The sequence below is a fragment of the Eschscholzia californica genome, unplaced genomic scaffold (genome assembly GCF_041429995.1).
Source record: "Eschscholzia californica isolate CP2 unplaced genomic scaffold, dmEscCali1.0.p SCAF_3, whole genome shotgun sequence".
In the NCBI taxonomy this organism is placed as follows: domain Eukaryota; kingdom Viridiplantae; phylum Streptophyta; class Magnoliopsida; order Ranunculales; family Papaveraceae; genus Eschscholzia; species Eschscholzia californica.
The window spans coordinates 10,342,539-10,451,598 of record NW_028238420.1 but is presented as its reverse complement, the minus strand read 5'-3'; the positions used below and the strand labels follow the sequence as shown (position 1 = coordinate 10,451,598).

At 37.0% G+C, this 109,060-nt stretch overlaps 7 protein-coding genes, 3 long non-coding RNA genes and 2 pseudogenes across 20 annotated transcripts; 6 read left to right on the top strand and 6 right to left on the bottom strand.

Moving 5' to 3' along the window:
• The first annotated feature begins 7,826 nt into the window (after positions 1 to 7,826).
• LOC147548318 (uncharacterized) lies at positions 7,827 to 18,437 on the top strand (annotated as a pseudogene). Its single transcript, XR_015237253.1, has 8 exons — positions 7,827 to 8,017; positions 9,179 to 10,044; positions 11,279 to 11,403; positions 15,132 to 15,216; positions 15,536 to 15,701; positions 15,789 to 15,829; positions 16,655 to 16,761; positions 16,839 to 18,437. The product of XR_015237253.1 is annotated as an uncharacterized LOC147548318 (transcript).
• Positions 11,797 to 14,927, bottom strand: LOC147548319 (uncharacterized). The gene has a single exon (XM_086667696.1). It carries the CDS (start codon positions 14,520 to 14,522, stop codon positions 12,195 to 12,197), a length of 2,328 nt encoding a protein of 775 aa, XP_086523822.1. The 5' UTR covers positions 14,523 to 14,927; the 3' UTR covers positions 11,797 to 12,194.
• On the top strand, positions 16,843 to 22,113 carry LOC147548317 (type I inositol polyphosphate 5-phosphatase 12-like). 4 transcript variants are annotated; one of them, XM_086667698.1, is made up of 6 exons: positions 16,843 to 17,385; positions 19,064 to 19,148; positions 19,537 to 19,577; positions 19,680 to 19,787; positions 19,873 to 20,004; positions 20,264 to 21,213. In XM_086667698.1, the coding sequence occupies exon 6, from the start codon at positions 20,331 to 20,333 to the stop codon at positions 21,126 to 21,128; it is 798 nt and encodes a 265-aa protein (XP_086523824.1). In that variant the 5' UTR covers positions 16,843 to 17,385; positions 19,064 to 19,148; positions 19,537 to 19,577; positions 19,680 to 19,787; positions 19,873 to 20,004; positions 20,264 to 20,330; the 3' UTR covers positions 21,129 to 21,213. The 4 variants fall into 4 exon arrangements, with proteins under 4 accessions (XP_086523824.1, XP_086523826.1, XP_086523823.1 ...); XM_086667700.1 differs by lacking the exon at positions 16,843 to 17,385 and adding an exon at positions 21,640 to 22,113 and having other exon boundaries at positions 17,662 to 19,148; positions 20,264 to 21,074; XM_086667697.1 differs by lacking the exon at positions 16,843 to 17,385 and having other exon boundaries at positions 17,662 to 19,148.
• Positions 22,114 to 35,778: 13,665 nt separating this feature from the next.
• LOC147548316 (putative F-box protein At5g62660) lies at positions 35,779 to 45,565 on the top strand. Its single transcript, XM_086664892.1, has 2 exons — positions 35,779 to 36,805; positions 44,701 to 45,565. Exons 1-2 carry the CDS (start codon positions 35,779 to 35,781, stop codon positions 45,174 to 45,176), a joined length of 1,503 nt encoding a protein of 500 aa, XP_086521018.1. The 3' UTR covers positions 45,177 to 45,565.
• An 822-nt stretch (positions 45,566 to 46,387) lies between these two features.
• Positions 46,388 to 47,142, top strand: LOC147548315 (uncharacterized). The gene is made up of 2 exons (XR_015236585.1): positions 46,388 to 46,470; positions 46,880 to 47,142. It is a non-coding gene; the product is annotated as an uncharacterized LOC147548315 (long non-coding RNA).
• A 1,932-nt stretch (positions 47,143 to 49,074) lies between these two features.
• On the top strand, positions 49,075 to 50,746 carry LOC147548314 (phytoene synthase 1, chloroplastic-like). Its single transcript, XM_086664894.1, has 3 exons — positions 49,075 to 49,310; positions 49,758 to 49,950; positions 50,065 to 50,746. The coding sequence occupies exons 1-3, from the start codon at positions 49,087 to 49,089 to the stop codon at positions 50,239 to 50,241; spliced, it is 594 nt and encodes a 197-aa protein (XP_086521020.1). The 5' UTR covers positions 49,075 to 49,086; the 3' UTR covers positions 50,242 to 50,746.
• A 3,663-nt stretch (positions 50,747 to 54,409) lies between these two features.
• On the bottom strand, positions 54,410 to 64,848 carry LOC147548312 (uncharacterized protein At4g15970-like). 7 transcript variants are annotated; one of them, XR_015237896.1, is made up of 6 exons: positions 64,098 to 64,847; positions 63,307 to 63,672; positions 62,277 to 62,758; positions 62,079 to 62,162; positions 61,475 to 61,819; positions 54,410 to 55,850 (listed from the first exon to the last, which is right to left on the bottom strand). XR_015237896.1 is itself a non-coding variant. In XM_086670020.1 (5 exons), exons 1-4 carry the CDS (start codon positions 64,332 to 64,334, stop codon positions 62,090 to 62,092), a joined length of 1,158 nt encoding a protein of 385 aa, XP_086526146.1. In that variant the 5' UTR covers positions 64,335 to 64,848; the 3' UTR covers positions 61,132 to 61,819; positions 62,079 to 62,089. The 7 variants fall into 7 exon arrangements, 2 of the variants coding, with proteins under 2 accessions (XP_086526146.1, XP_086526147.1); XR_015237899.1 differs by having other exon boundaries at positions 63,307 to 63,667; positions 64,098 to 64,603; XR_015237898.1 differs by lacking the exon at positions 54,410 to 55,850 and adding an exon at positions 58,811 to 60,525 and having other exon boundaries at positions 63,307 to 63,667; positions 64,098 to 64,603.
• LOC147548313 (uncharacterized) lies at positions 58,089 to 58,651 on the top strand. Its single transcript, XR_015237900.1, has 2 exons — positions 58,089 to 58,161; positions 58,580 to 58,651. It is a non-coding gene; the product is annotated as an uncharacterized LOC147548313 (long non-coding RNA).
• Positions 64,849 to 69,358: 4,510 nt separating the features above from the next.
• Positions 69,359 to 71,709, bottom strand: LOC147548311 (uncharacterized; annotated as a pseudogene).
• An 8,336-nt stretch (positions 71,710 to 80,045) lies between these two features.
• LOC147548310 (uncharacterized) lies at positions 80,046 to 82,367 on the bottom strand. Its single transcript, XM_086668030.1, has 4 exons — positions 81,486 to 82,367; positions 80,613 to 81,375; positions 80,357 to 80,475; positions 80,046 to 80,264 (listed from the first exon to the last, which is right to left on the bottom strand). Exons 1-4 carry the CDS (start codon positions 82,365 to 82,367, stop codon positions 80,046 to 80,048), a joined length of 1,983 nt encoding a protein of 660 aa, XP_086524156.1.
• A 16,011-nt stretch (positions 82,368 to 98,378) lies between these two features.
• LOC147548309 (uncharacterized) lies at positions 98,379 to 99,335 on the bottom strand. Its single transcript, XM_086668029.1, has one exon. The coding sequence runs from the start codon at positions 99,333 to 99,335 to the stop codon at positions 98,379 to 98,381; it is 957 nt and encodes a 318-aa protein (XP_086524155.1).
• A 2,522-nt stretch (positions 99,336 to 101,857) lies between these two features.
• On the bottom strand, positions 101,858 to 103,806 carry LOC147548308 (uncharacterized). The gene is made up of 2 exons (XR_015238253.1): positions 102,843 to 103,806; positions 101,858 to 102,736 (listed from the first exon to the last, which is right to left on the bottom strand). It is a non-coding gene; the product is annotated as an uncharacterized LOC147548308 (long non-coding RNA).
• Between the last annotated feature and the right edge of the window lie 5,254 nt (positions 103,807 to 109,060).

The window sequence follows — 109,060 nt, the reverse complement described above, 5'->3', positions numbered from 1 at the left end:
GATGGACACAAATTTGTTTGATGAGACTAGTTATCAAGTTGAGTTAACTATAACTTTTAATTTGGGGAGCTAAAGATGTAAAGTTTACATCAATGGATTAGTTGGCTGATTATAGTCCATAATCTAACACCTATTTGTCATTCTAATTTTGTGAATTACTTCTCAAAAAAAAAAGTGCATTTTGTTATTAGCAGAGACTAAAAGACATCTACAAAAATAAAGACCAACTATGAAGGAAGTGGGTCAAAAACTGGGTTTGGGAAAGAGGATGAAGAAATTAGAGAAGATGAGAATAATGAGCATCCATGGATGGACACAAATTAGTTTGATGAGACTAGTTATTAAGCTTAGTTAACTTTGATATATAATTTGGAGGGCTAAAGATGTAAAGTTACCATCATTGGATTAGTTGGCTGATTATAGTCCATAATCTAACCCCTATTTGTCTTTTTAATTTGAGTTAATTCCTATATGGCCCCCTACTTTGTGACCAGCTTCTTTTATGGCCCCCTTTTTTTCGTAAATTGAAATATGACCTCATATTTTCGAGTAAATGTCAATACTACCCTTCTTGATTCTAAATTTAAAACATTTAAAAAAAGTTATTTCCACCTCACCCCCCTCTCTCTCTCCACCTCATCTCTCTCTACAACTCACCCCTCTCTCTCTCTCTCCAATTCACCTATCTCTCTTCCAACTCACCTCTCTCTCTCCAACTCACTCCTCTCTCTCCAACTCACTCCTCTCTCTCCAACTCACCTTCATCTTCTCCGATTAAAGTCGCCGGCTGGAAAATATTCTGGCCGGCGACCTCTAAAAAAAAAAAAAAAAAATTTCCTCTCATCTCTCTCTCTCTAAAAACTCCGGCGAAGGGGGTTTCCCTTCGCCGGAGCCGTAAACAGACCGATCTGGTCTGTTCACGGTTCCGGCGAAGGGAAACCCCCATCGCCGGAGTTTTTAGAGAGAGAGAGATGAGAGGAAAAAATTTTTTTTTTTAGAGGTTGCCGGCCGGAAAGTTTTCCGGCCGACGACTTTAATCGGAGAAGATGAAGGTGAGTTGGAGAGAGAGGAGTGAGTTGGAGAGAGAGAGGTGAGTTGGAAGAGAGAGGGGTGAAGTGGAGAGAGAGGGGTGAGTTGTAGAGAGAGATGAGGTGGAAAGAGAGAGAGAGAGGGGTGAGTTGTAGAGAGAGATGAGGTGGAGAGAGCGAGAGGGGTGAGGTGGAAATAACTTTTTTTAAATGTTTTAAATTTAGAATTAAGAAGGGTAGTATTGACATTTACTTGAAAATAGGGGGCCATATTTAAATTTAAAAAAAAATAGGGTCATAAAAGAAGCTGGTCACAAAGTAGGGGGTCATATAGGAATTAACTCTTTTAATTTTGTGAATTACTTCTCGAAAAAAAAAAAACATTTTGTAAATTCTACAAAAATAAAGGATTTCACCGTTGGCCCTTAACTTCTATTTCAAATTCAACCTTTGGCCATGAACTCTATTTCAAATTCAACCGTTTCTAAATTCTTTCTTTCTCTCTCTCTAAAAAAAAAATTCAACCGTTAACTTCAAGTTGAAATTCAGCCGTGCCGTTAATAGATATTTCAGATTCAATTGTTTACATGTACTTTCAAATTCAAATTGATTCTGTCTCTCTCTCTCTCTAATTCTTGTCTCTCTCTATCTCTCTCTCTAATTTCTCAGCTTAATATTGTCATTCTCTATTAATTCTGATCATATTCTTCTTGTACCCTAATCACATTTTTTTTTGTTGAACTACCTAATCACAATTCTTGTCTCTCTCTCTCTCTCTAATTTCTTGTCTTTCTCTAACCATGGTGGTTAAAGAGTTTAAAGATCCCACTCCTCTAGGTGGTTCTTTCGTGGAGAATATGGAGGTTTTCATGGAAACATTTTGTAAGGTGGAAGATGACTCTGTGACTCTCTTAATTCCTGATAAAGAGATTAAAATCTTTGTAGTAGTACAAGACATGGAAATTGTTATCATCCAAGAACCAGACGAATACTTCTGTGACAACTGTATACATATAGGTCAGTCTATACCCTCTCTCTCTCTATCTCTTTATATTATTTTGATTTTGGGGTTTCTTAATTTGTGATTTTGGGTTTTTGTAGGATGGGGTCACCATCTAGTATAAAAAAGAATCTATCATTTTGTTATTCCAGCAGATGATGAATGGCAACCTAATAAAAGTCCTCTTGATCTTGATACTCATCTTTTACACGGATCGATTCATTCCAATGGATTTGGGCATTTACTCTGTATTAATGGACTTGAAGGAGGATCAGGTCGCGTTTGGTGTAGCTTAAAAGCTGTGGAAAAGCAGCATTTCACTTATTTTTAAGTGCTTTTGAAATTTGTCATGTTTGGCAAAATTATTTTGATTTTGGGGTTTCTTAATTTGTGATTTTGGGTTTTTGTAGGATGGGGTCACCATCTAGTATCAAAAAGAATCTATCATTTTGTTATTCCAGCAGATGATGAATGGCAACCTAATAAAAGTCCTCTTGATCTTGATACTCATCTTTTACACGGATCGATTCATTCTAATTTCTCAGCTTAATATTGTCATTCTCTATTAATTCTGATCATATTCTTCTTGTACCCTAATCACATTTTTTTTTGTTGAACTACCTAATCACAATTCTTGTCTCTCTCTCTCTCTCTAATTTCTTGTCTTTCTCTAACCATGGTGGTTAAAGAGTTTAAAGATCCCACTCCTCTAGGTGGTTCTTTCGTGGAGAATACGGAGGTTTTCATGGAAACATTCTGTAAGGTGGAAGATGACTCTGTGACTCTCTTAATTCCTGATAAAGAGATTAAAATCTTTGTAGTAGTACAAGACATGGAAATTGTTATCATCCAAGAACCAGACGAATACTTCTGTGAGAACTGTAAACATATAGGTCAGTCTATACCCTCTCTCTCTATCTCTTTATATTATTTTGATTTTGGGGTTTCTTAATTTGTGATTTTGGGTTTTTGTAGGATGGGGTCACCATCTAGTATCAAAAAGAATCTATCATTTTGTTATTCCAGCAGATGATGAATGGCAACCTAATAAAAGTCCTCTTGATCTTGATACTCATCTTTTACACGGATCGATTCATTCTAATGGATTTGGGCATTTAGGTCGCGTTTGGTGTAGCTTAAAAGCTGTGGAAAAGCAGCTTTTCACTTATTTTTAAGTGCTTTTGAAATTTGTCATGTTTGGCAAAATTATTTTGATTTTGGGGTTTCTTAATTTGTGATTTTGGGTTTTTGTAGGATGGGGTCACCATCTAGTATCAAAAAGAATCTATCATTTTGTTATTCCAGCAGATGATGAATGGCAACCTAATAAAAGTCCTCTTGATCTTGATACTCATCTTTTACACGGATCGATTCATTCTAATGGATTTGGGCATTTAGGTCGCGTTTGGTGTAGCTTAAAAGCTGTGGAAAAGCAGCTTTTCACTTATTTTTAAGTGCTTTTGAAATTTGTCATGTTTGGCAAAATTATTTTGATTTTGGGGTTTCTTAATTTGTGATTTTGGGTTTTTGTAGGATGGGGTCACCATCTAGTATCAAAAAGAATCTATCATTTTGTTATTCCAGCAGATGATGAATGGCAACCTAATAAAAGTCCTCTTGATCTTGATACTCATCTTTTACACGGATCGATTCATTCTAATTTCTCAGCTTAATATTGTCATTCTCTATTAATTCTGATCATATTCTTCTTGTACCCTAATCACATTTTTTTTTGTTGAACTACCTAATCACAATTCTTGTCTCTCTCTCTCTCTAATTTCTTGTCTTTCTCTAACCATGGTGGTTAAAGAGTTTAAAGATCCCACTCCTCTAGGTGGTTCTTTCGTGGAGAATACGGAGGTTTTCATGGAAACATTCTGTAAGGTGGAAGATGACTCTGTGACTCTCTTAATTCCTGAAAAAGAGATTAAAATCTTTGTAGTAGTACAAGACATGGAAATTGTTATCATCCAAGAACCAGACGAATACTTCTGTGAGAACTGTATACATATAGGTCAGTCTATACCCTCTCTCTCTATCTCTTTATATTATTTTGATTTTGGGGTTTCTTAATTTGTGATTTTGGGTTTTTGTAGGATGGGGTCACCATCTAGTATCAAAAAGAATCTATCATTTTGTTATTCCAGCAGATGATGAATGGCAACCTAATAAAAGTCCTCTTGATCTTGATACTCATCTTTTACACGGATCGATTCATTCTAATGGATTTGGGCATTTAGGTCGCGTTTGGTGTAGCTTAAAAGCTGTGGAAAAGCAGCTTTTCACTTATTTTTAAGTGCTTTTGAAATTTGTCATGTTTGGCAAAATTATTTTGATTTTGGGGTTTCTTAATTTGTGATTTTGGGTTTTTGTAGGATGGGGTCACCATCTAGTATCAAAAAGAATCTATCATTTTGTTATTCCAGCAGATGATGAATGGCAACCTAATAAAAGTCCTCTTGATCTTGATACTCATCTTTTACACGGATCGATTCATTCTAATTTCTCAGCTTAATATTGTCATTCTCTATTAATTCTGATCATATTCTTCTTGTACCCTAATCACATTTTTTTTTGTTGAACTACCTAATCACAATTCTTGTCTCTCTCCCTCTCTCTAATTTCTTGTCTTTCTCTAACCATGGTGGTTAAAGAGTTTAAAGATCCTACTCCTCTAGGTGGTTCTTTCGTGGAGAATATGGAGGTTTTCATGGAAACATTCTGTAAGGTGGAAGATGACTCTGTGACTCTCTTAATTCCTGATAAAGAGATTAAAATCTTTGTAGTAGTACAAGACATGGAAATTGTTATCATCCAAGAACCAGACAAATACTTCTGTGAGAACTGTATACATATAGGTCAGTCTATACCCTCTCTCTCTCTATCTCTTTATATTATTTTGATTTTGGGGTTTCTTAATTTGTGATTTGGGTTTTTGTAGGATGGGGTCACCATATAGTATCAAAAAGAATCTATCATTTTGTTATTCCAGTAGATGATGAATGGCAACCTAATAAAAGTCCTCTAAAATTTTTTTTAGAGGTCGCCGACCGGAAAGTTTTCCGGCCGACGACTTTAATCGGAGAAGATGAAGGTGAGTTGGAGAGAGAGGAGTGAGTTGGAGAGAGAGAGGTGAGTTGGAAGAGAGAGGGGTGCAGTGGAGAGAGAGAGGGGTGAGTTGTAGAGAGAGACGAGGTGGAGAGAGAGAGAGGGGTGAGTTGTAGAGAGAGATGAGGTGGAGAGAGAGAGAGAGGGGTGAGGTGGAAATAACTTTTTTTAAATGTTTTAAATTTAGAATTAAGAAGGGTAGTATTGACATTTACTTGAAAATAGGGGGCCATATTTGAATTTAAAAAAAAATAGGGTCATAAAAGAAGCTGGTCACAAAGTAGGGGGTCATATAGGAATTAACTCTTTTAATTTTGTGAATTACTTCTCGAAAAAAAAAACATTTTGTAAATTCTACAAAAATAAAGGATTTCACCGTTGGCCCTTAACTTCTATTTCAAATTCAACCTTTGGCCATGAACTCTATTTCAAATTCAACCGTTTCTAAATTCTTTCTTTCTCTCTCTCTCAAAAAAAATTCAACCGTTAACTTCAAGTTGAAATTCAGCCGTGCCGTTAATAGATATTTCAGATTCAATTGTTTACATGTACTTTCAAATTCAAATTGATTCTGTCTCTCTCTCTAATTCTTGTCTCTCTCTCTCTCTAATTTCTCAGCTTAATATTGTCATTCTCTATTAATTCTGATCATATTCTTCTTGTACCTTAATCACATTTTTTTTTGTTGAACTACCTAATCACAATTCTTGTCTCTCTCTCTCTAATTTCTTGTCTTTCTCTAACCATGGTGGTTAAAGAGTTTAAAGATCCCACTCCTCTAGGTGGTTCTTTCGTGGAGAATATGGAGGTTTTCATGGAAACATTCTGTAAGGTGGAAGATGACTCTGTGACTCTCTTAATTCCTGATAAAGAGATTAAAATCTTTGTAGTAGTACAAGACATGGAAATTGTTATCATCCAAGAACCAGACGAATACTTCTGTGAGAACTGTATAGATATAGGTCAGTCTATACCCTCTCTCTCTATCTCTTTATATTATTTTGATTTTGGGGTTTCTTAATTTGTGATTTTGGGTTTTTGTAGGATGGGGTCACCATCTAGTATCAAAAAGAATCTATCATTTTGTTATTCCAGCAGATGATGAATGACAACCTAATAAAAGTCCTCTTGATCTTGATACTCATCTTTTACACAGATCGATTCATTCTAATGGATTTGGGCATTTACTCTGTATTAATGGACTTGAAGGAGGATCAGGTCGCGTTTGGTGTAGCTTAAAAGCTGTGGAAAAGCAGCTTTTCACTTATTTTTAAGTGCTTTTGAAATTTGTCATGTTTGGCAAAATTATTTTGATTTTGGGGTTTCTTAATTTGTGATTTTGGGTTTTTGTAGGATGGGGTCACCATCTAGTATCAAAAAGAATCTATCATTTTGTTATTCCAGCAGATGATGAATGGCAACCTAATAAAAGTCATCTTGATCTTGATACTCATCTTTTACACGGATCGATTCATTCTAATTTCTCAGCTTAATATTGTCATTCTCTATTAATTCTGATCATATTCTTCTTGTACCCTAATCACATTTTTTTTTGTTGAACTACCTAATCACAATTCTTGTCTCTCTCTCTCTCTCTCTAATTTCTTGTCTTTCTCTAACCATGGTGGTTAAAAGTTTAAAGATCCCACTCCTCTAGGTGGTTCTTTCGTGGAGAATATGGAGGTTTTCATGGAAACATTCTGTAAGGTGGAAGATGACTCTGTGACTCTCTTAATTCCTGATAAAGAGATTAAAATCTTTGTAGTAGTACAAGACATGGAAATTGTTATCATCCAAGAACCAGACAAATACTTCTGTGAGAACTGTATACATATAGGTCAGTCTATACCCTCTCTCTCTCTATCTCTTTATATTATTTTGATTTTGGGGTTTCTTAATTTGTGATTTTGGGTTTTTGTAGGATGGGGTCACCATCTAGTATCAAAAAGAATCTATCATTTTGTTATTCCAGTAGATGATGAATGGCAACCTAATAAAAGACCTTCAAAGGTCTGGTCGTGACAGACCAGATCTGGTCTGTTCACGGCCAGACCTTTGAAGGTCTGCCGTGAACAGACCAGATCGGTCTGTTCACTGCCGACCAGACCTTTGAAGGTCTGGCCGTGAACAGACCAGATCGGTCTGTTCACGGCCAACCAGACCTTTGATGGTCGGCAGTGAACAGACCAGATCGGTCTGTTCACGGCCAACCAGACCTTTGAAGGTCTGGCCGTGAACAGACCAGATCTGGTCTGTTCACGGCCAGACCTTTGAAGGTCTGCCGTGAACAGACCAGATCGGTCTGTTCACGGCTTCCGGCGAAGGGAAACCCCCAATCGGAGAAGATGAAGGTGAGTTGGAGAGAGAGAGGGGTGAGTTGGAGAGAGAGAGAGGTGAGTTGGAGAGAGAGAGAGGGGTGAGTTGTAGAGAGAGATGAGGTGGAGAGAGAGAGAGGGGTGAGGTGGAAATAAGTTTTTTTAAATGTTTTAAATTTAGAATTAAGAAGGGTAGTTAGGACAATTACATCAAAAAAGGGGGCCATATTTGAATTTACGAAAAAAAGGGGGCCATAAAGGAAGCTGGTCACAAAGTAGGGGGCCATATAGGAATTAACTCTATTTTTAATTGCTTTTGAAATTTGTTATGTTTGGCAAAATTATTTTGATTTTGGGGTTTCTTAATTTGTGATTTTGGGTTATTCCAGCAGATGATGAATGGCAACCTAATAAAAGTCCTCTTGATCTTGATACTCATCTTTTACACGGATCGATTCATTCTAATGGATTTGGGGCATTTACTCTGTAATAATGGACTTGAAGGAGGATCGTGGAAGAGAAATTATGGATCTTTGGGATAGAATTTGTACCACTCTTAGAACTCGGTAAGAATCTGTTCTTCTTCTGTTTCTTTCTTTAAAATCTTCATCTTCAATCTAATGATTTAACCCTGAATATCATACCCGATTTAACTCACTGGGTTGGTATTCTTTGAGCTTAAACCTTCATCTTTTTCATTTTGTTATGACCTAATTCCTTAGGGTTTGATGAAAATTCTGTGTATAGTTAAGAACTTGAAATTCAATTAGTTCTGGGTTGATTCAGTATTATGAACGATTCAACTCTTGATTAGTTTTAGTTTTTTATCACAATTCAATTCAATGGGTGACCCGACATCGAACACGATTTAACTCAGAGGGTGTTTGATTTTTTAGCACTTGTAAGTGCTACCACTTACTAAGTGATAATCACTTAGTAAGTGATATTACTTGTAAGTGCTGTGGCGTTTGTTTTCCATCACTTCTAAGTGCTTGATTTTTGTTTTTATATTAATTCTAAATGTCATAAAAATGAGAAATTGTCTATTTTGACCTTAAAGTATTTACATATTAGTAATTCATACTAATTCGTTATGCTTGCGAGTTTAGATACAAGAGAATTACGGTTTATGAATACTTTGTGTTGAAAATATTAACCTCAAATAACTATAAAGTATGAAGGAGAAAGAACTTACGTTGCATCATTGAGTTTGGGTGGTTCCGTGACTAATGAAGGAAGAGATGTGAAAAAAATTTAAGAGAAAAGTTTAGGTGAAGGATGAGTGAGAAGGAAAAGTGTCATCGCTAAAGTCATAGAAAGATGTTTATTACTTATCAATTGTTTAAGATTTTCTTTTGGTTATAATCATAATGGAAATTATTGTATTCGGAGAAGGATAAAAATGTCTTTTTTAGCACTTAGAAAGTAAGTGCAAAAAAATAAGCTCCAAGTTGGAGCTTACTTTTTGCACTTACTTTGACCCCAGTTACGAGTGATATTCACTTATTAAGTGAAAAAACAAACGACCTAAAATTGCCGGCCCACACTTATTAAGTGAAAATCACTTAATAAGTGCAAAAATCAAACACCCTCTCAGTGGGTTATTTAAACTAGGCTAGAGGCCCCCTGTGTAAATGGGCTGCAACCTTCCTTATTTTTCATTTGTTTCTGATTCTCTAAAATCTTCATTAGTTTAGGGTTTAATTTTTTTTGTTTTTCTTTTTCAGGAAGATAAGCTTGAAAGATATGTCTAGGAAAAGATCTATGGATATTCGTCTTCTATTTGGAGTAGCTTACGGCCACACTTTTTTTTGGTAAATGGGGTTACAAATTTCAATATGGGTATCTGGTTACAAAAGTTTCTTACTTTCAGTCATTAGAACTTATTAGTTCAAGGAAACTAGATGATCTTGGGGAAACAGAGGAGGTCAAGAATCGATTAAAGGAGATTACTTTATTTTACCAATCAGAGAGTGAAGGCATCCTTGTAACGACTAGAGATCTTCTGCGATATATGTTAACAGTCAGGGAAAGCAGTGATGATATCATTAACGATTTATCATTTCTTTATGATCATCTATTGTTGAGGGAGGGCATCTATACAGATAACGTCTTGGCTGCTAAGTTTTTTGTTAAAGAATGGCCTGAAAGGGATGACTATCAAGATGATTTACTCCTATTCTATTGTAGACCAAATGATCTCCAACAAAATTATCTAAGTCTCAAATTTGGGGAAAGGTTTCCTAGATCATTTCCACCTACCCTAGTCCCAGTACACAGGTTAGCTACCTTAGGTGACATGAAACGACAAGTTCAAAAGATATTCAAGGATACCTACAACAAAATGGACAACTTGGTCGTTACTGGATTCACCCAAGGGGAAGGGGGTATGGTTAATAGTAACGATGCACTCCCCGTAAGTCAATTCCTACAGCCAGGGGAAGATCTTTGGTTCTTAACATCATCTGCAGTTGATTTTGGATATTGGTCTATGTACGAGGCAGGGCCTAATGTTGTAAGAGTGTTATGCGGTTGTGGATCCGAGCATTGTGGCGAGGAGAGAACCGATCAATGTAAAGCCTGTACTAACTGGGTACATTTTAATTGCTGTGAACCCTCAGAGTTTTATTGCAAAGTCTGCTTCGAACTCATGGACGAAATTTATGATTTCCCAGCATCAGTAAATCATTAAATACTACGAAGATTCAGAATCCCTGTGCTGCTTCTCCAAGGCTGCTTGCAACTTGCAAGTCTTGTATACTTTTGGTCTAGGGTAGGAACTACAATGTTTGGAACAGATTTTACATACGAGACCGTCTTTCTTTTTGTTTTGTCAAATTTTATAAGCAATTTGTAAACATCTATAAATATGAACAATTGCTTCATATGCATTTAGATACAGGAGTTTTTGAAAATGAAACTATTGCTTCATATACATTTGTGTCATATACATATAGATACAGGAGCGGTTCTAAAATCAGCTGCCCCCATACAAAATGACTGACTGAAATGAGTTGATATTTATGTTCCCGTTCTGGGCAAAGAGTTTTTAAGAACATGACTGCTCTATGGGCATCGTCCGGGTCGAACAATCATGTTCTTGTTTTCATCTACATAATAGTCAGAGACTCGGGGTTGCATAATAGGTCCAATGTGAATTTCATGATCACCTTTTGGTTTTTTAAATTACTTATAAGATTTTTTCAGACATGTCTGCAGCAAGAGAAACTGTAAGGTTTTAGTATGTCGCGCTTTATCTTGTCTCAGTACTAGTAGTCCTTATTTTCCAGTTCTGGTAATTAGTAACTTGATCTCGAGTATAATGCTTGATGTGTTTTGCCACTTATGTCTACCGTTTAGGGCTGAAAAATAGACCCAGTTACTTTTCTTCCATCTTGATGTTATATCTGAAATATTCGTGTTTTAGACATGATTGGGTAAGAACACATATAGAAACGTGGATAAAAGTCTGCAAATTAAAAAGTTTTAAACCATGTCTACCTTTATGAGGATTTGGCCTGGCTTTAAACTGCAAATGTTAGTTATACCATTGCATATATGAGACACGAGGAACAAAATCAAATAAGCGTGTATGAATTTAAACACTTATTCATTTATTTAAACTTTGTATTAAATGTAAGGGCAGATGAGGTTTTTCGTATTTCCTTTGGTTTGCATCTATTAGCATTCGTTATTGAAATTCTAGTCATAATAAAATGACTTAATAAGCATATAACTTTGTTGACTTAGATTCCACCATTTTAAATTGATCTCTCTTTTTGTTCTCCCTAATTTTGGTTTCTTAGCAATTGCTTTGCTGATTGTAGGTGGGACTTGAGGGAAGTTCCATTGGGAAGGCTTGGTTGGATGCAATAGGAAGGGCCCTGGATGAAGGGACAACTTTCGAGCGTGCAGGTTCGAGGCAGTTGGCAGGTTTGCTAATAGGTTCATGGTAAGTATATACGTGAACACCATTTTGTACTTACAACCCAGAGAGGCAGAGATCTATATATTTTGCAACGATACCTTTCAATATGAAAGGCTCATAGTCCAATGAAGCTTTTTGTCTGTTTATTAGATTGCTTTCTTGACTCACCAACTCGTCGACTTGTCTGAATAGTTCTTATGTAGAAATATAAATTACTTGATTGGACTGAAGTAAAAATTTTGCCACTTCTGAAACATGGAGTGAATGATGAAACTTGCAATGTGAAGAGAAGTAGAGATTTTAAGCAAGTGCACGGTCGTGTCTAAAGAGGGTGCCTTCTTGAAAAGGTTTTTTTGGTGGATGCTAGTACTCTTAAAAGTCTTTGCGTTGGCTCCTGAAAACAAGAGCCAATGATGTAGAACGCAGCGGAATTTAAGAATAAAATAAACTAATACGAAGAACGATAAAATAACGATTAAATAACTCTAAATAACTGTAAACTCGATTAAACTTGATTGGGTTTTCTCTTTAACATAGGAATAATGGACAAACTAGATATCCTTTTATAGGATGCTGGACTTTCCTAGATAGACTTGAATTAGACTTTTCTAAATAAATAAAATACTGCAACTTCCTAAATAACTAGACTCAAATCTGGACCTTTCCAATTATTGGAAATACTAAAATAACATAATTTCCTAAACCTAAATTCTCTAATAATCATACTAAAATTGGGACTTCCTAAAGCTACTCTCCATGGCCGGATGGCCCATGGCCCGGTTTAGTCATGGAAAAAGCCTCCACGCCGGGTGCCCCTACATCAGCATCCCCTTCTCCCAAGAGGTTCGTCCCGAACCGTTTGATGAAGAAAATAACGTAATGCACCAGCAAACGGTGAACTCTGTTATGGCGATCCGTAATTCCCACTTTGTTCGACATTTGCCGGAATTTCGAAGAAGAATAAAGTCCAAAACACCAACTTCATACCGAATCCAACGTTGCAAAGATCCTCGAAAAATCGATCTTAGAGAATATAGGTCCAATAATTTTCTACATCTCCCGTCATCCTGTAGGTCTGTGAAAAATATCATAAGCACCACATTCCCCTCTATGGGAAAATTAACCTTGAGTGTCGTCTTCCAAACCATCACGACGAAATCCCCAACCTTCTTTGCTTTAATCTTAGGTGGTGAAACAGAATATTTTCGGGTAAAGCAAGCATAACAGAATTTAGACGAATCTTCTGTTAGCAAACTCTTCCAACTATCAAAAGCAAGTGAATCGGAACCGATAAACTGCCTAATATCCTCAACACTTAACTTAATTGAAATCAACTCTTCCATTAACACTTTAAGCTTATGATCCTTCTTCTTCAGTTCTGTAGAGAGTGAAGATAATTCCTTTTTTTGTTGATTTTGTTCTTTAAGTGTCTTTTCTATATTCTTCTCTAATTCCTGAACTTTTTGCTTCAAGATAGTTTCATCTTTCTCTCTCTTCAGATTCTCAATTGATTTCAAGGAATCAATCAACTTTCCATCAACTAAATTTTTCTCCTTAATTAAAGATTGAATATTCATTTCCCTAACTTTTCCTTCCTCAATTAGTATTTCTTTCTCTTTCTCTAATTGATTCAGTTTCTCCTGAATTTCTAATCTAATTTTATCAAGTTCAATGAAATTTGATTTCAAAGTTTTAGATTCAATTACCTGAATATCGAGATTCTTCTGGATCAAATTCATCTCACGAACAACAACTTCAGAAGAACTTCGTTCACGACCTAACTCTCCATTGACGATATCAAGCTGCTTCTGCAATTTCTTGATCTCAACATCTCGATTAATCTTTTCTTTCTCTAGATTACAAAACTTCATCTCCATGTCTGATTTCTGTTCGAGAATTCGATTATTAATCTTCCAGATCCGCTTGATTTCATTCTGAGATTCTTCATTACTCTTCTCCAAATCATTCACTAAATTTCTCAATTTATCTTCTTCTTTTTGCCTCTTCTCACGATCGTTATTCACTTCAATTCTGTAATCACTGAACTCCTTATTCACCTCAATAACCTCTTTGATTCTCTCATTTAATTGATCGTTCAGTTCTTTATCTTCTTCATTCATCTGTTCCTCTAACGCAGCTTCATTCACTAGGGTTAAGTTATGTTTAATCTCAGCTTCCGTAGCTTTATCTTGAAGAATCTTCTTCTCTTCCTCTAATCTTTGATTCTCAGCTATAAATCGTTCGATTTCAATTTCAAGATCACTTTTAGATTTCATAAGAGTACTAACCTGATCACGTCGCTCCTTTGTTTCTTTCAAAAGGATATTATTAAGAGTTTTCAAGCTCGTAATCTTCTCCAATGGATTATTATTCTCCATTGTTATTTTAGGTTTTCCTTCGTTCGTAGTTTGTGATGAAGTAATTGCGTAAATACCTATAGCTTCAACTTCTTCGTACGCTTCTTTTTCTTCTTGTTCTTGTTCTTCGTCGACTTGAACATCGTTGTGAGCGTCTTCTTCAACTTCTTTGTGTTCTTCTCTTTCTTCTTCCTTATTGAAAGTTAAAATAGACGATGAATATGGTTGACGTATTATTGTTTTGATGTCGTTCACCACATGTTGATCCTTAACTAAATCGGGTATTAGCGATGGAACTGTTTCGAAAAAAGACGGTTGTGGTTGTTGTGGTGGTGAATAGGAAAGAGAAGATGATTGTGTTGGTGGTGGAGGTGAATACGGTTGTATAAGAGGTGGTGAATACAGTGCCGGTGTAAAATAAGAGTACGAAGGTTGCGGTGGTGGTGGTGATTGTGGTGAATAATAAGTGTATGAAGGTAGAGTAGAAGAAGAATATGGATGTGAAGCTGTATAAGACATTGGTGGGGGTGGTGACGGTGATGATGAATACGGTTGTGGAGGGGTTTCTCGTTCGATTTCTCCCGGATTCCAATGATAATTGTACGAGTCGTTATTCGCATATAAACATGATGAACATGAGCATTGATTCGTTATCTCTTGATGAGTATAATTTGATTGAATATAATTATCTTGACGAATATAATACGATTGATACTGATGTAACTGGTCTGAAAAAAAAATTCCAGATTCATTAGCCAAAAACTTTGGTGGCTCTGAATACCACATGATGTAGAACGCAGCGGAATTTAAGAATAAAATAAACTAATACGAAGAACGATAAAATAACGATTAAATAACTCTAAATAACTGTAAACTCGATTAAACTTGATTGGGTTTTCTCTTTAACATGGGAATAATGGACAAACTAGATATCCTTTTATAGGATGCTGGACTTTCCTAGATAGACTTGAATTAGACTTTCCTAAATAAATAAAATACTGCAACTTCCTAAATAACTAGACTCAAATCTGGACCTTTCCAATTATTGGAAATACTAAAATAACATAATTTCCTAAACCTAAATTCTCTAATAATCATACTAAAATTGGGACTTCCTAAAGCTACTCTCCATGGCCGGATGGCCCATGGCCCGGTTTAGTCATGGAAAAAGCCTCCACGCCGGGTGCCCCTGCATCAGCCAAGTTTTCAGGAGATCACTGCTCGATTCATTATTTTCTTTCAAAACATGAAACCCAATAGTACAAATGATGAAACTTGTTAATAGACAATTATTTTCCTTCCTTTGTTTGGAGACCGCATCTCATTTCCTCGATTTTTAGGTTTCTATCCTTGCCTTTGGTATCTCTCGCATTCCTCACTTAAATTCTTTCACAGGCTTCGGAAGAGTCTAAAGCCATATATCGGGGATGTTGACGCTGCAGCAGTTCCATGTGGGTTTGGGCGTGCAATTGGTAATAAGGTACGTCTCTTCTTCAAACCTCTGTTTCGAAAGAACAAATACTTGTTATGCTTTTCCTATTGAATTTAGGAACCTAAAATCAGATTCTTGGAGATTTTTCGACTTGTATTCCTTGTTTATATTGGAAGAAGAATTTAAGATAAGTTTGTAACATAGTTTTTACTAAGTTACTATGGTTTTGTAGGTATTTTCCTCTAAGAGGCTCAGAGATCTTGGCATAAAAAAAGAAAGAAAATAGTAGCATGAGTCTTGTTGTTGTTTGTATTTGTTGGCCACTCTTTTCGTGAATATAATTAAAATCAACTATTTATTCGAACAGGGAGGTGTAGGTTTGAGATTGAGGGTCTATGACCGGAAACTGTGCTTTGTGAACTGTCACCTTGCTGCACATCTTGAGGCAGTTCATCGCCGTAATGCTGATTTTGATCATATATTTAAGAATTTGGTCTTTAGCCGGCCATCGAATATTCTCAATGCTGCTGCTTGTACGGTTCTATTCTTCTCATATTGCCTTCTTAATACCTTATCTTCAATAATTCGTTGTTACTGATTTGCACTTGGTCTCTTTGCAGCTGGTGTCTCATCTGTTGTTCAAATGCTTCGTGGCGCAAATGTACATTTATTTTCTATTATGTTGATATTTTTGTTCCCGTTCTGGGCAAAGAGTTTTTAAGAACATGACTGCTCTATGGGCATCGTCCGGGTCGAACAATCATGTTCTTGTTTTCATCTACATAATAGTCAGAGACTCAGGGTTGCATAATAGGTCCAATGTGAATTTCATGATCACCTTTTGGTTTTTAAATTACTTATAAGATTTTTTCAGACATGTCTGCAGCAAGAGAAACTGTAAGGTTTTATTATGTCGCGCTTTATCTTGTCTCAGTAGTCCTTATTTTCCAGTTCTGGTAATTAGTAACTTGTTTCGTTTGAATCATAATCTTGTTGGTTATGCTATATCTAGAAGTTACACAGAACTACTTTTGCTTGATCTTAGGTATAACGCTTGATGTGTTTTACAACTTATGCCCATCGTTTAGGCCATGATTAGGTAAGATCACATATATAAATGTGGACAAAAGTACGTTACTAAAAAAGTGTTTAACCCTGTTTATCTTTAAAGAATTTGTCCTGACTTTAAATGCAAATGTTTACAACATTCCATATATGAGATACAAAAAAAAAAACCAAATAAGTTTATGAATTTAAACGCTTATTGATTTATTTAAACTTATGTGTCTTAAAAGTAAGGGCATACGAAGTCTCTGGTCTGCATCTATTAGCTTTCGTTATTGCAATTCTTGTCATAATACAACGACTGAATAAGCATATAACTTTGTTGACCGAGATTTCTCAAATTTAATTTGACCTCTCTCTTTTTTTTTCTTTTTCTGCGTCACTCCTTTTGCTTCCTTAGAAATTGCTTTGCTGATTGTAGGTGGGACTTGAGGGAAGTTCCGTTGGGCAGGCTTGGCTGGATACAATAGGAAGAGCCCTGGATGAAGGGACAACTTTTGAGCGGTGCAGGTTCTAGGCAGTTTGCAGGTTTGCTAATAGGTCCATGATAAATATATACGTAAAAATCTTTTTGCACATAAGGACTGTTAGCCTTTACTTGACAGATAGGAGGCTAAAGTACAATCATGGAAATCCAATTGCTCTCTTATGCAGCCAGAGTTACTATTCTCAAATCTGTTCTCTATGGTACTGTCCAATTTTGGCTTAGAACCTTTATCTTACCTAAAAGAGTTATACGTGAATTGGAATCCATGTTCAGCAAGTTCTTATGGATGGGAGTTGACCAACACACAGGCAAGGCTGCTGTTAAATGGGATGTTGTGTGTCTCCCCTTACAAGAAGGTGGTCTAAATGTGAGAAATTTAAATTTCTTGAATATTGCTGCTAGTCTCGGGGCATATTTGGGATCTTCTTAGTAATAAACAGACTTTTTGGGTGGAATGGGTCAAGAAAAACTTGGTAGGGTCTAAATGTTTTTGGTCTATGAGAGTAAATCAAGGTGCCTCATGGTGTTGGAGAAAAATTCTTCAAAATAGCTGATAAGCTCAATGATATTACTATTGATGAAAATTTTGCAGACACTATGATTTGGGCTGCAACTTATGATGCTGTTAGATATGTGTCAGAGCAAGCATCTCGGCATGAATTTTGGTACAGTTATAATATTCCCGACATAGCTTTATAGCTTGGTTAGTGCTGAAAAGAAGATTAATAGCTGACGCTACTTGTGTTCTATGTAATGAAGCTATTGCAGATGATACTCACATATTTTGTGGTTGTTGTTACTCCAAACAAGTGTGCTAAACTCTTCTAAAACTCCTTGATCTTCACAAAGTATCTATGCGTGAATGGTATGAGGAAATCATATGGTGTGTCAAAATGTTTGCTGGTAAAGATAAATTTGCTACCTGGGGCAAACTTGTCTTTAATGCTTTCTGCTACTATGTATGGTCCGAAAGAAACAATAGAATCTTCAAAAGCATTAGCAGATCTGCAAGTGTGTGCCAACAACCCTTGGTTGGAGCGGTAAGATGTATAGTCTTCCACCTTAGAGTTCAAGGGTTCGAGGCACGCTGAACAAAAAAAAAAGATCTGCAAGTGTGTTATTTCACTGTATCACTGAGGTTGTGAAACTCAAGATGGCAGACAATCCTAAACATAACTATTGATAATGCTCATAGGAGAAAAGTAGCTGCAAATTGGAAAGTTATATATATATATATATATATATATTTCATAAATCTCTACCTCTATTGAATGTGTATGGGAAAAACCTCCTAATGAGTTTGTTAGTATTACTACTGATGGCGCCTTTTCTAGTAATGTTGCTGGATTTGATTGTATTATAAGGGATTTCAATGGTGATGTGCTAGTGGCTGGTAAGGGTGGGGCAACACCTATATCAGTGGTGCATCAATGAGTTGCAAGGGTTTGAACTAGGTTTGCAGCTAGGCGCTAGCCAAGAAGCTGGGTTCTAGAGATATCATTTTATCCACAGATTCTTCTGTGGTTATTAACTTACTTAACAAACCCAACCCTGTACCTCTCGTGGGAATCTGGTTTCTTGGTGCACAAAATAAAGAACCTGCTCCATGAATTTCAATCTTGGCAAGTGCAACATGTATTCAGAGAGAAGAATGTAGTTGCTGATTTTTTATCAAAAGCTAGAACTGATATAGTGTTGAAGAAATATTACCTGTGTATAGTGGGTGTTTGTTGCAATCTTTGTGTTCATGTAGTCTTAAGTGCAACACTCCTAGAGTCCTAGGTGCATTCTGTTAGCTGATTGATAGTCATTGATGTTTGTTGCAATCTTTGTGTTCATGGAGAAAAGAAATACTACAGACTCCCTTTATGAGCCTGCTGATTACTGCAAAAACAAAGAAAAAATCTTTTGCACTTCCAACCCAAAGATCTTTTATTGTTCAGGAATTTCTTTCAATATGAATGACTCATAGGGAAATGAAGCTTGCCTGTTAATTAGATTGCTTTCATGACTGACCAACACCTCAACTTGTCTGAATAATTCTTATGTTTATAAGTAGAGATTTTAAGAAAGTTGGACAGGTTTTTTTCTTTTTGTTGGTCGAAAGAGGATACTAGTACTCCTAAAACCCCTGGTCTTAGCTCCTGAAAGCCAGAGCCAAGTGTTCAGGAGATAGATCACTGTTCCAATTGTTATTTTCTTTTAAAAGATGATGAAACTTGTTGATAGACCATTATTTTCCTTCCTTTTTTCGGAGAGCGCATTTTATTTCTCGATTTTGAGGTTTCTATCGTTGTCTTGGATATCTCTGGTATTGTATTCCCAACTTAAATTCTTTCCCAGGCTTCGGAAGAGTCTAAAACTATAAATCGGGGATGTTGACGCTGCAGCAGTTCCATGTGGTTTTGGGCGTGCAATTGGTAATAAGGTACTTTTCTTCAAACATCTGTTTCGAAAGAACGAATACTTGTTATGCTTTTCCTATTGAATTCAAGAACCTAAAATCAGATTCTTGGAGATTTTTTGACTGGTGTTCCATATTTATATTGGAAGAAGAATTTAAGCTAAGATAGTAACATAGTTCTTACTATGGTTTTGTACGTATTCTGCTGTAAGACAGTACCTTGCCAAACATCTTTAAGCAGTTCATCGACGTAATGCTGATTTTGATCGTATATTAAAAAATATGGTCTTTAGCCGGCCATCGAATATTCTGAATGCTGCTGCTTGTATGGTTCCATTCTTCTCATATTACCTTCTTAACACCTTTATATTGAATGTTTTTTCTTATTGATTTGCAATTGGTCTTTTTGCAGTTGGTGTCTCATCTGCTGTTCAATTGCTTCGTGGTGCAAATGTATTTAAATTTTCCAATTTTCGACACTTAGATTCCTCTGTTGTTCCTAACGAGTGATACCATTGAGACATTTCCTTTTTTCATCTTTCCGTTTCTTCTCAGGCTAATTGTATCCAGCCTGAAGTGAAAGGCCGGAATTAGCTGAAGCAGAGTTGGTCGTATTTCTTAGTGATTTCAAGTTTCGGCTTCATGGTATATCTTATGACGAAGGTAGAGACGTTGTTTCACAAAGATCTTTAATTGACTCAGAGAAAGAGATCAGCTACGTACCTTATGAAGCATACTAAATGTTTAGGTAATTCTAGAGCAAAAGTCTGGAGTGCTGGTCACTTGTCTGTTCGATATCTGCTTCAGATGTAAAGGTTATTTTAGCCGATAATTCTAGAGCAAAAGTCTGGAGTGCTGGTCACTTGTCTTTCGCGTTATGGTAATTTCATTAGATTTGCTTTATATTGTTTCGGGATCCTTCTTATGGTTTGATATTTGGCAAGAACTTCTTATATTTCTTCTCATCATCTAATTTTACTTGAGAAAGAATAATTATTTCTTAATATCTTTCTAATATCTATCTTTGTACTATTTTTCCTTTTTCTTGAGTGAAAGATTTATAGTTGGTGACTCGTTCATATGTATCGTCTAATTTCTCTCAGCCATCCTAAGAGTTTTAGAACTGGCGTTTTGCACAGGGATGCTCGGACAAAGGAGCTTCTGAAAGTGTTCAATATTGAAGGACAAATTTAGAATAGAGTTGACATGTCAACAGGACAAGATCCATCTGCAGAAGATGGGATGAAGGCTAAGCTTGGTTCATCATCAAAGAAGGAAAAATCACAAGGTACCCTTAGCTTCTTTCAGCGGTCGCGTAATGCTCTTATGGGAGCAGCTGATGCCGTTCCTCGAGTTGCAGCTAAGGGAAGATTTGGAGAAGATAACAAAAGAACAGAAGCAATAGTCACGACGATGGATGGAATGATTTGGACTGGATGTTCAAATGGATTACTTATACAGTGGGATGGAAATGGAACTCGCTTACAAGATTTCACGTACCACGCTTGCGCTGTTCAATGTTTTTGTACTTTTGGGACACGGATATGGGTTGGATATGCAAGTGGAACTGTTCATATAATGGATCTTGAGGGTAATCTAATCGGGGGATGGCTTGCTCATAGTTGTCCAGTTATAAGAATGACTGTTGGAGCTGGTTATGTTTTTACATTGGCTAATCATGGTGGTATTCGTGGCTGGAACATGGCCTCCCCATGTCCTCTTGACAACATTTTGAAATCAGAATTGGTCAGCAAAGAGACACTGTATACAAAGCGAAATGACATTAAGATAATGATAGGCACTTGGAATGTTGGACAAGGAAGACCGCCTCATGAGGCATTGTTATTATGGCTAGGTTCTGCCTCATCGGAGGTTGGCATTGTTGTTGTTGGCTTGCAAGAAGTTGAAATGGGTGCTGGTTTTCTTGCCATGTCTGCAGCAAGAGAAACTGTAAGGTTTTATTATGTCGCGCTTTATCTGGTCTCTGTAGTTATTAGTTTCTAGTTATGGTAATTAGTAACTTGTTTCGTTTGAATAATAATTTTGCTGCTTATGCTGACGTAAAAGCTACACAGAACGACTTTTTCTTGATCTCGAGTATAATGCTTGATGTGTCTTGCCCCTCCCATGCCCAGGCCAAGACCAAACCATTGAATTACAATAACAATATTGTTTTTATATATGCACGAAAAATACTCAAATTTTAGTCTGGGCAATGGCGCAGGCTGGTCATGGTCTGCCCCTGGGTAAACTTGGTTTAGGAGGTAGCCTAAAACAAAAACAAATTATTGCTTTTCTGGCCTCTTAGTTTGTGACCAACTACATTTTTTGCCCCACTTTTCATAAATTTCAAAATGATTCATTTTTTTTCAGAACCGCCAGTTTACTTTTAATGCCTGATATTTTTGTTTTCAAACTTACCCTTTCTCTAAAATTTAATTTCTTCTTCTCCCTAATCCTTATCTCTCTCTAAAATCCTTTTTTTTTCTCTCTCACAAATCATTGAAAAGGACAGATTTGAATGCTCATGGCTAGGGGTGGGAATCGGGACGGGCGGGTCGGGCTCGGGCATAACAATACTCGGACTCGGGCGGGTCGGGCAACCATGCCAAATGACCACTTCATTTCTCGGGCGGGACGAGCAGGTAAAATTTCTTTCTCAGTCCGCCATTGCCCGCCCGTGCCCGCTTAGTTGACCGGGTACATCGGGCAACGGGCGGGCATATCTCGGGCAGTCTGCATAGACTTTTAGAAAGTTTAATTTATTTATGTTATTGCCTCTAAAGGAGGATTCTTAGCTTAATCCCAATTGTTAAGTCCAATCCTATGGATGAAACTAACACTAGGCATGAGGTTTGATTTATATAGTTGTAGTATAAGAGTTGAACTTACTTATAAAAACTCAAGCTTCTTTAATTCCTCACAAATGGCAATGTGGTACTATGTTGAATCTCGATAATATGATTTTTCACTGTTTTTATTTAGTCCCACATAGAAAAGCAACAAAATTGAGGAGAGTTTTGAGTTTTATATCAAGGCTTCTTAGGAATGCATTAGGAAGTAGTTAACTAATATATAGATTAATAGCCCCAAAGAATTGTTGAGTGAAGCTAAATCAATGTATAATGAAACAAATAATTTGTACATAACAATAATATTACGTCGTATGACATTTGATTCCCCACCATCAACTTGAGATTGAACTAATTTCCCCATAAAATTAAAAAAATATTTGTCATGATGTGTTCATTGCTAAATCAGGAAAGCAAGAAGGAATTAACCATCAAGGATTGAGATCAATGAATCTAGCATCTTCTTTCCATTCTTCATCTAATTGTTCAAAAAAACCGTTAAATTCCTTGACATTTTTCACTAATTTTGACTTGACTGAAGTAATATTATTGGGTTCCATTGATCTATAAATGAGAAATGGAACAGTTCTTTGCTTGTATAAGTCCATGGGAATCAAATGTTGTTTACCATAATGATAAGGACCAATTGAGACCACCTTAGGCCCATATGATTTTTCGTTTTCTTCTTTGAAGTAACTTGACAACTTCAACATTGTTGGTGCAGACTTATTCTTTGACTCCTCCATTGAAGGGTCAAATGCTTCAATATTCTTTTTATACATAGAGGCAATCTGGAAATATGTAAAAACTAACACTAGCCTTGAACCAATTACAAGGAAGGAGGCTTCACATATAAATAACAAGGTAAAAGTAAGGTGAAGCTTCTTTAGTTCTTTATAAATGGGCAATGTGGTACTATGTTATTTCTCAAGAATATGAGTTTTTCTTTGAGTTAATTTCTCTATTTGACCCCCTATTTTGTGACCAGCTTCAAATATGGCCCCCAAAATTCTGTAAATTCAAATATAGCTCCCTTTTTTGATGTAATTGTCCTAACTACCCTTCCTTTAAATCCTTTTTCAAAATTTAAAATAAAAATAAAATCTTAACTTCACCTCATTTCCCTCTCCACCACATATCTCTCTCCATGTCAACTCTCTCTCCACATCACCTCTCTTTCCAACTCACCTCTCTCTCTCTCACCTTCATCTTCTCCGATTAAAGTCGCCGGCCGGAAAATTTTCCGGCCGGCAACCTCCAAAAAAAAAAAAAAAATTTCTCTCATCTCTCTCTCTCTCTAAAAACTCCGGCGAAGGGGGTTTCCCTTCGTTGGAGCTGTGAACAGACCAGAACGGAGCCTTTTTATTGATTCAAGGAATAAGGTTGCACGGAATTGATAGTTTCTAATTAAATTTTTTGGTCTTTTAGAACTAGGAAGCTCAATGATTGAAGTGACGATGGATTTTATTTTAAGCTCATTTCATCGTTCTTCATATTATCTTAAGTTACTAAATTAAACCCCATTTGATCGTTTTTTAGAACTAGGAAGCTCAATGATTGAAGTGATGATGAATTGACTTTCAGTATGATCTACACCAAATAGACAAAAAATTTACTAGTCTCACCAGCGGATCTGATTTTCCTTTTCTATACAACTTCTCACTGACCGCTCCTCTCTCTCTCTCCCCATCTGAGTTGGTGATGCAGGCGAAAGTAGCAGCGTGAACTTACCTCCATAGTAACTGCGGCGGTCGGAGCTGTTGTGAGGAAGAACGATAAAGAGTTGTTACTATTACTCTTAGAATCAGAGTCAAGGTTTTGTAAAATTAGAACAAAACCCTGAAAACAAAGCAATCCTAAAACTTTCTTACCCCAAAATGACGAAAGTTTATGGTACAGGAGCTTACGATTTCAAGCGACACAGAGTCGCTGAGTACCCAGTTGTACCTGATAGTCCTCCTGAGCAAAAACCTAGTGCTAATATTTCCAATTCGATTTCATTTGTTGAAATCCAAGGGCATAAGTTAACAAAATAGCTTATAGTAATTGGGCTAAAATGGGTGATTCAGAAGCTGCACCTTTTAATCTTGATCTTGTTAAAGAGATTTATAAAACTGAGCTTTTACCCATGTTTGAAAGGTATTTTGAAAGGTTTGTTCTGTTCACGGCTCCGGCAAAGGGAAACCCCCTTCGCCGGAATTTTTAGAGAGAGAGAGATGAGAGAAAAGTTTTTTTTTTTTGGAGGTCGCCGGTCGGAAAATTTTCCGGTCGGCGACTTTAATCGGAGAAGATGAAGGTGAGTTGGAGAGAGAGAGGAGTGAGTTGGAGAGAGAGAGGTGAGTTGGAAAGAGAGGTGATGTGGAGAGAGAGAGAGTTGACATGGAGAGAGATGTGTGGTGGAGAGGGAAATGAGGTGGAATTAAGATTTTTATTTTTAATTTTGAAAAAGGATTTAAAGGAAGGGTAGTTAGGGCATTAACTTAAAAATAGGGGGCCATATTTGAATTTACAGAAATTTGGGGGCCATATTTGAAGCTGGTCACAAAGTAGGGGGCCAAATAGGAATCAACTCTTTTTCTTTTTTTTGTTTAGTTCCACATTGAAGAGCAACAAATTTGAGGGGAGTTTTGAGTTTTATATGTAGGTTTTTTGGGAATTCCTCATCCATGTACAAGTTGGTATGTGCTCAACTCCCCATGGGTGTAACAAATGAGTACTAATCGGGCGGGCAGTCGGCGTGGAGTTCTCACCCGTGCCCGCCCGTTGTTCCCAACTTGGACGGGCGGGTAGAGCCCGATATCGGGTAGCGGGCCCCGATATACTAGTCGGGCTTCGGGCACCCGCGGGCGGGTTCGGGACCGCGGGTTGAATTCCCACCCCTACTCATGGCCATGGGTTAGTTGTTGAGTTGTACATTCCTTCCTTTTCATGGCCAAGTTTTTAGTTGTCACTTTGCTGCATTCAGCAATATACACAAATTTTTTCATTAAAAGCTGGAGAATCAAAATCACTAAATTTTTCGGTATCAAACTTGGTTCGTTATCAATTACCTGAAAAGAATAAATGATGATGCAAGTCTCTTTGGTTTGTTAGGATCTACTCTAGTTTCTTGGTGCTTCTTCTTGGTTTGCTGGTTCTATTTCGTTTTGACTAGGATGCGCTATACCCTCCAATTAGCCACTACCGCCGTTATCACCAACGGGTCTGAGTGTGGGGTTACTACCCCTACTAAGTCGTCGTCAGTGAAGACGACGGGCGGCGTCTTTACACTGGGTTTTATAAGCAGAATTAGCTGGTTTTTCGCCTCGTTGGCGTATCTCCGCTGTTCTCCCTTGGTAACTCAGCCGAAAGTCGGTCTTCCTGAGATAGTGTTGATATTTCCCATGACCTCGGAGGGCTCATTCGAGCCCTTAGTGGCCTTTTTGATGGTTGGGCTTTGCTCATCAGGATCTAACCCGAAACCAATTCCAGCTCTGTTTGTTGACCTCTTATTCTTATATTCGAAGGTCGTTGCTCCTTCCGAATGTATTTGTCTAGCTCGCCTTTCCTTACCATTTCTTCGATCAGATTCTTGAGATGTCGACAGTTGTCGGTTTTGTGACCGTAACCTCGGTGAAAGGCGCACCATGCGGTTTCGAAGAGTCTTCGTGCATATTTCTTGATTACTTCTTCCCTATTTTCTGGTGTTGTAACGTTTTTCGCCGTCTCTACCTTACGAAGCCTCTCCTCCAGTTGTCTCGCTTCCTCATCTCTCCGGAGGTAGTCAGCTTTGACTTGAGTTAGCTCGGTCATGAGCTCGTCTGTGTTGCGGAGTCTGTGTGGCGACCCGCGCGGGGTGTGCTCCTCTGAAGACATGTTTGCCTGAGGAGCTTAGAGAAATAGTTAGTTTGAATAGTTTTAAATAGGGTTCGGGTTACCGAAGTGTTGATTTTACTGGAGATGCCCTCCTTCTAGCGCCAAATGCTGATGTCAAAAAATGGCTTTCCGTTAGATCAACATGAAATAGTGAGTTGATGCATGACAACCTCCGTTATGTGTGATTGTTCTGTTAAGTTGAGTGTTGCTCGGTTTAGAGTTCCTGGCTCCTGCTCTGCTTCCTGCTCTGCTCCTTGCTCCTGCTCCTTGCTCCCAGCTCTTGCTCCTGCTCCTTGCTTCTGGCTCCTGTTTCTGTTCGTCTGCTCCCAAAGGGGGAAAAACCTGCAAAGCGTTCGAAAATCGCTCTGACGCTCAAGCGAGTCAGGGTGCTCTTTGTAGTAAAATAATGAATATTCATTGATGCTTTTGGGGGCAAGTTATGGGAACTCTGAGTTTTGGGTGATCTTTTTGAGGTAAAGAGATCGTGTCCTGGGAAGGACGATGTGGGGGGCCTTTTATAGGCGATGTTAGGCCAAGTATGATTAGTGGCGGTGGTGAGACGGTTACCGTCAGACCAAAGAGAAAGTTTCCTCTCTTGAGTACTTGGGGTTTGTCTTAGAGTCTATCTCGGATCTTTGATAAGTGGAAGTTCCTAAGGTCAAGGATCCTTCGTAGATATCTTGCCGACGTGATAGATCATAGAGGAGAAGTTTCCTCCTTTAGTTACGTGGAGTTCAAGCTGGCGTAAACACTTCGAGATGTGTAGCCGACTGAAATCTTCTAGAAGATTCGGGATTAAGTCAGTAGATTGCCTAGCGTTGCTGCCTCCCCAGTTCTGGGCGTAAGACATTGGCCGGATCTGTTTGGACCCCCTTACTCCTGTGAAGACCCCAGGGCTGATCTGTCCATGCCAAGGGCGTTTAGCAGGGCTGGTGTCTTTTGGCCGACCTCCCAGTTAGGGGAATATTGGGTGGACCATCAGGGGCTCATCGGTCCTGCTACCTTAAGCCGGGGTGACCCAGTAGACTTCAGGTCTGATCTTGACTCTTAAGACGTTAGTCACGTCTGGACATTTTGGATCTGTTATATTTAACATTTTTTTAGAAAAAGAGAGTCCAAAGTGCAACACTGGAAAAAGGAGTCCAAACAACAAGTCAATTATTGCAAAGGGGGTCCAAACAACAAATCTCCCTTTTTTTACTACAATCTATTTCTCTCTATTTTCTTATCTAAAATCTCTTTAGCTTCTGTTTCCTTTATCTCATCTTCTAAAAAAGTTATCATTTGGAGTTTGGGATAACATTCTTGAACACATTTGGAGCTAATACTTCACATCAACATGGAGGAGCATAGAGTTATGGATTTAGATACCATTTGGTGATTTCTTTTTTCATTTCTCTTTGGTAATTTCATTTAATTTGTAATTTCACTAAATATTTTCTTAAATTTCATGTGTAATTAATTCTGCATCTGGAGTTTATGGTAAAACCTTTTTTGGATCTTTTTGAGACATGTATCGATTTTTATTGAGGTTTAACGTCTATTAATTGTCTTCATACAAAATGGTTTTTTCAAGAAGATCTTCCGAAATTAAATAGTTTAGTTGATTTATTGCATGTGTTAGAAAATGAATTAATATGGTGGATTCTAAAATCCTAGATATTTTCTCATCGTGCTCCCTTTCTCTTTAGTTTGTTATTGATATATCATTTTCAAAACCAAAATCGATAAACAGAGGATCTAAGATAACTAAAAGATATATCATCTCAGTAGGATATCTACGAAGGATCCTAACCTCTAATTATCCTTGATACGAGATAAACTGAGAAGCGAAACCCTAACTACGAAATAGAAATTCCAATAGTACACGGTGGATCTGAACCGCCTCCATCTCACCATTTATCGGCGTCGGTCAAATCAATCGATAGGAGGGCATGAATCACCAAGGTATGCTCCTAAGGGTCAATCAATACTCGATAGTTTAACTGTAAATGGCAATTGGACTGTCTTGAGCGTCATAGAGATTTCAGAACTCTTTGTAGGTTTTCCCCCAGGTTTCTAAAACTAGAAGCGAGAATCAAAGAAGCAAACTCACCCATTCAGACGTGATTTACCATCAAGTCTCTTATTTCAGAATAATAACAAGATTGTCGTTTTTTGACATCAGCATGTAGTGAGATACCCGAACCAGAACCAATATGTTGACACCCCTGTTTGGGAGTGTTTCTTACCAGGGTGTTTATAACCAAAAACCCCAAAATGGGGGCCTATAAGACTTCCCATCTTATAATTGTTTTACGAGTTATTTCCTTTTTGGCCCCTAGTTTGTGACCAGCTTCCTTTTTAGCCCCCTATTTTTCGTAAACTCAAAATTACCTCCTTTTTCCAACTCCGTCTATATTTTGTTAGAGTTAAAAAAAATTCTTCGACAATTTTGTCACATCGACCGCTAATTAATTATTTCATCTTCATTTTCAAGGTTGTCACATCGACCGCTAATTAATTATTTCATCTTCATTTTCAAGAAATATGACTCATTCCCCCAAACACATCCAAATACATTCACACATTCAACTTTGTCTTTAGTTTTTTTTTTTCAAGTTTTTGCAAAGAAAAAGGTTTCATCTCAAACATTATTCTTATGCATTTTTCTCAATCTCAATTAAGTATTATTTTTTTATTTCAACTCTTTCATTATAAAAGTTAAGATGCCTATTATTTCAACAACAAAAAAACCATCAATGGCTATTAAAAAACAACACATTTGCTCCATGCGTTTGATTTGGTAGATGTGAGTATGAGACCCTTGTAAGGTAACGTGAAACTGATAGAGCATCCAATAATGGGTAAGATGCTAGAGATGATTGATGTGGTACGTGAGTACCATGGGGTGTTTAACGATATACCAGGGCTGCCACCGCGCAGAGAGGTTGATTCATGCATAGAGTTGGAACCAGGTACTGCACCGATAACTAAAACTCATTACTGAATGGCTCCAGTTGAACTACATGAACTCAAGGACCAAATTCAACAGTTACTTGACATGGGCTTCATACGCCAGAGTAGCTCCCTATGGGGTAGGCCTGTTCTTTTGGTAAAAAAGACAGACGGGTCGATGAGGTTATGTATTGATTACAAAGGGTTGAATAAGGTTACTGTGAGGAATAAGTACCCTTTACCGATGATTTATTCGATCAACTGAGAGGATCCAAGTGGTTTTCGAAGATCGACTTGAGATCAGGGTATCACCAGCTACGGGTTAGAGTGGAGGACATTCCTAAGACTGCATTTATGACGCGATACGGTTCCTACGAGTTTTTGGTTATGCCCTTTGGCTTGACTAATGCTCCAGTAGTTTTCATGTATTTGATGAACCGGGTGTTTTGGGATTTCTTGGATAAGTTTGGCATCGTATTTATCGATGATATCCTTATCTACTCCAAAACTGAGGAAGATCACGAGGATCACTTACGACAGGTACTAGAGAGACTGATGGAACATCAGTTGTATGCTAAGTTCGAGAAGTGTGAATTTTGGCAAGAAGAAATAAAGTTCTTGGGTCATGTTATTTCTAGCATTTGAGTATCAGTCGACCCTTCTAAGGTCGAGGCAGTGCTTAATTGGAAGCAACCCACATCATCGACGGAGGTTCGTAGTTTTTTGGGTTTGGCTGGATATTTTAGACAGTTTATCAAGGGGTTCTCGAGTATTGCAGGGCCTTTGACGAACCTAACTAAGAAGGAAGTTCCGTTTCGATGGTCTAAAGAGTGTGATCAGGCGTTTCAAGAACTAAAGACGAGGTTAACTACTACACCAATTTTGACCATTCCTGAGAGTGGTGCTCGAGTAGTGATTTACGCTGATGCTTCCATTCAAGGTTTGGGTTGTGTTTTTATGCAGAGTGATAGTGTGGTTGCCTATGCTTTGAGGCAGTTGAGACCGCATGAGCGGAATTACCATACTCACGACTTAGAGTTGGTGGCTATAGTGTTTGCTATAAAGATTTGGAGACATTATTTGTACGGTGAAAATTTGATCTCTTTACCGACCATAAGAGCCTCAAGTATCTATTTTCTTTGAAGGATTTGAATATGCGCCAACGTCGGTGGTTAGAGCTAATGAAAGATTATGACTTCACATGCAATACCACCTGGGTAAGGCTAATGTGGTAGTTGATGATCTAAGCCGACAACCGAAGGGTATCGTAACAACATTGACGACGAACCGGTGGAAGATGTTAGAAGATGTGGCAACGTATGATATTGATGCTGTTCCGTCAGGAGTTGACTCGATATTTTTATGTAGTATGGTGGTTATACCATCTTTGCTGGGTCGTATAGTGAATACACAGATGGATAACGACTGGTGTCAGAAACACATATCTTTAATGCAAAAAACTGAAACTGAGTTCAGTACAGGGGAGGACGGTGGATTGAGATTCTGAGGGAGGTTGTTTGTACCGGCAGATCCGGTCTTGAGACAGGATATATTAGACGAGGCACACCGGAGTAAGTACACTGTTCCTCCTGGTCGTAACAAGATGTATAAAGACTTAAAGAGGCGGTATTGGTGGTCTAGAATGAAGAAAGATGTTGCTGAACATGTGAGGAAGTGTGAGGTGTGTCAGATGGTGAAGGCAGAAAATCGACATCCGTTAAGTCTTCTAGAACCGTTGCCAATTCCAGAGTGGAAATGGTAAAATATATCGATGGACTTCATCACGGGTTTACCGCGCTCGAGTCGAGGCTTTGACGTCATTTGGGTGATAGTTGGTAGGCTGACTAAGTCAGCTCATTTCCTACCAGTGAAGACGGCAGATAGTGGAGATCGACTGACACAATTTTACATTAAGGAGATAGTCAGGTTACCCGGAGTTTCAATATCTATTGTGTCAGATAGGGATTCATCCTTTACTTCTCAGTTTGGAAGAGTTTCCAAGCTTCTATGGGTATATCTTTACACTTTAGTACTGCTTTCACCCTCGGATCGATGGGCAGACAGAGAGAGAGAGAGTCAACAATGTACTCGAGGATATGTTACGGTGTTCATCTTGGTGGTAGTTGACAAGATCACTTGCCTTTAGTTGAGTTCACTTATAATCATAGTTTTCAATCAAGTATTGCTATGGCTCCTTTCGAGGCACTATATGGGAGACCTTGTCGATCACCATTGTGTTGGACTGAGGCAGGAGATGCTAAGCTAGAGGGACCAGAGGTGATTCGGGACACCTCTGAAAAGATTGCGTTAATTCGGAGTAGGCTCCAAGCAGCTTTAAGCTAGAGGGACCAAAAGTGATTCGTTGAAGAGGAGGTTTTGTTGAAGGTGTCACCTATGAAGGGTGTTTTACGGTTTGGTAAGAAAGGAAAATTGGCTCCGAGATACATTGGACCCTTCAGGATAGTTGAGGAGGTAGGCAAAGTAGCTTATCATTTAGACTTGCTTGCAAGTTTGCCAGGAGTGCACAAAGTATTTCATGTTTCGATGCTTCGGAAGCATGTGAGAGATTAGGTTCAACGTTCGGTGGTTGACTACCATGTTTACAGCTCCAACCCGATGCAACATATGAGGAGGAACCAACTCGCATACCGTAGAAAACATGTGCTTTGCCGAAAGACTATCCCCATGGTCAAGGTTCAGTGGCATCATCACAATAATAAAGAAGTCACTTGGGAGCGCGAGGACGATATGCAACTTCGTTATCCTTGGTTGTTCCTCTCGTCAGGTATGTTTGATTTCGAAGACGAAATCTTCTTTTAGTGGGGAAGATTGTAGAGCCCATGAGTATTAGTTGGGTTGCCTTTAGCAACCCAACCTCATGGTTATTTTACAACCGTGAGACTTCTCACTATTTTGGTGTCAGGTGATTCCCTCACTTCCAATTTTGACCCAACCCATTTAACCCTTTTTAACCCATTTAACCTCTAAACCCTACACCCACTTTTGAATTCCCACTTTCTTCATCTCTTTCTTTTCTTGTGGTAGTCATTAGTGTTAGAGAGAGGGAGTTTGGTTCTACAGAGAGAAACTAGGGCAAAGTGAAGGAGAAAAAGTAGGTATCAAACTTGGTGGTCTTTTCTTTGGTTCTTGGTGTGGAAGTTCTCTTCATTAGTTTGCTTTGTATCAAAGGTAGATTTCTGTCTCTCTAGGGCTTGAATAGTCATTTTTATAGGAAAACCTAGACTAATTTTATGAGACTACAAACCCTAGATTTTAGTATTACTTGGACACAGGGTTCTTGACACAAATATATACTAGAAGTAGTAGAATTATATTTTTTACATGCTCATTTTTAGGTCACTTTGAATCCCATCTATGTGTTAGATTTTAAAGGTAATTGCCCTAATGACAAAGTCGATGAACCATACAATCTCTATTAACATTATCATGCTACATTCATTCACTACAATGATAATTAGGGCTAAACCCTTTTATTTGCAATGATTTTAGTATATAACTCTTATAATTAGATGCCTCTCACTATTAGACAATACCCTTTATGTTGATACATGAATATATATTAGAACTCAACATGATATAAGAATAGTAGGATATTATTATACGTTGATTCATTACATGTGAAACGTTATAGATATGAAACTCGTATGTCATAATAGATTGGCGAATATAATTTTGATCTATGTATGTTATGGTGTGATGTTATTATGTGTGTGTGATGTGATGGAGTTGGTGGAAGATTGTGGGAGTTTTATGGTCGGTTCGACCCTCCCTGTTTACCGGATGCGACCTAGGTATGGAGCGTATGGGGTCGGCGCTAACACAAGGGTAGCCTTGTGGATCACACTCTTATACAACGTGGACACTAACTTGTCATCTCGCTTTTGGTTGTTTATTACAAATGGTGTGATGTTATTATGTATGTGTGACGTGATGGAGTTGGTGGAGGATTGTGGGAGTTTTGTGGTTGGTTCGACCCTCTCTACCGGATGCAACCTAGGTATGAAGCGTATGGGGTCGGCGTTAACACAAGGGTAGCCTTGTGGACCACACTCTTATACAACGTGGACACAAACTCGTCATATCGCTTTTGGTTGTTTGTTACAAATGTGATTTACTTTATTATAACGGTCACGACATGTATAGTTATTATTGAACACATTTATATGTTATGGGATTGTCTATTTGTTTTGATAGTTGTTGAAACTGTGAAGATGAAAATAGTGGTGATGATAGAGCCAAAAGTTGTGGGGTTGAAGGAGGTGAAGATGAAAATTTGGAGGCAAGAGACAACTTCATAAAATTTTTGGGCTAGAAAATAAATATTTCCTCTAAGTCAATCTTGATTGACTATGGTCAACATTTGGTAGCCCAAGTGGTTCCAAGATGTTGACATAAACTCCAGAAAGCCCTGGAGTTCCCAAGTTCGAATCCTAGAGAAGCTGGAATCTTTGGTTATTTGAATTGGGATTATGAGGGTATAATTAATGTAGTTGGGCTTTAGGCCATAGTTTAGTTGGGTTATAAGTCCGCACTTGTTAAGAGTTTGAATGGGTAGTTATCGAGCTTATCACATCTTTGATATATCAATGCCAAATGTAATGACTTCAAAAACAAAAATCTTGATTGACTATGTATGTAAACTTTTCTTTTTTTCCGAGAGTGGCGGCCAAAACGAGAAGGAATATAAAATCTCATAAGGAAAATTAATTCTTCCGAGCAGATAAAATATTTTTCATTTACGATTAGTGGAATTTCCACAAAATCTCATAACGAAAATTTGTGAGGGCAAAAGATTTATTTCCATCTCATACGAGATCGTTTTTATCCTCAACAAACCCTTTGTTTCCTTCCAATGTTCTTCTGCTCCATCTTTACCTAATACCTAGTCAGGCTATAGGCTATAGCTCCTCCCAACACGAAGATGAAAACTGTTTCGTTTCCTGTTGAATCTGATCCCAACACCAACACATTCAAGAAGAAGAAGAACAACAACAATGGAGATATTGTCCTCCTCCTACTATCAGTAATGGCAGTGATGATGTTATTGTTCTTCATGAAGATACAGTAGTATATGAGATACTAACCAGGTTACCAGTCAAATCTCTTCTTCGTTTCAAATCTGTCTCTAAAAGTTGGAACTCTATAATTCAAGAAGATCAAAACTTTATTGATTCACACCTTACCAGATCAAAATCACGCAAACCTAATCTTTATTTAATGGCTACACTAGCAAATCAACGTTGTAAGCCAGAATTTGATGAGGACATCTTCTTGACATGTGACTTATTTGAAGATTTTTATAAAGAAGAAGGAAAACCAAGATCAGCTTCCATTCAATTTTACAACATAAGGAAATCAATGTCATTTTATTATGATAAAATAACAAACTCAATTAATGGTCTGATTTGTTTTATTGACTCACAATTTTGCCATACTCCTCGTTTATACAATATCAGTACTCGAGAAGAATCACCGTTGGTTAAACCAATGGTAGTAGAGAAAGAAGAATGTGGTAACAACTTACTATTATTGGCAACTATTGACTGCTAACACATAAGAGTCGTTTATGACAAGAGAGTATAGCTAAACTAGTACGTAGTTGTACTTGCTCGATGAAACCCAACTAATCTTGAATGGCTTAATTGATGAGATGAATATCACATAGATGAGATTAGAATTGAATGGAGATTAGATCTCAAGTAATTAGTTCCATTTGCTTAAGAATCTTTCTCTCTGAGAAAAAACTGAAGTATTCTTGGCTAGGGTTCTCCATCTACCATGGTCATGTTTTTGAAAAAAAATCAATAAGAGTTTGATCCTCTTCTAGTGTCCATGGTCCTTTTCTTAGACCAATTTTATCAGAACAAGGTGCTCTCCCATTTTTTATTCAAATTCCATAACGATAATGGTACTAAACAAGTTTTAGTTATGAAATAACAAGAGTGAGAATTGTAGAATTGTTATTTGGAAGGATAGAGAGAAAAAACAAGCACTTAAATAGATATTTAAAGAGAGAAAGAATAATACTTTTTTTTTTTTTGTTGAACTACGATTGAATTAATGAAGCAAAGAGTTCTTACAATACATATAAACTAAAAAATAAGGGATATTATGCCACACTTTACTCAGACTATGCTTCCTCGACCATTTAGCCAGCTTATCAGCTTGTGAATTAGCTACCCTTTTAACGTGATGGAACTGGATTGCATGGAATGCACTACATCTTTCTTAGATTTTCTTGATGTGAATCTTTGATTGCCATTGGATAGAGTGACGACTGTTGCGGATATGCTTAATCAGGTTAGCGTTGTCACTTTCAATGATAATCTATCTGTATTGCTTGTCTGCCGCCATTCCATTCCTAGGAGGATAGCCTTAGCTTCTCCTTCTTCACTATTCCTGGCTCTAGTGGATTGAACCTGAGCTTCAATGAATTTAGCCCCACCGCCATGAGCTATCATACTAATACCCACCATGGAAGTGATGTTAAGAAAGGATGCATCGACATTAATTTTGATGAAATTATTCACCGGCGGCTGCCATTTATCACACCTTTTTTCTTTATTCGGTTCCTGTGTTCTGCTAGTATTCGGGTAATGATGTATCATGTTAATTATTTTCGTAAGGTCATTAATTTCATGCTGAAAGCAGTGGTCACAACGCATTTTCCATAAGATCCAAAGGATAGTAGCAAAGTGTATATTGTTACTAGAGAGAAAGAGAAAAAAAAGAGATGGAGGAGTAATGCACGCTTGTACACGCAAGGGTAGTTTTGGAAGAGAAATGTTGACTCTATGTGGATATGTGGAGGTAGACGGAGTTAGAAAAAAGGGGGCCAATTTTGATTTACGGAAAATAGGGGGCAAAAAGGAATGCTGGTCACACACTAGGGGGCCAAAAAGGAAATAACTCTTATTTTACTCAAGGAAACCCTAGTTCTCTTCCATTATTCTGCTCCATCTTTACCTACGGCTCGTCCCGACACGAAGATGAATGCAGTCTCCTTTCCTGTTAAATCTGATTCTAACACCATCAACAATAAAGACGACAACACCAAATTCAAGAAGAAGAAGAAAAACAATGGAGGTATTCTTATTAATCCATATTCTCCTCCTATTATCAGTAATGGCAGTGATAATATTGTTCTTCATGAAGATACAATAGTATATGAGATACTAACCAGATTACCAATCAAATCCCTTCTTCGTTTTAAATCTGTTCGGAAAAGTTGGACCTCTATCATTCAAACAGATGAAAACTTTATTGATTTACACTTTACCAGATCAAAATCACGTAAACCTAATCTGTGTTTAATGGCTACACTACCAAATCAACGTTGTAGGCCAGAATTTGATGAGGACATCTTCTTGACATGTGACTTATTTGAAGATTTTTATAAAGAAGAAGGAAAAACAAGAGAAGCTTCCATTCAATTTCACAACATAAGGAAATCAATGCCATTTTATTATGATAAAATAACAAACTCCATTAATGGCTTGATTTGTTTTATTGATTCAAAATTTCACCATACTCCTCGTTTATACAATATCAGTACTCGAGAAGAATCACCGTTGGTTAAACCAATGGTAGTAGAGAAAGAAAAATGTGATAACAGCTTACTCAGGTCACAGTCAAACTATCAATTTGGATACGATCCTGCTAAGGGTGAATACAAATTGGTCGGTTTACATGTATTTTGTACCTTAGGTAAGAGTAAACCATATACTGTTTGTGAGGTATTGACAGTTTTAGTCGCTAGAGTCGGGGGAGAAGACAATTGTAATAAGCTTAATAGATGGAGAAGGATCGATGAAGTGCCACCTTATTTTGTGATTGCTGCCTGTCCTTCGGTTTATTTGAATGGTTCCATATATTGGAGCAGTGCAACACCTTTTTACACTGGAAAACAACCACATCCATGTATTATTGCATTTGATGTTGGAAGTGAGAAGTTTAGAGTAATTTCAATCCCTAATTTCATACTTGATCAGCCTAGGAAATGTGTTAAGGATGCAATGATGCACCTGAAAAGGTTGCACACCCAAGCGGAGGTATCAAGCAGTAAGCGGTAAAACCGGAGTCGATCCAAGGATAAGTTGGTAATTTGGATAACGAAGGGTCTTATCCCCCGGTCTATGTATCAAATGCTAACTTAGACTAAATAGGAAAGGAAACAAAGATAAATGGGGGTTTTAGATTGAATAAGTAATAAGAGAAGAAATAAACTAATTAAACGATAAAAGTAAACGGGCGAGAGAGATTCGAGAGAACAGTCGGAGGAACAAGAGTCGGGAGACGGTAAGACTCGATTCGGGCAACAAATAAGTGAGAGAGGTGTCGAAGTCCGGGAATCCATAATGATAAACCTACGACTATGTGTAGTCCGATTTAATGTGTCGAAGTACAATCGATGTTCGACTCCTAAAGTAGATGTCTCTAAGTACTACGTATATCCGGAGATCATACTTAGTCAAACAAACATCTAAATCGGTTAATCCCGAGTTATCGAAAGTGTAGTCTAGTCGCCTAACTATGTGAAGTGCATGACAAGACAAATGAAATTATCACTTAGACTACGATCGATATCGAATACTTTGTTTCGTCTATAAACTATGCGAAGTGCTTGACAAGACACATGAAAATACGATCAAAACGATAATCGAAATAAATGAACATCAATTTATAATCAAAATATCAAATCATATTAAGCATAATCACGAATTCATCACATTTCATCTCATATAATCGACACACTAAAGTTAGCTAAACATGGTGATTAAATAAGAAATGGAAAGAAAATGGTGAGAGAATCCCCCTTTTTCGATGTGGTTCAAGGCTAAGATCGTCGGAAAATATGAGTCTTTAAGGTGCAGACGATCTCCCCTTAGCAAATTCTGGGTTCCCCATAGCGACCACCATCATCTTCTCCATTTATCACAAACCTCCATTAAAGCTAAACCCTAGCTTTCTCTCTCTAGAAATTTGTTGCCCAAAATCAAATCAAACCAAATGAGAAGCAAGATCATGGCATGGGGAGTAAAAGCCCTAAGATTTCCGGCCAAGAAGGTGGCCGGAATCCTAGAAATCCGGCAAAACGACTTCCGGCCAAGAAAGAAGAAATCCGGCCAGCAGCTCCCATGGAAGCTTCCCGTGCCCGCAGCCGCGTCCCGTCCGTGCGTCCCATGCTTGCAGTCGCGTCCGTGAAGGCGTCCCGAGCTGCAGATGCATCCCTAGTGCCGGATCTCGAGCTGCTCATCCCGTGGACGCGTCCTTCATAGTTGCTGCTGTGTGCTGTTGCTGCCGGTCTGCTGCTGGTCCCGTGGAAGCTTCCCGTGTCGGCTCTCTTGTGCTCCTGCCGTGCTGCAGCTCCAGCCCGAGCCGGCCATGCTTTGTCCGGCCTTAGTGATGGCCGGCCGAGCTTGGCCGGCACCTCCTTCTCCTTCCTCTCTTTTTCTCTCTCTTTCAAGCTCTTAAACCTTCAAACTCTCACTCAAGAACACTCACAAACCCTAGCACCTTTTGCCTCTCTCTCTTCCAAGTTGTGTGTTTAATGATTATTCAAGAAGAAGATGAATAGTAGTCTTTGACCCCTTACTCTAACTTGAGTCAAACCCTAGACTTAGTCAAACTTGACTAAGTCTTTAGACCACAAATGGGTGCCTATAAAATCTCAACCCAATTCTTCTTCTCTTAATATTTCTTGGGCTTGGACTTGATTTTGGGCTTTGATTTAGAAACCAAGAGAGTGCCTCCATCCTTGTCTCTACATCTTCAAATTCTTACAACGGACTAGAATACCCTCGGACTTCTTTCTTCCACATCTTTCCCGTCCGGACTCCAAATTGAATACCGTTTTCACCGTCGGACTCGTCATTGACTATACTTGTCATTTGATTTGCTTGAAGTCTTTTTCTCTCATTTTTGGCACATGAAATGATAGTGATGATTCGCTCCCTTTATTCCGATTTTCATGTCTAACTCCAAAATAGGTACCTAACATGAAAAACAAATAAAATATTATTGACAACACTTGAAAAGGAATAATTAGTCTAAGTTAGGCTCTCCAAATGTGACATCTTAGTGTCACATCAAGATCCCCAAACTTAAACTTTGCTAGTCCTCGAGCAAATAAAACAAAATAAAAGCCTAACTCACTTTCGGAGGCATCCTGGTTGCATTTAGCGTATGCAACAAGCCTTTAAACCCCTAGGTTGCCCCTAAAGGACGAGTGTCGTCTCGTGAGGGTTTCCATAGATGACACCCACAAACATCGTGGTTTCAAATACACAAGGGTCCAACATCCAAATCATAGATAAGCATGGTTCGTATAGTAAAGGATTTAAGCATGTCAACACATAATGAATCAAGTAAATAAGTTCATATAAAAGCTAAGAACCTCTTCACTAAAGATCTTACCCTAAAATGCAAGTGTCATACCATAACGAGCAACATCTATGTTCCGAAGTCACAACGCCTTGAATCCTAGTTTAGTACATTTCGCCTCGACTTCGGCCTCACGGACATACACTCCAAATATGAAATCACTCAAGAATGGTTCGCTCGTATGTGTGAGTGTGATCACTAACATGGACTCAACACATAAAAAGGGGTGAGGACAACATTATGGAACGAATGATCTTCGAAAAGAAATTAGCCACGAAATAGAGTGGGGAAGCTCACTCGCCCTTCTCACCCATTCTACCCTCTAAGAATGCCTTCCAAAGGTTAACGGATACTAAAGATGGATGACGATGGAGGATTCCCGAGAATGTCGAACTCTTCATGATAGAACCTCTTAAGCATTTCCACATTCGTTTCTTGCTTCGAATACTTATTCATGAACATACACACAAACACACATATATACAATCACATCACTCACACAAAAGAGCTAACATGCTCAAACATAACATAAACAACTTTATTCATCATTCATTTTTTTTTTCTTTTTGTCTTTCTTTCTTTCTTTTTTTCACTTTTTCACTTTTTTTTTTCATTTTTTTCATTTTTTTTTTCATATTTTTCTTTTCATAACACAAATACAATCAACCAAAACAAAATACAACACACACAACTCTATTCTTGCAATCAACTTTTTCTATTTCCTACTTGCTTTAACATTCTTCGTTCTTTTCTTCTCATGTCTTCATTCTCGGGATATAAGATGATGGATGATGATGGAGTATCCGCCTTCCTATAGTTGACACTCTTATTGGGTTTCATGGACTACAAGGGCAAGGTTAATTCACTATCCTAATGTAACTCTTAGTGGCTAAGGAAGTTGAGCACACGAGATCAAATGAGCTCTTTTAATAGTTACGAGGTTGAGTAGCTCTTCATTCTACTCGGAGTTAGCGCGGAAGAGTACACTCGAAGGAAAATTTAGGCTTTGAGCTCTCACATGGGTTAAGTCTCCACTAATGACTACTCTAGGTCTCTTAGAGATGTTTCTTCTTCACTAAGATGTTACTCCCATAGTATAACACAAACACTCAAAGACTCGACTTTCATGCAAAGACCATTAGCAATCACAAAACTCATTAACTCGACACATATGCATCAACATTCTTAAAACTATCACTACAATCACATGCAAATCTACTCAAAATGTTCAAATTTTTGCTAATTTGAACCCTTTTGTCTTTGAAACCCATGGTCATGCATTGGTTATGGTCATATCCCGCATCCCCAAACTTAAAACTAACATTGTCCTCAATGTTCCAAGCATACACTCACCAAAAGACAAAGAGGCACACCAATTTAAAGAGAAGAGTGGAGAGATATTACCATAACCGAAGGAGATAAAAGATGATACTACCAAGACTCGTGTCCAAGTTGATGCCAAGCTCACGCCATCCCCAAACTTGGAACAAACCACGCCTTAGAAGTAAAACATATAAGAAATGCTCCTAAAATATCCAAAAATATAATGAGAATGAAGCACATAAAAAGCAAGACCATATAAAATGACCACTCACGCGGGATCACTCGATTGCATTTAGCTATGCAATTAGCCTTTGATTCTCTTGTTTTCACACAAGAGCACGAGTTATGTCTCGCGGAGGGTTTCCAGAGATGTTATCCACAAACATCAAAACCCATCTTAATCGGCTAACGATCATATAGTAAAAGCCGGAAGATTTGGGGGTCAACCCAAAGAAAGCTATATACAAAAACTAAAAGTCTCACAAGAATATTAAACGCAAGAAGTGCAAGTGAGACTAAAAGCGAAAAGAAGCCATCCCCAAACTTAGTGGATGCACGGTCCACTAAGTGCGCATAAATATTAGGGGCGACGACTAAACAGTCGTCAAAAGGATCAACATACAAATGAAGGGTCAGGAAGTCAGTAGAAGGTAAAAAGTCATTCTCAAGCTTAGTGGATAGAACATCCACTAAGTCCCTAGACATGCTAGGAAAGACGTCCGAAGTGTCCCAGAAGGGGTCAACAACCGAGTCTGAGATCATGTGGAAGGTCGAACTAGACTCTAAGGGTAAGGCAATAGGCTCGGGGACCAAGTCAAGGTCCATAATTTCCTTAGGCAAATAATCCAACAAGCTATCCGTGATCTCTCTAACTACTATGTCATCGACGTCCTTAAAGGCATCGGGAGCCTCAAAGTTAGGTATAACACCTTCCATTCTACATAACTCATCCAAATAATCACAAGTGGTAAAAGTTGGAAAGTTCAACATCGTGTGATCCCCAAACTTGCTCATAGAGCTATCATCCTGAACATTAAAATCTAATGTAGTCGGATCATGGTGAGATGACAATGGTCGAGGAATTGAGCAATAAGGTTCATCGGTCAGTTCATGCTCTAAGGGTCTATCAAGAGCTTCTTCGACATTTAACTTAAGACTAGAGTTAGGTGTATTACCCTCACCATCATTCATAGTCTCTTCTTGAGTTTGGGGTGCGCAAACCCCTTCCTCGTCGACTATAGGCTCTGACTCAAGTCTATCAACAATTTTGAGAAGTCGTTCCGTGATCTCTGTTATATCTCGATTGAATCTAGTTTGGTACTCTAAAATTGCTTGGAGAGTGTCTTCAGACATCTCCTCGTAATAAGGCACATGAGTATAACTAGACGAAGACTCTTGCGGAACACGGATCATGGGACAATACTCGGTCAAATGGTCTAAGCTCGCACAAATAGCACAAACCGGGTTAATGGTCTCCAAGGTCCTTTCTTCACTACCTTCATGTATATACATAGACTCGACTCCTTGAGTGGAATCATCGAGTCGGGAATTGTCATCACTAAATGAACCGTTCATATATGCTTGTCGATAGTCACGAAGACTTCGACGTGGTCGATCAATACTAATAGAACTACGGTCCTCATCAAATGACAAATTCATACATGAAGGTGTGGTCATCCCAAATTCTTGTTGATAGTCTCGAAGACTCTTACGGGGTTGATTACCCGCATGCTCATAATCCCTAAAACCATGTTCATGACGAGTCTGACCGACTCCATACATCCGTCGATATTCACCCATGGTCATCCTAGGTCGATCAGACTCAACTCGCCTATTCCTATCACTAGTCGTAACATTCCTATATAAATTTGAGTAGTCCTGATGACTTGTAGATGGTCGACTAGTGTTGGAAAGGGTTCGCATAAGGTCATTCTCATCAAATGACCAACTTGTCATGATCTCACAATGTTCAAGGATACTAACACACAATCACAAAATGGGAACTAACACTTAAAGAACTAAACAATCACACACAAGTAAAAAGGAAGAGATAGAATGCGATACTATCGAGTGCTCCTCTCGTTTCGTTCGCTTTTCTTCTTAAGCTTCTCGATTCCTTCCTTTTCCTTCGCCTTATGTCACTTTTGGCTCTTTTCTCGAAACGGTTCCTGAAAAAAATAAAAGATAAGAAACTACAAAACAAACAAAACAAAAACGTCTAAGAAGCAAATAACACAAGACTAATGAACCAAACAACTAACGCTATCCAAACTACTAAACCTATCCCCGGCAGCGGCGCCAAAAACTTGATGCACCTGAAAAGGTTGCACACCCAAGCGGAGGTATCAAGTAGTAACCGGTAAAACCGGAGTCGATCCAAGGATAAGTTGGTAATTTGGATAACGAAGGGTCTTATCCCCCGGTCTATGTATCAAATGCTAACTTAGACTAAATAGGAAAGGAAACAAAGATAAATGGGGGTTTTAGATTGAATAAGTAATAAGAGAAGAAATAAACTAATTAAACGATAAAAGTAAACGGGCGAGAGAGATTCGAGAGAACAGTCGGAGGAACAAGAGTCGGGAGACGGTAAGACTCGATTCGGGCAACAAATAAGTGAGAGAGGTGTCGAAGTCCGGGAATCCATAATGATAAACCTACGATTATGTGTAGTCCGATTTAATGTGTCGAAGTACAATCGATGTTCGACTCCTAAAGTAGATGTCTCTAAGTACTACGTATATCCGGAGATCATACTTAGTCAAACAAACATCTAAATCGGTTAATCCCGAGTTATCGAAAGTGTAGTCTAGTCGCCTAACTATGTGAAGTGCATGACAAGACACATGAAATTATGACTTAGACTACGATCGATATCGAATACTTCGTTTCGTCTATTAACTATGCGAAGTGCTTGACAAGACACATGAAAATACGATCAAAACGATAATCGAAATAAATGAACATCAATTTATAATCAAAATATCAAATCATATTAAGCATAATCACGAATTCATCACATTTCATCTCATATAATCGACACACTAAAGTTAGCTAAACATGGTGATTAAATAAGAAATGGAAAGAAAATGGTGAGAGAATCCTCTTTTTTCGATGTGGTTCAAGGCTAAGATCGTCGGAAAATATGAGTCTTTAAGGTGCAGTCGATCTCCCCTTAGCAAATTCTGGGTTCCCCATAGCAACCACCATCATCTTCTCCATTTATCACAAACCTCCATTAAAGCTAAACCCTAGCTTTCTCTCTCTAGAAATTTGTTGCCCAAAATCAAATCAAACCAAATGAGAAGCAAGATCATGGCATGGGGAGTAAAAGCCCTAAGATTTCCGGCCAAGAAGGTGGCCGGAATCCTAGAAATCCGGCAAAACGACTTCCGGCCAAGAAAGAAGAAATCCGGCCAGCAGCTCCCATGGAAGCTTCCCGTGCCGGCTCTCTTGTGCTCCTGCCGTGCTGCAGCTCCAGCCCGAGCCTGCCAAGCTTTGTCCGGCCTTAGTGATGGCCGGCCGAGCTTAGCCGGCACCTCCTTCTCCTTCCTCTATTTTTCTCTCTCTTTCAAGCTCTTAAACCTTCAAACTCTCACTCAAGAACACTCACAAACCCTAGCACCTTTTGCCTCTCTCTCTTCCAAGTTGTGTGTTTAATGATTATTCAAGAAGAAGATGAATAGTAGCCTTTGACCCCTTACTCTAACTTGAGTCAAACCCTAGACTTAGTCAAACTTGACTAAGTCTTTAGACCACAAATGGGTGCCTATAAAATCTCTACCCAATTCTTCTTCTCTTAATATTTCTTGGGCTTGGACTTGATTTTGGGCTTTGATTTAGAAACCAAGAGAGTGCCTCCATCCTTGTCTCTACATCTTCAAATTCTTACAACGGACTAGAATACCCTCGGACTTCTTTCTTCCACATCTTCCCCGTCCGGACTCCGAATTGAATACCGTTTTCACCGTCGGACTCGTCATTGACTATACTTGTCATTTGATTTGCTTGAAGTCTTTTTCTCTCATTTTCGGCACATGAAATGATAGTGATGATTCGCTCCCTTTATTCCGATTTTCATGTCTAACTCCAAAATAGGTACCTAACATGAAAAACACATAAAATATTATTGACAACACTTGAAAAGGAATAATTAGTCTAAGTTAGGCTCTCCAAATGTGACATTTTAGTGTCACATCATGCAACTGCACATGAACACCAATATCACCCTTCTATGTTTGTTGATTTATTAGAGGTCGACAGACGTGTAGCTCTTCAGATGAAGGTGAGTAGTTATATTGTGAAGTTGTGGATATTCGACGATGAAAAGAAAGAGAATGCAACATCTAGTAACCAAAACTGGAGTGAAGTTACAATCACCTTGCCTTTTTGTTGGGAAGGAACTAAAAGTGTTCGTCTCTATACGGTATTTAATCAGATAATCATAAAAAAATATTACCTTCGAGTATGGCGTGGATTTAAAGAGATAGAGCAGACACAAAAAGGCTCTCTTTATTTGTTTGATCGGAAGAAGAACATAGTGACTGAGTTTGAAGCCGGAGGATTCTCATACGAGAGTCTATTTTCATATCTTCGTTCTGCTTCTGTATTTACAAACTTCGTGGAAAGTTTGTTGCCAGTTAAACGGGGCTTGCAACCAATGTTGGCTAAAACCAACTAGATTTTTTTATTTGATTATCAACGAACTGAAGTGAGATGTTATGATTAAACGAAGATTATCTTGAAAATGGCTAAACTGGCTTCTCAAATGCACTCTGATAATCAACTGAACTGAGACGTGCCCCCCTGATTTGGACCGGAATGAAGTAGTATTTGCCTTACCAAATTATCTTTTCTACTGTTTTTTGCTCTATAATCTAAAAGTGTATCACTTATCTATTTATCTTCTAAGTTGATGTTGTCGCGTCTTAAGTTTTATAGATTTTGAAGATAGATGATTGTGTTTTATCTTCCTCTGTTCATTTCGATTGACTGTCTTTAACTTTCTTGCCTATTTCGTTATTGGGACAAAACTAAGACTTGGTGAGGTATGTGATTGTTGATTGAATACTTTTTTTTCTTCTAAGAATAGAAAGACTTTCACTACTCTGTCAAGGTTTTCAATTCGTTCATTCCCGAAGTTCATATTTTCTTTCCAGGGTTTGCAGGTATAGGGCATTTAGGGCCAGGTACAGGGGCATCAAATGCAAGAAATCTGTCTACCACTTGTGTAGTTATAAAAGAAGTAAATTGTCCACGAGCTAGAACACACCAGACTAGAGTATCCTCTCCTATAACTGAGCGAAATTTCTCGTGAAAAAAAGAAATATTCAAGAAAGATTCTCAAGGCTGTTTCTTTTTCTTTTTTAGGAGTTATCAATTTAGCTGTTTTGGCATACTGATATATTATTTCTCTCTTGAAAAGGTATCGATCATTGTAATGATAGTGCATTTGATGTCCTTGCTGAAGAGTTAAAGACGACGTGTCATCAAGGAGAATCATTAGCAATTATATTGAGGCAAGTGAAAAACCTCTAAATTTCACGAGTATTGGAGAAGCGCTTGTTTGAAAGGTTCCTGAGAGGAAGCCGTTGTTGGAAGAGGCTCCCACTCATTCTGAGAAACCCTTGTTGGGAGATGTTATAATACATTCTTACGGACATGAAGACAATGATTTAGATTGTTTTACGAGGTGTCGAGGTTGATATCTCAATGTCTCTTGCTAACATGAAAATAGCGAATTGGCTAACGCTCTTATAATATTTCACTATCTGGAGAATAATGATTTCATTGTCCACTCAAACATATCACAATACACCAAATTGGAGCTGAGAACAGCAAAATGTTGACTGAAAACAAGATCACAATGTTAAAAAGGAAGTTACTTCTGAACGGTCTTCGTGTCTAAAAAATTTGAAGGAAGAAGTGGAGCTAGAAGTTGGCCATATAGCACTAGACCAGATAAAGCAAGCAAGGTACTTCCCTAGTTTTCATATAGTCGCAATAGTTGGTGCTGACTGTTTGTTTATCAACGTCTAATTCTTCTTTAATCATTAAAACGAGTTTTTCAGCTTGTCTCAAGTCTATTACTATGTTATCCTGTCATAAGTTTACTATGTTTCCCCATTATTATGGTTTGAGAATGTTCCATCTTGTGTTTCTTATTGACGAGAGACGTATCAAGAGAGACAAACAAGGGAGATCGTCTATTAGAGATATAAAGTTTGTGGAGAAATTTGAAGTCCTTAACTTATGTACTCAAATATTGGAGAAATGGCTAAATCCTAGAGAGTTTGATTTGTGAATTTCTTAGCACAAAACCCTTTCTAGGAGTTTTCATGAAATTTGAAGCATATAATGAACTTCATTTTTGTAATCTTTCAGGACAGTTCTGCTGCCATAAACCGAGACAGATTCTTGGCATATGCAGTTCTTTGATATTGGTTGCAGACTTTAGCTGCTAGGAAACCAAATTTTGTATTCACTGGCATAAATTGGAGTTATTAATGTACCTCTGTAATACACAAATAACAGGTTTATTGTAGTGTTGACTTGCGTTCAAGGATTATATTGATTTGTATAAGTCCAGATGCTGTCACATTCAAGAAGAAGAAGAAGAAGAACAATGGAGGTATTGTTATTTTTCCATATCTTCCTCCTATTAACAGTAATGCCAGTGATGTTATTGTTCTTCATGAAGACACAATAATATATGAGATTACCAGTTAAATCTCTTCTTCGTTTCAAATCTGTTCGGAAAAGTTGGAACTCTATCATTCAAAAAGATGGAACTTTATTGATTTACACCTTACCAGATCAAAAAATGTCCATCTAATACAATATGCGATCGTAGATGGAATTGAACATGCTTTATTCTGCACTTAATGCGCGTCCTCAAATCGTTGCGTCTTTCTGATGCGAAATATGAGATTCTTTTCCCTACAAATCTTTAGATCACTTTAACTTTGTTCTCATGGCACTCGTCTTTCATATAGTGAAACTCTACACTTTTCAAATATATTTCACAAATATCACATGGGCTTAATTTTCTTCCTGGGTGTTTGATACATTTGCACTCTAGGAATTTCATCGGACGAGCTCTTACGACTATTTACTTGCTACATTGAAGGGGACTTTGCTCAACAGTAGATCTATTGGAGTGACCTATGTTAACACAACTTGTCTTTCTACCAACGGTGGTCGTCGGTGTCCATGCTCTGTTGGCGGGTTCGTCGGTCAGGGTTCGGGTCTTTCGCATTGCTAATGATGGTGGAAGAGCTAGCTTAGGACTAGGTTATGCTCTACGACTGCCAAGTTCTCAAATCAGACAAGCTCTCCATCGAAATGTGTACGCCTCTGAAACCCACACATCTTTAACAAATTTTCCTTAAGACACTCACTCCAATGATTAAAAGGTAAAGTTAGTATTAGGGTCTATGAAAATTTACCAATATTAGCATTTGGGTTACAAACTAAAGGTTGTTAACGTACGTCTCTAGTCAACTGGGTCAACAGTTAGTATGTGACCAAAACCCTATAACAGACAAACTATTGACCAAAATCCTAATAGCGGTACTTTTCTTTGACCGCAACGTTGAACATCCCTTCTTTTTATCATTCATGTCAAAACTGTGAGACCAATATTCTCTCTATTTTACCAGAGCAGTTTACCCCATAGTCTCTCCATTTTACTAGAGCAGTTTGTTTCCTTATAAAGATTGTATGTTTCTTTTATCATCAAATACCATTTCATCTGTTTACACTACTAAGTTTCCGTTACGTCGTAAGGGAATGCCAGATCCTTCTTGGCTAACCAGTAACGTCGGTAGATCATATTTAATTCTGGTTGACACCACAGGTATAGAGATAGAAAGAAATCTGCAATTAAAAAATAATAATGGTTAACATTAATCCTTCTATTTTCAGTCGGAAAGAGAATTCTATATCAGCCGTTAGATGTGATCTCTATCAAACTTCTATTTTTCTTTAAAAAATAGACGGTCAAATTTATCCCTCTTAAAACCGACTGACCTGTTTTATTAAAGTAGATATCATACCTCATGAATACAACTTCAAAAAGGAAACAAACATATCATTGTGAGGGGGCTATGGATTGATTGGGCTAAAAAGGAGAAGAAACAAACATATCATTGTTGGGGGTCATGGATTGATTGGGCTAGAAAGAAGATTTTTTTAAATGATGTTTTGGAAAGGAATGATAGTTTTTGGCCCCTAATCTATAATTCGAAATTATAGATTACGAATTATAAAAGAAAATAAAAATGTTGTCCTTAATTCGTAATTAAGTGTCGTTTGGCACTCAATTGTGTCCAAACTTTCTTTTTTACCCTCCTATTTTTGTGCATATTCTATTGTATTTTAATTTTTTTTTTATATTGTTGTACATTTTATTTTCTTTTATATTCCTTTCACTTCATCTTTCTGTATTGTATACTTCATCTTTCTATCTTTCTTTCGTCTTTCTCCACTTCCCTCCTTTCTCTTAGTTATTGTGGTGAAAGGGAAGGTCCCCTTTGTCTTAACTTTTCTCTTCGAAATTTCAATCTTTTATTTGACAGCCATTCAGAGACATGATTGAAGCAATGAGAATGGATATAAGAAAATCAAGATACAAGAACTTTGATGAACTCTACCTTTACTGTTACTACGTAGCAGGAACTGTTGGGTTAATGAGTGTTCCTGTAATGAGAATTGAACCACAATCGCAAGCAACAACTGAGAGTATATATAGTGCTGCACTTTCTTTGGGAAGAGCCAATCAACTAACAAACATTCTTAGAGATGTTGGAGAAGAGTAAGTACTAAACTTTCGAATTTCTCGTGCTTTCGAATAATTTTTTCTAAAACACAAAGATTAATGACTTCTTTCATAAGAGTACCTTTGTTAGTGTGCCACTACTATCAGACGCTCCAACACTTGTGGCATTCTGTGAGCGTAAAACGTGTGTTTTTTTGTTGTGTGACATGGAGCATGTGTGGCCATTATGCCTATCAATTGGGAATAAGTTGAAAAGACCTGGATATTATACTCTGGGTCATAAAAATTCATCTTGTTCGTGTGGGACTATTCCCACATCGACTTGTTTGATTTCAAACGTGGGGTCTTTTCTTACGTTTGATAGATAATGTGCAGACTAGACAATGAAATATGGGATAGAGTCGTAACTCATTAAACCTTTTCAAATTTTTTAGTTTATTTTCCTATTTTTGCTTTGGTTCTTATTTATGTTTTCCATATCAGTGCAAGAAGAGGAAGAGTTTATCTACCACAGGATGAACTAGCACAAGAAGGGTTATCGGACGAGAACATTTTTGCAGGAAAAGTAACTGATAAATGGAGGAATTTCATGAAAAAACAGATAAAGAGAGCAAGGTTATTCTTCGATGAAGCAGAGAAAGGAGTAACTCAACTTAGCTCGGCTAGTAGATGGCCGGTAAGAAATACCGAGTTTCTAAAATCATTTAAACACATTTCTTAGGTACATATATTAAACTTCAAGATTATTAATAGTTCCTTGTATTTATTCGTTTCATTTGGTATTTTGTAGGTGTGGGCATCCCTGTTACTATATCGCCAAATACTTGATGAGATTGAAGCCAACTATTATAATAATTTTACTAAGAGAGCATATGTTAGCAAATCAAAGAAGATAGCAGCACTACCTATTGCTTATGCTAGATCGATATTTGGAGTGTCAAGAACATCGCGTCTTATAAAAACTTGAGGAATTATTTACTATTAGAAAAGTATCTAACATATGTATATTCATGACTACATGATGAGTGATATATTACTAATCAAATGAATGGAAGTTGTTTTCCGAAGGTGACGAATGAGCTAAGCTTCACGATGGAGGAGATGTCCGAAGAGGTTGGTGATGGTACTGGTGATAAGCAAGACACTTCTAGTTCCAAAGCAAAAACACAACCAAGTAGAAAAGACAAGTTGGTAACGCAAAGAAGCTGAAGGAAGATATGGAACTAGAATCTCAGATGGGAATCCTCCGTTTCAAACTCAGTATTCCATAGGCTGATCAAGTATGAAATCAGGAATTTGAACAGCTCTGAACTTCTCATTTCCAATCCAACATCAAATACAATTGTATATACATGTCAATGATTCCCACCAAAAAAAAAAGTGCTCTAATGCTCCAACATATAGAATCGTTGACATAAACTGAAGGACAACCAACACGCACAAAATAAGGTGGCACTTCATTGATCCTTCTCCATATCTATTAAGCTTAGGATTTTTAAGTTTAAGGTCCAAAAATATAAAGTTTAAGGTCCAAAAATAAATTTGGGATAATAAGTCATATTATCCAATCCTAAATTAAAAAGTAATGTAACACCTAAATAAATAGAAAATGAAAAATAAGTTAAAAAATTTACTATTTAGTGGGCCCCAACCCCGTGCATCAAACCATATATTTCTTCCCATTTTTACCCTTTCATAAATATATATTTAACCATTAGTAAACCAAAGATTTCTAACGGTTGAGCTAATACATTTACTTTTTTCATAAATTTGTAGAGAAGTATTTATAGTGGATAAATATTTATTTCGAAAACTTATATTTGTCTAAAATAACCTACCAAATCAGTCGTGGTTTACCTAAAACGAGTTCCTCTCTCTCTTTAACTCTATGTTCTTCGAACTTGAAGAAATTGTGAATTTGTGATTGGCTTTTTATCTCTACCTCGATACTTCCATCTCTAAAACATATTTTTTCTTGGAAATCATTAAGAAAATTATATATATGTCGATTAAACTTAGAATCTTGTTAAAAAATAGTATTTTATTATAGGCCAGCGCTTTGGGGAAAGCTAAATAGTTTCCGAGGTGTGAAGACTTGGTCAAAAATTGGTCAATTTTGTTTGACAATTTTATTTAGGGGGAAAGCAAAATAGCTTCTCCACCTCACCTTTCTCTCTCTCCACCTCACTTCTCTCTCTCCACCTCATCGTCTTCTTCGTCGATTTCCGGCCGACGACCTTCAAATATATATATATTTTTTATCTCTCTATCTAAAAAAAAAAATTTCTTTTTAAAAAAACAAAAATCTCTCCTCTCTCTCTCTACATCTGGTGAACCAGATCTAGGTCTGTTCGCAGACCAGATCTAGAGAGAGAGAGGAGAGAGATACTTCAAATTAAAAAAAAAATTTTACAGAGAGAGATTAAATTTTTTTTTTTTTTTTTTTTTACGTTGAATGAAGGTCGCCGGCCGGAAAATTTTTCCGGCCGGCGAACTGGTCGGAGAAGACAGATAGAGAGGTGAGGTGGGGAGAGAGAGGTGAGGTGGGGAGAGAAAGGTGAGGTGGAGAGAGAGTGAGGTGAGGTTGAGTGTTTTTTTTATTTCTCCGGATATTTCTAAAATTTTACATATTCCCTTTAAAATTTCACACCTCGGAAATAGCTTTCCCCAAAGCGCTGGCCTTATTATAACAACGTAACACTTTTTCGTACACAATGCATTTTGAAATCTCTATCACAATAATCTTGTTCTCATAAAAAAATATAAACTGAATTTGTTTTTTGCTACATTTTCAGTGTTTTACTAGCACTTTCTTGGTTCTATTAGCATTTGTTAGGAATATGTTAGAAGTATGTTAATAATCATTTTATTATTTCCCTAGCATCTTATTGATTTTAACAACATTCTTATATATAACAAAATTCTCAAATTTTTTCTAGCATTTTATTTATTTTAAAAATTCAATAATATACTGACAAAAATAATTTCTTCTGAAATTAGGATTACATTTCTCTAGCATCTTTATTGATTCTAACAACATTCTAAAAAATTTATTTAAGAAGAAGGATCATTTTTTTTCTCTAGAATTTCTTTGATTCTCCTGCAATAATTATATTTGTCTAGCATCTTATTGATTCTAACAAAATTCTTGATTACGTTAACCAAATTTTTAATATTTCTCTTGCATTTCATTAATTCTCCTGCACATGTCTTAAATTATGTTTCTCTCGCATTATTCTCCTGCACGTGTCCTAAATTATGTTTCTTTAGCATTTCATTGATTCTCATATTTCTCTAGCATCTTATTTATTCTAACACAATTCTTCTGAAATTGTATTATGTTAACCAAATCTTTAATATTTCTCTAGCATTTCATTGATTCTCCTGCACATGTCTTAAATTAGTATAACCACATTTTAAACATTTTATTTCACCGTTTCTTTATTCTCATTATACATAATGCTTTTTATGGGCAACTATTCAATCTATATTAAAAAAATTATAACTAAAAGCTTGGTCATTCCGATAAACGGAAAAGGAAACTTTTGTTGTGGAAGGAATTTTTTTTTAGGAAATAATTTAGTGAATCTTTAACTTGGGTCATTTTTTTTTTAATTTAGGATAGGTTAGGTAGTAATAAAAAATCAAAGGTTATACCTGTAATTTACTCTAAGTCGATTTATTTTCTATTTCAGATTATCTTTGGGCTCTAGACCCATTGATCATTCGATTTCGATTTTGGACTTAAAACCCATCCTCTCTTAAGCTTATTACAATTGTCTTCTCAAGAAGTGCTCTAGTGCCCAACATATAGAACCGTTGACATAAATGGAAGGACAACCACAAAATAAGGTGGTACTTCATCGATCCTTCTCCGTCTATTAAGCTTAGGGTTATTTCCCAAATAACCCCCAACTTTGTGACCAACTTCCTACCATAGCCCCCTACTTTATCAAAAATACCCAGATAACCCCCTTTTTGAGTTACCGTTATAACACCGTTAACTAGTCATCACCTCTCTCTCCTCCATCTCATCACCTCTCTCTGCTACCTCATCTTCTCGCCACATCATCATCTTCACCGCCCGGTCGGCAACCTTCAAACCTATAAAAAAAAATTCCCCTCTCTTCTTCTTCCCCTCTCTCATGTTTTCTCTCTCTACTTTTCACTATCTCCTGTTTTCTCCCTCTCTCTCTTCCACACTCTCTGTCTCTTCTCACTCACTCTCTCTCTCTCTCTAAACTGGCTGATGAAGGGGGGAACCCTTCGCCGGCCAGTTTAGAGAGAGAGAGAGTGAGAAGAGAGAGAGAGTGAGTGAGAAGAGAGAGAAAACATGAGAGATAGTGAGAAGTAGAGAGAGGAAGAAGAAGAGGATTTTTTTTTTAGGTTTGAAGGTCGCCGACTGGAAAATTGGCCGGTCGGCGACCTTCGCCGGTGAAGATGATGAGGTGGCAAGAAGATGAGGTAACAGAGAGAGGTGATGAGATGGAGGAGAGAGAGGTGATGACTAATTAACGGTGTTATAAAGGTAACTCAAAAGAGGGGATATCTGGGTATTTTTGATAAAGGAGGGGGCTAGGCAGGAAGCTGGTCATAAAGTTGGGGGCTATTTGGAAAATAACCCTTAAGCTATTGTCTTCTCCCCCGACTCTAGCGACTAAAACTGTGAACACTTCACAAATACTATATGATTTACTCCCTTCTGAGGTAAGAAAGCGATGTAAACAAACCAATTTGTATGCACAAGAAGCAGGGGCGGACCAACGTAGGGGCATGTGGGGGTACGTGCCCCCACACACCCGAAAGCCAAATAATTTTTTTAAAAATTCACTTATAACACAACAGTTTGGATGATTGAAGGAGTGAGTAACATCATGTCTCAATTAAGCTATTGTTTTAATCATTTCTCAATAGTGATTATTTTTATTCTTATTTATAACTAAAATGTACCCCCCACAAGAAAATTTCTAATTCTAAACCCAAAAGGAATGGAAAATTCAGAAAATGGAGTAAGGGGGCGTAAAATATGTGGAGATGAATAGATATGAGGAGTTTAAAGTTAATAATTAAGTTCTTTCTGACTGAATGGGGAAGAAACCCTTTTTTCGTAGTTCATATAGTGATTTTGATTTGATAGCTAAGTCATCACCAAGTATGATGGACGATATGATATTACTTCAACAAGTTTCTCCATATTCAATTTGCATGAGAGGCAACATATAAAAGACAATATCTTTTTCTCTCTCTACACTATAACATGATCCATTTTTTATATTACTTCAACAACTTTCTCTAAATCACCAACTGAACATCACTCTCAGGAATGGTCAAAACGGGTGGATAGTCAGCATCGTCTTCAGTTTTTGAAATGTCCGAGCACACTATGTAGACCATCGAAACAGAACTTCCTTCTTAGTTAGGTTCGTCAAAGTCCCTGCAATACTCGAGAACCCCTTGATAAACCGTCTGTAATATTTTAGCCAAACCCAGAAAACTACGAACCTCCGTCGCTGATGTGGGTTGCTCAATATTAGATCTTGGTGGTAGTTGGCAAGATCACTTGCCTTTTTTAGAGTTCGCTTATGATAATAGTCACCAATCTTGTATTGACATGGCACCCTTCGAGGTATTATACGGGGGATCTTGTCGATCACCTTTGTGTTGGACAGAGGCAGGAGATTCTAAATTAGAGGGACCAGAGGTGATTCGGGACACTTCCAAGAAGATTGTATGGATTCAAAGTAGGATCCAAGCAGCTCAAAGTCGTCAGAAGAGTTATGCTAACAAGCGACGTAGGGATTTGGAGTTTATCATCAGAGATGAGGTCTTGTTGAAAGTGTCAGCTATGAAAGGTGTTTTACGTTTCGGTAAGAAAGGAAAGTTGGCTCCCAGATACATTGGACCTCTCAGGATAGTCGAGAAGGTGGGCAAAGTAACTTATCGTCTTGACTTGCCTCCAAGCTTGGCAGGAGCGCACAACATATTCCATATATCAATGCTTCGGGAGCATGTGAGAGATGAAGATCAGCATTCAGTTATCGACTACCAAGATTTGGAGCTCCAACCCAATGCATCATATGAAGAGACACCAGTTTGCATCGTTGACCGTCGAGAACATATTCTTCGCATAAAGACTATTCCCATGGTCAAGGTGCAGTGGCATCATCACACCGAATAAAGAAGTTATTTGGGAGCGTGAGGATGATACACAGCTTCTTTATCCTCATCTTTTCTTATTGCCACGTACGTTTAATTTCGAAGACGAAATTTCCATTTAGGAGGGGAGATTGTAATGCCCTTGTCCAATTTGTGGGAGTATTTAGTAGTAACCCTTAAAAACCCCCTAAAACCCTACGCCCACTTTACTCCTCTTCTTTCTTTTCTTTTACATCAACAACAACAACCATATAGTGCTAGAAAGAAAGAGAGATTTTGGTTCTAGAGAGAGAAAGCTAGGGCAAAGCCAAGAAGAAGAAGAAGGGACTGAATGTTGGTGTTTTTCTTTGTTTTCCTTCTCGTGGGATTTGTTTTGCGTGGATTCGAGGTAGGTTTCTTCTTCCCCATGATTTTAATAGCCTATTTCATAGAAAAAAAATCAAGGGATTAGATAGTATGGATGAACCCAAAACTTCACACAAACAAAATTAGAGTTAAGGTTATAACATAGATATCCGATATGTCACGTTTGATTAAATAGTTTACAAATTAGAAAGTATGATCACTTGGGATCATAATTAGAGATTTGCTTATAGTAGAAAATAGCCTTAATGATTAACATATTGGACTGCCCAAACTTTGATGATAGTTGTTATTTATATTACACTCAATTGGACTCATATTGACATGATATTTAGATAATTCAACAACTATATACATTGGTAAATCACTTAGTTAGCTTGTCTAATGTGTGTGACATTCGTAACTAAACCTCTCTCACTAGTTGACATGAATCGCTTATGAATATGGTTGATTAGATGAATAAAATTTAGCAATAATGCGAAGAAAATCCGATGATATGTTAGTTATATAATGCTCGATTAGTACTCAATTTTCTATTTAAGTAATGACACTAATATATGCTATTGTTGGATATGAATGCTATGTTGGTATGGTATGATGTGTGATTTGTATGTGTGATGCGGTGAATTGGTGGAAAGTTGTTGAGTTTGGTGGTTGGTTAGACCCTCTCTACAGAGTATTTATGCGATGACCGACGGGTTCACAAGGGAAGGCGTACTGAGGTAGGACTTAGGTACGAAGGGTATGGGGTCGGCGCTAACACAAGGGTAACCTTGTGGACCACACTCTCGTGCAACGTGGGCCATGGGAGGGTTCGGATGATGGATCCGATTTCCCTGGATGGACACTAACTTACCATATAACTCGTGTTGCTTGTGGAATGTTACTTGCCTATTTCTCTCTTGCCTCAAAACTTATACATATGTATATACTGACACCTTTATATGCAATGAAGAAATCTAGTTGACTTGACAGATCTTGAAACCGTTTATTAGGGACCTAGCGATTTAGAAATCTACTTGCTAGGTTCTGACCCAACCTATTATTTTCAGGTCAAGGAAATCGTGAAGTGCCACCTGCTTGAGTCATAGTTAGCCCTTGGAGAAGCTTTCGTAGCGGTTTTATTTCTTTTCTTAGGTAGTAATTTGGAGTTGCATCTCCTAAGTAGTAATTTTATTTATTCATTTATTTCCGACCCACATGTCGATGGTTTAGAGACTTTTATCTAGTTTTGTGAACTTAATAAAGTTTCTTTTAGATGATTTATTTTTTCATATGAGCTTCATATGTGATGTTATTTGTCTCTTTTGATGAATATATCAAATATGTTTACTGTTCTGCGGAAAAATGTTTTAAGTTTAGTTTTCATGGCGATCGATGTGGAAATCTGGACTTGAGGCGTTACAATCCTTCTTTCTCTCTCTACACTATAACATGATCCATTTTTTATGTTACTTCAACAAGTTTCTCTAAATTCAATTTGCAGGAGAGGCAACACATAGAAGAAGACCTCTATTTTTCTCACTACACCATAACATGATCCATTTTTGTAAGGGTTATTTTGCTCTTTTTCTCTCTCTACACTAAGGTGTCGTTGTTTTTTTTGAAGTCTGAATCTGAATTGGTTGAATCTGAATTGACTGGATCTGAATTGACTGAATCTGAATTTGTTGAATTTGAAGTGTCTGAATTAGAAGTGGCTGAATCATTTTGCAAGTTAGATGTTTGTTTTTCTAACTCTGAATTCTTATGTCTGAATTAGGAATTTGACATTTTGACCCTTTCTCATTAAAAGAAAAAAACCCTATTGAAAATGTAACTTCTAAATCTCTTTCTCTTCGGTCATTCTCTCCCCCGAAACTTTACTGACTGCCGTAGGAACTCGTATATCTCTTTCTCTCTCTCTCTCTCTCTCTCCAGTTGCTTGCTGTCGTAGAAACTCATCTCTCTCTGTCTTCCTCTCTCCCTTGCTCTCTTGAACCACATCTCAGAAAATGTCGACAGAAGAAGAAGAAGATGGATCTTTCGGGGTTTTTGTTCTAGATTTTGAATGTATCTTCAGTTATTGTGTAGAGTTTTGAATGAACATTTTTGTTCAAGGTTTTCTTTTTAGGCTTTTGAATGAATCTAACTATCCTACGGGGATTTTGAATGGATCTAACTTATCTCTACAATGTTTATTTTAGGATTTTAATTCTAAGGTTGTGAATGGATCTAACTTGATCTCCACTGTTTTTGGGTTTAGGGTTTGAACTCAAGGGTTTGACATCAATAGAGTATGAGAGGGAGAGAAACTGGTGGTTGGTGGTGGATGTGTTCATGGCGGTGAGTGGTGGTGTGGTCGGCGGAGGTTTTGGTGGTGCTGGTGGTATGTTGGCAAGTGAAAAATAAGGTCATGGAGAAGTAATTTCTGAGATTTAACAAGGGTATATTTGTCTTTAGGATATTTTCAGATGGTAGGTTTTCATTTCAGACTTGTTATAAAGTCTGAAACGAATGGCCCTCTATTCAGCCAATTCACACAAGTATCCTATTCAGCTAAAATTTCAGATTTTGTTAAATAAAGAAAACAAACAGCTGAAATCTGAATTGGGTCCAATTCAGACCTTATTCAGATTTCAGATATGAAAATATAAAAAAACAAACAACACCTAAAAAAGAAATAAATATAATGAATCATGAATCTTCTTGTACATAAACAATACAAGTCTTCTTGTTCAAAACAAAGAAGTTTTCACGAAATCGATCTTTGATTTCTTACTCTTTCAAGTTGTTTTACTCAGCAGGTTCTCCTCCCGTAGGTATCTTACAAGGAAGCATATAGTAGAATAATAAACTATTCAACACAAAACAAAAAAGAGGAAAAGATCTCTCTAAAAATAAGGGAGGGAAAAGGATTTTAGAGAGAGAAGAAGATTAATTGATTTTAGAAGGTTTCCCTACAAATATAGAGAGGGAAAGAGAGGTTAGAGAGAAGAAGAAGTTAATTAATTTTTGGAGGAAGGACAATAAGGAAAACAAAAAAGTCAGTTGTTAAAGTTGACTGATGGTTGTAAAAAAAGGGGGTCAATTTTGCATTTACGAAAAAAAGGCTAAATAGGGAGCTAGTCCATGGCCCATTCTTTGCATGAATTCGTCTTCTAAATCTGTCTCCTTGTGTTGTAAAAAAAATCTTTTAAGTCTCACCTTCGCCACCACAAACCGATACACACTGCCACTTCACCACAAAATTACCACCACAAAATCACCACCACAACCCACCACCACCATTACCACAAAATCACCCCCACAAATCCCCACCACCATTACCACAAAACCTGCTACCATAACCACCATTACCAAATGGTCTCGTTGGAAACCCTTGCCGGGTTTGGTGTAATATTGACCGTAAATTTATAGAGAAAGACAAATGGAAATGAAACCCCTAAACTGAAGGCTCCTTCTTTTCTGTCTCTGGTGTTCAGATCGATAGGAATTTTCGAATCTACTTGCTTTGTTGATTCAAAACAACAAAACAAACCGATCTTATGGATCTTCACACGTGAAAAACCTTAAAAGTGTGATAAGGAAGATAGATTCCGGCGATGAATCCTAATTGGCAACCTGTAACAGTATTCCGAACGACGTAGTACCCATCTTAATAACCTAGAATAGAGAGAGGGAAAGAATAGGAGCTGTTGTAAGAGAAAGAGGTTGGATTCGTTTCTTGACCCTATAAACTATTAATGGAGGGAAAACTAACAACAAACGAAAGAAAAAGGGGATCCGGCGAAGTGATGACCCTTTGCCGGATGAACAAAACGCAGATCTGAGAAGTTTGTAGAGAGAGACGGTTATAGAGAGAGAACACAGTTATGGTGACCGAGTTGAGGGCTTTAGGATATTTTTAATTGATGAGGGTATAAATGACATTTAACATATTTCAGACATTTGGACCTTGTTTCAGATTTATTTTGAAGGAGGAAAAATGTGGACTAGTTTTAACTTATTCAGACATGGACTCAATTCTGCAAACATGAAGCTACAAATGCTTTTCTAAGGTGCTGCTTTTTTTTTTTTTTTTTTTTTTTCAGATATGAAATCTAAAGTGACATCCAATTCAGATTTCAGATGTTTGTTCTTTTATTTAAGAAAAACTCAAAAGTTCTTTGAATTGAATCTTTGTATAAATAGGTTGAAAAGCAGCTTATATTTGTCAGAGTTCAAAACAAGTCAGAAAACAATGTCCAAAAGCTAAAATATGTTGAATGACCTTTATACCCCCATAAATTAGAATAATTCTCACTCAAATTTTTTATGTACCACACTACCACCACCACCACCCAGACAACCACCACAAGTACAAACCACCAAGACAACCACCAGCAATCAGACACCAACGACGACAATTACACACCACCAAGACCACCACCAATCAGACAACCACCACCAATCAGACAAGATCACCACCGCCGCCACCACTACCAGCCAAACCGACATCACCACAAAATAGACCACAACCACACAAGGGAGATCTGTAAACAATTTTCACAAGTCTTTTGGTGGTGGCAAACCCTTCGCCGAAATATTGTTAGAGAGAGAACGCGGTTGTGAGAGAGAGAAATGAACCCTTTGTCAATCGACTATAAGAGAGAGTGATTCAGAAAGAGGGAGACGAAAACCTCCGTTGATTTACTATTAGAGATTGAGAGAGAGAGAGAGAGCGACTGACTTCCCGATCTACTGTAAGCGACTGGCCAAGAGAGAGGGAGAACGATTGAGTTAGAGAGATAGACTGTAGAGATGGTGAAAGAGGGAGAAATTAGGGTTTTCTGGAAAAAGGAGAAAGAAACTAGGGTTTTGTTTTTGCTGGAGATGGAGAAAGAGGGGTAGAAGAATTAAGGTTCTGTTTTCCTTTTATTTAGACCAAGGATGAGGAGTAAACAAAGCTTAGGTTTTATTTGTTAAAAATATGAAGTAAGAGTATTAATGTCAAAATACAAATTCAGACACAATGATTCAGATTGGGAAAACAAACATCCTAACTTGTGAAACAATTAAGCAAATTCAGTTCAGCCAATTCAAATTCAGCAAATTCAGATTCAGACATTAAAAAAAACACAAACAGCACCTAAATCTCAACTCTCAAGTAGTACAGAAATAGTTTATTAAGTTACTGGTACTCTACCTAAAATAAATCTAATTTTCAACTTTTAAATGCCCTTTTGGGTATTGTACTTCTTCAGTGTGATCTTAATTATAGTCAATGTTGAGTTGCACGTAAAACAGCACAAATAACATATTCAGACATCTTAAGTAGTACAAAAACAGACAAATAACCTTCGCTGATAACTTCGGCTGACGGCAACTTCAAAAGACAATTTTTTCTTTCCAAAATAGGTTCCTATCAGAATTCAATCCCGAGATCGTTCTTTTTCACACCTAAGATTTGTACATAATATAGTTAACAAGATATACTTTGTCCTTCCAGATATGGGTTGATCATGAAAATCTCAGCAGAAATATGACTCAAGAAGAGGAGCAACTCATTGTTAAGTAGCTAAGAAGGTGAATTTACAAGCACTAACATTTTTCAGCCACTCTTGTTTATGGAAAGTATAAAAGTTTGACTTTTTAAATTAACGACCTAATTGTTTGTAACCAAGATAAAAGGATTCAAACTTTCTGGAAAAAAGCAATACCTTTATGAGCAGATGATTTAGAGACCCAGGCTAGATTAGAGGAAGAGATCATTCAGAACGCACTCGAGTTGTAATGGTGGGTCATTCGATGATGTAACCTTTCATTTTCTTACTTCATGTCTTACTGTTTTATGGGAAATCTTAGAATGGTGATGCATTCCCTCAGAGCTGCATCTCCAGAGTCATCTTAACATCAGTTTCAAAGGTGATACACTAATCTGCATCTTTAACCAACTATACAAACTTGAGGCAGTTCTATAGCATCCAAATGAAACGTCGTACGATGTAGTCTCTAGCTTTGAATTTGTACAAATTTTATTTGAACTTTGATGCAAAGACAAGCCACTGCACAAATATCCAAAAAAAGATTCCATATCGGTAACAAATACCAGATAGAATGGGATAATCACAATATCGACTAAACATCAAATACGTGAAGATTAAGAAAGTAAAGAACTATTTCGAAGTTGCATTACTTCGAATTTTATATTGGATGAATATTGATAACATTTCTTTGTGGTAAGTACTGGTCAAAATGAAGTTCTATAAATCTACCTAACTACCTTAAACATCACTGAAAGTTTTAACAGCCAAAAACTATTACCTGTTCGCATCTTATTCCTCATTTTCAATTGCTCCTTCTGGTGCAGCCTCCATTGAAACGTTATAGTGATGGAGGGATGCAAGACTGGAATGAAATTGATAGCAAATATTAATATCACATGAATGCCCAAATAGAAAGCGATTACATTACAAAAATACGACCCGGTTTTGGATGACCTTTATTGCGTCCCTATCTTACCTGCAATTCTGCGGTACTCGCCAAGAAAACATGTGTGTTTTTCTTACAGTTGGTGGAAAAGAAAGAAATATTTTCCAGTCCTCGAGCATAATTTTTAGATCATGAAGCTTGCTGTCTAAACCATAACAACAGTTTGCATGCATTGTACAGACTTGATTCAAATTTTTGCTCGTCTCGCAAAGCCCCCCAAAGTATGCAGTATTCAAAAATCTCATTTTTAGTTTGATTTCCATAATAAATGGATCATGTTTGATTATATTAAGCACATCTTGATCATGATATCCTGGATGTACCTCTCTTGAAGAGTACCAAAACTTGTAGAACTCTATCGTACGGTTATTTGACTTTACATAGTTAAAGCCTCCATTTGGTCTGTTCTCTTTATCGTATGAACTGCCCAGGAAGTGATCACACGCAATTTGGAAATCTGCATCCGGATAAAATCGTGGAAATGGGTTGCGGAACCACATAATATCAGCATCCTAGAAGAAAGAAAACAATTCAAAAGAACTGAAATGGCCCAAACGGGTAACGTGCAGACGCCAAAAGGACTAATAAAAGATCAACAATAAAAATAATCTACCATCAAGCCTGCCACCATAATATACGCACAATATTGATCCACCAAGGAAACGGAGACTCTTCGCAATTTTTAACATTTTCTTAGGGATATGATCCACAAATACCCTATGTAATTTATAATCCAACAATAACCATGCAAGTGTGCCCCTTGACACTCTACTGACTTGGATTAAGAAAAAATGTTAGATGACTTTCAATGAATATGAGAACGTTTTCTTCAATAACAAGCGTGTTTCAACAAAGTAATAACCTATTCCAGATAGCTGGAGCGTTGCCACGACGATATTCGTCAATATTCCAACATAAGATCTACCTAACAAATTTATATGCTTGTATAGTTCCCTAAAGCAACATGTCATTTCCGAATACAAGTTTGATGACCACAATGTGTAGCCTTAAAATACTATTAAGAAGACAAAAACTCAAAACACGAGTAAAAAGAGATTACCGTAAAGATGAAATTGTACCCCATCTCAAGAACAGATAAGAGGAAATCAATTCTTCTCCACATCATCTTCAAATAGTCAGGGGTCATGAAATAAGCTTCCTTTGAAAAATCTATACCCTCAGTAGTAAGAGGAAAGCAATAAGCATGTACAGACAAGCAACGCAAGTAAGCCTTTCGGTCCAAAGCTATTACCACCAAATGGTTTAAAAGTCTACTCGTGTTATCTCCAATTCTGAAGCTCTCAAGAAAGAGATCAAAAATGGATCCTGGAGCTGCCCAAGCTTCATTTAATGTAGTTAAGATAACAGTTTTTTCCTCCATTTCTGCCTTCTTTAAAATCCTTTCCAACCTCACTTCCTTGCTGTCCTACAGAGAGAGATATCCAATTTGTTACATCGAAAAACACACGAGACTGCTTGTTCAAATAAGTAAAACCTGAAGATTCTGAGTCTGAAAAGGGTACATTTTGATTTTTCAGATTTTACACACATTAGGTAAACCTACCAAATCAATTAAACTAGTCTATACTAAATCATAGAACCAACCATTGAATAGAGAAATTCCTTTTCAGCCATGGGCATTGCCATTTCAATAGAGGGTTATCATGTCACTATATTGACACTTGAGTTGATACCCAGTATATAAAATATCAATAAGAACACACATTAGAAAAATGTCTACAAGAGAGTAAAGTTTTAAAACCCTAGATTGGGTTTAAAGTACAAAATCAACTATACTAATTCCACTGATAATCAAACACACACAGAAAGCTAGAAATAGAAATTACTCACTTGAAAACTAGAAGAATCTGAATCTCTGATAAAAAAAGAAGAAGACGGATCGTCTTTTGAAGAGTCACTAGAAAACTGTAACGGGTAAACGGCACTATAGAGGTAAGAAAGGGGAATCACGACGAACGCAAAAAACAATGAGAGCATCAGAATCCGACGAAAGAGAAGACCAGAATTCGTTAATTTGTCGGAGTTAGTTCCGGTTGTAATGGCTGTACGGATCATTGTGATTATCATCTTGAATCGTCGTTTGAAGAGTAAACCTCTTCCTGTTCTACCTCCACCACCACCACCACCACCGCCACCACCGACACCTCTTCTAAGCAAATTAGAAACCGCCAGTTCGAGATTTATTACAGTTTTGGAAAATTAATGAAGAAATTTAATTGAATCTTCAAAGCAAGAAATTGTGGTACAATAACTTAACGATTTTCCAGTTCAACATTATGTATGTAGTACAGGGGTGTTGGTTAATCTAGGTCGCTGCTATTTAGAGACATAGGCATGTAATGTAGCTCTTCCGATTATAGGCATATCCATATCCAATATCTGATAATTATCCAACATCTGATAATTATCCAACGGACATTATAAATCAATATCTGAATCTTGATCCGATGATATTAACAGGTATCAGAAAATATCCGATATCCGAAACAAAAACGAAATTTTATATTTTAAGTTTTGTTGTGAAAAATAAAGGAGGGAAGAAGGAAGATAATGGAAATATATTAACCAAGAGATTGTAGACAAGTATAACTAGAGTTGTATTCTTATGTTTGTAGAGAGAATTCTCTACATTGGTAAATTGATACTTAGCTACATTAGTTTGGTACATCATCTTCATTAGCAAGTAACCTCTTTATATAGGCATTTAGCTAGATGAGTTACACATCCAATAGGCACACAATAATGGAGCTTGAATACAAAGTAATGGTGGAAAACCTATGGTGGTGGGAGTTACAATTGGTGGTGGTCATCCACTATAAATCTAATATTTATAACACTCCCCCTGGATGTCCACCACATCAGAAATTTTCTCATTAAAACCTTACGAGGAAAACCCAATGGGACAAAACCATAGTGAAGGAAAAAGAGTACAAATTCTTTGCTCATGTACATCTTTTATATACATATAATCTGCCTCATTAAAACCTTGTTAAGAAAAACCCCGTGGGAAAAAAAAATCTTAACGAAGGAAAAAGAGTACAGTGAGAAAATGTAGTATACAGTGTCTTCATAAACTTGCTTCCCCTCATGAAAGTTGAGGACATTGATCAACCGTTATGGTCAACTTCGTTTTTGTATATAAACACATAAATAAGTAGCATTTGACATTTCAAGTTGCATTCATATAATGCTTTAAAGTTTATGCATACTTTAGATTGAAGCTTGTTAAATCCTTCTGGGATTTCAGTTGAACTCACTTTCTAGTGATTCATATTTGTCATATACATCGATAAGATAATTATAATATTTTGTGAAATCAATGTACTAATCACATTTCAATGTGCATTATAAATTTCATGCACAATCCACCTCACACACATAATAGGTGTTAAACTCGTCACTCGATGACTAGTTGTCTCGCCAAAACCTTGTCAGGAATATCCAACGGGACAAAACCTGAACGAAGGAAAAAAGACTACAACTTTTAAACAAGTTATAACAATTTTCAATACGTATAGTTGCCTCATTAAAACCTTGACAAGGAAAACCCAATGGGACAAAACCTTGACGAAGGAAAAAGAGTACAACACAATTGACATTTTATATATGAATGTGGTTTTTTTTTTCTAAAACCACATTACAACATACATAATGTATTGTCTGTACCATATTAGGTACTTCAGGACCTGAATTTCCATGACATATGATAAACAATATGAGTTACTTTGAAGCTTATAGCCTTTTAGTATTTCAGAATATGTTCATTTTCAAGATTTTCTTTCTTCGAATAATCTTTTTCAATACTCTACTGTCAAACTTTGATAAACTCTTCAGGAGTCACAATAGGATTTATAAATACTTCATAATATAATTCGTTGTAATTCATATTGAAATTTTATAAGTGGACGTCAAATCCTTTATAGACTAAAGGACATTTCTTACATATGTCTACTTTATTACCTTCAGGGTAATTATTGATTGGTGCTTCGACTTCATGTCTGAAGACATAATTATTTTGTAAGAAAAATCCACAAGTAATGAAGTATCTCATCAAAAGTTGACAAATTACTAATTTTGAATCAATATGCTCTCATTAGCTACTTTTCAGAAATATATCGTCTGAAATGATTTATTTGATTTTTCAAATTCTCACAGCATACATAGTTCAATAAACTCATATATGTGTCAACGTAAAAGGTCTATATGTCTAATTTTACACATATCCTCTTCTGGGGGTTTTATTAGAAATATGAATCACATTCATTTCTAATTTGATAGCCTCTTCAGGAGGAAAAATTATTCCTTCATTGTTAAGGAGTATATTTCACTTAGATTAACTCTGATCATTTTCCATGACCTTTATCCGTATAAGATCATGTTACACTTTGAAAAATATTGATATTTGGAGGTATAAATCTCCGTTTATCGACTTTAAAACTTGATAATTTTCAAGTATTTTACGACATTGAATATATGACTTCCTCCCCCTAATGTCGATAGATTTTCGTCTTATTTGTGCGCACATACTTCAAGGATGTGACAAAGACAAAAGAAAAATCAATTGCTTCAAGCAAATTGTGATTTCTATTTTCATATCAAATGATCTGTTGGACCAAAATTGTTTTCTAATCCCAACTTGAAGTGGCAATTTGTTGTAATATCGCAACTTTATGTGCGACTGATTACAAGTGAGATATACCATCTTCACTTATTTTTCTATTAAAATACATCATCATCACTTTTGTTGGTTGGTTATATCTTTCGATATTACAACTTCAGGTGTAATATGAAATATGATAATCAAACAATTTTATTTGTCACGAGTTTACAGCTCATCGTCGTATAAAGACGCGAAAGTAAATGTTATCACCACTTGATGAAGATTTTATTGCAATACAAGTGCAACCGAAATTGTGATACTGTATTCTCTTTAAAAGAATTTCAACAAAAATTGGTTGTCTTCCAAGATGTAGAATTTTTCAAATTTAATCAAACTAAATGTTGGTATATAGTGAAATGAGATTCTCAATATTGTCACTCTATTTCCAATCTGAACTCGGTATAGGACTTTTCTTACCATGGTTCAATTATAATCCTTTAATAATCAATAGAAAATAATTCCACTACTGAAAAATCAGTATTTGTCATTCTTCAGGAATGCGTAGATAAATTTATTTTCTCGAGGGTGTTTACCATTTTTTTGTGACAATTCAACTCATAGGGGATATATCTTTTCATCCTTGGAGATTTGATTTATTATCATCTCATTGAAAATTTATACTTCAAAGTCATCTAGTAATTTTGAGATTTATTTCACATATACCAAACTTCAGGTTTGGTAATCTCATATACAAATGGATGATTCAATTTGATCTTAACCAAATTCTTATGGTTAAATTTCCTCTTCGAAAAAATCTTCATTAACAGATCAATACCAACATTTTCTTCATTACAATATATTCATACAAAATGAAACATTAGCTATGAGAGTAATACTAATTTATTTTCGAAGACAAAACTTACCTTGACCTTACCATAGAATGAATTGGATTTACATTCATATTAGTTTGCAATATTAACCCTTTAGTCATTATCATCTATGTAATTCTCATATCCTTTTGATATAGTTTATTATGTCTCAACAAGCATAAAATCAATGGTTAGGGTTAGATAGGAATAATAAGAAAAGTTGAATATACAACAAAGAAATATCCAAATACCTTTTGACTTACCAATAAGAATTGATCAATCTTACCAATATTTTATTTGTTTATGTTTTGCTCAAGGTGGTGGATATTTCTTCCTCCCTTTGATCATAGAGCAATTCGTGCTGATAACGTGTTGTGAAAAATAAATGAGGGAAGAAGAAAAACAATAGAAATATAGACCAAGAGATAGAAACAAGAAGAACTAGATTTGTATTCATATGTTTGTAGAGAATTCTCTACATTGGTACTATGGTATATTGAGTACTATGATACATTGGTTTGATCCATCTTCTTCATTAGCAAGTAACCTCTTTATATAGGCATTTAGCTAGATGAGTTACACATCCAATAGGCACACAATAATGAAGCTTGAATACAAAGTAATGGTGGAAAACCTATGGTGGTGGGAGTTACAATTGGTGGTGGTCATCCACCATAAATCTAATATTTATAACAAGTTTAAAATTTTAACCATTAGATTTAAATAATAAATCTCAACCATACATTTTATATATTATTTTAATAAATTTTCACTTTTATAATTTTTTTATATTACTTATCAGAAACAGATATTTATCAGATCGGATATTGGTGTATCTGTATCTGATACGCAGATATCCGATAAGGAAAATCTGAATCTGTATCCGATTTCTGAAATTTCGGATATTTTCTTAAAATTCAAATACGGTTTACGGATCGGATGTCAAATTTTCGGATATCCATTGACAGAGCTACTAAGAGCTATTTTGAGAGCTCTCGCTATTTGTAGATACACTTTTTAGTATTTACAAATACTTTGACTTTATCTTAACTTATTAGGTATTTAGAATTAGACCCCTATTTTACAGATTGGTCCTTCCCTCGGTCCCTCCATCTAAAATTTGGGGTGTTTGTTGGTTCAGTATCCGATATTTTGGTGTCATCCGTTACCAAACCGCTCATGGTTTGGTTAGTAATTTCTCAAACCGTTACCAAACCGCTCACGGTTTTGTTCGGTTACCAACCAAACCGTTAATGAGCGGTTTGGATACTACTAGATACCAAACCATCCATAGAAACAGTTTGTTCTCCATGAAAATCGACGAATCGAGTTACTTTCTTTATAAATTGACGTATAAAATCAAGACAACACTCCTCGAGAACCTGAAGAAACAATCAAACTAATATAATACGTCAAAAAATATTTTAAACATTTAAGACATGTACAAGCCACAAGTGGCGGACCCAGGATTGTTGGCTCGTGCGGGCACATATTAAATGAAAATTCTAATAACAAAAAAAATTCTATCTGTTTATTTATTTCTAATACCATAATTAGATACAAATTTATAGTTGACCGCGCCGAGTTTTCATTTTTGAAATCGCTGCATAATCACTTCATTATCAATTGAATAAAAAAATATCTCTCTCAACATATGCGAGCAAGTTATCATTCATCCATTCATCTCCCATTTGATTGCGCAATCTATTTTTGATAATATTCATACTAAAAAATACTCTCTCTACTGTGGCGGTTGCAACTGGAAGGGTTAATGCTAATGTCAATAACATGTAAACCAATGGATACACTTTATCTTTTCTTTTCTCTTTCATCTTTTTTGCAAGATCAACTAGCCATTTCAATCCAAGAAATTCGTTGCTAGACTGCATATCAATTAAATAATTTTCAAGTTGATCTTCAAGCACACTAAGGTCGATGCTAGAGAAATCTTTAGGGTAAAATTTAGCAAGTTGGATCAATTTTTGTTTGTCAAAAGCTGCAAATGAGTCGATCGGACTCAAACTAGCCAAACAAATAAGCAACTCAGTGTTCACCTCATTAAAATGATTATTCAACTCTTGAAGTTGCAAATCCACGACTGTATAAAATAACTCAACGCGGTGATGATGTATGTTTGTGATTTTTTGAGTTTTTCGCCTCGGTCGCCCTTCCAGTATGAACATATCTTCCATGTTAGGAACTCCAATATTGTGTTTCTCACAAAAAGAAGATACTTCAATAAGCAAACAATCCCAACCACTGTCTCGCATTTCTTGTAGTCGTAGCTTGCATATTGTTACTAATTTCATAGAATTAACAATCTCTTGATCTTTTCTTTGTAGTGCTTGTGACAAATCATTTGTAATACCCAAAATATTTTTTGTCAAGTGGAGACATAAAACAAAATTGAAAGACTGAACTGAAGTCAACAAAACCCTTGCTTCAAATTTTTTATCAGATTTTGTATCATCTGCCACCATCTCAAGTACATCTATAGTGGCTGAAAACATCTTAATCAAACTCACTAATGTCCTGTGATGAGATCCCCATCGTGTGTCACCAGCTCGTACAAGACTAGTTTCTTGATTTAGTCCTTATCCACTAAAAAGTTCATTATTATTAAGGGCCTCAAAGACTGTATCAGAATGTTTTTCTCGAAGAAGATCACGACGTTTTGGAGATGCTCCAACAATATTCACAACATTAACCGTCAAAATAAATAAATCGTTGATTTCTGTATGTTTCCTTGCCACAGCAACAACAGCTAATTGGAGTTGATGAGCAAAACAATGAACAAAATAAGCACACCCATTTTCTCTTAAAATAAGTGTTTTAAGACCATTAAACTCACCTTGCATATTGCTTGCCCCGTCGTATCCTTGTCCTCTCAATCTGTCCATGCTTAAACCATGTCTGGAAAAGAAGTCATCAATAGCTGTCTTAAGTGCGAGTGATGTTGTATTGCTTACATGCTCAATACCAACAAATCGCTCAATTACTTCACCTTCATGCACATATCGAAGTACCATAGCCATTTGTTCCTTCGTAGATATATCACGAGATTCATCAATAAGAATAGAAAACCTAGATTCACCCAATTCGCGAATAATTTTGTCGATAATTTCAAATGAAATAGCATTTGAAATATCCCTTTGAATTTTAGCTGACACTAATTTTAGGTTTTCAGGAGCTTCTTCCATTGTGACGGCTTTAATACCATCATTTTTATCTCTCAACCATTGTAACAATTCAATAAATTTTCCTCTATTACTTGAGCATTCAGATTCGTCGTGCCCCCGAAATGGAAGACCTTGCTTAAGGAGAAAACGAACACAATCAACAGACGCATTTAAACGGATTCGATAATTTTTCCTAACTTCATCAGAATGTTTGCACAAAACTGTTTTAATATGTTGTTCTTGTCGTAATAGAGCTTCACCGTTTCTCACAGCATTGTTATGAACACTATTGATTCCTCCCACATGAGTTTGCAACCTTTCTTTTTTCTTCCAGTTTGAAAATCCTTCACCCACGAATGAATCACAACTGTTAAAAAATAGATAGCAATATGAACAAAATACAGCATCTTTTGATATACTGTATTCTAACCAATTAGCATGTTCGTTAAAGGAAAAGTATGGGTTCGAGGTTGACAAGGGCCTTTTAAAAGATACGCTCTTCGAACTTGATCTCGAATATTTGGATGATAATCTAAAATTGGAGTGCGCATTCCAGGATCTGCGGGAAGACTCGTCAAGTCGATTTTATCATGTGTATTTCCTGAATTTTTTCCTTCTTCTATTGTTGGTGATGACAATTCAATGTTATCATGATTTTCTTCTAAATTGTCGTCTTTTTTTGTAAACTCAGACAATGATTCGACATCTTTAACCTTCTCTTTTGAATTAGTATTAAGCCTCTTAATATTTGAAGACTCGTTAACATCACCGATTCTTTTAAAATATCTCTCCATCGAAACACAATGAAGAATAAAAGAACTACCAAAATATATTACTTTACTCTTGTTATTTTCTGCATAAGCCACCCTCACTAGAAAAGTACTTTCAACTGATAGAAGAGAAGATGAGAAGACTTGATTTTATACTATTAATTCTCTAAACCGTAATTTAAGTTGGATTTGGAATTTTTCTAAGTTAATAATCCTGATCTAATTTGGGCATACAAAGTTACTAAAGTTGGGTGGTCTACTAGTCTTATAAGGAAGTTATCATTGTCCTTTTTACTTTTTAATTACTATTGTACTTGAAGTTGGAATTGGAAACAGAGCCAAGAAAGAAACACCGTGTTTAGTGATTTCCGAGGCAAGAAGGTTGGGTTTGGAATTAATTTAGTAGGTATTGTAAAAGTTACTTTACAGGGAGATGTTTTTATTCAAAAAATCCTACCGTAACTACTCTTATAGGGAATCCACATTGGGGCATGGGGGCACGTGCCCCCAAGGGCCCCAATGTGGGTCCGCCCCTGCAAGCCAGCGACCGAGACATTATATAATAGTTAGTAAAATTAATGATACATATATTGTTTTAATCTAATACTTGCTAGTAATATTATATTTTAGTTTATATGGGTATTAGTTATTCTTGTTTCTGACAAAAATTTGATGAAAGATATGTATTTGTATGAAATTATAGAGATATGATAGATATATTTTTGGAAAAATTATGTATATATAATTATATATATATATATATATATATATATATATATATATTAATTGAATTTGTCTGGTTTGATTTGGTTTTAATGGTTCTTAAAAAATTACATTCACTTACCAAACAAAACTAGTTGGTTTTTGGAAATCTACAACCGTACCAAATTACTCATTCTTTGGTTCGGTTTGAAAACCGACCGGACCGGTTTGGATAGGCTTGGTTAGATTGGTTTGGTCTATTTTTTCACACCCCTATCTAAAACCATTGATCTCTTCTCTCAATAATTCTTAAAGCCATTCTTTCAGCTTTTCATCTTCTTCTCTGGCTTTCAGGCCTTCGTTAGGTTGATTTATCTAGGGTTTCATGGCTTCTTTAGGTAGTTTTCAAAGAAATCTTGTTATAGATTTATCTTGAATCATATATATTCCTGGATGTAGATTTTTCTTTAGCTATTTAGGTAGGATTTTACTAGTTTTAACTAGGGTATCATGACTTCTTTTACTAAGTATTAGGGTTCCCTAGTAGGATTTTAAGCATGGGCGGAGCCACATGGAGACTACCCCTGGCTTACGCCAGGGGTGGAATTTGTTCTTTTTGCCTATCTAGGTATAAAGTTAACCAAGTTGTGTGTAGTGAGCCAGGGGTGGAATTTGGTATTTTTGGCTATCTAGTTATAAAGTTATTCAAGTTGTGTGTGGCTGAGATGGTTCTATTCAATTTGTACAACCATTTTAACTCGGGTTCTCGATTCCTCTCGCCTGCAGGAAACTATTTCAATTTTTTGAAAATTTTTATTCATCCCCTCTTCTATAGAGTAACTTTGCTCACTTCTTTCATCCATTTTTTTGACCAATTCTTTTTCGCCTCTCAAATTATTTGTTGATTCAAGTTTAAATCTGTTTTATAACGTTTCATCGAGCACTGTTAGAACTACTTATTTGCGTCAAAATTATTAATCACAACCATTCTCTTTTTGTGTAAATTCTTAATGATTTTTTCATAATTTTACTTATTTGAAGTTCTGAACTCACCAATTATTTGTCTATATATTTAGTTTCTCAAGTAAAAAATCTTATTATATTGTAAAATGTCATAGATTTATTACGATTGGTATTTCATTGAAAGTACCTAGTATGATAGCAAATGGACAATAATAGGTGCTACTTCATATGTTTTAATTTGTTTATGTTTCGAAAATTATTTATTTAAAATTGAGCTAGAAAGTTAAACTACGTATTGATCTTGGTAGAAAAATGTACAACTTTCACCATTAAAATTGTTCCAAAACCCATGTTTACAAGTAGATGTATGTCGTAAGAAAAAAATACAGTCTATAAGAATTTTAGGGTAGCCCGGTCTAACTTGAAATCCCGGCTCCGCCCTTGATTTTAAGGATGATTAAAATTCATGGAAGAAGATGAGATTTTGTTGCCATATATTTTTTTTGGTTTTTGTCGAAAAATTTTCAGTTTAAATTCGGTGGTCCCTGCCGAAAATCTATTTTTTTTTTGCTATATTTTGATTATAGTTTTTTTTATTTTTCACTAAAAATTATAAATTTCCATCTAGTTAAAAATTTATTTGATGTTCATAGTGTATATTCTAGTGTCGAAGGTAAAAGGGGTGGCACCGGTGCGGTGGCACAGAACCCATCTTTACCCAGGGGGCCATTCCATTATCTAGTAGTAAAAACAAAATATCCAACCATTCCATTATCCAGTGGTAAAAACAAAGTACCCAACAAGTAACTATAGTCTTCAACTCACCAAAAAAGAGCACTTTCTTAAGAAAAGAAGGGTTATTTCCTAAATGGACCCCTACTTTATGACCAGCTTCCTGCGTAGCCCCTACTTTATCGAAAATACCCTGATGGTCCCCTTTTTCCGTTACCGTCACATGTTCGTTAAATTCTTTTTCCCTCTCCCAAAATTACCCTTCCGCGTTGCCAACCTCCTTCTCCTCCATCTCATCACCTTTCTCTGTCACGTCATCCCTCTCGCCACCTCATCACATGTCTGTTTAATTCTTTTTTTTTTCTCTCCACTAGGGTTTGGGGAAAACCCAAACCAGATCTGAAGCTTCAACAATTCGATGAAGCTGCAGTTTGAAGCTTCAACGACTGTTGAAGCTTCAACAACACATTAAAGCTTCAACAGTAAGCTTCTTCAACAGATCTGGTTTGGGTTTCCCCAAACCTTAGTGGAGAGAGAGAAAAAGAGAGAAATAAGAACGAAGAAACAAATTGTATTTTTTTTTAGTATGGAGGTCGCCAAAAAATTTGGTCGGTAGGCGACCTTATCAGAAAAAATGATGAGGTGGCGAGAGAGATGACAACGCGGAAGGGTAGTTTTGGGGAATGGAAAAAGAATTTAACGGGCATGTGACTGTAACGAAAAAAGGGGTCATCTTGGTATTTTCGATACAGTAGGGGGCTACGCGGGAAGCGTTTTGGAGAAGTATTTGGCTTTGAGGAGTTTAACCCAAAGTTTTTCAGGGTGTTTTAGAATGCGCCAGGCCAGTTTGGTCAGAAAGGCCAGGTTATCGAGGATTGAAAGCCGGAAGCCCAACCCACCAAGTTTACGAGGGAGGCAGATGGTGGACCAATTAATGGTGTAAATAGATTTTGATTGTCCCCACTAGAAAGACCTTTGAATGGCCTCTATGCGATTGCTTATGCCTTTCGGGATGGTAAAACACTACATTTGGTATTGGGGAACGGTCCCTGTGATTGTGGAGAGTACAATAGAGCGGCCAACTTGGGAGATGAGATTAGTTTGCCACTTCGAGAGCCTATTTTGGATTTGCACGAGAAGAGAGGAGAAGGCTCTTGTTTCTTATTAGCACCAATGAAGAGATGTGTGCTAAGATATTTGTGTAAGGAGAAAGATTGATGCACTTTAAGGTTGCGAACGATCATTCTTTTGACTTTGGCGTGAGAGTTTCTGGAGAAGAAGATAGTGGATTTCGCATAATTGGTCATTTGGCCCGAAGCTTCACTGAAGTTTGTAAGGATTTGTTTGAGGTTGTAAACATTCTCTAGTGTGTTCTGGCCAAAAATGAGGCAATCGTCTACGAATAACAAATGTTTAATGGTGATGTCGGAATTGGGAATGGGAAAGCCAACAAAATGGTTGGGATTTTCGTTGTTTTCAAAGAGTCTACTCAGGCCTTCCATGGCAATGATGAAGAGGAAAGGAGATAGAGGGTCACCCTGGCGAATACCTCTGTTAACATTAACAGTGGTCTAGGACGACCGTTGATAAGCACAACCATCGATGAAGTGGTAATGCCGGGGTGAATAAGCTGGATCCATTGATTGGAGTAGCCCATTTAAGCCATGATGCTCTATAAAAAGCTCATTCGATGCGATGAAAGGCTTTAGACATATCAAGTTTAAGTCCGAAATAGCTTTTTGATCCACGGGTTTATTTGAAGGAGTGAGCTAACTCCTGACTGATGATGATGTTGTCTGTAATCTGCGTCACCGGGATATAGGCTGCATGAAATGGCGAGATAATACCGGGAGCGTTCTTTTGAGCCGATTAGGGTTATGATCTTGGAAGTAGTGTTTAGCAGGCTTATCAGTCTGAAGTCCATAGTGGTTTGAGGGGATTTGGTTTTAGGAATAAGACAAATATGGGTGTGATTAGAAAGAGGAGGTAGAAGGGGAGACTGAAAGAAGTTTGTTACCATCTCTAACACATCAATTCTGACCGTGACCCAGTTAGATTGGTAGAAGGAGGGTGGGTAACTGTCTGGTCCCGGGGTTGCATCAGGTTTTAGAGAGTATGCCGTTTTTTTTATTTCTTCTTCTATCGGGATGGCCGTGAGGGGAGAGTTATGGGTAATAGTAATCTAAGATTGGAACAGGTTTAAGAGTTCCTCATTTATATGTGTGCCTGCAGTGGAGGAAATTTTGATGAGATTGAAAGAAAAGATATGGGCTATTTCAGAAACGTCATTGGACCAGGTCTCATCTTCTCTTTTACTGGAGGTTATCTGGTTTTTCCTGTTCCTGTTGATTGCCTTAGAGTGAAATATTCGGTATTGCAATCTCCTAGTTGAATGTTAGCAATACGAGATTTCTCTTTCCAGAGGATCTCTTGCAGAAGATAGACGTCTTCCAGCTGGGTGTACAACCTTAAATAGGTCTCATGATCTTGAGCCTTTTGAATGGCAGTGGTGAGGTGTTTGATTTTGGTTTTGAGGTGCCCAAAGACATTTTTGTTCCATTTGGAAATTTTGATGACTAAGGAGTTAAGTTTAGCCTAGATTTGGGAGGGGGTGGTAATCTAGTTGGTATTGATAAAATGTCTGCACTCTGGGCGGGTCATCCAGGTGCGGTGAATTTGAAAGGTTTGTGTCCGAGATTGGATTTGATTTTTGTGGTGAGAAGGATCGGGTTATGGTCAAAGCCGATGCCTGGGAGGTGAGTAAGCAGGGAGGCTGGGAAGTCTAGAAGCCATTGATGGTTAGTCAAGGCTCAATCAAGTCTCTCTTGGATCAGATTACCTTTCAACTGCTTGGTTGACCAGGTATAGGGAGGGCCGCGAAAACCTATGTCCTGAAGGCCTAGGTTATTTATGGCAAGTTTGATTTTCATTGAGTGGGCCTGAAGAGCCTCCTTACCCCCAACTTTATCTGATGGATGTAAGATAATGTTAAGATCGCCTATAAGCACCCACGAAGTTTGGGTGTCTGGCACCAGATTCTTAAGTTGGTCCCATGGTCACATTTTATTGGTATCATAGGGGCAACTGTAAAAGCCCGTAATGAAGAATTGGTGTTGATTATTGCCCTGGGTGCCCTTAGCGTGAATAATGTTATTATCAGCATACAGGATGTCAATGGAGCATGCTTGGGTCCAGAAAATACCTAGCCCACCTGCTTTGCTAGTGGGCTCAACCGTATATTGGTTGTAAGTGGTGTGTAGGTTTAGCATTTTCCGGATGTTAGCATTCATACACTTGGTCTCCGAGAGGAAAATGAGGTCTGGGTTATGTTCCTTAATCATGGTCCAAAGGTGCTTCCGGTTTATAAAATTTCCACACCCTCTCACATTCCAAGCAAGAATGGAGAGGTTGTCGGAGGTGGGGGGGAAGTCAAAATCATATTGTCAAGCAGGCCCACAAGGTCTAAAAGGCTAAACCAAGAAAATACCACCAAATATAGACAGGGAAGAAGCAGATCATGCAGAGACAGGAAAGGGTTTAATCAAAACTAAACAAGAAAGTACTACTGCTAGCAAGAAAACCCAATGAAATATACACATAAGATCATCATAACGCTAAAAACAAAGACATGAAATACAGTAAAGGAATATTAACAAACAGATAAATGAAAAGATGTGAACTGATCTCAATAGAGTATCACCAAAGAAGCTACAATTCAACTGTAACAATAGCTTAGAGTTGAAATATGCCACTAGCAATAAGATTAGACAAAAGAGAAAACTAAAAGTAGGAACAACAAATCAATACTTCAAAACATGAATAATTAATGGAGGATCCGAAACACACAAAATATAACAAAACTAACTAAGATAAAGATAACACATGCTATGAAGATAGATACCAAACTCTACTAGATATAACATATATATAAAGGTACAACTTCAAGATATATGCAACTATTAACTGTTAAAAGAGATGGAAAGAAATGGCTAGATCTAAAGCATAAACTTAAGAGCAATGGATGAGATTCCTTCCCTGAATGGTGCTAATTTGATTTGAGATTTAATTCGTCCTACCCAGCGCTTGCTTCACCACTTAAGTTGTAAACCATGGTTTATCTCCGAAGAAGATGCTCTATCAAAAGGAAACCCCCAATTTGTTTGAAGATTTTCCAGAAGGTTAGCACTAACCTAGATCTAGGTTCTTTGGTTGGGTGGATGGATAAACAGACTTCTTCTATTAGGTTAAGATTAATCGATTCACACTAAATTGAGGGTTTTTCTTGATTTTTTCCATTGAGGTTGTTAATTAGATTGGTGGTTTACTAGGTTGAAATTGAGATTACGAAGATTGTGGACGGCTAGGGTTTGAGAGGAAAAGGGGAAAGAGGAAAAACTTGAAAAGTGGGTGACGTCACCATGGACTCTCTCTCTCTCCTAAAAAACTCCCTTTCCGATCATATGGGTTTATTAGTACTTACTGTTTGAAGAACTAATAACCTATTAGCTACAAAAGTTCTTGGTAGAAATTTGGATGGATGAGCAATTGGTCTTAGTTTGAATTATGAAGCTTTGGGATCGTCCACGTAAGTTTTAGAATTCAATTGATCAGTTTGGTAACCCATGGATTTTCTTTGTAAATCTTTACCAAGTTGTTACTCATTTTCAAGAAGGTTGCATTTCATTCAGAATCAATGAGTTTCTCTTTTATGAATTTTACTATTCATTCTAATCCGATCATCCATTGTTTTTTGTTTCTTGTAACAAGTTTCAACTTCATATTTGCAATTAAATAATTATGTTTCTAAAAAAAAGGGTTATTGTGGTAAAGACAAAAACACCTCTGGGTTTCATGTAAATACATATATCACATAGTTATATGTTGATGCCATTTTCTTCATCATTGTGGCATCAAAGACTCTATGTGAATAACAAAAACAAATTGAAAAGAACAAAAACGTACAGAATGAGTTTGTCCATTTATGATTGATGTTGCCTAAGAACTCAAGTCTTTATTTTGTAAGAAAGATATGATTATCTGGTTTGTTGTGGATTCTATTGGTTTTGTACATTTGCTTCAACTTTGCTCACTGACATAAATTCGTTTCACAAATAAGAGTTTATGTTTTTCATATGTATCTATAACACTAGGTTCTTTTTTGCGAAGGTTTGAAGGTAGATATACTAAGCTAACCTATATGTGTTGTCTTTTTTGGTTCCGATCTTTGTTATATCCGTGATTTATCACAACTCAACTGTTTCTTGCCCTAGTTATACCTAGTTGCATAAAAATGGCATTATATACACAATAATTTAACCTGGATTACTACATACACTCACACGAAATCTATAACGCGCAAATTTTATCGTGGTCAGAGTTATTGGCATCTGAGTCTGAAAAATCTGAACGTCGTGACTATGAAAAGTATTTACTAAATGTGTTTGGACATTAAATTACTCTACAATAACATGTTCTAGATCATGTAATTACAAATTTGCTAAATATGATTTTCGCTCGATTTTATCTTCCTAAAAGTAATTTCATCGTAATGCTATGTTCAATTTAGAGGAAATGTTTGTTCCTGAAAAACTCAAACATATACAAACATAATTCTCGACGCAAGTAATTTAAAGCGAAATACTAATATGATAGTTAGAAATCAAATTTCAAATAAACCTAATAAAAGTAGTTCATATTCATAGTCATACAATCCGTAGTCAGAATTCATCATAATGCCGAATGAAAGCAAAAGAAAACGACGCTAAATAACTCAATCTAAAGTTGCAAAGTGCGACCCATCCACTTCAATATCAGCATCGCTATCTTCATCAACAAGTTCCATTGGAGGACGTGATGTAGGAGTAGTTGAAGAACTAGAAGCCATTTGACTTCTCGTTCTTCGTCGCTCAACACTCGTAACTCCTTGCGCCTCCCGAACATCTTCCCATCTAAGATCATCACCCCTATTGACGAAATCTTGTAGTTCCTTCATCAGTTAGAATAATCCATTCATCATTTTCTTCTACCTCCCTCAAAATAATTGGATCAATTGAATCATCTCTTGTCGGTCCACACACATTGTTTCTAGCTATATTTCGAATCTTCAACTTCATATTGTATTGGATGTAGACAACATCATTCAATTTACTTTGCATCAAGCAATTCCTCTTCTTGGAATGCACCTGAAAAAAAATAAAAGACACAAATATAATTAAAGAAGTATTTAACTTATTACTTAATGGGTAAAAATAAGATGGATTAAAGTGTAACTTACATGATCAAATGCACTCCAATTGCGCTCACATGGTGAAGCACTACATGTCTGACTTAAAACTCTTTTAGCAAATGCTTGAAGGTAAGGTAGTCCCTTTCCATATTGTGTCCACCATTTATCTACATTTCATCACAAAAGAAAACAACCATAAGATCGCCACAAAAGTGAATAAATGTAACATTTTAAAAAAACTTGCGCGGTAAATATCTGTTGATTCCTTTCCTCGCAAACTCATGTCCCAACGATCCAATTGCACTCCTATAGTGAAACATTTCATTATTCATTTCCTCCAAAGCATGCTCATCAGACACCAATTTACTCATTGCAAGAAAAACTTGATTCGTAACCGCATCAGTCTCAACCACTTCCCAACCCTTTCCGTAGTAAATCGAGGGATATAAATAATAACCAGCTGCATGTAAAGGATGATGAAATTGATCCGTCCATCGGTTATCAATAATTTCCCAAACTTTGGCTCGTGTCATGTTGTCACTGCCAAGGTTCTTCTTAATTTGGTCCTTGGCTATAACCATTGCTTCATATATGTATCCCATACTTGGTTTCTCTTCAGTGTCCACCAATCTTACCACATCAACTAGTGGAGCCAACACTTGACACGCGAACTGCACATTATCCCCAAAGCTATTTTTAGCCACTATCCTTGCACATCTATTACCATCCGCCTTTTTAGCAAAATCGGATTGTGTCCATTGATCTGACACAAACAACATTTGTAAATGACCCCTGTTCTTATGAATACTTTTGATTGTGTAGAAAGCAGTAGCAAATCTAGTCACGCAAGATCGGTGCAACTCTTTCCCACCAGTAAACCTCCTCATCAAGTTTAAAACTCTACCATGGTTATAGATGTACGTTGTAACGACTTTAGACTCACTTAAAACACTCTTGATCTTCGGCAATTTATCACCAATATCTTGCAACATTAAGTTGACACAATGTGGCGCACAAGGAGTCCAAAACATATTAGGATGTTGTTCCATTAAGATCTTGCCTGCAACCTTAAAATTTGAACCGTTGTCGGTAATAAAGTACATAACAAAAAAAAAGTAATTAGTTTAGTAATTGATATAAGGAGAATGCAAAAATAAATGAAAATTAACATATATACCTGAACAACATTCTCCTCGCCTACATCTTCAATAACTTCATTGATCATGCCTACAATGAGATTTGCATCCTTAATGTATTCAGATGCATCGATAGACTTTAGAAAAACTGTTCCTTGCTCACAACTAACTAAGAAGTTAATCAAGCATCTTCCTTTTCCATCAGTCCAAAAATCAGACATTATAGAACATCCATAAGACTTCCAGTGTGGTCGAAAGGATTCAATGAAGTCATCTGTTTCCTTCAAAATCTCCTTAAACAAGGTTGTTCTCACATGGTAGGGAGATGGTGCTGGCAACCCTCTTCCATACTCACCAACAGAATTTAAAAATCTTTGGAAACTTTCACCTTCACAAGCATTGAAAGGTAATCCTTTCTCGATTGCCCAACGAGCATAATCCTTCCAAGCTCGGTGCTTTAATCCAATTTTAATCGGATTATTCTGCTCCAATGTACTTTGCTTCATTTTTTTGTAGTCCGGACTAAAGACAGTATCCAAAGGACCTCTAACATTACTTGATCGTTTCAGAATTCTTCCACTAGAACCACCAACTACCTCAGGTTGCTTAGATTTAGTTCTTTCATCTTCAATCTCTTGACACTCAATATCTTCTTCTTCAATATCGCCACTTACCAAAAGATCATGATCTTGAATTATACTACTAACTCTAGCCTTCTCCAATCTTTTCTTTGTTACCTCAGTCATGGCGTTTTGAACTGCTTTCTTTATCTCTTCAGTAACCTTGCCACATCCCTTCACATTCCCTTTTCTATGAGCAAGATGCTCTTTCAATCTATAAATGTCTCCGGACATCTTCTTGTTACATAGTTTGCACCAAACTAAATTCAAATTATTAGCATCCCGACATTCTCCCATTCCCATGCCATATCTCCCGATTTCCTTACCAAAGCAGGAGCACTCGAAGCACCAGAACCAATAGAATCCATCGATGGAAACTATGAAAAATACCTAAATAACAAAAAGAAACAAAGAGAGCAAAACAATAAAGAATATCAACCAATTATAGAAGTTACTAGTTAGAGAACAAAGTTAGTCCATAAACTTATATTATATCAAATTATCAATAATAGACATGATTTATACATTAGAAATACAAACCTACAAAGAAAATCAGCTATTTATAGAAGTTAGAGAGCAAAATTAGTTCATAAACCATAAACATTATAAAGAATATCAACTAACTATAGAAGTTAGAGAGCAATTCAACCCATATATATATATTATATCAAATATAGAAGTTAGAGAACAAAATTAGTCCATAAACCCTAAACCCTATCAAGAATATCAACTAACTATAAAAGTTAGAGAGCAAAATCAACCTATAAACCTATATTATATCATTTATAAACATGATTCAACCATTAGATACACAACACAACTAATTATATATGTTAGAAAGCAAAAAAAAAATAGAGAAATAAAGATGAAAAACAAGTATTAAGTTGTTTAGAGAGAGAAAAAGAAGAAAAACTAGTTCTAGAGAGAGAAACTTACTTGGATGGAGGTTGTGGATCTTCAAAATCTTTGTAAAAGCTTCAAATCTTTGCAAGAAATAGTAGAGAGAGAGAGGGGGCGGCTGGTTTAGGTAAGAACTTAAACCCAAGTGAAAAACTTCGGTTTAAGTTGGGTATTTAAAAAAAAAAAAAAAACGAAGCTGCTGTTCTGGCCGAGTTAGTCGGCGCCTAGCCGACTCGGCCCTAGTCGGCTTCCAGACGCCGGCTAACTCGGCTTCTGAAATCGACTAGGACTCCGAGTCCTAGTCGATCGGCACCAAGCCGATTACCGTGTAAGCGGCGCCTAGCCGGCGACTAGGCGCCGCTTTTTAAAGCATAGTTGTTAACATGTACCGGAGTAGATCTCTAATCGTATTAATTTTATTTTCGCTCTCTGATTGGTAAAATAAAATAATCTAATTCAAACGAATTTTAACCTCCTTTGTCTGAATAGTTTGTCCAAGAGCATCCAGCTTCCTAAAACTAATTAGTTTTATAGAATGTAAACATGAATCTTTTGTAACTAGATATTCATACCGAAATTTATAATCCCATTTACCAAAAAAGTTGTGGTCGTAGGCTACTCCAAAGAGGAGACGAGTTTCCATGGATCTTTTAGTCGACAAATCTTTGAAGCTAATTTTCCTAAAAAGAAAAAAACAGAAATGCTTACGTTCACAAAAAAAATTGACAAAATATTTGCCAAAATGATTTGGCAATTCCCTTTTGAAAGGTTGACTAAATCCTGTTAAAAGATGAACGACTCATAAAGAGAACAGTCTAAATTCAGTCAAACTCTGAAAAAAAATCTCGCCATATCGTTGTGGCAAAAAACTTAGCACGTCAATTTTTTTACCGGAAAATTAGCTTGACAGATTTGTCGACTAAAAGATCTATGGAAACTCATCTCCTCTTTGGATTAGCCCGCGATACAACTTTTTTGATAAATGAGATTATAAATTTCGATATGGATATCTAGTTACAGAAGATTCATTCTTACATCAATAGAACTAATTAGTTCTAGGAAACTGGATGCTCTTGGACAAATTGTTAGGACAAAAAGAGGTTAAAAATCATTTGAATCAGATTATTTTATTTTGCCAAACAGATGTCAAAGGTAAAATTATCACGATTACAGATCTACTGCGATACATGTTAACAATAACGCAAGGCCGTAGTGATATCATTGATGATATATCATTTGTTTATGATAAACTTTTGTTGCGGGAGGGGATTGATACTGACAATATATTCGCTGCTAAATTTTTTGTCAAAGAGTTGTATGACGGAGATGATTATGAAGATCAATTCCTAAGATTCTATTGTTGACCAAATGCTCTAATACAAAGGTCTCTCAGAAGGAAATTCGTGGAAGAATACTTTCGTAGGTATAGTCTACCTAACCTAGTCGCGGTACAGAGGTTAGCTACCCTAGGTGAATTGAAACAACAAGTTAAAAGATATTTAAGGATACGTACTGGAAGATGGACAACTTGGTTGTTACCGGAGTGACCCAAGTGGAAGGGGGTGTGGTTAATAGTAACGACGCATTTCCCATAAATCGAGCCCTACTGCCAGGGGTAGATGTTTGGTTCTACACATCATCTGCAGTTGGATTTGAAGAGTCAATGTATGAGGCAAGGCGTAAAGCTCAACCAGTGTTATGCTATTGTGGAGCCGAGCATTACGATGGCGAGCAGTAAATCATTAAATGTGCTACCTGTAGTTATTGGGTATATTCAAACTGCTACGAAGATTCTGAATCCTTGTGCTGCTTTTGCAAAGGCTGCTTGCAATGCAAGTCTTGTATAATTTTGGTCTACTGTAGGAACTACTATTTCGGGACTCTTTGTGAAAAGAGTACTTCAATTTTACATACGAGACAAATTTTTTTTTTTTTTTTTTTTTGTCAAATTTTATAAGCAATTTGTAAACAACCATAAAATGAAACAATTGCTTCATATGTTGCAACATCTGTGTCATATACATATAAATACAGGAGTAGTTCTTAAATCAGCTGCCCATACAAAATGACTGACTGAAATGAGTTGATATTTTTGTTCCAGTTCTGGTCAAAGATTTTTTAAGAACATGGCTGCTCTCTGAGCATCGTTCGGGTCGAACGATCATGTTCTTGTTTTTCATCTACATAATAGTCGGAGACTCAGAGTTGCATAATAGGTCCAATGTGAATTTCATGATCACCTATCGCTTTTAGATTACTTTGTTAGTTGTAACATTTTATCTTAATATCCCTAATATAAAATTGTGAGTGAAACAAGATCACATGACCAAAATCAATCCAAGCCTCACACTTAATTAAGAGGTCATGCTTATAGATTACAAGGTAAAATAACAGTAAAAAGATCCATCTGCAGAAGATGAGGTGAAGCTAAGCTTGTTTAATTATCAAAAAAGGGAAAATCACAAGGTAACCTCAGCTTCATTCAGCGATCGCGTAATGCTCCAACAAGAAGACCACCTCACGAGTCATTGCTATTATGGCTAGGTTCTGCCTCACCGGAGGTTGGCATTGTTGTTGTTGCTTGCAAGAAGTTGAAACTGGTTCTGGTTTTCATGACATGTCTGCAGCAAGAGAAACTGTAAGGTTTTCTTGTGTCGCGCTTATCTTGTCTCTGTAGTCATTATTTTCCAGTTCTGGTAATTAGTAACTTGCTGCTTGTGCTATATCTTGAAGCTACACAGAACTACTTTTGCTTGATCTTAGGTATAACGCTTGATGTGTTTTACAACTTATGTCTATCGTTTAGGGATGAAATATAGACCCAGTTACTTTTCTTGCATATTGACGTTACATCTGAAATAGAAATGTGGATAAAAGTTAGTTACAACATTTCATATATGAGATACGAAAAAGAAAACCAAATAAATGTATGAATTTAAACACTTATTGATTTATTTAAACTTATGTGTCTTAGAAGTAAGGGCATATGAGGTCTTCCTATTTTCTCTGGTTTGCATCTTTTAGCGTTCGTTATTGAAATTCGTGTCATAATACAATGACTGAATACACATATAACTTGTTCACCGAGATTCCTCCAATTTAATTTGATCCCTCTCCCTCTTTTTTTTGTTTTCTGCATCACTACTTTTGCTTCCTTAGCAATTGTTTTGCTAATTGTAGGTGGGACTTGACGGAAGTTCCGTTGGGCAGACTTGGCTGGATGCAATAGGAAGAGCCCTGGATGAAGGGAAAACTTTCGAGCGTGCAGGTTCTAGGCAGTTTGCTAATAGGTTCATGATAAGTATATACGCAAAAATCTTTTTGCGCGCAAGGACTGTTAGCCTTTACTTGACAGAGTGCAGGCTAAAGTACAATCATGGAAATCCAAATGGCTCTCTCATGCAGGGAGAGTTACTATTCTCAAATCTGTTCTCTATGGTACTGTCCAATTTTGGCTTAGAACCTTTATCTTACCTAAAAGAGTTATACATGACTTACCTAAAAGAGTTATACATGAATTGGAATCCATGTTGAGCAAGTTCTTATGGATAGGGGTTGACCAACACACAGCCAAGGCTGCTGTTAAATGGGATGCTGTGTGTCTCCCCTTACAAGAAGGTGGTCTAAATGTGAGAAATTTAAATTTCTTGAATATTGCTGCTAGTCTCAGGCATATTTTGGGATCGTCTTAGTAATAAACAGACTCTGTGGGTGGAATTGGTCAAGAAAAACTTGGTAGGGTCTAAATGTTTTTGGTCTATGAAAGCAAATCAAGATGCCTCATGGTGTTGGAGAAAAATACTTCAACTTAGGAAGACAACAATGTTAGTTGCAAAAATTATTATTGGCAATGGAGTGAAAACTAGTTTTTGGAGGGATGATTGGCATCCCATGGGTATTTTAGAACCCCATCTCACTGATTTGTTCAGAATTTGCACTCGATTACATAAAGATGCAAATATATGTGCTTGCATTATTGCTAATAGTTGGCAATTGTAAGAGCAGCTTTAGGTGAAATAGCCTCTATTATTTGAAGACACTATGATTTGGGCTGCAAATGAAAAAGGTATTTTCAGTTTGAAAGATAAATATGATGCTGTTAGATGTGTGGCAGAGCAAGCATCTTGGCATGGATTGATTTGGTACAGTTATAATATTCCTAAGCTTTATAGCTTGGTTAATGCTGAAAAGAAGATTTTAAACCAGGAAAAGACTCCTTGATTGGGGTATAATAGCTGATGCTACTTGTGTTCTATGTAATGAAGCTATTGCAGATGATACTCGCCTATTTTTTGGTTGTTGTTACTCCAAACAAGTGTGGCAAACTCTTCTAAAACTCCTTGATCTTCACAAAGTATCTATTACCTGGGTGTATAGTGGGTGTTTGTTGCAATCTTGCTAGTTGCAATATTTGTGTTCATGTAGTCTTAAATGCAACACTCCTAGTTGCATTTTTCTTTTGTTTTTTCCTTACATATAGTTGTTTTGCATTGAGCTAGCATTCTGTTAGCTGATTGATAGTCATTGATGTATATGGGTTCTGGCTCCCCTTATCAGCTGTTGATTTTGCAAAAAAAATAAATTTTTTTGACAGCCCAAAGATCTATTATTTTGCAGGGATTTCTTTCAATATGAAAGACCCATAGGCCAATGAAGCTTGTCTGTCAATTAGATTGCTTTCGTGACTCATCCAAAGTACGAATCCAACTCAGGGTTTTCTTCAGTCGACTTCTCGTCTTGGGTTATTGTAACAAGTTTGAATATGTGTTAATTTGGGTTCGTTTTTTAGAGTTAAACCTTAAATATCACTAGTTAGGATTCAAATTTCGGTTTGTTAACTAATAGTTAATATGTATGTCACTAGTATTCCTTCTTCGATTTGCATCATCAGTCAAGTAAGTTCATCTCCAAGTAGATTCTTTTTCTATAATTTTAAATTTTATGCCAAAACTTAGGGTAGGAATATTAATGTGTCTTTTGTGGTTGCGCAGTCAAATTCGGCAGGATTGTGATATCTCTTTCGTGATTACGCAGTTGCAACTAAAAGAGGAGTATCATATCTCAACTTCTATTGCTGAAGTTGTAAGATTTGTTGATTTTGATGGAAAAATTGATAATTGGTTGAAGGTGTTTGGGTAGTTTTCTAACTCTGCCATGATGATGGCGAACCATCAACATGGGCCTCACGGCAGCCGAGTCCATTAGGGTTAGATTTGAGTATTTCCTACTAAGTCTAGGTTTAGAAGTTTCTATGTTTGGGTATCTTTGATATGTAGGAATCCTAATTCGAGTCTATCTAGAAGTGTCTAAGTTCTTATAAAAGGAAGTTAGGTTGGTCTTTGTTATTCAGATCAGAGAATATTATCAACCAAGTTTATTATTATTCAAGTTATTAATCAAGTTTATTGTTTATCGTTATTTTATCAGTTTTATTTCGTTAGTTTAGTTTATTAACAATGGTGGATTCCACTACTTTTACGCTTCCGCAACAATCTACATCAGCTGGTATTCAGAGCCTCAAGAATCGGGGAACATATAAATTTTTTTTAGATACTTCTCATCTTGAATGTTGGAAAAATCTTCCACGTTTAAGTTGGGATCCTTTTAGAGATGCACAACAACTCTATGTTGATCGAAGAGATCAAAACAAAGTTAATGTCATTTCCAAAATCCCTATGTTTGATTCTCAATATCATATAGATTTTTGGATTCAACAGATGGAAGATTGGTTTCTAAACCAAGAGGTTCGTGATGAAGATAAGGTTTTTGTCGTGGAACAACATATGTCCGAAAGAATTTATGAACAGTTCAATGCAATGCAATGGAGACTAATTGACGAAGGGAAAAAATTCATAGACGATTGGACTACATTGAAAAATATCTTCAGGTATGTTTTTCTTCCTTACGATGAATATTTGTCTTATGAAGAAACAAAGATTGACTCAAGCAGACAATACTCCGAAGTTAATTCTACCTCTGTACTCAAGGATATTAAAGGATAAGTTCTTGACGAAAGAAACATAATTTTTTCAATAGAGGAGGAAGAAGAGGTAGGTAACTTCCCTTCATCACACCTCTACCTTAGTCGTGGGACGGAACACCCAAGCCCAAACCAATTATTTAACTCGTATGCAGTTCTGGGAGAAGATTTTCATGTTTCAAATCATAAATTTCTGCCGCATCAGTTGCTGCCGATATTGGTTTCATCTCTTAAAAATCAATTAAACCCTTATTTTTGGAACGATTGTGTTGGTTATGATATTCAAATTCTCAAAGATAATTCTCTCGTTTATTATTCTTTACCCGACGAAGAAAAAAGGAATTCTCGTAACTTTGTTTGGAAACCAGGTGATTTGTTTGTTTTTGTTCATTCTGTTGTGTCTTCATGGGTTTCATCTCCTAAATTTCAGAGAAGCCTTAGAAACTCAATTGCTTTCTCTACAAGTTTTCGATCACCCTCGATGATGGACACTGAGACGTTTGCTTTTCTCGCTGAAACCTACCGACTTTTGAGTTTGGTCATCAATACCTTATATAGCGATAAGGAGTTATTCCTTCATGAACTAATTATTAATGCTTCTAATGCTTCGAAAAAGATTCGATATGAAAGCTTGACACACTATGGCAATCTGGGAACAAGTGTTAAGTTTGGAATCAAGGATCTCATAAAAGCATTGGTTGTTGGTGTTGATGTTAGCATGATTGGGCAGTTTGGAGTTGGGTTTTACTCGGTTTACCTTGTTGCAGAGAAAGTTATCGTTACCACCAAACACGACAAGGAGGGACCATATGTATGGGAATTGTTGGAAGGTCCACTCCACTCGGCCAAACCGAGTGGACTTGGTCCAAATAAGAATCCTACTACAACTAGGATTCCTTAGGAATTAGGATTGTAATTGAGATTAGTTTAGGATTAGTTTTAGATAAGTTTTGATAACCTTAAACTCTTCTTCATGTAAACCTATATAAAGAGGTTCATATCATATGTAATGTACAAGTTGTAAAGTGAATAATAAAACCAAGGTATTTACCTAAGCTGCTATCTCTCACCATCAACCATCCTTCTTCTTCTCGGCCTTCACCTGAAGATCTTCATCTTCTCGGTTGTCTATCCGAGACCATCATCTTCCTCTCTCGGTCTCTCGGCTATCACAACCGAGACAGAGTCTCCCTCACTCTCGGTTATACCCGAGCATCATCACTCTCGGTCTTCACCAAGAGTTGTCACGTAGCTCTCGGCTATAACCGAGACACTCTCCCTCTCGGTCATCAACCGAGAACATCATCTCCTTCATCTCCACTCGTTACACTCGAGTGTGTTATATAATTCAAAGGTTTGAGCCTTTTCACATGGTATAAGAGCCTTCAATTTTTTTTTTCTCTTGAATCATGACTACTCCCGAAACTTCGGAAACTTCTCAAATTCACACTACTCTCAATAGTGGGCCGTTTGATGTTCACCATTCGGATTCTCCTACTACTATTCTTATTACACCACTTCTAACCGGTGATAATTACTCCTCATGGTCTCGAGGAATGTCAAAAGCTTTAAGGGCAAAGGGCAAACTAGGTTTCGTAGATGGAAGCATCGTTAAACCCACCGATCCTAATGAATTAGAACAATGGGGCCGATGTAACGATCTCGTTTCTAGTTGGCTTATTAATTCGGTAGACCCACCTCTTCGATCATCTATCTTATATGATGAGACGGCATCCGATATATGGAAGAATCTCTTTGATAGATTTCATCAAACCAATGCTCCTAAAATCTTTCAATTAAAGAGAGCTATTTCTTGTCTCAAACAAGAGAATTTAGACGTTTCTACGTATTTTACACATCTCAAGGCTCTTCAAGATGAACTCAATTCCTTGCTAATCACCGAGCCTTGTATATGTGGTCATGGTCGCTCTTTGGTTGAAAGAACCAACCAAGATAGAGCTATGGAATTTCTTCAAGGTCTTAATGACCGGTTCTCATCAATTCGGAGTCAAATCTTGTTAATTGAACCATTCCCTTCAATTCTTTGCATACATTCACTTATCAAGCAAGAAGAGGTTCAACAAAATCTCATTACCCCCATGAATGTTGACTCTAACACTGCTGCCCTAGCAGTTGGTTCCAACGATTACTCACATAACCGATTCAACGGTTCCGATAGACAACGTACTAAACGTCCTCGACCCTTTTGCGAAAATTGCAAAATTCATGGACATGATGTTTCCTCGTGCTACAAACTACATGGGTATCCACCCAACTACGGTCAACGTGGACGGAACCGTTCACGCCAAGATCCCGTGGCTGCCTCGGTTATGGATACTAACGGTTCGGCTATGAACCATAATGGTTCGGGGGTGCCTGCAGCGTCATCTTTTACTCATGAGCAATTTCAAGGTATTTTAGCATTATTGGATCGCAATAGGCAACCAACCGACCACTCTAACGGCACCACCAAGGATCCACTCATCAATCTCACAGGTAAGTACTCTTCTTCCTCTCATCCTCCATGGGTTATTGATTCAGGAGCCGCCAAACATATTTGTTCCAATCTTTCAAGATTCTCTTCTTATTCCCTTGCACCACCGGATTTATACGTCCGATTACCGGATCACTCCCGAGTCAAGGTTGATCATATTGGTACCATCTATTTTACGAATAGATTTTATTTAAAGGATGTTCTTCACATCCCTTCTTTTCAATTTAATCTCATATCTGTCTCTCAGATTTCTAAATCCCTTCGTTGTATCGTCCTATTTGACCATGATTTGTGTCTTTTTCAGGACCGAAAAACGAAGACGGAGATTGGGCTTGGTAGTCTTCATGATGACCTTTATTTCCTTCGCACGGAGCGTCCCATCCTTTCAGTTTCGAATTTAGTTAGAGATAATTCTAGTCATGAGTCTTTTGTTTTATGGCATTGCCGTCTTGGCCACCCATCTTTTTCACGTTTTCAATATTTTAATTCTAGACTTCCATGTATGAAGTTTAATTTTTTATCAAATAAAGTACCGTGCGAATTATGTCCCCTTTCTAAGCAAAGTCGCTTACCTTTTCCTAATAGTACTACTACTTCTTCAAGTATATTTGACATAGTACATATGGATTTATGGGGTCCCTTTCCGGTCCCCTCCACCTCCGGGTGTCGTTATTTTCTAACCCTTGTTGACGACTTCTCACGTTGTACTTGGATATTTCTCATGAATTCCAAATCGGACTCAAATACGTTAATTATGAATTTCTCTAATTACGTTCACACACAATTCAATTGTAATATTAAAACAATTCGAACGGACAACGGATCCGAGTTTATGAATACTTCTCTACAACGTTGGTTCCTTGAAAAGGGAATTTCCCACCAACGTAGTTGTACCTATACACCTCAACAAAACGGTGTTGTTGAGCGCAAACACCGTCACATTCTTGAAGTTGCACGTTCTTTACGTCTTCAAGCTCATCTCCCTCTCTCTTTTTGGGGAGAATGCGTTCTAACCGCCGTCTATCTCATTAACAAGTTACCTACACCTATTCTTGATGGAAAATCACCTCATGAAATCCTCATGGGTTCTCCTCCAAATCTTTCACACTTACGTGTATTCGGATGTCTTTGTTATGCCCGAATTCCTTTGGTCAAAACTAAGATGGATGCTCGTTCTTCCGCCGGCATCTTCCTTGGTTATCCGAACGGACAAAAGGGTTATCGAATCTATGATATCTCCACCCGACGTATTTTTACCTCACGTGATGTGACTTTTATTGAAAACCGATTTCCGATGTCATCCACACCGATGGAACAACCCTCTCTCTCGCGTCCGGAACCCTTCATCACTATCGACGACGACGACACGTTTGTCTTTCCGACAAACGATAAAATTCATTCCACTCCACCGGCGGACAGCAGCAGATTCACTGATGAATCTGCTGTTCCTGTCCCCGGGAGTCAGCAATCGGCGACAGGGGTGCCTTCAGACACCCCTGCTGACCCGACTTCAGGTCCACCTAACAGTGGACCGTCTAACCCATCAGGGGTGCCTCCAGTAATTTCTAATGAGGACCCGGGTACTGGTGTGCCTGCAGAAAGTTTATCAACACCACCGAGCAGTGATTCTTCACTGCCGATTCCTCCATCCGACGTCCGAGTCTCCGACTCCGTCGTTGCCGATTCCGGCCGACCGGTTCGGTCCCGCCGCCCACCTAGTCATCTAGATGACTATGTGTGTTCAAACACTAACATTGTTAAATATCCTCTTGAAAACTATTTTTCCATTAACTCGTTTTCAAACTCTCATCAACAATTTCTCTCTTCGGTTTTATCATCTACCGAACCAACCTCCTTCACTCAAGCAATGAAGTCCCCTCATTGGAAGGAGGCCATGGCCAAGGAAATTTCAGCCTTGGAAGAAAATAAAACCTGGACAATCACTGTTTTACCACCCGGCAAAAAGCCCATCGGTTGCAAATGGGTGTATAAAATTAAATTCAATTACGATGGATCTATAGAGCGATATAAAGCCCGTCTAGTAGCCAAAGGCTATACCCAAATCGAGGGATTAGACTATAATGACACTTTTGCTCCAGTTGCTAAATTAGTAACTGTTCGTGTCCTTCTCTCTCTTGCCGCCATTAAAGGGTGGACTCTCCATCAATTGGATGTCAATAACGCCTTTCTTCAAGGCGACCTTCATGAAGAAGTCTACATGAAATTACCCCCCGGTTTTTCATCTCAGGGGGAGTCTAAAGTATGTCGTCTCCATAAATCTCTCTATGGTCTCAAACAGGCCTCTGGACAATGGTTTTCAAAATTTTCCTCCGTTCTCATCGAACGTGGCTTTTCTCAGTCTAAAAGTGACTATTCTCTCTTTACTTTTAGATCTCACTCCACTCAAATCTATGTCCTCGTCTACGTAGACGACATAATTATCACGGGAAATAATGATCATGCTATTTCCCAGTTAAAAATATTTCTAAATAAAGCCTTTTCATTAAAGGATCTGGGCCGCCTATAATACTTCCTTGGTATCGAAGTATCTCGCTCTTCACAAGGCATATTTCTATGTCAAAGGAAATATGCTCTTGATATTTTAAAAGATTCTGGCCTCACCGCTGCACTTCCTTCTGAGTTTCCCATGGAACAAAAATTACGTCTCAGTCCTACCGACGGTACACCTTTACCAGATCCGTCAGTTTACCGCCGTCTCATAGGCAGATTACTTTACTTAACGGTTACACGGCCGGATATCACCTTTGCCGTAAACAACCTCAGTCAGTTCATGCAAACACCTAGCCAAGTACACTTAGACGCAGCTCATCGCGTTCTACGATACTTGAAGGGTACTCTTGATAAAGGAGTCTTCTTATCCGCAGACAGCTCTCTCCATATTACAGAATACTGTGATTCGGATTTGGCTGGCTGTCCTTCAACCCGTAGATCTACTACTGGGTATTTCACAATGTTGGGATCCAGCCCTCTCTCCTGGAAATCAAAGAAGCAACCCACAGTTGCAAAATCTTCGGCAGAAGCAGAATATCGAGCTTTAGCCATCCTCACATGCGAATTACAATGGCTCAAGTATTTACTACTTGATTTTGGAATCAATCACTCTGACCCGATGACAGTTTACTGTGACAATCGGGCCGCTCTCCACATTGCTGATAATCCCGTCTTCCACGAACGTACAAAACACATTGAGATAGATTGCCACATCGTTCGTGAAAAGATTAAAGAAAACGTCATTGCCACACGCTTCACCAGTACAGAAAATCAGTTAGCGGATATCTTCACAAAGCCACTTGGGGCAGAACCGTTCAAGAACATTATTGGCAAGTTAGGCGTTACTTCCATTCCCGCTCTAACTTGAGGGGGAGTGTTGGAAGGTCCACTCCACTCGGCCAAACCGAGTGGACTTGGTCCAAATAGGAATCCTACTACAACTAGGATTCCTTAGGAATTAGGATTGTAATTGAGATTAGTTTAGGATTAGTTTTAGATAAGTTTTGATAACCTTAAACTCTTCTTCATGTAAACCTATATAAAGAGGTTCATATCATATGTAATGTACAAGTTGTAAAGTGAATAATAAAACCAAGGTATTTACCTAAGCTGCTATCTCTCACCATCAACCATCCTTCTTCTTCTCGGCCTTCACCTGAAGATCTTCATCTTCTCGGTTGTCTATCCGAGACCATCATCTTCCTCTCTCGGTCTCTCGGCTATCACAACCGAGACAGAGTCTCCCTCACTCTCGGTTATACCCGAGCATCATCACTCTCGGTCTTCACCAAGAGTTGTCACGTAGCTCTCGGCTATAACCGAGACACTCTCCCTCTCGGTCATCAACCGAGAACATCATCTCCTTCATCTCCACTCGTTACACTCGAGTGTGTTATATAATTCAAAGGTTTGAGCCTTTTCACAGGAATCCCGTACGGGTAAGTCTTTCATTATTACCAAGGACACTTCTTGTAACAACCTAGGTAGAGGTACCAAGATTGTCCTCCATCTCAAGGATGACCAACTTCACTATCTTGACGACCTTAAGTTGATGGATTTGGGCAAAAAGCACCCTGAGGTTATCAGTTCTCCAATCTCCCATTGGACTGGGAAGATTTATGATAAGGTAGTTGATGAAGAAAATAATGATAACTGGATGTGGTTATTATCTGAAGTAATGCGTCCGACGCCCACAAAACTATCGGACAGGCGAAAGGGAATTATCGAGGGAGTAGAGACCAATTTTCCGACAACTTTTCAAGGGTTCTTTATGTGGCATCTCACTGATAGTTTTAAAAAGGAATTCAATAACGTAGCGCTCTTAAACCTTGTTTGGGAAGTTGTCTATTCACCAAACTCCTACTGAACTTGAAGCCACAATAATAGAAATTGAGGAAGTCTCACCCGAAGCAGCTTATTGGATTGGAAAAACTTTACCTCGCCTTTGGGTTACTGCTTCTTTGGAAGAAACACGATTTGGACATTTAACAACTAATATTATTGAAAGATTCAATCCTACTCTGGCTGCACATGTTCATACTTCAACTAATTCGACTGCCTAAACCACAATTGAGATTGCTTTTTCGACTGAAGGAGTTTATTTTTATAACACCATTACCCGTGTTGGTTTCGAGCAATTGAATATGGAGTTCTTTAGGAAGTGTATGGAGACAGTGGAGAAGTCTATGAGAGATGCTAAGGTGAACATGATTAGTGTCCGTGATGTTATTCTTGGGGGTGGATCTAGTAGAATCCCAACAATTCAGCAATTGTTGCAGGACTTCTTCAACGGGAAAGATCTGGGTAGGAGTATTAATCCTGACAAAGATGTTACAATTCAAGCTCCTATCTTGAATGAGAAGATATTTAAAGCAGTTTTTTATACAATGATGAATTGGTTGCAGAAACTCAAAGTCGAATTTCCCATCGAGAAGAATGTAGTGTTAATGCTTTATTTCATCAAACTAAAAGACGACGGGCGATGCCGCAATTTATTGGACGTTTATACGTTGGTATGGCTTATGCGAGTATCTTGGCAATATATGATTCAAATTATAGTTGGTGATATGGTCTATATTTGTCTTCTTCGAAATTTCAGCAAATTTCGTGCAAAGTGGGAACTAAGGATCGCATTGTTGAGTCTCACTTGAGGGCAAGTTCGTTCTCGGACGGGGAGTATGATGGCGACCATCAACATGGGCCTCACGGCCAAGCCATTGGGCCTCACGACCGAGTCCATTAGGGTTAGATTTGAGTATTTCTTACTAAGTCTAGGTTTAGAAGTTTCTATGTTTGGGTATCTTTGATATTTAGGAATCCTAATTCGAGTCTATCTAGAAGTGTCTAAGTTCCTATAAAAAGAAGTTAGGTTGGTCTTTGTTATTCAGATCAGAGAATATTATCAACCAAGTTTATTATTATTCAAGTTATTAATCAAGTTTATTGTTTATCGTTATTTTATCAGTTTTATTTCGTTAGTTTAGTTTATTGACAATGGTGGATTCCATTACTTTTACGCTTTCGCAACAATCTACATCACATGACCTAAACCATTACCTAAGAAGGTAAGCCACTTTCTAGGACTTAGTTTAGATATGTTTTGTGAGTGTCAACTAGTGTGACTGTAATGTTATATTGTTTTTTGCTTCAATGTGATGTATATTTACTATTTTAGGGCTTCAATGTGAACATGCAATTCTGTTTTTCTTCAACTTAGTTTAGGTATAATTCAAGAACTAAGTGCAACTATTTGATGGAAAATACATAGTAATAAATTAGAGCTATGCACATAGTATTTGCTTTGTTAATCTTAAATAAATAGAGGGTCAAGATTTATCATGGGATAACGGATGACTAGATTTATCTCTGGGGTTGTCTCATAGTTTGTCTTTGAGTTATAATAGGTTGTTATGAGAGAATGAAAAATGCTAGAAGATATCAATCTTTTCAAACGAAGAAACGCTTGATCTTTATCTCTAACTTTGCTTATAATTTTAGAGAAGGGAAGTAGAGGTTGGAAATTTTGGGAAGCTAAAGAGAAGTGATATAGAATGAAAAAGGAGTTTGGCTAGAAGTTATGGAGGAGGTGAGATGGATGAGTTTTTCTCCATAGAAGAAGAAATAGGAGGGGTAGAAGGGCTTATAAATTGAAAAAATTAAAATTTTTACTTAAACTTAATTTTAGAAATTGTAAACTTTTTTTGTTTTCAACGTAGAAAAATATGCCCTAGAAATTTTTCAAAGAAACATGGATTCAACAGAAGATTTGTCTTTATTCCTCAAAGCGCCCTGATATAATACTCTCCTCTTTATCTTAAACATTGACCTCCTGTCCAACTTATGAGGTATCTAATGAGATGAAAGTGGTATCTTAGATAAATTCTTCATAGGGAGTTGAAAACGAATAAGGGAAGGTTTAGGTAGTTGGAAATTCCGGAATGAGAAGTGAGTTCAAACTTAACCATTGAAGAAAAGGCTTAAAGCCGTCTTGCTGCTCTAGCCTTCCTTTAGCCTCCAGCCTTTATTGAGTGCCCCTCATCTTCAGAATAGGCAAAAGCCAAAGACCCTCGACTGGATTGATGAAAACTTAAAGTCGACTACAAGGTCAGAATTTTGAGTTGTCTCCAAAACTAGTTTTCTTAAAAAGATGGCTGACCTCAACCTAATTTTTTCTAGTTGTGTTTGGATCTGTCCTTAGAATGAAATAAGGACCCCTAATTTTCTTGATGAAATCAAATGAATGGTACAATTTACAATTCAAACACTTGATAACACTTTTTAAATGATACCCCAAATAACATCACTTACAAGATTCACGCGAAACTACCTTGGTTTATTTATACATTTAGATCATATGTAGTAAGAACCCAACCCTATAAACGATAATAACAAATGACATATACCGAATTATCTTATTGCTTTTTCCTTTTTATCGTCCCATGTCCATTGGTGTCATTACCTTTCCTATGTGAGTAACATGACTTCGCGATTCATTAAAAGTCTTCGTTTGCATTTCAACATCTTGAATGTTTTTTAAATGGTCTTCTTCTTTGTCATCTTCAGTCTTACTCAACAAAGAATAGTCTTCCTTCTCTCCATGCTTTATAGCCAATAACACGTAAATAATCATCGAAAAAACAACAATGAAGGAGAAAACCGAACTAAATTGGAGATTTACGAGTGATTTCGCACGATGGAGTGCTTCATCGGTGTGACAGCGGACTACTAGGTGACCTTCTTCTAAGTTCAAGAAGCACCCTTTGGCAATAAACTTGGGTATAGAGAGCATAATTCCCATGACAATAAACCATACCCCTTGAAAGGAAATACTAATAGACCTAACAAAGCTTACTAAGAAACTCCTAGTATAACGGATTCCCATTAGAGTTGTAACTAAAGAAACAAAAATTACAAGTTGTTGAAGATAGTGGTATTGACCTTCAACACCAACATGATCACTAGAATGAAGGTGGAAGAGGAGAAATTGTTGAGCGAGCGCAAACGCCCAGAGAACGTACTCTAAACCATCGTGGAAAGACGATTTTTTGGATCGAATACGATCTAAGATGATAGCGAAAATCGCATATATAATTAATGACATGGATATTATCGAGTGTTCGAAGTTACGTAGATGGGTCGATGGGATTGTACCATCTGGATCAAATGGTTGGTGTCTATGTGGGCTTATGAAAAGTGCCATGACTATTGAAACAGTACTACTTCCAATAATCATGTATAGTTCTAAGTAGTTAAACCAAGGTGAAGATTTGTATGAATTAGGGTGTGAAGTATAAAGATTGATGTGGTTGAATAGGTGCCAAAGGCCTAATACTAGAAAATAGATACCTGCTAAAACATGACCTACCAGAGTCCCTGTAGGTGCCATTGAGAGAGAGAGTGTGTGTGTGTGTGAGAGGTCCTCTGTAGAGGAACTCTAGATTGATAAGGAAGTGAGGGAATGTGGGCTTTTATGATGAATTGAACTTTTGGAATCTTTACAAGAGTTTGGAGGGTTTGAATAATTTTCAGGTTTTAATAACAAAAAAAACTTTTGAGGTTGGTTACACCATGGAGTGCAATGTGGTCATTTTATGTTAGATATGAAATACAAACCTATACTCATCTTAAATTTCCTTTTCCTTTAGTATTTGATCAATCATTATCTTGCAGATTTTGCTTATAAGTAGCAAATAGCTGAGTTGTAACACACGAGAATTGAAGGCAAACAATGACATCCATCAATAATCAGTCCAAAATGAATCTAAAATTGAGTTGTAACATACGATAACTATGATGTCTTGAGATGTACGGTACGTCATGTATACCACAATCACCAACCACAATTAACTATGTCTATGTTTATGTAGATAGTGCTCCTTCTGGACAATTTCTCAATAATGCATGTAGGTATAGGGTTGGGAATTTGGTCCGAAAACCCGGATCCGCCCGTGTCCGCCCACGTCCGCAAAGGACCGGGACCGCCCGTGACCGAATCGGGCAAGACCCGTCCGACCGAGAAGGCTTTAGCGGACGGTCACGGACAAAAGGGCCTACCCGGAGGTTCGCTCGTGACCGACCGCTTAAGTGAAGGTCCGTCCGCCCGTCCGGATTACCCGTCTCTAGCCCGAAAGATTACTAACCCTTAGATTTCTTAGGGTTATATTTGAGCCTTTAGATTTGCAAGTGACTTATATATAAATACAAAACAAAACCTAAAATCATTTTACCCTTCTCTTGGCCACTTCTCTTCTCATTTCCAAATTCCTCAATGTAGGTATGACTGCTGAGACACATGTTTGAAGAACCCTAAATCTCTAACCTTTAGTCTCCAACTTTTCAACTTATCTTCAAGATTTCAACCCTCAAGGCTTCAACCGTTCGATCAACTCGGTAAGATATACTCATCTTCTCTTTCTTTTTGTTCGATCTACTCATCTTCTTCATCTTTTTGTTTGATCTACTCATCTTCTCTTTTTTCTGTTCGATCTATTCATCTTCTCTTTTTTTTCGATCTACTCATCTTCAGATCTAAACTCGGTAAGAGATTTTCTTCTCTGTTTGTTTCTATTTTAACTTTGAATCTTTATTATTTTATCATCTTAAATCATTATTATTATTTTGTTCAAGTCATTCTTACTTGATTTTTTTTTTTGTTTTTCAGGATACAACAACATTACTGTCATTATCTTATGCAACATACTGTCATTTTTATGACTTTCTTGATTTGAATATTAACTTTTGTAATTTTTAAATTCATTTAGAGATTAAGTTCTAATCTTATAACTATAATTATGTAAATTTGTTACTTTAGTAAATTTTGAATTTTGGCATTTGTTTAGGTATTTTAACACTATACCCGACGCCCGACCGACCGGTGCCCGGCATGTTCGGTTGGATAAAACGGACACGGGCGGACATTTTGAGGAAAAAATTCCGGTTAGTCCGTCCGTTTAGTCCGCCAGCCCGAGTGGTCATCGCGGAGTTTTGTCCGTTCCACCCGGACCGGGAGCAAGTCTGCCCGCGGACTGCCTGTCCGGACCGATTCCCAACCCTGTAGGTATCAATTTTAAGTTTATCAATGGTCCTTTTTGTAGGGGTGGGAATCAGTCCAGGTCGGCCGGTCAGGTTCATATCATTTATTGGGTCGGGTCGGTCGGGTTTTGAAATTCTAATTCGGGTTCTCGGGCTTAATCGGACGGGCGGACGTAAGTGAAAGATTTCGGCACGATATTGGCCTAAACCCTTCTTAATAATTTAAGAAGTTTTGATGTCTATTAGCCTATTATATAAAACGCAAAGTTTTACGCTGATTGGGACAAACTGAGAGACAAATCCAGCCGTTCGTTGCATTTTTCATCAAATATTGGCCTTTAGATCTATTACCTACCCTAAATAAAAAATATTTATTCACCCACCAAATGGAAGAAGGTAAACGAAACCCTAAACTGGCCTTCATGCAAGGGTTAATGAAACGCTTAGTCTGCCTTCGAGCGATGTCTCCTCTTATCTTCGCGCCAGTTATAAGCTCTTAATTTCTTCGAGCGTTAAAAAATTTATGGCAATCACTCCACAAATAAGGATTTAGGGTTAAGATACTCTTCGTCAAAACATAAAGGTATAATCTGTTCAAGGTAGAAATACCCCCACCATCAATTTCGACAGTGATACTTCCAACACTAACTCCTGTCGTCATCACCCTTCTCCCACCTCTCCATCTCTCTCTCTGATGGGGGCGCAATATTATCAATATCTGGATCGTTTCATTGTTTCTATGGTTTTTAATATTTTCATGCTTTTCCTTTATAATTTATATCTACGAGGATGTAACCCGTGCCCACATGGCACGAACAATATTTTTGAACTGTAAGCGTGGATACGCGTTATTCTCTTTCAAGCTGACATTGAAAATTGATAACAAAATAAGTCTTGTTCTACTAAATATAAAATGAATGCTCTAATGGTTACACTCGATGAAACAACTAGTAATAGGTCATCTCTTTATATTTTCTTCATAAGAGATTTAAAGTTCAGAGTGCAACTTTAGGAAAAAGTTGAATATTAATTCTAAGTAAGAAAATAGACAATCAATTCATTAACCCCCTTCTTACAGTGGGGACTTCAAACCTAATGTGCTCTACATGCGTATCGTCATCCTCTTCATACGTGTCATATGTGTTTGGAGCTTGAGCTTGGTTCCTCCGCATCTATTCCTCAATGTTCACAACTTCCCCAGGGTTGGTCTTGATGAGCAACTACAACCGCTAAACAGATTAACAGAAACGTGGGGTGATCTTTCTGCGACAACACAAACATTATATGCCTGGTGATTGTCTCAGGCTGCAAACAAACAAAAAAAAGTTCTGACCATTGCCAGAACCAATATTTCATGTTTGAGACTACAAATCTGAATAAACTCGAACCTGATTTCAGAATAGTTACGCTTAACCTAACTCGTTTAGATGTAAGTTACGACTCTTGATCCATTTAAAACTAACATGAAGAGTTGATTTAAGAGACCCTTGTCTACAATAACCTGACTCGGACTAACAATAAAAGACGGAGACCACCTATAATACTTAAAGAAAAGAAATGAGAGCTTATATTCCCTTCCACTCATTCTTTAAGCCCCTCGAAGGACACAAGCTAACACCCATAGAGACGGGCACCGTTATCTTCTATTGAGTAAATGTGGTATCCCCTTGAGGGCACCGGTCTTTGCCATTAATGGTCTCCGCACTTCCCTTAGCAGCCTGGCCCTTCATTGAGGCACCAGATTTTGACCTTTTGCTAAAATAAAATAAAATTCAAATACTTAAACACAAAAAGATGTCATAAACAAAATGTGTCAAAAGAACCAGCTGACAAAAACAAATCAATATTTTCAAATACTCACTCACTGCACTTGGATGACATTTTTAGAGACAAAAAGCTTCTTTGATGTGCCACTGTAAAGATCCTCCATAAACACCTTTAAAGAATGCATAACATCTTCTTCCCTCCTCTATTGTTTCCACTATCTAATATGCAATCAAAGAATTGTTGGCAATGTTAATGATAATCAGTTACCTTCAGTCGAAGAAAATCAAAGAGATATGAGCACTCATGGCCCATACCACCAAAAGGATTTTCAGCACCAAAGATGTTAAAGGGGTCATGACCACCTCCACTTCTAACCATTCCTTCCTTTAGCCTGTGCTAGCTAGCTCCTTGAACTGTAATGATAAGTTTCATTATCACCATATAAACTACCCAAACAAAGTTCTTTAGTCTCAGAAGGAGTAGCTGAATCAAAGGCTCAAATTCTACAAAATAATATCATGCAACCAAATAGAGAAGTCTACAAACTCTCAAGTATAGATTCCCATTATTGCAGGAATCCCAAATCGAGCAATCTAACATCAAGATGCCCATCAATGAGAACGACAAAATCGAAATTGACCCATATAATCCCGTCATTTTAAGCAACAAAGGGTAAGTACCATCTAATCAATTCAAATATATAACCCAAACAGTACAGAAGATGAAATATTGCCCAAATCAAGAAACTTTAGGTGCTGACACCTATTAATAAGAACACGAAAACTTAATAATGAAGAATATCTTCATTAACTTTCGAATAATACCAAGGATGGAGTGAATTATGTCAAGCAATCAAAGCCAAAAATATCTAATCAGTTTGAATATATATAACCCAAACAACCCGAAAATGCGAAAAAAATCAAACTTCATACAACTTGAATCAGCTTCATCAACCAAAATCTTCAACCAAACTTCACTAAATGATCGACAAAACCTATATATTAAAACAAGTTAGGCAGACAACATTTGAACGCTAGCAGTTAATAACAATAAGAAATTATTGTTATTAACTACAAAGAGAAGTTATAGTAAAGCCAATAACAATAAAGAGAAACTGAAGGATCTATGTCAAACTAAATATGACCTCTTTTAACAAAAAAAAAACTAAATATGACCTTATATAGTAATAGTAATTCAATAAAGTCCACCTCAATGGTCGATAAAGATACTATTTGTGCCCTATGGGCACGGGTTACACCCTCATAAAAGCATAATGCATAAACCATTCAGGAAAGCAAAAGTTAACAAATGAATAAGGAAGGAAAGAAAAAAAGATATATGATTTTACCATAAAACAATATTTGAATGAAGAACAGTGATGTCAGAATTTAAAACTGAATCAAATGTTAACTTAAAGCCACTTGTACTCAAATGAAGCGAACAAATGGATTAGAAGAGCGATAAAGTTAAGGAATTTTAAAAGTGCAGAAAGTGTGAGTTGAAGATAACCCTTTAGATACACAGTTAAAAGAAGGAAAAATAGAAAGAATCAGAAGAAGTAATGTGTGGGAGAAGAACAGATGATGGAGAGAGAGAGAGAGGGAGAGAGAGAGATATGTGCAAGTTTTACTTTAGTGGGTTTTAATTGAAAGTATTTGAAGACGTGCTTTTGAAGCCCTAACCCGACATATTTGAAGCCCTAACCAGACATAATTGAAGCCCTAACTCGACAGAGAGAGAGAGAGAACCTAGGCATTCTAGATCAATATGTATAATAAATCAAAATCGACATAAATATACTTAAGAGAAGCTATAGTTTCCCCTTGATTCGGTTGAAAATAATGTATGTTGATCTTCAAGGAATTAAGAAAATATAAGAGAGAGAGACGGGGGTGGGGGAGACAAAGAGAGAGAGAGGAGGGGGTACCTGAAGTTGAAGAGCTAATTCAATAAAAGTGGAAGACAAGTTTTCAACTCGGGAACTACGTGAACTCATCTCCAATTCACTTTTATTTTGAGAAAAATGAGTAGTCATAAAGATGTAGAGAGTAAAAATGATGAAGAGAGAGAAAATGATGAAGATAGATAGGGTAGCTGACGCAGCGGAAAATTCCGGAAAGAATTAGATCTTCGTCTAAAACTTTTAAAACCTAGAAAAAAGTCCTAGAACTCCGTCTAAAGACTATTGAACCGAAATTGATAACAAGAATACTAAAATACTGAATTTTATTGATTGAATGAATAAAACAACTCCTAGATCCCCCTTTATATAGACTTAGGGTTTCCTTAACCTAATCAAACTCAAATAACAATTTCTAATAAATAAAATACTACTTTCCTAAACCTAATCAAATTCTAATAACAACTTCTAAAAAATAAAATACTAGAATCTAAAACCTAAATGGTTTCCTAAAAATATAAAACTGCTAAAAATAATAATTCTCTACTAACAAAAATATTATGCTACTAAAATAACTAGATTTTAAGATATCCAAGATACTTGGAATATCTCATGAAAATCTCCCTGCATCAGTCTCCTCCACTTCAAAGAAACTCGCCTCGAGTTTACTGATTGATTGGAAGGTTGTCTTGAATGGTACACCCATGAGAAAACTTTGTCGTGAATTGTGCATGGGAATCACTAAACTATCAGATTGGACGGGAGACTTTATTAAGTCACATAAAATTTTCTGACTATAATTGTGATGTGATTCAAACTCCTTTTTTACTCCAAAAATATACTTGTATAGATCACGAGTATAGTGGTTGAAAATTACGAACTTCGATGAAGACTTTTCAATAAAATTACTTATCAATCCATGTGAAACAATTTGAGATTCGCAAAATTCTGAGAACGGATCTTCGTATGAAGGAAATTTAATTGGACTAAAGTCTAAATTGTGAAACTTCTCACCTTCTTTTGAATCAACTTCCTTTGGCTCAATTTTCTGAACCACTTCAATTTCCTGAACAACGTTCTTTCTCTCAATTTCCTGAACAACTTCCTTTAACTCAATTTTCTTAACAACTTTCTTTGACTCAATTTCTTGAACAACTTCTTTTATCTCAATTTCCTGAACCAATTCTTCAGAAACAATTTCCTTATTGTGTATATTGATATTAGAAGACTTATCCTTGAACACGATAACGTCGGATTTTGCTTCATAAATAATATTGTTTGAATCGGCTATGGTGACAATTCGTGGTGGTTCAACATTCTCTAATGGTGTTTCTTTTATCCTTTTTGTATTAAAGCGAGGTTGTTCTTCTATCTGAAATCCAAAGTTCCTATTTTCCCGCTCACTAACTTCAGCTTTTAAGGCCAAGTTGTATGCGTCTTGAATAGTCCATAAATTAACAAACCTCACCTTTTCTTTCAAACTACATCTCAAGCTAAATTTTAATCCGTTCAGAAATCGATCTATTAAAACATTACCAGGTTCAGTAAAGTTTTCTCTACTGTTTCTTTGAGCCAACTTCGAGAACTCCTCATAATATTCACCCACTAAACGCAATCCTTGTCTACAGTTCTGGTATATCCTGCACAACTGTTTTTTGATAATCAAGAGGTAAGAACCTATCTCTCATGTTCTCTTTCATAGACGGCTAATTCTGGATTGGTGCATTTCTGATGTAGACGCAGCGGAATAATTAAAGAACAATAAAATAAACTAAGAACAATTAAAGAAAACGATAAACTAAACTTAAATTCTTAATAACTTCAATTGATTTTCTCTTCACGGGTATAATAATAAAATAGACTAGACCTCCTTTTATAGGATATAAGACTTTCCTAGATAGACTCAAACTAGGATTCCAAAATAATAAAATACTTAAAACATAGAAACTTTAAAATAAAGAAATACCAATTTAAAGCAACTTCCTAATCCTATACTAATTAAGACTACTATTATGGCCGAATGGGATGTGGGCACGCGTGGACGTGGGCCCACGTGTTATGCGCCTGCATCAGCACCCTGTTCCCCAGAAGGTTCGTCCCGAACCTTTTCGATGAAGAAAATAATTTGATGCACCCGCATACGATGAATTTTGCCATACCGATTCTTAGTGCCCACTTTTCACGAAAGTTGCTGAAAATTTGTAGAAGACAAAGATGGACTAGTGAACCCACTATAATCCGGACCCCTTGACGCGCCGAGATTCGCAAAATCAGCAATAGTGAAGAAACATCCAACAAATTGCGATATCGACCGTCATCTTTTAGTTTCAGGAAAGAAATCACAAATACGACCTTCTTTCTTGACAAAACAATAATGAGTGTTGTCTTCCATTCCAATATGAATACCACCTTGTTTCGTTTAATAACCACCTGAAATAACTTAACAAGGTTGTGACTATCAAGTGAAAAAGCAAACTGTGGGGAACAAATAAAGATTAACAAATTACTTGGTTCCCAAAGAAAATAACGATAGAGTTTTGTCGCATTCTGAACCGTCTTGCCCCATCTCAAATTGGCTCCTATCTCACCTTTCAACTTAGTTGTAGATATATCAATCTTAGCTTCACGTGACACTTCATCAGTCTTGGAATCCATAAACCAAATTTCGTTAGTACCAGTAATTGTGGGAGTCCCCATGTTATAAACAAGATAACCATCCTCCTTGTAAACACATGGTGCCCCGTGTATTTGTCTTTGGCAATTACAATAGGTAAGTTCTTCGAGTTGTTGCACTTTATTAGGCCTCTCATAATTAATTCGAAGTTGAAGAAGGCAAGCAATTACAATACTGGTAGTCATCTTTACTCTCCTCACCTGGCAGTCGGGCACAAAAGAAGTGATTGAATGGGAGGAGATCTTCATTGCAAGTGGGTCAAAATCAGCACTTTTAGGAACTTCACCATCATTGCGAAGAACACGTGCATAGGTAATAGGAATACCTTCACTTTCCAAGTCATTATACACCTCTAGAGGGGTTTGAATTGAATATTTGACCACTATCAATTGAGAAGTACTAGGAATACTCACCTGTTCCCAAACATTGAATATATGACCATCATCGGTTTCATGAATGGCTATGGTAGCACCTCCATAGGGTTCTCTTACAATGTCCTTTTTGAATCGAGCTTCCGTCATCTCCACTTTTTGACGATCCATTACTTTTTCATAATCGGAAACAAACTGTTGCGAAAGAATTTTATGATTTGAAACAAGAATGTCTTCTCCTGGAATTTCATAAGAATCGAATAAATCAACCGGGCTTGTGTTATTCACTTCAATGTCTTCTTCCTTATTTGTTTTAACGAATTTTTTCTTCCCCGGACATGGTTTCATCATATCTTGAATTTTATGACGAATATGGACCAAGTCATACGTTGAGAACAATGAAGATAAAGATGGACGAAGAAGTATTTTATGATTTGAAACAACAAATTTTTCTCCCGGAATTGTATATGAATCGAATAATTGGTCCGAACATGGTTTTTTCATATCACGAATAGAATTTAGGTTTGATAAAGAAAATTTACCTTTTTCTTCTTCCTCGGCCATTGAGAGAATTTCGTTCATCTTGTCAAGAACTTCTTCGGTAACAACGGTGGTTGAGAGAATATGGGATGGTTGGGTGGTACTTGGGTTGGTAGCGGAATAATGGGAGAACGATTCGGGTTTGTTCAATGTTAGTTGTTCGTTGAAAGAGAAAGGTGGTGTTGTGGGGTTGTTGTGAATCGGGATTGGGGTCGTGTTAGGTTGACCAAGTATGGAATTTGAAGTTGGTGTTGTGGTTGGAAGTGATAATGATGCTTGAATGGAAGTAGTAGAAGAAGGAGTAGTGGTAAAAGAGGGAGACTTACATATGCCTTCGATTTGTTTAGATAGCTTTATGATCGAATCATTGACTTGATCGAATTTGTCCATGGTTTCCTTCTTGAAATTTTCGAAAGATTCTTCCAAATTTGTAACCGAGGATAACTTCTTGTTGATGTTATCCCATTCGGAGGCAAAAGTTGGTGTCTTCTCTTTGATTGTCGGAGTAGAAACGGTAGGATTAACCATTGTGATTGGTTAAAAAAAAATTTGGCTCTAGATACCACTTGATGTAGACGCAGCGGAATAATTAAAGAACAATAAAATAAACTAAGAACAATTAAAGAAAACGATAAACTAAACTTAAATTCTTAATAACTTCAATTGATTTTCTCTTCACGGGTATAATAATAAAATAGACTAGACCTCCTTTTATAGGATATAAGACTTTCCTAGATAGACTCAAACTAGGATTCCAAAATAATAAAATACTTAAAACATAGAAACTTTAAAATAAAGAAATAACAATTTAAAGCAACTTCCTAATC

Coding starts and splice junctions, on each gene's coding strand:
- LOC147548314 (XM_086664894.1), top strand. CDS start 49,087: ATGATTGAAGCAATGAGAATGGATATAAGAAAATCAAGATACAAGAAC. Junction 49,311..49,757: donor CTTAGAGATGTTGGAGAAGA/GTAAGTACTAAA, acceptor TTTCCATATCAG/TGCAAGAAGAGGAAGAGTTT. Junction 49,951..50,064: donor GCTCGGCTAGTAGATGGCCG/GTAAGAAATACC, acceptor GGTATTTTGTAG/GTGTGGGCATCCCTGTTACT.
- LOC147548319 (XM_086667696.1), bottom strand. CDS start 14,522: ATGTGGTATTCAGAGCCACCAAAGTTTTTGGCTAATGAATCTGGAATT.
- LOC147548312 (XM_086670020.1), bottom strand. CDS start 64,334: ATGATAATCACAATGATCCGTACAGCCATTACAACCGGAACTAACTCC. Junction 63,673..64,097: donor CAGATTCTTCTAGTTTTCAA/GTGAGTAATTTC, acceptor CTCTCTCTGTAG/GACAGCAAGGAAGTGAGGTT. Junction 62,163..62,276: donor CGAGTACCGCAGAATTGCAG/GTAAGATAGGGA, acceptor ATTTCATTCCAG/TCTTGCATCCCTCCATCACT.
- LOC147548317 (XM_086667698.1), top strand. CDS start 20,331: ATGTCAACAGGACAAGATCCATCTGCAGAAGATGGGATGAAGGCTAAG.
- LOC147548310 (XM_086668030.1), bottom strand. CDS start 82,367: ATGGGAATGGGAGAATGTCGGGATGCTAATAATTTGAATTTAGTTTGG. Junction 81,376..81,485: donor GCGAGGAGAATGTTGTTCAG/GTATATATGTTA, acceptor TCAAATTTTAAG/GTTGCAGGCAAGATCTTAAT. Junction 80,476..80,612: donor TGAAATGTTTCACTATAGGA/GTGCAATTGGAT, acceptor GATGAAATGTAG/ATAAATGGTGGACACAATAT.
- LOC147548316 (XM_086664892.1), top strand. CDS start 35,779: ATGAATGCAGTCTCCTTTCCTGTTAAATCTGATTCTAACACCATCAAC. Junction 36,806..44,700: donor GAAATGTGTTAAGGATGCAA/TGATGCACCTGA, acceptor CACATCATGCAA/CTGCACATGAACACCAATAT.
- LOC147548309 (XM_086668029.1), bottom strand. CDS start 99,335: ATGGCACCTACAGGGACTCTGGTAGGTCATGTTTTAGCAGGTATCTAT.